At 28.4% G+C, this 132,014-nt stretch overlaps 15 protein-coding genes and 1 long non-coding RNA gene across 24 annotated transcripts; 8 read left to right on the top strand and 8 right to left on the bottom strand.

The window, feature by feature from the left end:
• The first annotated feature begins 13,220 nt into the window (after positions 1–13,220).
• LOC111036882 (dehydrogenase/reductase SDR family member 11-like) lies at positions 13,221–24,346 on the top strand. Its single transcript, XM_022319142.1, has 5 exons — positions 13,221–13,616; positions 17,052–17,214; positions 22,781–22,910; positions 22,983–23,265; positions 24,297–24,346. The coding sequence occupies exons 1-5, from the start codon at positions 13,473–13,475 to the stop codon at positions 24,336–24,338; spliced, it is 762 nt and encodes a 253-aa protein (XP_022174834.1). The 5' UTR covers positions 13,221–13,472; the 3' UTR covers positions 24,339–24,346.
• Positions 24,347–24,572: 226 nt separating this feature from the next.
• Positions 24,573–33,736, bottom strand: LOC111036875 (acyl-CoA:lysophosphatidylglycerol acyltransferase 1-like). The gene is made up of 7 exons (XM_022319136.1): positions 33,678–33,736; positions 26,938–27,143; positions 26,278–26,492; positions 26,074–26,210; positions 25,882–26,018; positions 25,215–25,360; positions 24,573–25,152 (listed from the first exon to the last, which is right to left on the bottom strand). The coding sequence occupies exons 1-7, from the start codon at positions 33,734–33,736 to the stop codon at positions 24,919–24,921; spliced, it is 1,134 nt and encodes a 377-aa protein (XP_022174828.1). The 3' UTR covers positions 24,573–24,918.
• A 3,028-nt stretch (positions 33,737–36,764) lies between these two features.
• LOC111036903 lies at positions 36,765–38,953 on the bottom strand. Its single transcript, XM_022319178.1, has 4 exons — positions 38,644–38,953; positions 38,446–38,563; positions 37,318–37,401; positions 36,765–37,244 (listed from the first exon to the last, which is right to left on the bottom strand). The coding sequence occupies exons 1-4, from the start codon at positions 38,696–38,698 to the stop codon at positions 36,902–36,904; spliced, it is 600 nt and encodes a 199-aa protein (XP_022174870.1). The 5' UTR covers positions 38,699–38,953; the 3' UTR covers positions 36,765–36,901.
• An 11,308-nt stretch (positions 38,954–50,261) lies between these two features.
• On the bottom strand, positions 50,262–60,649 carry LOC111036909 (myrosinase 1-like). The gene is made up of 11 exons (XM_022319190.1): positions 60,325–60,649; positions 59,474–59,581; positions 58,882–59,132; positions 54,893–55,027; positions 54,333–54,455; positions 54,073–54,253; positions 53,132–53,371; positions 51,523–51,674; positions 51,319–51,462; positions 51,010–51,116; positions 50,262–50,511 (listed from the first exon to the last, which is right to left on the bottom strand). The coding sequence occupies exons 1-11, from the start codon at positions 60,341–60,343 to the stop codon at positions 50,355–50,357; spliced, it is 1,617 nt and encodes a 538-aa protein (XP_022174882.1). The 5' UTR covers positions 60,344–60,649; the 3' UTR covers positions 50,262–50,354.
• A 2,161-nt stretch (positions 60,650–62,810) lies between these two features.
• Positions 62,811–70,838, bottom strand: LOC111036864 (segment polarity protein dishevelled homolog DVL-3). 4 transcript variants are annotated; one of them, XM_022319112.1, is made up of 13 exons: positions 70,350–70,510; positions 69,338–69,407; positions 69,111–69,202; positions 68,607–68,920; positions 68,026–68,275; positions 67,766–67,894; positions 67,491–67,618; positions 67,339–67,425; positions 67,110–67,265; positions 66,880–67,050; positions 66,637–66,810; positions 65,039–65,303; positions 62,811–63,487 (listed from the first exon to the last, which is right to left on the bottom strand). In XM_022319112.1, exons 1-12 carry the CDS (start codon positions 70,508–70,510, stop codon positions 65,059–65,061), a joined length of 1,977 nt encoding a protein of 658 aa, XP_022174804.1. In that variant the 3' UTR covers positions 62,811–63,487; positions 65,039–65,058. The 4 variants fall into 4 exon arrangements, with proteins under 4 accessions (XP_022174804.1, XP_022174803.1, XP_022174805.1 ...); XM_022319111.1 differs by lacking the exon at positions 62,811–63,487 and having other exon boundaries at positions 63,960–65,303; XM_022319113.1 differs by lacking the exon at positions 62,811–63,487 and having other exon boundaries at positions 63,960–65,303; positions 67,110–67,250.
• A 5,272-nt stretch (positions 70,839–76,110) lies between these two features.
• Positions 76,111–79,040, top strand: LOC111036902 (protein angel homolog 2). Of its 2 annotated transcripts, none has more exons than XM_022319176.1 (9): positions 76,111–76,402; positions 76,453–76,529; positions 76,614–76,777; positions 77,620–77,686; positions 77,784–78,090; positions 78,179–78,470; positions 78,540–78,598; positions 78,674–78,787; positions 78,879–79,040. In XM_022319176.1, the coding sequence occupies exons 1-9, from the start codon at positions 76,308–76,310 to the stop codon at positions 79,015–79,017; spliced, it is 1,314 nt and encodes a 437-aa protein (XP_022174868.1). In that variant the 5' UTR covers positions 76,111–76,307; the 3' UTR covers positions 79,018–79,040. The 2 variants fall into 2 exon arrangements, with proteins under 2 accessions (XP_022174868.1, XP_022174867.1); XM_022319175.1 differs by having other exon boundaries at positions 76,138–76,402; positions 76,470–76,529.
• Positions 79,041–84,187: 5,147 nt separating this feature from the next.
• LOC111036890 (eukaryotic translation initiation factor 5A) lies at positions 84,188–86,851 on the top strand. The gene is made up of 5 exons (XM_022319155.1): positions 84,188–84,355; positions 84,559–84,680; positions 85,119–85,286; positions 86,214–86,348; positions 86,459–86,851. Exons 2-5 carry the CDS (start codon positions 84,573–84,575, stop codon positions 86,528–86,530), a joined length of 483 nt encoding a protein of 160 aa, XP_022174847.1. The 5' UTR covers positions 84,188–84,355; positions 84,559–84,572; the 3' UTR covers positions 86,531–86,851.
• A 3,574-nt stretch (positions 86,852–90,425) lies between these two features.
• LOC111036884 (heat shock 70 kDa protein 4) lies at positions 90,426–93,216 on the bottom strand. The gene has a single exon (XM_022319146.1). It carries the CDS (start codon positions 92,961–92,963, stop codon positions 90,606–90,608), a length of 2,358 nt encoding a protein of 785 aa, XP_022174838.1. The 5' UTR covers positions 92,964–93,216; the 3' UTR covers positions 90,426–90,605.
• Positions 93,217–93,541: 325 nt separating this feature from the next.
• Positions 93,542–96,223, top strand: LOC111036887 (polyglutamine-binding protein 1). 2 transcript variants are annotated; one of them, XM_022319150.1, is made up of 7 exons: positions 93,542–93,760; positions 93,865–93,945; positions 94,254–94,402; positions 94,481–94,656; positions 95,206–95,359; positions 95,631–95,827; positions 95,985–96,126. In XM_022319150.1, exons 2-7 carry the CDS (start codon positions 93,882–93,884, stop codon positions 96,124–96,126), a joined length of 882 nt encoding a protein of 293 aa, XP_022174842.1. In that variant the 5' UTR covers positions 93,542–93,760; positions 93,865–93,881. The 2 variants fall into 2 exon arrangements, with proteins under 2 accessions (XP_022174842.1, XP_022174843.1); XM_022319151.1 differs by having other exon boundaries at positions 93,542–93,945; positions 95,985–96,223.
• LOC111036885 lies at positions 96,133–98,407 on the bottom strand. 3 transcript variants are annotated; one of them, XM_022319149.1, is made up of 5 exons: positions 98,266–98,407; positions 98,130–98,179; positions 97,277–97,456; positions 96,881–97,196; positions 96,133–96,805 (listed from the first exon to the last, which is right to left on the bottom strand). In XM_022319149.1, the coding sequence occupies exons 3-5, from the start codon at positions 97,417–97,419 to the stop codon at positions 96,293–96,295; spliced, it is 972 nt and encodes a 323-aa protein (XP_022174841.1). In that variant the 5' UTR covers positions 97,420–97,456; positions 98,130–98,179; positions 98,266–98,407; the 3' UTR covers positions 96,133–96,292. The 3 variants fall into 3 exon arrangements, with proteins under 3 accessions (XP_022174841.1, XP_022174840.1, XP_022174839.1); XM_022319148.1 differs by having other exon boundaries at positions 98,130–98,407; XM_022319147.1 differs by lacking the exons at positions 98,130–98,179; positions 98,266–98,407 and adding an exon at positions 97,779–98,111.
• Positions 98,408–99,385: 978 nt separating this feature from the next.
• LOC111036889 lies at positions 99,386–102,689 on the top strand. The gene is made up of 2 exons (XR_002604818.1): positions 99,386–99,472; positions 102,519–102,689. It is a non-coding gene; the product is annotated as an uncharacterized LOC111036889 (long non-coding RNA).
• Positions 100,582–105,083, bottom strand: LOC111036888 (60S acidic ribosomal protein P2-like). Of its 2 annotated transcripts, none has more exons than XM_022319153.1 (5): positions 104,788–105,083; positions 102,556–102,725; positions 101,712–101,798; positions 101,552–101,639; positions 100,582–100,872 (listed from the first exon to the last, which is right to left on the bottom strand). In XM_022319153.1, the coding sequence occupies exons 1-4, from the start codon at positions 104,841–104,843 to the stop codon at positions 101,563–101,565; spliced, it is 390 nt and encodes a 129-aa protein (XP_022174845.1). In that variant the 5' UTR covers positions 104,844–105,083; the 3' UTR covers positions 100,582–100,872; positions 101,552–101,562. The 2 variants fall into 2 exon arrangements, with proteins under 2 accessions (XP_022174845.1, XP_022174846.1); XM_022319154.1 differs by having other exon boundaries at positions 104,945–105,079.
• A 534-nt stretch (positions 105,084–105,617) lies between these two features.
• Positions 105,618–106,385, top strand: LOC111036908. Its single transcript, XM_022319189.1, has 3 exons — positions 105,618–105,749; positions 105,887–106,090; positions 106,158–106,385. The coding sequence occupies exons 1-3, from the start codon at positions 105,685–105,687 to the stop codon at positions 106,243–106,245; spliced, it is 357 nt and encodes a 118-aa protein (XP_022174881.1). The 5' UTR covers positions 105,618–105,684; the 3' UTR covers positions 106,246–106,385.
• Positions 106,386–110,356: 3,971 nt separating this feature from the next.
• Positions 110,357–112,313, top strand: LOC111036852 (60S ribosome subunit biogenesis protein NIP7 homolog). The gene is made up of 4 exons (XM_022319097.1): positions 110,357–110,548; positions 110,879–111,104; positions 111,183–111,323; positions 112,131–112,313. Exons 1-4 carry the CDS (start codon positions 110,493–110,495, stop codon positions 112,248–112,250), a joined length of 543 nt encoding a protein of 180 aa, XP_022174789.1. The 5' UTR covers positions 110,357–110,492; the 3' UTR covers positions 112,251–112,313.
• Positions 112,314–114,693: 2,380 nt separating this feature from the next.
• LOC111036851 (NADH dehydrogenase [ubiquinone] 1 beta subcomplex subunit 5, mitochondrial) lies at positions 114,694–118,425 on the bottom strand. The gene is made up of 4 exons (XM_022319096.1): positions 118,142–118,425; positions 117,505–117,722; positions 115,638–115,744; positions 114,694–115,323 (listed from the first exon to the last, which is right to left on the bottom strand). Exons 1-4 carry the CDS (start codon positions 118,224–118,226, stop codon positions 115,185–115,187), a joined length of 549 nt encoding a protein of 182 aa, XP_022174788.1. The 5' UTR covers positions 118,227–118,425; the 3' UTR covers positions 114,694–115,184.
• A 40-nt stretch (positions 118,426–118,465) lies between these two features.
• Positions 118,466–126,289, top strand: LOC111036850 (fizzy-related protein homolog). The gene is made up of 2 exons (XM_022319095.1): positions 118,466–119,273; positions 124,331–126,289. The coding sequence occupies exon 2, from the start codon at positions 124,351–124,353 to the stop codon at positions 125,950–125,952; it is 1,602 nt and encodes a 533-aa protein (XP_022174787.1). The 5' UTR covers positions 118,466–119,273; positions 124,331–124,350; the 3' UTR covers positions 125,953–126,289.
• Positions 126,290–132,014: the final 5,725 nt, after the last annotated feature.

Below are 132,014 nucleotides of genomic sequence, written 5' to 3'. Positions count from 1 at the left end.
TTTTTTTTTTTTTTTTTTTTTTATTGAATAAATAATATAGTTACATACATTAGTTATTTAATTCACCCCATTAAGCATAGCTTGTGGCGAGGTAAATGAGTTGTTTGTTAACAAATAAAGTCATAAAAGTCATAAAATACATAGAAATTACAGTATTTAAATAACTTATTTCCTAATTAGACATGCAATACAGTTAAAGATTAAGTAACAACCAGTTTACAATAGTTCTTTTTTTAAATTCATAAATATTTTTATATACATTTTTTACAATATTTTTTTTCAGCTCAAATGGCGGTATTTTAGTCAGTTCACTTATTACCTTGAATGGAGGGGGGGCATTTCATTTATTCATATAAATAAATAATTTAGAAGCCTACTGATTAAAAAAAGTTTTTATTAAGAATACTTTATTTTGAAAAAAAGTGACTTCTGAGTAAGTTATGTAAAATAGGTAGCTCTAATGACAAATTCAGTTTTGGCAGAACATCTTTTAACCTAAAAATAGTATTAATTTCTATCGCAATATCAAAACCACGATTTGTTCACGGTAAGAATATTTTTTAAATATTTATTGGGTTTACGTTCGATGTCGCCAAACGTCATGCAACACGGGTGAACAAATTCAATTTTCAAGTGAACTTTCTCAACATTGCATAAACCATAACCAACCAAAAGTATGAAATCTAAATGTTAAATAGGTAGGTAGCTATAGTTTCAAAATCTAACGTTTCTTATACCGACAACTAAACAATAATAGGTATTTAATACTTATATACATACATAATATGCACGGATGCACTACAAGTTACAACAGGTGTGGAATTTTATTTACGCGTGTACACTGCAGTATTATATAGGTATAACATAATTTGGGGGAGGCCGGCTTTGTCCCAGTTCGCTTCGAGTCTGAAGGCGATGGCGTGCAGTCATTTATTAAAATGTAAAGAAGTTAAATAAAATAAATTTTGTCCGGTGAAGAAGTCAAGAGCAAGCGGGTATTGAATTACTTTTCCCGGTGTAAAACATCTGTACTACCAAAAAGGCTGCTCATTTCTCAAAATGAGTTGAATATGATACTAGAGTTTCCCTGTAAGAGGAAGACCCGATGTGGTTTTTGCTCCAGGCCGAGGAAATACTCGGAAAACTGGTACCTTTTCACGAGGTTCGATGAGTTGCCGTTTTAGAGCCTCAGCTGAAGGTACAGGTAGGAAAATGGTGAGGAACTATGAAAGCACTTGACTTGCCATCATAATAAAAATTCAACGGGGACGAGTCTGCAATCATTTTCTGTTAAAGCACTGCTCAGGCCAAGACCGAAGGCCACCAAAACTAAATTGATTGGATAAGAAAAAAACTAAATTCTGCCTGCTAGAATATCCTAGGTATCCGTATTCGAAGTAGCGACTATTTTCAGGAGCAGGAATGTGAACATGTGATAATCTTGAACTCTGGCAAAATGCATGTCCGAAAAGAAAGTCCTAGTCGGGAAATGTTAAAACGAATGGCTGTACCATCGGGACTCAGATGGCTAAGAAGTAACCACCAAGTCCCCCATTCATATTCCCCGTTCTAAAATGTGTGGTAACTGGTAAGCAACGTACGTACCTACTTACATAATACTATAACACAATAAAATAATATTATAATATTGACACTTTGTCGAGTAGGTATGCGATAGTGCATATTTATTATTTTGTTCACATATACGGAGACCGCGTATGAAGTATTCAGCAATACACTACACCGTATGTAATAAAGAAACACAATATTACTACTGCAGGCAAATATAAATATATATAATGCCTATTGTATCAATTTTAATAATCTGAGTTAGTTTTTACATCGTGATAGTTACACAGTTTAGAAGTGGAATATCATTGCTCAAATTAATAAAAATCTCTTTAAAAATACTTTTTTGTTCGTAATATTAAGTTTTATTTTAATTAATAATCTACAATTATCAGTGCAAATGCCATCACCATTACCAGTATGGCTGATTGCGGTATACAACTAATTTTCATGACGACTAGCTAAAAATAAGACAATTCCTATATGCCCATAGAATATTCCTATTAATAATAAATATTCCTCCCCCCCGCGTAGGACTTCTGTACCACCCGCTCTTGAAGCGGATTGGTCGGCAGAGCGTATATTGTTTTCAGAATAATGATTTCTTGTTGTGTTTGAACGAGATAGATATTAATGATATTATATACTATGTAAATACATTTTGATTTGAACGCTGTAAAAAAAAGCAATGTTGTATTTTTATTGTTGAAAATTCTTAACCGTTTAAATACCTTGTCAGTGTACGTATGGAAATATTATTACTATAGTTAGTAATGAGCATAGCAATGAAATTAAATATTAACAGATTATTATGCGCTTACGCACCGCATGTCCGCATACCTACACATATTTTACAGCCGTCATAATAATAAAGTACCGGTATCGATAACACTAACGAACCAACCGCGGTGCCTTTACAATATATAGGTACATCGTATTGGTGTTTGACAAAGATGTGATTTTTATCACTTAATTGTACATAATTATAATTTATAGGTACCTAATATTTTGTCAGCTGTTGTACCTTCACATGTCGCATATGGCCACGATTTAAAATATACATGTTTCGCAACAAACCTATATAGATTCCGAGGTGCAATATTTACATCAGCATTTAAGATAATCTTAAATCGTGTTAGTGTTTACGGTTTTTATACCCAATAATGCGCATTGGTGCATTCCGTATTATACAGTTCAGTGCAAGTACCTGAGGTTATTCGTTTTAGAATTAGGTACAACAAAAAAATAGAAAATAGTTTCATGAGAAATCGAGTGAATATCCAATGTTGTAAAAAATTTAACTTCCAACGCTCATAAAAATGTAATTTGACTTTCCAGTTGCCTTTTTTTTTGATACAGGTAGACAAACCCAATTTACAAATCTCAGATGTAAAAAGAAATTTTTTATGAACTTCTAACTTAAAAATGTTTATAAGTTTTTTGACCAAGCCAACATTTTTCTATTGACATTAATTTTAAAAAACTTATTAACATTTCATATGCTTATTAATAGCTCAACATGAATCAAGATACTTTGAAAATGTGATGGAGTATAGAAAAGAGTTAAATAAACAAAATGGAAATTCCATGTATCTACGGTAACTTTTTTTAAATATACACCAAAAACCAAAATCGATATTATTGAAAACTGATTTTGTGTTAAAATCCCAGTTTTTTCTTTAATTGTTTTTGTTTTTCCCGGCATTTTTGAAAACTGCTGGGAATTTTATTTTTATTTTGATTAATTAATCTAAATTCAATTTCCCATCGGAAAAGAGACTGAAGTTGAAAATTGAAGGGTTATTTATTTCGACTACTTATCGTGTTCACTATACAAAGAAAAAAAAAACACTCATCAGTCATCACTGTAAGATCAATAAATTTATTGCTCCGCTCAGAATATAAAATTCTAGAAATCCAATTTTGGATATTGAAATACTGTAATAAATGTTGTAATATTTTCAATAAGAAGGAAAAAGGGCTGAGTGAGCATGCTTGGTGAACCATCTTGTATATTAGCCATTATAGGTATGTACCTTTGTATTGTATTATCGTGTCAAGTATAATTTCATTTATTTCATATAGGAATAATATAAATGTAAGTTGTTTTCCCGCTGTAGGTAACTGTAGCCTGTAGGTTCATCACCAATAAATTGAAAATATGTGCAATGTGCATTGACCTGTTCAGCTGATGTTATCAAGTAATCTAGTTCATAATAATATGTCTGTCTATACTTATATACAATAATAATAATAATTAATATTTAATAATGATAATTTATAGTTACTAGTAAGTTAGGTATAAAAACTTAATTTATTCACATTATATATAGCATATAACTACAGTCTACAAGTACATACTAAAATATGTTTACCTCCTATGCTATTACTACTATGTATCTATGTATTAAAATTCCTAATTCCGATTAAATTAATTATGTTAGTTAAATTACTATTATTTATTTAATAAATATTATTTGTACAATAAAATTCGTATATTCATATTATAACAATTATAGTATATATTATCTTATTATTCAATTATTGAATAATGCTTGTTTACTACATTTTACAAGAAATTTCTTTTTTTTTAAACATATTCTTAAATTGTTGGGTTGAAGATACTAATAGAGACTGCAAGTGGTTTTAGTCATAGGCGTGTGCATAGGGTGTGCCAGGACGGCGTGCTATTTGTACGACTTTTATTCATTCTGGGGCTTTGTTTTATGTTTAGGCTACAGAGTAAATAGCACAAATGATAACCCACGAGGATGAAGTAGGAACCAATTAAGATAACCAGTTAAATAAAACAACCACTAATAGTGATATTGATATACATAATATATAACTCATCACCGCCGTTCAATGTTCAAGTTCGATGGTATATTAGTGATAATATTAATTTTTATTCCAAGCCATGTATTTATGTACTACTAGCGCAGATTATATTAATTAATTAATATTATTTAATATAATCTGTACTACTACTTAAACTACATAGGTATAGTATTAAATTATTAAAAATTGTATTGAAGTGAACATTATTTAGGCGAGGAAGCTTGAGTCAAATTCATGAGTTCAGCCGTTGCTGTCAAAAAGTGTTACTTGGGGGTTTGCGGGTGTGGTTTACTCGACACTAAGGTTTCTAAACGGTAATAAATAATAATTCATTTGTCTTATCTTTGTATAATAATAATAATAATAATAATAATAAATTAATTTCAATTGAACATTTTTTTATTTTCATTTTTTCAGTACAAATTTAACATTTGACCATGATGGGTGATGACCTTTTTTACATTCCCTCTGTAAAGAAGTTTCACTTCATCCTCACGTATACTATTGCAATACTCACTTTGTTTTAAGTAGTCGAATGATCTAATAATTGTATTCAATATTCTAATGTCGGTGTATTAATATGTTTAATTAAAAAATATCTTTAAAATTATAATAAAATATACCTACTTATTTTTCAAATAATAATCTATTTGTGTAAATATATAAAAATGTTTTTGTGAAACACAATTAGGTATAAGGATAGGTATTACCCAATATGAGTTTCAATAAATTTATATTTTGCATTCAATTCTTTAATTTCTTAATTTAAATTTTTTGGTAAGGGGGGGAGCTTAGGTTTATTAATGCCCATTTAAGAGAAAGTGGCCCAATTTATTCATGGCTCAACCCAAAACAAATTACTGCACACGCCTATGGTTATGATGAGAATCATGCAACCCTTCATTGATTAAAAAAACATTTTTATACAGTTGCCAATGGACTCAGCGTCTCAACACATTCACATATTGAGGATTACGAATTAATAAGAAAAAATATTAACTCATAAGTCATTATAAAATATGTGATCGACTATAAAATAGGCCTTCCAATAATGAAGACTTAGCGGATACCGCATTGACGTCACACATTAAACGCCACCATAGCTAATACTCGTATTCATAAAAAGTATAAAAAATATTTTATCAAACTAGGAAGTGACCTGGCTCACCGTCTACATCGTTGTTTTAAACTTATAAGTACCTAATAACTATATTTTATTGTACGTTCATTTCTATATTATTTATTTATTTCACAAAAGCAATAATACTGCACTGCTATAAACATATATAAAATAATTGTAACTAGGTACTGGGTAGAGTTATCAACATTTTGTAGACTTTGTTAGGATAATACTAATAATTAACAATCGCGGACTCATGGTTAATGACTAATGTTATCGTAATTCGTACTTAGTAATTTTATTTTGTTTGGAAACAGCTCTTTTTTAAATATTAGAAAATAGAAGGTAATATATCATATTATTTCAGATTCTATAAGCAATGAATGTATTAATTACACAATTATGTGTGTGTGCCTACATGTTTTATGGTGTCTACTGTCTATCAAAATCGAAGTTCTAGAAATCTGAAATTGAGGAGAAGGCTTAATATTTTTTAGAAAAATACAATTACAATGTTAGTACTAAATATATTATCTATACATAGATAACATGATAAATACAATTTGATAACAATATTAACAATTTTTTATATTTTTAATTTGTGGATTTTAAGACGCATGAACTATTTATTACATAAATAAATACATAATAGGTGTATATCATTTCCAAAGATGGGGGCTAAAGACCCCTCCCCATCCCAAATCCACTCTCCATCTATCAATTCTATCATTTCCTGTAATTTCTAGTAAAATTGCTCCAGTTTTCAACATAAAATAGTGTGGTTTCTGATTGCGAATTAGATCTAGTTGGACAGTACTGGTACTATATGGTCAAAACTAGAACATTTCAGTAAATAACTGTAGAGGTATATCTTTACAGGGTCTCAATTTCAGTACTTTTAAAAATAATTGGGGAAAACAAACAAAAAAATAATGAAAATCATATAGTTTATTTCATTGCATATTTTAACAAAGTTTAATGCATATCTTACTATTTAATATTGCAACATATATTAATATGAGCCATTATTTTAGCCCTACTAATCAAAAGTTCTTTATGTAAATATGTACTATAATTGTATATTGCATATCTGTACGTATTTTTAAATGATTAAATATTTGTGTAGTGTAATTTTTCTTTGGAATTCATATTAAATGTATCATATGATTCATATGGAGATTAGGCCAGGAACCTACGTATCTTTCTATCGATTTATAATGGCACATAATTGTTATATTATTCTTTTACTATTATGGCCCATACTCTCGCCAGCACATCGTCGCTTTTCTGCAACGTTCTATTATTATAAAATGTATGTAATGATAATGTATTATAAATTATAATGGTTGTTTTGTACACACGGCTTGGTCTGGATTTGAAAATAAACCAATCCGTCTCACATCACACGTACCATAAAATATAAACGTGTCATTTTACTTTCCAACAAAATTCGAGTGTATTGTCCAGTCAAATGACAAAAATACATAAACCTATCTTCTAAGTGGCTAAGTTATTCTACTGTGGCAGAAGAGGGGTAATGTTGTTCACACAGAGCCTTCTCTGCTGTCAGTTAAACGGGGAAAAAAGTTATTCTAGTACATGTGGTATATGAAACAAAATATTATACCTGTAATCCGCATATATACGTAATATAGGTACCTTCAATATTACTTTCTTAAGTTAATAACTTTTATCGAAATTTCCATTTGAAAATATAAAATACATCATCTTGTAAAAAATTTATACCTAATCTACTATCTAGTATTACCATTGATTATACATATTATATATTGCCATATTGGTTTGTTTAATCAATGGTACTACCTTTACTTTTTCTAGCTATTATTTTGTTTATATGTTTATTTGTTTATTAATTTATGGAATAAAAAATTCCTTATTTAGTACAGCATACAACAATAATACAGTAATTTAACATAATTAACATATAAAAGGGGCGATAACCCAAAAGCATAGTAAATTTACTGGTATAATTAATATAAAATATAAATTATAATAATTAGGGCATAAATAAAACAACGTATACGATATAACAAAATAGTAAAAAAGATATTAAAAGATCAATAACACAATATTATGGTGAACTAAGAAAGGTGGGGTCCTCTTTACCCAACCGCATAATGCGGTTAATTGGTTTATGTTTCTTCCGTAATTATGTTTGTTTAGAGCTTTAGACTTTAGAATAACACTTTCAAATTTTGATTTTTGAATGAAAATCTAAATTTTTAATATAATAACTCTAAACAGAATATTTTTCTAAAAAAAAAAAATGTAATTGAATATTAATCAAACAGTTAGGTTAGGTTGGACAAAATTTGAAAAATTTAATTCAAGCAACAATCTATTTAAACTGTCTATAAACAATATGCTCATTAAAAAACAAACATTTCATAAATATTTATTATGCGTTAGCATAATTGTCATTTGTCATACAAATATATGCTTATTCAGGCTTTTAAATTATCTAGTTAAAAATATACAGATTTCTTTTTAAAAGCCAAAAGTTGATAAGTTAATAGTAGTTTCACTATAACAAAAACAATACATCATAATATAATATAATATCACTTGTGTTTTCAAAATATAAATTTCCCAAAATAAAATTTCGTTAGAAAATAATACCATATTATGTAATCATCGAAATAATGAGCGTTTTCTGTATAGTTGTATAACATCATGTCGTATTATTCACTATTATATATTTATATATTATTCATAAATAATAAACGAACACGGTATTATACTATTATTATACACACGCCTGCAAGCTGCAGTCCGCACAATAGGTAATAATTTGACGATTGCCTGGCTTGTTGACTGCTGCGTTTAATAATTAATATTTTCACGGGTTAGGTACAATATATATTATATATATATATATATCGTTTATTATTAGGTAGAACGCCTTATTACTTATTACTATTATTACAGGTAAGTGTACCTACTATTATATTATGTCTCTCACTCTCACGTCGACTAATGGCAGCCTCTCTCTCTCCATGGGTGGCGGCGACAACGTGCTGCCAGTCGCCAAACACAAAAGTCCGGTCTACACTCCACGATACGCCTGATCGAGACTTTGTGAAATTGTTACATATTATTATTATGATTACGCATTACGCGACGATGTACGATATACCGTGCGCTTTTTAATATTATATATTTATATTAATATACTATTACTTATATATTATACTAGCTCTACTTACCTGTAGTACAGGTTGGTTGTTTGTAAACACACGCCTGTCGTATACCAAACCACCTTGGCCCACAGACCCGGCCAGTATAGGTCGCACATACAGCTGTAAACACAATAATAATATGTGCGGTGGACCGCAGTCGCCATTGGTTCATAAAGTCTTCTTAATATTCGACTATGTTCCTGCAGGTACCTAATACATGCACATTGCAGTGTACAACAAAAACGAAATTACTTATTCGATCAAATAAAAAGGGCCAAGGGAGAGGGTGTATTTAATTTAATATTTGCTATGGAAAGATAAGTAAATAAGAACAGTCGTACCTAACTACAGTACTACACACCGTATAGTCTGTACTCTGTTGTGTTTAAACTTTTATAGACTTCGGAAATTCGGATGCTTATAAATATACAACACAAAATTATTATTATTAATTACCCATGAATTAATAATTATAATTTTTAAGTTATAACATAGTTTAAATGATATAGGGGAGGGGGGTTGTGAGAGGGAGTAAACTTCCCACAGTTGGACGAGAAGGGGTTCAGGAAGTTTCAACAGCTTCCCCCCCCCCCAAAAAAAAACCAAAATAACGAAAAATTGAAACTTAATTTAAAATGTTATTGCTGTTATTTATTTAAAATTTTTAATAATTATCTACCTATTATACTAATGTTAAAAAAATTATAAATATTTAGCCAACTTAGAACTTTAAAAGTTGTTAAAAATCTAAATAATAAGATCTATAGTTGCAATTAAGGACATTCATATTATTATAATATCGTTTCTAGCAGACAGTTGCGACAACGGAAGTGATTGTGGCAATGAATGGTTAGATATCAATATATCATACAATGATAATAAGGACAAATGCAGATTACGGATTATGAAAATTGTACGAGTTTTGTTTTCGAAGTTTTTGTGATTGGTACGAGGGGGTAAACCCTGCTGGTCTCTTTACTTTAGATTATTCTTGCCCCACCCTAAAAATTCAACCAAATGTGCAACTATTCTTGATATTATGCACCCTTGATCGTTGCTGAAATACGGGAAGACATAGGTTTTATCGTGCCCACAATCCTCATAGTATGACATTGTAATAGTAATAGTTTTAATAGTGTTTGCTTATCTTGTAAGTATGGTGTTTATAGTGGTTTAATTTATTTAAAATTAAAATAATTAAATGAAAAAAATGGGAAACTCACCGCTCTGTTTTACAGTAAGTTAGGTTGGGTTAGTTAGGTTAGGCTAGTCTATGTTTAATAATTATAACTACCTGGAAGTTTCCTTTCCGTTTTCATATTTTTTTATTGTTGAAGACAGCAGGACCACTTGTGAGTGCAGCCATATACCCAACAATTACCAATATTTTGTATACTATGTAAATATATAATGCGCATAATAACAAGACATATCAAATAATAATAATAGAGGTCTCAGGTCTGTAAAACAACGACTGCGGTTGTTTGAAGATTTTCAAGTGCAAGATAATCAGCGAGGATAAATCTTACTAATTACTATCTTAGGTATAGTAATATTTAATAAACTGACTTAATAGCTGATTTTTTTTTAATAAATGCGTAGACAATACAAAAGCTGTAGACTAAAATTTATCGTTCTACAAAATACAACCAACTTTTGACCTCGTAAAATGTCAAGCAACTGACAAGATTCTTATGTAAATTTAATTCTTAAATACTAATAAATAAATAAATGTAACTTCATTTATAAAATATGTCATACAGTTAAAATTCTTATTCTTGTCTTAATAGGAGTGACTGAAAATAAATTGCATTTAAAATCATCAAAATTAAATCAATAAATAGGAAGAATTAATATTTACCGATCGTTAAGTAATTGTATTTATAATAGATAGATGTATACCGAATAAATATATTTATAAATAAAAATGGCGCAATTAAGTATCTATCTACATTTATTAGACCAGTTTACACCGCTGCTCATCTTTTAAATAAACAAACTCCTAATTTGATTTATTAAAAGAAAAAAAGCTTGGTGTTTGGCATATAATAGTACATTGTATAAAATCAATAGATATCTTTTTTCCGGTATATACCTATACTCAATAGTATAGAGCAGGCTGAGCAGCGGTTCTCAAACTTTTTTTTTCGCTTACCACTCATGTGTATTATTCATCTAACGCTTACCACTTATATCTATTTCCGTGTGATCATGTCCAAACACAATTTAAAATATTCATTTATTTACTCTCCGTTCTATGACTTTGTGGCCTTTAGCGTACCGACATGTAACCTACCATAGTTTGAGAACCTCTGGCGTAGAGTCTATACCATAGACACATTAAAATATTTTGGCCACCTCTAGGGTATAATATAAACCAGAAATGGCGAACCTAAATGCCACTCGTGTCGCTGAGAGACATTCTTACGCTCTTTAAGTGACACACTCAACTTGGTTTTTTTATCATTCAAGCCATGGATGTAGACATTTTTTGAATTTAAAAAAAGGGTCATCAAATTATTTGCCCCACAGTTAAAATTAAATCCAACTAAAATTTTTATTTGACACTTGGGCAATGGGCATAGGCGCAAATAGTGTTTAAGGTTTAGGGTTTATATTGGACACTTTATTGACAAATATATTATTACAAACATTTTTTAGAAACACTAACATTTTTACACAAAATCTATTTTCACAAAAATTAGTGAAATTTTGTAGTTTTGTAACAACAAAATGTTAGGGTCAGTGCATCGACTACATCGAAGTAAATATTCATACTTGAGATTAAATTTTAAAATAGGTAATTATAAGTAGATTTTTTTGATACACTACTCTTTTAAACCCTGAATCCTGATCATAACCCAGGTTGAATTATTTTTATGAAGTCCATACGGCTATACGGCTTTAATTAATACTCAGAACTCACACATGAACATCAATTATACACTTATGTCATGTTTGAGGTGCATACATATTGTATCTATAAATAAACTAAAAGTGTTTTTTTATAATTCTAAGAATTAAATACGATGTGAATTAGTATAAGAGACCACCAACCTAACCACAATATATAATCCGGACTCTATTAAAATTTCAGAAGGGCTAACATTTTTAACATCTATGTGTGAGCGAAGGGGCTTCGATCCCGCACAATATACCCTGTGCCTTAAGGTCTTTGAGTTCTTTTGAATATTCTTTTTATTTAGTAAATTATTTATTTATGAATTAATAAATAGGTAAATTAAGTAAAAAGTACAAGTCTTTTATTTGAATAAATCTTAACCTGGTTGTCTTTAACGTCATTTTACGCTGCCAAAATGTAATACATATTAATACAAGTTAAAATTTTTCTTTTTTTGGAAAACTAATAAAGAGTTACAACTTACAACCATCTAGATCCCGTTTAACGAGAATAGTATCATCGTTTTTAAGATGTTTTCTCATTTCTATCCCTATCACTGTCCCTTTACTTTATTCGAAAATTTTAAGTTTTTAAATTTCTGATAGACGAAAGGTATGAATGAAACAAGTAAAGTAATATGAAATAAATCTTAATTCGTATTTTTTTATAGCATTTTTAATTATTAAAACACTATACTTCTTGATGATGCGACCTATTTAAAATGTTGAAAATATGTCTTTGTACATGTTGTTGAAATTAACTATTTGCAGAATATACAGTTTCAAGAAAAGTCATGTTCGAAGATATAATAAAATTATTGACATTAGTATAGTTATCGACGTTTAGTTCGTTCCGAAAACTTCAAAAGCATTTTGACGGGACGACCAATATTAGCAGAATTTGAAAGTAAAGCATTTCGAATATTGTATTAAGTCACTCACTATTCATATAGTATACAATTTATCAAATTTCTTGTATGACTACATGTTAGTGATAACACTAACGAACTATTTACAATTTCACTTTCAAGTAATGCTATATTTGTACTATTTCAAATACAAAGATTGCATGATTAGGTCTTACCACTTTTATACTTTTAAGCAACACAATTGGTATAGATTAGCTAACATTCTGCCAAATTAGTCATGTCTCAGAATCTCAGATAATGTCTACAAATTGTTTGAGTACTGGTATTCGCGATAATCCAATTTTTTTTATACAAATAGTATTTGTACACCGTGTTAAGCAAAAAACTCCTAGAAACTTGTTCCATCACTTAAATAAAAATAGTTTAAATTTTAAATTATTGTCAATACAATCACAATGCCCAATTATTTATGCCTACACTTTTATTATGTTGCCCCATTAGCTATTATTGTCAATACAATCACAATGCCCAATTATTTATGCCTACACTTTTATTATGTTGCCCCATTAGCTGGAACCAATTTCTTTCAAAACCTTTTTTTCCACTTTGCGTAAGTTTACGTTTTTAAATTCTTCTTTCTTTTCTAGACACGATGACCCCACCGGCCGTGAACGAGAAATTACGAAGACGACGGTCGACGTTACTATATAATATTATTACTGTTTGGCAAGAAATCGCGGCGCCGAGTCAAATCCCGAACCGGTGGCAGTCGTAATCAGACACCCGTTGAAGCAGTCGCTGATGTGCGTGCGCGCGCTAATGGACATACCAACTTACCTAAATAGTGATAATAACTATATAGCCATATAGGTATACCACAAATAGTATTAAGTGATTTCGGGCAGAGCACACCGTCCAGAATCGTTATTTTGAAATAAGTTTTCTATTCTTTGTAATTCAACAAGTATATTTATAATGACCACCAATATGAACCGCTGGAAAGGAAAAGTGGCGTTCGTGACCGGTGCCAACGGAGGTATAGGCATGGCGATCACCAAGAGACTTCTGGACTTGGACCTTGCAGTCGTGGCCATTGACAAGCAGACCGAACTCTTATTAGTAAGTAGTACTTGTTAACTTATGACGGCTTCCCTATATTAAATATTTATACCTGTATCCCGCACACAAGGTACAATTTAATTAAATTACTCATACTACTCAGTAACCTATACATATTTTTGAAAGGATACTGAGTAATGTGGGTAACTGAGTTATAGAGTGTACCCAATTTTCTTGGAGACACTGTATAAATCGGAGTGTTAATCCTTTTCTGCGTAATTTACCATTTACAAATACCGTTACAAAATATGCCCACGGGTCACCCACATTTATATTAAATAAAAATGTGTTCAAATGTTAATCATAATAATTAATACCTGGTGCATCTCGTTTGTGCACGTGTTCCCAAAATGTAATAGACAAACCTAACACCTATGTCATAAAATGGCTTGAATTATTTCAAAAAAGATGATTTTTGTGTTACACTCAGTGGACCACTGGTTAATTATATAATATGTTTGCTGCTCATATTATTACATTATACAGTGTTCTAAAATTCTATATGTGCAGCTAATATGTTCACAGACAACGAGTTGTACCCCGTACATTTTTTTACAGCACGATTTGTTATGCGGTTAAAAAAACAATATGGTATTGGTATAGGTCAACGTGTATTGCGTAATTTTACCCGAAACAATTATTTTAATTCACTTTGCATCATTAATCAGTAAGAGTGTAAGACTATATGACAATATAACTTTATTTGTATAGGTTATATATATGTACATTGGTAGACACCCATACATAGTTACAACACAGATAAAAATAAATCTAAAATATGCATGTTAAACCAACGTAATTTTTTCTGTCTATTAATGATTGTAGATATTTTTGCTATCATTACACTTTTTCAAAATTCAATACTAGTTTTCATTATTTATTTTGAAAATAAGTAGGTATACCTTCTTGGCTACCTCTCATTTAAGTATAAAAGTTTGACCTAATTAATTTTGTTTTGTATATATACATTATATAATATTTACTTAGTACATTCTAAAAGTTCTGTCAAATTTTCTATCAATTAAATAAGTATGAGTATTTGCGGTGGTGGAGCCGTTTTGGGTGTTAACCCTTCCCTGAATTTACATTTTCCCTCCTAATAAATATATTATTTATATACAAATGGTATAATTTAACCACGGTATACTGTTTGGACATTAGATCATATATAAAAGATGAGGGGAAATGTCGTCTGTAATGTTATTTATTTTTCTCTTATTTTGCAAAATATTGATCGCTTTACTTTTTAAGACATATGTTTTACATTGTACCTCAATATATTATAATGTATATAGAGGCGTTTAGTATCTTAATATATTATGATTGCAATTTGAAATAATTTTTAATAACTTCCTATCGTTTTTACATTGATACCTAATAATAGGCAATCCACCAATATTGACTACTTAATATCTATAGTATTATATAATAAAATAAAATACTGACTCCAATAGGTTTTAAATGTTGATAGAATTGGAGAAAATTAATACAAATATAATCAGTTATAAAAAATAGAATGAAAAACTATTTAAAAATACTTGGAGATATTAATTTTTAACTTAAATTTAAACTAAACTTTTAAGTGCACTATGTATATTTTACAAATTGCAAAATATTAACAGCTTGAAAATGTGTATTGATTAAATTAGGAACTATTGTCTATCATAACGAACAGCATCATCTAAAAAATATAAAAATAATGGCATGTATAAAAACATTAAAAACATCATAATATTATTTTTATAATTTGTTATCACTTATCATTTAATGTTTATAACATGTAGGTACCTACTATCATCACTTTATTGATAACTACATATTATGACATCGTATTGCTTACATACCTTATTGGATAACTGGTTAAACGCAATACATTTATGTTACTGAAATTTCATCGCAACTATTTTGATTTGCATGCCAAATTGATATTATGTCAAGGATAAAGATCAATAAAAAATCATTAGTAAAACACATGTCAAATGTGCATTTAGGGGGTAATACGAAATTAGTTTTAGTCCCCGTTGGCAGTAGGGCTTACGCTCAAATTAACGGGTTTCTATACTTACGTAAGACTCGCCACATAATATTATATGTTTGCGCGCGTCGTACCTATGCACAGAGAAAAAGTAAAACCTATCTCGAAAGAATCTGGTTCCGTCGCTCTTCTTCGTTTCATTTTCATAATATTATATGGTATGCCGTTTCAGTGTTTCTATAACATAAATAAGACATCGGTGATAGTGGTTACCGCAGACAACCTATATGGCTATATAATGTATACATACTCTATATATTACATTATAATAGGTACATAATATTTTGTTAGGATAAGTTCCTATATTATATACATAGGTATATCAATATATGTTATGCAATGTACCTACACAACAATACAATAAATGTGTAGACGTTCAATAGGTAACGATAATATTATATAATATATTATTTTGATCTACAAAAATAATTATCTTCTCAGGAGCGGTGTGGTACATGCGCGTGATCGTATAGCCTATAGACTAATGAAATGTAAGCATATATATAGTATAAACAATCAGACGCACACACAATATAACTGTATCATTGAATCATTTGTGTTTCATACTTTCCGTGTCCCGAGCAGGTCCCTCCTAACATCGCCTATATGGCTATACTTATATTATTTTATATTGTGCATTTAAATTTGTGATTCAAAATGACCAAAGCCATTGTCGTAGAATATAGGTAATTAAATAATTTTATAATTTTTCACTCGGTATTTGAGCTAGATAACGAATAGGTATAGTATAGATTATTTTATTAATATAGATTTTGTAGATTATATTTACCTAAGTCACTTATATTGATACACGCATTGGGCAGAACAATATTTTGCAGATCACATATTGGCTATGTAGTATAGATACAGGTACATAATAAAATCCGAACACCATATATAATGGCGTAAATACAGACAAATTAATATATGGACTGTACGTCTTCTATACCCAGCTATAGCTCAAGAACCAACATTGCTAGAAAGAGATAGTCTGTGCATATTATGATGGCACTTAAATATTGCATGCTAACTTTGGCCCCTGAACCTCTCTCTCTCACTGTTATCAGTCCATTTCTTTATAGGTTTATCATGGGCTAATGAAAAAAAAACGCACTTGATAAGTACAAAATATTACCTATTTAGGTAGATAGTTATCAATAAAGTTGGTTTATTGACTACTTATTAGTTATTATTATATAATATAATGTATGCATACTATACACACGATACACATATAATTATATATGGTTTTATGTTATGTCATTGATTTTGTACGATATTGATTGATTAAAAAAAAATCAATATAAAAACATTATAAAAATAATACTCATTGCACCTCATGTAACATAATATTATTTACATAATATTTGATAAATATATTTATCTATAATTGCGTATAGGAACTGAAAGATGAATTAAAAACGACAAACCTCTACCCGTTAAACGTGGACTTGTGTCACGAGGAAGAGATCATACGAGCGTTCCAATGGGTCGAAGAAACGTTCGGCGGCGTCGACGTGCTCATAAACAACGCTGGCGTCGGCGGACGGTCTACACTCATAGGTAATGCATGATATATAGCTATCAAACAATATCAAAAATTATAAATTATAATACTTACCTATAATCAGTGGCGTATACAGAATTTTTTTTTTTTGAGGGAGGGTTGAAATATAATTGTTGACAATTTTATCTGAAAATGATTTATGAATACAATTTTCGTGTTATAACCCACTAACCCCACCCCTGGATACGCCACTGCCTAGTATTACACATTTACACCGGCCTACTAGCAGTAACTGCTCCAGCCGTATTGCAGTTGGACGGTAACCCGCCGTATAAATGCCGACAGCAATTTAAAACACAGTAGTGCACATGATAGAAACAAGTAACAACTGATAGTGGGTATAATCGCAGGAGTTCAGTTTGGTTCGAGTCCGCGTATAATAAGTCATTTGCTACCCATATCAATATACTATCAATCAATTTTTATAACTGTACCCTACGTACGTCATGTACCTACTGAAGGATCTGACCGTCAAAAAGTTCCAATCATACCTACCATGTTGTTTATAACATATAGTATAGTGTTTACTGCTTATATACTGTTGGCGAAGTTAGGTGGTGCAGCCGGTGCAGTGTGCCTGTGCACGTGTCCCACTACTCCTATAGTCCTAGGTGTATACAATACAAATTGTGGGGGGAGTGGGTACACCAAATCATTTGTAGAATATGTAGTTGTAGAAAGGGGTGCATACAAAGTTGTTGAGAAAATATGTCATTTATTGTAATAAATTATGAAGTATAAAAGGGCAGAGGTGGAACTCGTTCACATAGGTAAGACGAAATAGGGAGTAAATAAATTATAAAAGAAGAATTGAAGTCTGTGCATGCTTAAGCGCAGTGGCGTGCCCTTCTCTAGTACCATGTATACCTACCACAGAGCTAACATTGCGAATTAAATTGTTAATCGCACATTCTCACTTAATTACACACTATACTTGATTGTATATACTGCGCCCAAGAAACTTCTTTGAGCAACTGTTACAATAAGTCTTTTGCAGAAGAGACAAAGGTAACACGTAGCACTAACACGTCATGTCCGGCTCAATTAACCACAACCAGAAAAGGCGTATCCAGAAGTATTAGAACCAAACTTTTTTTTTTGGAAGTGGAAACTATAAAATGAAAAAAATTAATTTTTAATGATTAATACATTAATAGGTAATAAAAGGTTATTATAAAACGAATAGGAAATCAAAAAAAAAAAAACATAGGTACCTACTACCTAGGTATGATTATGTTTACATTTTAATTTTTCTTTAATTTTTGACGAAAATATTTTTAAAAAACATCATTGTCCATATCAATTATCCAATTTGCTATACCTATATTCAATATTAAAAGCGAAATAGTAAATTTGAAATCCTATCACAAAATATGGTTGATTTTAAATTTTTGAATAACTGCTGATTCTTCGTATAACCGAAAATGAACTTTCGTGCCGCTGAACTAATAGGAGCTACTTGGACCATTTTAAAAAGGTTAGGATATAATATATCTTTAGTTATATTATATTAATTTTAAAAGACTCATAAGCCTGTGCGAGGTTAATCATAATTGTCACAATTATAATTATCTAGTGTTAAACAAATTCTATATAAATATAAGAAAAAAGACAAATAATTATATTGATATATTTTTAATTTAAATATTAAAATATGTAAATATTAACAACTATAAACGTTTTATAAGTCAAACCATCTTATAATAATCAATAATTAATAATAATGCACTAGGGGCAATCTGAAGACTAGTGTAAAATACGCTGAATCTATTTTGGATGACTTAGCTACTATACATGACCACCGGTCAGGTAAATAACACACAAACGGAATTGAATATGCTTAATGTTTAAATAAGAGCAACGATCTATTCAAATGCCAACATTAGAGTTTATCAACTCACCTAGAATTTTAATTATTATTTACAATGTTCAGTGTTTAAATACGATAATATCGTATTACATACTACACCTACTTATCTGGTTTATACCGAAATTAATGTTGTATAGGTACATCAGGTAGATATACCTACTACAACAACTGCGATGTGAAATATTTAACACGCACGTGTCACAATAATACAATATTATATTATTATATACTATTAAAATGTGAATGTCTGAATGTAGTTGCATCACATTTCAAAATAATGTCATTACCAGCAATGCTGTGGCGTACGTCTGCTGCACAGCTTCAATTTAAAGTTAGGTATATATGTTTTTATGAGAATAATAATTTTACACTTATTTTTTAAAGGTATCTAATATAATAGTCACTTGTTGGACTCACGGTTAATATATGAAATCATTCGTCTATTAAACTCAAATATGCTGGTCCTGGTTTACACGCAAACTGACACTTTAAAAAAAAAATCGTTTATTGAAGTATCATTACCTACACTGAGGTCATTAATGAGGTCAATGTGTGTACCTATCTTAAAAGTTAAAGGGCATATTTATTATTTTCACAATTTTTACTTTTTAAGTCCATTTTCCCAATTTCATCACATATTTTTTTTCACGATTAATACTATTTCCTCGACTTAGTCACCATCACGAAAACTATTAGTTTTTGAAATTTTTTTTTACATATTCGAAATTTTATTTTTTAGTGTTATAAAACAATTTTGTAAAAAAATGTTTTTATGTTTATCGTTATTAATTTGTATGTTGTTTTTTTGCCTTATGAATGACAAAATAAATATATAATAATGAATATTTATTAGCACATGGCCAAATTTATTTATTTTTTATAATTACGCATAATAATGTATAGGTATATATCTTTTTAATTTTGGACCATCCATGCTTTATTGATTCATTCGGTGAATGGACTCAACACTTAAATACTCTGGTCCCAAAGTGAGTATCCAATAAGCGGCGTCTACTGCATATAAATTATATACCTACTTATACTATAGAGGGACCATTTAGGAATTTTTCATAGGAGTTCCATTGGGTCCACATCAATTTTCCAACATTTGTGCACAAAAGCTGTGGATTACATTTATAGTCATTTTCTTAATCCCATACAAAAAAAAAACAACGTCTTTATGTGCCAATGTGAAGGGGGGTCCGGACCCTCCCGTAAATACACTATGAGGCACTGAGAGGTATTATCACTATTATACTCCCAAAAGAGTAAAAATTTTAACACATATAAGGGTGTAACAGTAAAATATATTTTACAATTATTGTACATGTAAGAACGAATTACTACGATGTATACGTCATAACTCATAATAGATATTGTAAGTATAGTACAACAATATACCTAGGTGGGTGCCTATTATTACTGTAAATTGTAATGATAAATGTATTCAAAAAACTCTGTCGAACAGCTTAGTATCTATGAGTTTAAAAATTGGTTATTTGCCTATACGAATATACAATATACCACATTACGATTTTAATTCGTCTCCGACCTAGGTATATGTTATATATTATTACACTCACAAATAAAATTTTATTTGGATTTTGTATCATGGTCTTTTTTTAGAAACTGAACTACAAAGCATAAATGCCATAAATATAAATTTGATCCTTTCTAACAGCGATTAATATCCAATTGGTAATTAACCTATGCTAATGTAAATTTCCCTCAATCTTTATCCTCCACCTAGTAGGAGCATACATATAGCTATACTACATATATGTACCTACCCATTGAGCGGGTGATTGTGCTAAGTAAATTAAGTTCATATAAAAATCACGTGAAATCATACTGTTCAGTTTTCAAACAAATATAGTGAAAATATTGTTAGATGGTCTGGTGACTGCCGATTGGCGTCTGGTGAGAGGGCAGTCACTATTTTTTTGCACTACATACTCATAATATACCTATAATCTATATTATGCTTTGGCACCACCAAAATATAACAATACACGGACACAATCATATAGCCTATATTATATTATTTTCAGACTTCAGTAATCAGTACATATAGCCATATAGGTACCTAAACCTAAATTATTCAGCAAGTTACCTACCAGATATCTATTTATAATAACTCTGCACTAATAGTACTCGATTTGGCAATGTTTGCGTCACAAAATATTTCATAACTTGTTTTAATATAATGTAAGGCACACAATATAAACGTTAGCTGGTCTGCTGGTCAGGTACATATATATTATATATATTACATATATGCCATAAGTGACCATACATAATTTATTAATGACTGCGAATAAAATTCGATAGGCTGAGTTTTATCATTATTATAACTATAGGTAGGTTGTTGGTAGATACCTATAAAACAGCGTTTCCCAAACTCTTGTTTGAGCTGGCCCGGTAATTTATATTTTTCACCTTCGTGACCCACCAAAATATTTTACATTTATCATTATGTAATAAAACGCAAAATAAAGCACATTTGAATCATCTCTCCCGTCTATTTGACTTCTTCTTCATACTTAACAGTTTAAATTATCAAACGAAAATGATAAATAACAAATTTAATATGAGAATTTCATTAAACTCTGCGACCCGGTATTAAATTTTGATGGCCAAATATTGTAGTACAGCGGTTCTTAAAAATTGGTAAATGGTAGAAAAATGTTGAATTTGTTGTATTTAAAACGATTTGTCTCCAAAATATGCAATGTATTATGTTATTAAAAATGAAAACTTAACCATCAACTTATCTTGTAGAAATGGATATATATATATTAAACATTATTACATTGTGTTATATTATTGTTAATTTTTATTGAAACATTTTTAAGAGTAGTTAGGTATGTGAAAAAAGTTTCAAAGTTTGTAATGAAGGGTACAACTAACAAATAATTAAGCTTAGGGGCATGAAAGAAAAAAAATATTCGGAACCGCTGTTATAGTACATGCCTTATAGGCCGGATATTATGTTATTTTGTTATTACTGACTAGGTACTGTTAATACAAATTCATAAGGTAGGTAGATAGAACTTAACTGCCAACTAGCCAGAGCAAATGTATTTTATCGAAATAAAATAACAATTTCATCAAAATTTTAAATTATAATATAGGTACCAATTACTATCATTATGAAACCGTTCAATTCTTGCAATTTCATAAGGCAAGTTCAGCAGATCTGTCAGCACTGAGCCTAGCTGCTTAAGACGACATATTTAGTCCTAAAATCTTTGAAAAGTATATACCATAAATAATAGTAAATATTGGTGCAACTAAAGTGACACAATTATGGGTACCTACTACCCCGAACCTATTAAATTTTTAAATTATAGATATAGAATACCAACATGTAAATATTGTAAACCAAGTCCAATATTGTTATTTTTATGAATCATTTGACAATTTGACATTATCTATAGCTCAGAGGGCACCTCTATTAAATTTCTCAGTAATAGAAAGGTTCCTGACCTATTGTTAACAATGCAAAACAATAATATTGTATTCAATCTTTAGTTATAGAAAAAAAGTTATAAAATAAAACTTTAATAATTAATAACAAATTATTCTATGTAGATTTGTTCATTTATTTAATTGGCTTCTGAGCAAAATGTAATTATGGTAGTTAAAAATGAATTTTTCTCCATATGCATATGTTTGTCTTTTGAATATAGATGGTACTGTATCGGAATGGAAAAGAATATTGGACGTTAATGTTATAGCGTTAAGTGTTTGTTCACGGGAGGCGGTGAGATCGATGAATAGTCGGAACTTGGAAGACGCTCACATCATTCATTTGAGCAGGTTCAAAAAAATTATAAATTGTTTGTTTCTATTGTACTATTTATCTAACTTACAATTTCACACTGGGTTTAGTAATCTGGCACATTATGTTCCTTCATACGGTCCATTCCATTTCTATTCCGCAACCAAACATGCTGTAAGAGCGCTCACGGAAGGGTTACGGCAAGAATTAAGGGCATTGAAAAGCCCCATCAAGGTCACGTGTGTCAGTCCTGGTCTTGTGAAATCATCAATTTTCAAGAATTCAATGGGAGAAAGCTTTGATAAACATTTATACGAAACATACCCCAGTATTTCTCCAGCAGATGTAGCATCTACTATTGAATTTGTATTGGCCACTCCTCCACATGTACAAGTAATATATTTATTTACAAATTATTTTTGATATTTGTTAAATTATCAGCAGTAAATACAATTTAGCTTATTTATTATTAAACTATGCAAAAATTATAAATTTTTATATTATTGCCAGACAAATAAGTAAAATAGTTAAAACATTTAGAACAAATCAAATGTTAAGAATTTATTTTGATTTTTTAAACTTGGCCTCCACAGAACCAATTATAAAATATAAGAATTCCATCATATAGTGCAATAGTTCTGGAATTGAAAAAACACCCTTCTCATTGCAATTTATGCTCATTAATTCGTAAAAATTAACAAACTTTTCATCCAATTAGTGGATTTAAAAATAAATGCTACTTTCACATTTATACAGTGATACAAAAAATTCTCTTTGTAATAATTGCAATTACTCAAAAATGTATAAATACATTTTTACATAAAATAAAAATAATGCGAAATTATAGTAAAAGAAATAACGTTTGTTTTAATGAATAATAATTACAAAAAAAAAAAACAGTATAAAATGGTTTTTCAGAGAAAAAAGTATAATATATACACACACATACACATAAATATTTATGTATAAATATGTGTATATATACATACCAAATTATAAAAAATAAAAATGATTCACAAAATAATGTCATAATGTAAAGAGAACAATACAGTCAATGGATGATTACAATCTACAAATGTCTTCTGTACAGTGATTGATTTTAGTAAGTAAAATGTAAATTTGAAGTGAAAATGTATAACAATACAAGAATAAATCGTATACTATAAAATATAATATAATATATTATATAAACGTTATCACAGTCACAACACAGAAGACTAATAATTAACATGATATCTTGCAAACACAGTAGTTGGCATACAAAAACATTTTACGCATTAAAATAAATTACAAAGCTTTAATTTATCATCAAAATATATGCTAACCTTGGAGAATCATTTTCCAAAGTTGTCATATATAGGAAAATAATAAATGTTAAATGTACAAGTATTTTATAGTTTAACAGTTAAAACAATTTATTTCAGGTGCAAGATATAATCATCAAACCTATAGGTTCAGAGGCCTGATTAACATTGATCCTCAAATCACAAGCACAATATGTCATAAGGTTCATCTCAAATTAAATAAAAATGTATTAGTAAATCATACTTTACATTAAATTACAGAGCCTATGATTTATAAATATAATTATGTATATTATATTAAATATATATATATATATTTATATATATAAGAGAAAGAAAAGAACAATAATAAAATGATGATTCTTAAAATTACAATATTGATATTTACATAAAAAATTTAATCAATAGTTAGAAGAAAACAAAATAAACATTGATGTTCACATAATAATTTAAATATTAAACATGTAAAAGTAAATCACAGTTACTAAACTCGTTCGTGCTTTTTAGTTAAGTTATTTTGTAAGTGATATCTTTAGATGTTAATGTTATTTATAAAAATGTTTATTTTGTATTTTTTACAACCTAGAGTTCAATCACATTTATTCATTGGTTTTATTACCAGCTGTTATTTAAGTTTATAGTATATACATATATATAATAAATATAATATGTATACAGAAAAACTCAACATATATAATGTTCGTTTTTCCTCTATTTGTTTATTTTTTTTTGTTTCTTCAGTTTACCATACTAATCCAATCAAATAATGAATAATCCTGTAGTGGGCATATGACGATGCAATAAAAAATAGATGTAATATAAGGAACCGTACGCAATCCTGTTGGATGACAGCTGTTTGGCGAGATCCTTTATGACTGGGGAATTCACCAGTAGCATAAAATGTCTCTAGAAGACGTTCTTTTTCTTCCCAGCGATCAAACAACCATTTAGTCATTTCTTCTTGTTCTCTAGGAACCTAAAAATATCAAGTTAGCATAACTAATGCAATCAAAATGTTAATTTTAAACATTGACATACAAGTGAACTGGGAAATAATCTGTAGTACATATGTGTACGGCAAGCTCTTCTCTGACCCATAATGATAGTGGGTAAATCCAACGGTCTTCCTTCTGAGTATGCAACTGTTACATCCAAAATCCATGCTAATTTGTCAGTATTTTCATCTATAGTAGTTTATTTTATTAGAATTAAGATGAAAAATGTTATACTATGTTGGTATAAATAATATTCACCAAATTTATGAATATTAGGTAGATACTTCATATTATAATAATAAGTGAGTATGATACAAATTTTACTGTACTGAAAAATTGTAATCAACAAAATAATTTTCTACAAACTTATTATTAATTATAAATTGATTGCATAAAATAATTTAGAATTAAAATTAATTATAATATGTGTATTATTTTAATACATAAACTGAAAGATCCAGTACTAGAACTGGCTATAGCCATATTTTAAAATTGTTCGAGAAGCATACAATCATATTGGTGAATGAACTCTGGATACCAGACACCCTCATTTGTATTATAAGCTTATCTAACAGATGGAGATACCCAGTTATTGCACCACAATGTAACCAAAATTATTCTTAATCAGAAAATGTAAAAACATGCATTTCAAAACTAAGTAGAGATAATCAGTCCTTTAACTGGATCCTTCATTTACGATTATTACTTACTGAATTCAGTATTATTGTTAGTCACACCACCATATTTTGTTTGTTTTGGTGAAAGTTCATCAATGATTGCTGAAAAAGCTCCTAATCTTGGTAATGTAACATGTTCTAGTAAAGGTAAATTATTTTTCTGTGCATACCTAAAATTAATAATTATCAATCAATATTAACAATACAATTATTTTATTGATTTACCTTTGACTAGCTTCTCGTCTTTTTCTTAAAAATCCACCTTCTGGAAATAAAATAATTAATTTTCGCTGACGAGGCAAATATGATCCACGAATGTGAGTTCTTAATTCTTTAACAGCTTGTTCTCTTTGATCTTTACCCTATACAGAAAAAAAAATGAACAATAGATAATTTCAGGTTTAAAAGAATAAAAAAATTCACACTCACCGATAAAATAAAAAAATCCTGATGTATAATAGAAACAATACCAAAATTAGTAAACTTGAATATCCTGTCCATGATCCACATAATATTGGGCAACACACCGGCCTTGGAATTAAAATTTGTCATCAACATTGGCACATCTGCTGTAGATTGATGATTAACTAACACTAGTGTACGATCATTCAAACATAATCTAATATCATCACCCATTTCAACAACTATATACAAAAAATAAACATACAATTTAAATATATTTAATCAACTGAAATAAAAAAATATTAAATAGTATAAGTTTTAAAATTATTAAATTAAACAGTTCAACATGTTAAAAAAGAATAACATAAAAAAAACCATTTTTTATAAAATATGTATCTGGTTTTTTTTTGTTGCATTTTCTGTTTTTCTACATAGGACAACATATGATCATAATATAAACAACATTGGATCAGTAAAAACAAGCAGACATTTTTTAAAATTTTTATTCTTATTCAAAAGAATATTTAGAATCCATACTAACAATAGATAAATTAGATGAATAATTAATAGAATCATATATACATTTGTTGCATCAATGGGATAATGGGGGCAGAACATTGAACTAAAATTAGAGTATTCGTGAGTGGTGAATTTATATGTAAAGAGACAATAAAAGATATTACTTACTGTCATAACCAGCTGACCAAGACCACATAGAAACCATTGCTAATAGCCAATGGAAAAATAAGCCTTCAAGTTTCCAGTATAGATTTGGGTGAATCTTCCGCAAGGGGAAAAATATAATCATCCAAACACAATACGTTGGTATACAATAGATGTTGTTAATAAGTACAAACAATATGCGGATGATAACTTTGCAAGTTACAGTAGCTCTGAAAATGAAAAATAAAATAAATATTATAATTTACAAACACCAAAACCAAAGACAATTGTATTTTTGTTAAAATTTAAATTAAAATAGGTAATTTTTGTTTCATTGAAATTTCAGTCAAATACTACATTTCAACAATTAGGAGAATAGGTAAGATATTATTCCAAAATATATGTGTAAAATAGTGATTGTATCATATATAAAAATATGTAATGATAAGAAGGAAAATATATTATTTAGTGAATAGGGTAATATTAGTTGAATGAGAATCAGGAAAGAAACATTTGCTGTTTAGGCATTTTCAAAGAGTGTACAGTAGAAACTCGATTAACCGTCACCCTCTGTTATCAGTCACCGTCAAAAAAAAAAATAGTTAATCAGGCGATACCTAAAAACTAGTTGCAGTGAATAAAACAGCGGCTATCAAACATATAAAAATAGTTAGTAATATTCAAAATATGCAATCAACCCAATAAAAGCTATGTAAACGAACAAATTGAATAATTTTTTATATATTATTATTTTAGTCGGCAAATAGACACGTTTTGAAATACATATGTAAATTGCAAAATTTCTATTAACTGTCTATTCGATTAACTGGCATAGTCTTGGTCCTGACAGTGATAGTTAAATAAAGCAAATTAATATTATTGTAAAAGCAATAGATGTAGGAAATGAAATTGTAAATTTATTTAGTATAAAACTGTATTTTCTCCTCGATTTTTTTATGTGCTTTAAATTAGACAGAAAAGTAATTTTTATTAAATAATGAAAAGATAACATTAATACATAGGTATGTGGATTAAAACAAAAAATTACATTTGTAACAAAGATAAGAAAGACAATTGAAAAGTTCTGATTTTTTTTATTAAATAAGTAAATACCTAACTAATCGTTTTTTTTTGGAAATTTATAACAACATTTTATTCTACAGTTAGTTCTAAGAAAATTTGTTTGACGGTAACTACTAACTAGTTATGATTCAAAATAATTAGATTTTTTTAAATTTTTAGTTGATAAAAATGCATACGTCATAACGTGATTTATTATAAATGATCAAACATAATATTTAGGCATCATTTACAGTACAAGGGACCAGACACTGCTTACCTTAGCGGAGTAGTTTATATACACAAATTCTAGAGTCTATTGGTGATTTTTAGGATTCTTTAAACATGTTTAGGTAGATGAAAATTGGAATAGATAATAAGATTTTAGTATGGCTTGGTGAGGTGCAGTCTTACGCTTAATATGCGGAAATGCTCTGAGTGTACGTACCAGCCGACTTTGGTAGCTCCCAGATGGGTGACTAACCGGGATTTTCAGCAAGAAAATTATACATACAATAATGCGCGTGTTAACGTGAATTAACCGTTCTCTCGACAAACAGCTATAGTTGCCGGACTTTAGTTCAATAATAAAAAAAAAAGAATTTAGAATAACAGCAATATACTGTGAGCAAATTATCCGTTAACTAATTTACTAGAATATTAAATTAAGATCTATAAGTGATATTGAGTACATTGTAATGCACCAACAAAGGTAAAAGAAAAACAGTATTAAAGATTCTAGTGTGATCATTTCTAAATGACTGAACAGTAATATCTAATACATAAAACTATGTTAGCCTAAAATGATTTTAAAATAAATTCATGGTAAGTTACAACAGTTATAATAAGTAATTTACAATTTATATTAATTATAAGACCAAAACAGACAGATAAACAAATCAAAATTACACAAAGATAATTATTCTCAAAACGATATGTTTTCAATTTTTCTTTTAAAAAATAGATAATCATACTAATGTACTAAAAGAGTCAATCAAATGAATTCAATATCATTTATGTATACATATAATTTTATACTCCATTTTATGCCATTAACTGCATGGTTATTAGCCACTTTTTTACTGTAGGTTATGGTATGGTGGGTCAAAACAAGTAATTTATTTATGTAATAAGGTACAAAGTAACTGAAACAGTTAGAAAATACTAGCCACATAATATGTATATGTACCTATTCATATAATATATATATATAAACATACTATGTATTATGTATTATGTATTTAAGCTTTAATAATTTTAATAAAAAAAAAAACAGTAAATAATAATGTATTGATAATAATAAAATACCTAATATTATGATGTATTACAAAGTAATGTTGTTCTAATCACTCTGATTTCAGCCTTGGAAATAGAATAATAATGATTATAGATTATTAAGAAACAACTACTTAACATTATGCAGTATCCTATAGAAAACAAGAATGTCTCAAAATAATATATTAAACCTATTTCTAAATTTAATTGTTTTATACTTCAAGGTAAGGTTTGTTATGTTATGGTAGGTATATACCTATATCTTAGACTATGTAACACATAAAAAACAAGTTCATACATCATTCAGATAAATATTAATAAATAGGAGTATGTAGTTTATGAGCTGGCCTACTAACTTCTCAATTTAAAGAAGAAAATATTTTTAGGGACAATTTATTTTTGCTTAACATATATGATTAAGAGTTATTAGGTAAGGTAGTTTAAAATGAAACTTGATATTTATAAAATAAGAAGAAACAAAAAGCATTGGAAAAATGTATTTGATTTATTTTTGTATACAATGTATTTATTTTGAAGTAGAATTTAAATAGAATTATCAGAATAGATAACGGTAATATGTTGTATACATTTAAACTAGGTAGGTATTTAATTATAAAACAATGAAGCCGGAAAAATTGACAATTATTAGCAATTTAATTTGAAACAAATTGGCTAAAAGGGTCCATTAAATATTAATTGTAGAACCTTTATAATTTTTAGAAAATTTAAATATAGTTTAATTACAAAGTCTCATTGTGTCAATATAAATTAAGTGCAAATTGTCAGATATTGGTAAGTATTTTAAATTTAAACTGTAAAAAAAGTAGATACTTAAATATTAATTATAATTAATTCTGATATTTTGGCACACACTTATCGATTATCAGGCTCCAAACTGTTTAGTATTTATTTTGTTTATATTTTTTCTGTATAAACAATAGCCATACATTAGTTGTTAATTATAATGAACAAAATATTATTATTATGTATTAATAATAATTCTTTCTTTTTTAAGGCAATTAATAAATGTAAAATATGAGTATAAAATTTATAAATTAAAAGTAGACTTTTATTTATAAAGGACACATGCATTTAACAATGTTATTCATTATATGAGTAAATAATCTTTAAATGTTTATACACTAATAATTACCAGAGTTAAGAACTTATAAGTATACAATTAGGACCAGGGACATCGTCCCTTAAAAATGTGCATTAAAAAAAAATACTGTAGACTAAGTCCTTAGTCCTACTTTTAACTAAAGCACAGACAATAATGCACTAAAAAATCATCGAATATGAGCTTTAAAAAAAGTACAACTAAACAATTATTGTTCCACCAAGTACGTATTATCCATAATATGAAACAAAATTACATTTAATGGATGATTTTATAAACCTTGTATTCCATTATACTGTAAACTAAACTACTAACTGACCATTAAGATAAAAATTAGTCTGTATCATTTGTACGACACATTTACAGTTTTATTAAATAATTGTTGACCTTGATTTACAAAAACGTGCTTGAATTTTGAAAAACATTCAATTGAGGGGGCTTCATACACATTATGTTTTGTACTTAATTAACATACCATACATTTTTTTACAATTTATATTAAATGATACACTAAGTAAATTTGATTGGAAAAAATAATGGCATGATGTTCACATAATCCGAGAAAATATTAATTTATATTACCTACATAAATAATAATAAAATCATAGTAAGTTATCTAGATATCTGAGTTCTAATAGGTATTGTTTGTACAATAAAATGAAAGTCCTTGCTCTACTTATAACTAAGCTAGAGATAGTATATTTCCAAATTTTTAAATAGTAAAATCGAGGGTAAAATACAAATTGCATTACTAGGGATTAGATTTTGTATAACTATCTTATAATTTGACTTTTAAGTACCTAAATGGACAAAATGTTAAGAGGGTAGGTATCAAGTTACATTGACATTTAGCATAGGCCGCCGAGTTTCCCAATAATCTCATATATCCTTATAGAAAAATACAGTGTCCCACTTTGTATAACGTACAAGGGTAGGTAGGTACTAGGTACCTACAACCCACATATATCTATATTTGATGAGTAATTTCAGAGGTAATTTCAATAAAATAAAAAAAATGTTACAATGGTAAAGAAATGTACCTACACTAACTGGTTTACTTTATTTTCATGTCTTAGAAAACAACTGATCCGTGCAATAAAAATGTCTCTGACAACTCAACGCTTACAATTATGGCGAGTGAGTCTAAATACAAATATGCAATAGTTGAAAAAAAATCTTAAGTCTTTACATACTCTTTACTAAGTTTAGCGATTTTAAGAACTGTGTTGATAAAATAACTAACTCTATACTCTATACAGTGTTGAACTATAGGTATTGGTAGGTATCTACTTATAAAATATATGCCTGTCTGTTATAATATGAAAATAATACATAGTAATTATGATAATAAAATAAAATTAATACTCAGTAATAGCAGTTTGTGACCTGTTGTTTGAATACACAAATAATTTATCATTATTAATTGTGTGTACATATTAAAAAAAAAATTATTGACAGGGATGAACATGGTCAAAAAATAAATTTGAATTCTTCTTTAACTTTATAATTAATTTCTTTATAGTTTATTTCTATTGTTGTTAGTCATTCTTAAATAAAACATTATACAATGTTATCTACCCATGATCAATTCGACTATTTTAATAAGCTGAATGGGAAATTAAATTAATGATTAAGTGCTGCATGATCAATGCAAATAGATTTAGATTTTGAATGACTAATACTTAACTTAAAAAAATAAAATAAAATAAATATCATAAAATACTTAATAATGTTTATTATAGAATAACTGTCATCAGATAAAATATAATGAACATTATCTAATGAAATAGGTACACATAATATTATTGTTAAGTGACTGTGAAAGCACTCTTGATAAAAAAAACAAATAAATAAATAAGATTAGGTATTAATTAGCTTTTATTATAAAATTGAAGTGATTCATTTACTTGTTAATTTATCATTTTTTAAAATTATTAATTTCTTATAAATAAAGAGATAATTTTCTAAACAAAACATATTTTAACTTTAATATTAAATAGGTTATAAACAAACTGATTATTTGAATGCCTAGGCACATATTTTTATTGAAAACACTTCTAAATATGTATGAGCAAGTAGGTATCTATCTAAAACTAATTATGACGGGTACCTATGCTGGGTTGCATAAATTATCACTCAACATATAATATTAATCAATAGTGAGGCATTAGTTTTTTAAAAAATACTTTAGTAACCCATGATTGTTTGGTAAGATAAATAAATTGTTTATGCAACTTAGCACTATAATTCTTTAGGTAATGCCAAGTATTTGAAAGTTTAAATGCAATTTCGGTAGTTTATGTCTAGGTTCTTATTAAAATTTGAACACCAATAAATCTTATAAATAAAATCTTTACATATGTCAGAAAATACAAATACACTTTTTTTTTGAAATGGTAAGAACTATTAACCTTTATTATCAGATACAAAACTAGGTACCTACCTAAGACCTAACAAATATCACACTAACAGAGAAAAAGTATTTACATTTATCTCAATATCATAAATGAAAATGTCTACTTTTTAATTAAGTACATAAATAAATGTGCATGAACGTTAATACTTAGTAATCATAGACATATATTTCAAAATAATAGTTTGGATATGTGAATAAAACTGATTAAAGATCACAGGGTGCCATTGGTACTTAACTATAATTTCAATAAAACAATTCAAGGAATTAGGTATAGGTTAGACGAATGACAATTGAATATGAAGAAGGTTATTACAATTTTGAAAATATAATTAAAGAGTAATACCTACCTACATAGATTTTAACAAAATAATTTAGCCTTGGAAATAATTATGATATCTATATTTACCTTCTTATTCATAAAACTGTAAATCTACAAAAACACTAAAACTAAAATAAATTCCTATACATTTTAAAAGAATCGTTTTGTATACTTATGTACAAACTATTATTTAATAATGATCCATTTAACTTTATTTCAGTTGGTGAATTCCGAGGTAAATTCACAGGCGTAATGTATGGGGCCTTGGAATCTAACACACTTCTCCTTAAAAAACATCAATATAAATTTGTCATATAGGAACCTTCATAGGTACATACTGATATATATTTCAAGGTGTACCTAAAGGCAAAATCGATATTTTTAAAAAATTTTTAATAAATTGTAGCACATCTACTACCTATGGAAATGTTCATCATGTTTACGCCTGCCTATAGGTATGGTAATAAAAGTATCAATCTTTTAAATAGGGGCTGTAAGTCAGGTTCTAAGTAAATAACTGCTGTTTATGCACAGTTATTTTGTATAGACTGAAACAATCAAAAGCATGTACGAACCTGTAACCAAATTGTTTTAACCGTCCGTCTGGCATCTCTATGCTTAAGTCGGTTTTCATGTCGATTGCACCATACGAAAAAAAATTTCAATAAGTTAAATGTAAATTGTAGGTAAACCGCACGTCGGGTCGTTTGGAATATTATTTTATTTAATAAACGAAATAAAAAGTCGCGATAACAGGCATCGGACGAGTGCGAGTACTCGCGCGAGGGGAGAGGCACTACCGCCCAACGGACGAAAAATTGGCTCGCCGACGGCCGCGGCTCACATCGTTTTCACTCTTCGTACGTCTGTGGACTGAGGGTGGGAGGTCGGAGGTACAACGAGCGGGTGGGTGCGCGTGCCGGATAACGTGTCGTTTGGGAAATGTTTTTTGCGTTCAAGCAGTCTCGTGTCGTAGGGGTTGTCGAACACTTTAGACGAGAGGAGCACCGTCGGGTGTATTCACTGCGAATGACATGAATGACCACTGAGGCACTGACGAATGCGAAATGAGTAATGACGAACGTTTTTATCAACGAACAGAGTACTGACTCACTACTAGTGGGTATCGAAAATACTAAAAACGTATTATCTATGTAAAATATAATAATATTATATATATATATACTACAACCACAGACTGTGCACTGTGCAGACGAAAATAAATGACCTTAGTCAAAACGTTAACATTTTAACAAACTGACACCGCCGAGTAAACGGACGACTGAGAAACGGGCGCTGATAACCTAACCAACTACAACTGTAAGTTTCAAGCATCTACCGTGGTAAGCGAGATGGCGGCAATACATTTTCACCCGAGTGGGTCATTCGTTGATACTAATTGATAATCTGATAATATAGAGATGGAAAATTTAGTATAATAATATTATCAATTATCATATACCTAATGTAATAATCTGACTATGGATTATTTAATATTTACATATAAATTAAATTATTCTTTATTTTTATCACACACGACGTAGACGTAGACCATAGACGAAGTGAATGTACATCATTCATGGGCACATGCATAGTTTAGAGGTTGCCACGACCGTAGAATTTCAGTTGCACCATCTGAAGCAGTGTACATGGCATGAAGACTAGTCGAATTCTTGTCTTCTTGAAACATCCTCATGTCCCATCCATGTATAGTAAATAATAGATCTCTTAATTATTGACAGGGTCCCCTCGAGATGGGGGCTGTTGAACCTAGAATAGAGGGGCCCGTTGAAATGAATTTTGAAATTTTAATAGGAATGCTTATTTTTATATTAAATAATATTAAAAAATAACATTTAATGCTATATAATAAATGATATTTAGTCATTTTGATGTTATAAGACACTTATGAATGGATGAAAACAATTTATACATTTCGATGATATCATAAATTATTATCAAAATGCTTATGAATCTTAATTTTTAATAATTTATGATAAATTGTAATAATTGTATTATTGGAAGTTTTGAAAAGGGCTCGATCAAAAATTTAATACAGGTGCCTGGTGTGTGATATTATCAATGGAGCTGCAGGCAGATGCCCCATACAGTGCAATAAAAGTATAAGATTACTCTATGTGATGCCCGTAACACGATTCATGCAGACTTATAGAACTAAATACTTCTTTAAGTCTATGCTTGAAGACGGAGACTATAGATAATATAGGTTGTAAAACATTCTGTACCTACCCAAACTCACATTTTTTTGGAGAGTAGCATAAATGCACAACTGGAAATTTTATCCAACCCTTTTGCCTTGAATTATTTAAGATAGATATAAAATATATTTTTTAAATAAATCAAAATAAATGTATGTTTAACACTCCAAAAATTTTGATTCCTAATGGATTAATCCCCCTCCTCTTAGCACTGCCACGACTAAAGTAATCAACAAGAAAAAGGCAGAGTAGGTATATTTGTCCTTTTCTTGGTAACTACCTTATTTGTCGTTTTTTTCTTTTTTTTTTGCAATATTTTTGCAGTAGATATTCAATTGTTTAAGAAGAATGAATAGTTTTAGAGTTAATGACACTTTAAAAATTAAAATTTGAGATTTCATGTATTAAAAGTTAATCTCAGCAGCTTTGGAATTTAATCTAACATGATGATGGTCATGCCACTGGTCTCAAACTTTTAAGTGGTGAACAATTTATATTAGGTACCACTAATACAATACAAGAATATATTTGGTTAAGTAAAAAATTTGCATTTTTTTTAAATTACCCTGCTTTACTACAAGATCATATTTATTAAGTTATAAAATCTGTACAATATTATTTAGCTTACATGATTTAATAGAAAATTTAACAAAATAATATAGTTAAATATAATATGTTAATATACCAACCAAATCGTAAAACATAATAAATATGTCAAAACCTATGTGTAATTAGTGTGTGAATGAATAGTGACATCTGAATAACCAGTCACAAGTATTCAGAGTTTACAGCATAGCAAAGGCAACAGTCAATCCACTTTTATTAGAACTGAGTATAATTACTATTTTTTATTAAGTGACTTCCCCGGCTACTCATCCTAAAAAACCACAGTCGCAACTGTCAAATAGTAGTATGTATTTTTATGTAACCCCAAAGAAAAATATTTTTTTAGTAGAACTTCATCAAAAAAAAGTTTAATCACCACTGGCCTATAAAATACTTTATATATTATTTGGTAACTTAGCAACCATCTACAAGAAATAACAAACAATTATTTATTTGGTAATACAAGTTTATTAAGTGTTGTTTTAAATATGGCTCCTTCTTTACATTACCAAGTTATTCTTTATTTTAATCGTTATTATTTTTTGTTGTATTACATTATTGAGATAATGGTTTGCATTTTAAAAACTTATAAATTATCATATCCAACCAGGATAGCAGCTGTTGAATGGTTCATTCTCGCATTGTTGTACCCAGTACAAAGAAGCCGTATAGCTTTGGGCAGCAAAGGAAACCTTACTGATAAAGCACCACCTATTGTTATATCATCAATACTTAGCATTACAACTATCTTGGGTACATTACATATGATTAGATGGCAAACATATATAATTTATTTGGAAATTATAATTGGTTATATAGAATTAACTTTTGAGTCAATTTGTTTTGTATTAGGATTTATTCATTTACTAACTCAAAAATCTAATATGTATTAAAATGTAGGTAATGCACATTGTAATTTTATATGAAATACATTATTTTTTATATAATTTGAATTATTAATAATATTGTGAAATTTAATTTGAATTTAAACATTCTTCTTCGGAGGAATCTATTGTTGATGAATTTGTGTCACTGCTGTAGTATGAAGTACCAACACCACTGTCCTCAACAATTTTATCAATAAACAATTCTTGTAATTTATCTATTTTTTCATTAACCCGCCTATTAAAAGCATTTAAAGTGGCATGTAGTTCATAATTTGACCTTTTGGCTACGGCCGTTTGTAATGTGAGGAAACGGATGTCTTCGACCAAACGCTTATAATTAGGTCTATTAGAAGTAAAATCTCGTTCAAAGTCTGTTAATCCATCACAAGCAGTTTCCCAATTTATTTCAACTTTGCTTTTACGTAATTTCCTAAAAAATATAATATGTATAAGATCATTTAAAAGAAAATTAATTATAAATTACATTTATATTAAATACATACTCTTTTAAATGAATTTGTTCTTCTTGTTTACTAGATACCAATTTTGGATATTCTTGTCTGCGACTTATTAATTTTTCAGTATATCTAAGAAATATGCATACCATTATAAAATAAATTTAAAAAGCATAAACATATTTTAATATTATTAAAATAGGTTTACAACTTTAAATAAAATAAAATAAAAGTTTAATTGATATTATAAATAAACGAAATTACTTGAAAATTTTAGTTTCTCATAATATAGGATAGTTACGCTTATACTATAGTCTATAAGTATGCAGAAAGTATCATAAAACATGGTCATAATTATATTTTATCTACTAGTATTATCAAGAAACCTATTTTTATATACACGGTGATTCTTTAATTATGTACCATTTCATTGATTCAAAAAATATGAATGTTTTTGAAAATTGTTGTTCAAGTGGTTTGAAGTTGTTACAAAACAACTTAAAAATATTCAATAAAAGCAAAAAATTATAACGATGAAAAATACTTGAATAGTATTGGCCATAGACCATCAAATAATAGGGATTAGTATTTAGGATTTTTAACTTGAAACAGAATATACCTTCTGTATTCTTTAGTAAAATCATAAATGTTATGTTTCATAAGAGGTATTTAAAAAATATATGGACTTTTGAATAATATTTTAAACAGGTACAGTGATTCACCAAAACTCAGCCCTATTTTTTCATTCAATAATAAATTTATTCAAATTCTTGAGGTAAGAAGAGATATGTAAGAAAACATTATACTAAGCGTATACCAAGTAAAAAAAAATATTGTCAATAAAAAATCAAAAAAATTGTAAGTTAAATACAAGGTTAGTAAAATAAATTACTTTAATAGCAATATCATTTTTTTTTTTACTATTTAAAGAGTGTCATATGTCATGTGTCATGCTCGCTTTCGCTGCATTTGCGTTGGATATAATGTTTAAGTATACTTAAAAATTCTGAAAATCAAATTTTGAATAACCACGTACATTGTTGAAAATAAAAAGGGATGAGCAGGCTTAGGGAATCTAAATTACACTGTACCAATAACTTAAAAATATCATACATACATTTTTAATGCATGAAGAAAATAAAATGCATTGTTTCAAGGTATAGGTAAACTACTTACTCTTGTAATGTTTTTTTTCCTTGAACACCCAATACCATTGAATTAGAAACTATGTTTTCTTTTTCTTCATTTACCCAATGCATGTTCTTAAACAGCTCAAATTGTTTTTCATGATTCTCTATAACAATGATTTAATTTTAAACTAAATAGTTAAAAGATTTACATAAACTAATATTCGTAAAATGTTCGAAAAAGCACCTTCAACCGGTTTTGGGAAAAAACTAGAACGGCGTTTTCGGGGCACCTCAGACATTTTTTTTTTTGTTGATTTTAATATTCTTTTACAGTCAGCTATGTTATGGTTAGTACTGATAAAATAAGAAAAAACGTTAAAAATATTAATTATTAACCATGCACGAAATTCGAACTTAAAAACACTGCTTCATGTAGTTGGTAATTTACTAACATCCCCTAAAGGCTAAAGGCCTAAAGAGTATGAGTATTGAGTAATGACTAATGAGTAATGACTGATGAGTACAATTAGTTACAAGTATTACAACTCTACGAGCGTTGAATGTTGATAACGAATAACGATAATTTTGAACATGGTAGATTATAGAATCTACCATGGTCGCGGCTTTAGATAGTGTGGTTGCGTACAGGTAAGTCTCCAGTCTCCACTGCATGCGGCTCGGCTTGCTAGTCCCACCGCGGTCGGATTTCTCATAGCAACCAAAAATATTATAATAAATATGAATCAATATAAATTACATGATAGAAATTGGAAATCTGTATTTTGTATTAGTTTTCACTGAGATGTCGTGCGACTAGGACGCATTATTGGCTGCCGCTGCGTTCATTGTTATTGCAAATAAAAAATTTTAAAGAAAATCGAAACCTTCTGGGTACGACCCAAGCTTCATAGTCGTGAAGTATATGGCACAAGACATCTTTTATCCGATTTAGTATCAGATGATAGCCAAAGGTATATTAAATCTGGAGTATAGATACAATGGAGGTTTCCGAAACTTTTATAGGATGTCACCTTCACAGTTTACTGAATTACTACCAATTATCACCAAGTACATATTTCGAAAAATGACACTAATTTTAGAAAATCAATACCTGCTCAAGATCGCTTGGCCATAACTTTGAGGTTCTCGGCAACAGGCGACTCTTACCATTCACTATCATATTTGTTTAAAATTTAAAAACAAACCATTTCGAAAACAGTACCAGAAGTATGTGCAGCAATCGTGTATGTTCTCAAAGAACATGTAAAGGTAAGTAAACAATAAATAATAAACAAAATTAAATACTAACACCAGTTTTTAATATAACATTCTAATTTTTAAAAATAAACAAGAATACAACTATATTTGTATTATTTCAAATTAATTAATTTACGCGCGTATGAATATAAAATAAAATGATATCTGGCACTCGTGTAAAAAATAATATTGCATTATTATTATTTGATGGATAAACAGTTGTTGGTTGAGAACCAGAAGGATCAAGTTCTAAAGAGGATGAAGGCCAGGATGTAGACAAATTATTATCGTCTATTGACGGCTGAATGAGTTGATGTTGAGTAGATGTAGATGGAATATAGCTATAGTTATTAAAAGCTGGACCAACAATATGAGGACTTTTATTTGCAATAGGATTGAACTGATTCACAGGAGGTTTGTCATACTTTAAAAGTGCACCTTCCCAATCTTCCCATAGTATATTGTTTATAAAATGTTGTACAGCGATTTTTGCATAATTTGTTGAAAGCTTACGAAAAAACTCTTAAAAAAAAGAAACAAAAAAACACTTATCATTGAAAATCAATAAAAATCACTCTGTTCAGAATCTTAAGGTAATAAAGAAAAAATTAAATAAATGTGTAATATAAAAGCCATAAATAAGAAGGAATTTATATTTTGTAATAAAAACTAAAACTGGATATAAGTATTAACGTCTACAAGTTAAAATTTTAATAGAAGTTACTTTTAACTAATTTGTAAAACGAACGAGAACTTTTTTTGTTAAGTATAATTTCTATACGTCATAATGAATTTAATATTATACTCTATAATATATTAATATGAAATAATATTTAAGTAATAATTTTACGTATTTAATAACAACGTAGTAAATGTAATAATAATTAAATCCATTGTATAAATAAAAATGAAATGCTGTTCGTTGGTAAAGCTCATCACTTGAGAATGGCTAGACCAGAGATGGCGAACCTATGACACGCGTGTCACATAGTGACAAGTGCACACTATGTTAGTGACACACACGAATGTGTACAAGTTTGATAATATAAAAGTTTTTGAAAAAAATTGAAGGGTTATCAAACTTGTTGACACGCAGGGAAAACAAAATCCAACCAACATTTTTATTTGACACTGGTACAAAAAGGTTCGCCATCCCTGGGCTAGACCAATTTGTCTCATTTTTTATAATTTTTATTTTAGATGCCGAAAAATGAATCTGAATGGGGACAGGTCGCTAGAGAGTATGAAGCAAAGTGGAATTTTCCGAACAGCGTTAGAGCGATGGACGGAAAACACATATCTCTTCAGGCACCAGAGTGGAGTGGCACTGAGTTTTATAATTATAAGCAATTTTTCAGCATTGTTTTATTTGCTTAAGTTGATGCAAATTATATTTTTATTTATGCCAACGTAGGATGTCAAGGAAGAATATCTGACGGAGGAATGTTTACCAATACACTCCAAAAATACAAATAAATCCTTAGAAACATGTAAACTAAATTTACCTCCCGATGTTCCTCTTGCAAGTAGAACAGTAAAATCCCCCTACGGTTTTCGTGGGCGACGACGCGTTTCCGCTTTTACGAAATATTTTGAAACCCTATCCGGGAATTCAGAAAAATGGGTGTGCTACTCGAATTTTCAACTATCGTTTACGTAAGGCACGTAGAACATCAGGAAAATATCTTTGGAATATTATCCTCTGTTTTTCGCATTTTCCGAAAACCATTACTTTTAGATCCAAAAAAAGCAACAAATATTACTCTAGCAGCTATTTATTTACATAATTATCTTAGAAATAGTCCTTCGAAAAATATATACTGCCCTTCTGGTACTTTTGATTCGGAATGTTTGGATACTAGAGTTACTATATACCAGGATCTTGGTGAACAAATAATGTAGAACAAACTTCCTTTGAAAATTGTTCAAGAGAGGCACGAAAAAACTCAATGGAAGCTACAGAGGTGAGAAATGAATTTAGGGATTACTTTTTAACCAACGAAGGACGGGTATCCTAGCAGTATGAAAATCCATAATTCAATAATTGACTTATTATTTTTGTGTTACTTATTTTCTTGTTCAATTTTATTTCAAAAATATATTATTTACTATTCTAACAAACGTCTATAATATATTTTATTATTATTTAATATGATATTTAAGTATATTTTTATTATTATATACGCGTACAGTAAGTATTTGTAAACTTTAGAATGTATTTTCCTTTAAAAGTATTCATATATATTTGTAAATATTATTATCATTATATACTAAAATTAACAGTACCTACTATTATAACGTTTATAAATTTGTAAAATAAAATACATACCTATGGAGTGTTCACTGTAGTTCTAAGGTTTGTTTCTATCCAATATAAATTCCATGCTTTTGAATGCAAACCATTTACCTTCATACACTGATGCCCCACTTCCAGATTTCGTATTCACAAATTGTTCCCCTCTTACTGTCTTCGACTCTCTAGCAAAATAACTTGAAAGATTTTTTATTTTTCTTCCAACTTCATATTTTTCTACATTTATTGAATTGGCGATCTCATTCAACGCGTCATGCCTTTTGTCTCGATTTTTATAATCGCTTAACTTACAATTCCATGATATTGGATTTAAACGAAACAATTCAACTAGTTCCAGAGTTTTGTCTAGACTCCACTTCATGTTAGATGTACATTTTAAGTTATATACGATTACAATTAATTTCACTTGACACAAAGAATTAAATGAACGATCACCTTGCAAGTTTGGAGTTGCAATTAGTAGTATTTTAGGATGACTACCTGCTTCTATTTACAATAATATATGGCTACATTTACGAATTTAGAAATAAAATTCAAGACTAGGCGGTCTTAATAATAATTTTAATTAAATATTAATAATTCTTCGAAGAGTTTCAAATAACATTATATTCTTGGGAACGAATCAACGAACCCAATATTTTAGTACCAATATTAAGTATTGATTTTCTTAGAATTATTTATTTACTTACTACTTACTTTATTTAGGTAATTGTTAAATAATATTATATATATTTTTATAAACAAATAACTAATATGTAAGTATATATACTATTTCTAATTAATAATGTACATTTAATAATAATTAAATTATCAAATAATTTGTTATAAATTATTGAGAAAAACATTTAGGTATGATTTAGATATAAATCAAAAATAATTGTACCTAACTAGTTTTGTTTAATTACAACAAAAATAATATTTATATAAAAATACAATTATTTTCAATATCATTTTTAAAAGTGAATGTGATAATAATAATAATTTTACTTAGAAATTCGTCTGAGAGGAATCTAAGTGTTAATGTAAAATATCGGGTGTGAACGTGTGTGTGTTACTAAACGTCATAAACGTAACTTGAGATTAGTCTTGCGTATAGATTTTTTATGTTCAGAGGATGGACGATAGACCCAAATACACATATTTATTCGTTTTTCCTGTCTTTTTTATGTATTATAGAAGAAGGCTAACAATCTGAGAACAACTAGATTTTCAAATAAACTATTTTTAATATGTAGTGAAAATAGTATAATAAATTACAGGAGTATTTTTTGTAAAAATCTTTGTTTGGCCCATCGGCCAAAGTCCGCTCTGAATATGCCATGCGGCTTTCTTTGATGTTTGCCGACAACCATCGGGAACCCGCGGCTTCACGTCCACATCAAATTATTGAAGCCGCATGCAGTGGAGACATACCTTAGCGTAACGAGAAAAAACGGGCCGTGAATGTTTTAGATTTGTTCTTAAAATAGTTGTAAAGTAGAAAGTATTAAGAAATATCAAAATATAAATATTGGTGAAATTTAAAAAAAACTTGAAAATGAGCGAATTTTTAAAAATAAATTTTTTTTTTTATTTCAAATTATTAATTTTTTATTTTTTATTAAAAAATGTTTCCGCCCTTTGATCTTTGCTGTAGATCAGTACCAGACTTCGTTAGGTATACTACTGATAAATCATTGAATAAAGTATTTGAAAACAAATTAACACATATAATAACTAGGAAGGTTAGATGTGAATAAATAATACATAATAATATAAAATAATTCAAATATTTTGATAGCTTTGAAAGTTTTGACTATTAACAGTAGTTAGTATTTACCTATATTCTGTTTTTATTTTTCGATTATTTTATTAACGATAACACTTTTATATCTAAGAAAAAACGTTAAATGATTGTCTTGTCTAATTTTTAGACGTTTCAATTTTTGTCGTACTCAAAATGAAACTGTGTCCTTAATAATATGCTATAATAAATTAACTCTTTTTAAAGGCCAGTAAATAAAATCATTTCAATTTGTATATTATAATATGTCTTTAAAATTAGTACATAAGTGTTTATTTTGTATTTATTTTGCGAACTTATGTTTATTAATATGTGTAACTATTATGAATGTACTATTCACCTAATAGTTTGTGAATAATATTTGTATTATATTTAAGACTTTCTAAAATAAAAAACTTTCGCGTAAGTGCCTATTATTATTTGTATTGTAAAATGTTGTTACATTTAATTATAATATCACAATAACTTAATAATTATGAAATTGTATTTAGGAATGTTACTTACTATAAAAAATAATTATAATTTAACTTTTATTTTAAACTTTGTAATTAATCTAATAAGTATGTAATATATGCATATTGTATTAATGTCTTATCAATATAATAACTGATTTGGAAAAATATATTTGTGTTCAATAATTGTATATTATCGTAGTGCTCAGTGCTCACTCTGATGGTCCACCTTTTCCTTGCTTCAAAACTATTGCACAGAGTAGATACGATATGTCCTCTCTAGTCTCAATATATTCTTACTCTATGTTCGAAACACATTTATAATAGATTTTAATACTACGTAATAACTTCATATTATTATTATGGTCTTACAAAGCAAATAATAAGTTTAAAAAAAATCAACCATTTAATATTAGTTAACTTTTATTAATATAAAATAATATAACTGATGAATAATAATTAAAAGATGTTTATGATATATTTTTATTCTCAAACTCAAGTATTATAATATAATCTTTCATATTGAATATCACTTGTCTAAATATGCATACGTATAACAACATCTTCCATTTCGTTTTGGGAAACTGTGTTTTTAAATTGTGTATGTTATTTTACTGCATCTGAAACCAGAATATTTTAAACTATACGCATACACATCACAATTAATTTTACCGCGATCAATATATTATTTAAACGCTTAAAGAAAACATTTATTTACTCTTTTTTTTACAAGTGTTAAAATTGTTTTAACAATTTATCTGTAAATAACTTATTCATAATTCTTTTAAATGTTGCTATAAAATACTTTCCACATATGTAAGTCAGTTGATTCATCTAAAATTAAAAAAAAAGAAAAATGTCTATAGTATCGAGTTCAGTAGATTGTAAAAGCGATCCAGGTATAATAAATACAACGTCTAACATTACACATAGTTTTTATTTTTATAAAACCATTTTTAAGAATTATTATCCTTAGTATAAGCATTTTATGAACACAGAAACTACTCATTAGAGTTCTGATTTTGATACATTGACCTTTACAAAACAATTATCCACTAAATAATTTTCAGTAAAATATAGGGGGGGGGGGGTAACCATTTGAAAATTATAAGTTTGTATCACCTCAGGATACTCCTTTAGAAGTACAAAAAGATATCAGAAATTTAAAAATATGGGTTTTAAGTTTACTTAAAATTTCTAAACATCAGAATTTGAATAAATTTACCTTCTATTAAAGATGACAATGTAGTTGAGCATGCTTAAAAAAACACCCTGTTTATATTTTAAATTCATCATCAAATGAGGTGACGAGGGGTGACATAATATGTTTTAGAGGTTCATTTAGTATAAATAATTTGTGTTTGTGCTAGGAACGGTGAAAGACATAAGCGCCAAAATGTGATAAGAAAAAAAAAATCGTACCTTACAAAAGCGCCAAAATCGTATTGTACATAAGCGCCAAAATGAGATGAGAAAAAAAATCGTATTTTACAAAAACGCCAAAATCGTATCGTATATAAGCGCCAAAATTCTAGGTACCTGTGTGCTACGCAGTGGCGGCTCGTGCCTATAGGTGTGCAAGTGTGAGCTCACCACATATATTAATTAGATATAATAGTGAAAATGTATAATAATAATGCATTTATGTATAATAATAAATTAATTTTAACAAATATCTGTTTAACTGTATTTATTATATAAAAAAATTAAATTTTAAAAACAAACAAACGACAATTATTATTATACTCCGAATTAATATTTTTTAAAGTACTTAATATTATTTTCTAAAACTGTATAATCTCAAAATTAAAAATGCTAATAAATATTTTACTAATTACATTTATGCTTAAAACAGACTAATTTTTTTAAAATAAACTTTTGCAATAATTACACACCGCCTACTTTGAACACCACGAGCCGCCACTGGTGCTACGGTTAAAAGATATTAAATAACAGATAATATTATAATTAGAACTATATCGATCAAAAACTCCAAACGTTTAATCTTAATCGATAAATGTATTATTTTACAAAAACTCAACCAATTTATTAAATTTATATTTATTGCATGTATACATACCTATACTCATATTATATTTTAACAATGTATTATTGAACATTTTTTTAATGTAATATATTATATGAAATAAAATATTAAATTTGGCGCAAATGATAGGTCATTTTTATACCTTTGGCGCTTATGCCATGTGTTAAGTACAACAGGTATACAATATTAGATTGGCGCTTATGTCATACAAATTTTGGCGCAAATGATAGGTCATTTTTGTACCTTTGGCGCTTATGTCATGTAGCCGCTAGGAATATGGAAGATTTTTTGAAAAAAAGATGTATGCTATAAGGGATGTTTTGATACATGTTCAAATTTCCTTAATATTTTTACTTATTTTAAGTTACTATTTTCTGTTATCATCTATGAATAAATTATCCCTCTGTCACTTGAACAACATGAAAATTTAATTCAAAGTTTGTTATTGGTGTAATAAAAAAAATTTAAGTGATTTTTCTGAATTTTTTTTCTTTGTTATAGATAGAAAAATTATTTTACGTTTTTAATTCTAGGATTTAAAGAGTAAATTTTTATGGATTTTTAGTTAAATGATAATTTGCAAATTTATTCACACACAATACCTACCTACATATCCGCATAATTATATCGGTACTATTACCTATAGCCAAACTATGTGTAAAATGTTACGTCAGACATTAGGTGCACCGACAAAAATGATACATTTTTTTATATTTACTAATCTTTTGTAACTAAAAGTAAATCATATTATTCTATTTTCGTCATCTCTTTTTTTGTAACTGCTGCTTCAAACAATCCCAACTCAAGTTAATGAAAAATAAATTGTATAGTTAATCTCTACATATCGGCGTTACTACCTAGTACCTACATCATAGTTTTGAAATATTATGTAACAATATGTAATAATTTCAAACTATAATGCTTTTTTATTCTTAATTTCTATATTTATTACTAAGTAGCTGTCCTGCCCAGCCCTTTACGTACCAAAATTATTTTTTATATTTTTCATTATTTTTACCGTGCACAGTCAGTGGTAAGAGGGTTATTGTCACAAAATTGTTTTAAAGCTAGTCTGGTGGTCAGTAGGTAGTAGATACCTGTGGGGGGATTAGATAAATATTTTTTTATCTAGATAATGATACAAAGACAATAGACAAAAAACTATCTAGATAAAGATAATAAACAAATAAATGAAAATGTGTCTAGATAAAAAAAAAGATAATTTTTTTAAGTATATTTAAATCTAACTTCTTATTGCCGGGTTGCATGAACAATCACTAACAAATCAATAGTCAGCATGATTTAGGACAGTTAAATGAATACATTTTTCATGCAACCCGGCATAAGAGTACAAATTGCTATTGCTTCAATATGGTTAGAACACAGATAATATGTGTTATGTGTAAATGAAAGTTTGTAATGCAAATCATTATTAATGAATAATATAAATCAATAATACATTTTTAAAACTAAATATTTAATACTTATAAGTTATAATGATATAATATTAAATAAAAAAGACTTTTTTTGATGTTAAGTATTATTAATATAACTATTTAAGTATAATATGAGTTATTTATTGTATAAAAAATAATATTATTTATACAAATTAACTCTTCAAGATAAATTTATCTAGATAAGTGTCAACACGGCTAGTAGGTACTGAGGTAGTGATACATTTAAAAAAGAGGTTTTGATTTTACGTTTTCGGGTATTTTGAAGTCTTGAACGTTATTCAGTTGTAATGAATAATTACAAAATACTTAATTGCATAAAAACTATTAAATGTGTAGAACTCATATAGGTTTTGTCCATTTCCAATCAACTTCAAGTCGATTGGATAGTTAGTCTTAGTTTAGCTTTAGGTGTAATTGTGTAAAGTAAATAAAGTTAACAACATCAGCAAGCTATAACGTAGTAAATACAGTTGACTAAAATAGTAATTCCTATTAATATTGTCCAATAAACAAAATATATATATATGATGTACGCCAAAAACCCTGGTAGTTGAGGCGTATTAAAAAAAAAAATGAATCACTATGATGTACGACGTATTGCCTATATAAGTGTAGCAATTTGTAAGCCTTATTAAGATTAAAATTGTAATAACTAAAAATGTTGTAAACAAATAGTATTAGTACCTAATTTATAGCATATAACATAGTACATACCATCTAATATATTTCTTTGAGTTCATTTTTCATAAGGTATATCGATATTTGCAGTTCGTATTCCGATTGTAACAGTTGAAGAAAACTATAACAGCTTCGTCAACGGCGAAGCACACTAGATACGATTCAACAAGGTTTCACAGAAAGAGTCGATGTTTACGTAAGTAAATATTCATATACTTTTGAGACATATTTTAAAATCTTAAAATAAATAACTACTGCCGTGACAATCTGTTGAAAAGGAGCCGTAGACGTATTTAATAAATATTTAATTAAGTGCAATAAATAGTGTCTATGTAATACAAATGGGTGTTTCAAATAATAATTATAAAGTATTTACCTCATCTAGGCCAACTTTTTTTTATTCTGGACATATTCGTTATTAAAATTCCCAACAGAATACATAATACCACTGAAAACCTTTTGGATCTAAACTCTGATCACTCCTCAGTCCTCAATACTTCTAACCTTAAACACCTATCCAACCGTCCCCAACCACTTAAACTATTTTATTCTCACACCAATAAGCTCATATTCCATAACCTTATCCAACAAGAAATTAAATTAACTGTGAAATTAAAATCTACCGATGACATCGACTTAATATTATTTAAACCTTCCTTAAATTGTCCAAATCGAAGTACGAACATTTATAGTATATAAACGTCATAATATATACACTTTGGCGATAATATATTATTATAATAACTGTCCAGTTCAGTGATATTCAAATGTGCTCTGAATTACAATTTAATTGAAGCAAAAATGTTTCATCCAAAACATCGTGACCATAAAAAAGAGTGATACGTGATAACGTGCGGCTAGTTTTACATTTTTGTGGTTCGGTGATTGTTGTTTAGGCATTTAGGCTTTAGCACGGACTAAGATAAACTTTATCTTAGTCCAATGGCTTTAGTATAGATAGGTTCCTACATAGGCATGTTTTTTTTTTGTAAAATAAATAAATTACTCTAATAGATGCTATAATGATATAAACACCTCATCATAATATAAACTTAATAATACAAACGAAATGTATTCGTTCTCAATCGATTTTCGTACACATTGATTTATCATTTAATTCAAATTGAACACATAAACACTACAGTGACTAACTCCATGTCCAATTACGAGGTTACAGTGTCGAAGCCATGGGGGGAGGGGGTACCGGGTCACTTTGTATGGTCAACGATTGAAAGTGCGAAACGCGGACACTTTGTACGGTCGGGTAAAAAGGTGCATCGCAGAACGCGGACACTTCGTACGATACTATTGTATACAAAAAGTATATTTTATAAATATAAGTTATATACCTAAGTAGTAAGTATATATTCTCAATCTGTTACTGCCGTTACCGCCACAATTTCGTTCTTATTAAATTCTGGGTTGCTTATATAAACCTTTATCATGAACACTTAATTGTAAATTACAAAATGTCAATTAAAAAAAAAAGTATACAAGGGCAGCCCCCTTCTCGGCCAATATTTACCGTTGTTGCAATCATAGAACAGACCCCAAACAGTTGTATCTATGTTAAACAAATGTATTTTAAAGGTTTGGTTGTATATAGGTTCTACTTCTAAGCAAAGTGGATTTTAAGACCATGCCTAATCAAATCTATCTGAGTATCAATAATTACGAACTGTTAAGGAATTATTTTTTAAAAATATTTGTCAAAAATATATTATAAAAAGCTTTACATAGGAATATTAATATATGAATATTGAACACAAATGCATAATATTATATTTATCTCTAAAATAATAAAATAATATAGGAATTATAAATTATATTAGTATATTATTACTATTTGCTATTTATATGTAGTAAATGCGATCAATTTTTAACATAAATCTAGTGCATATAGATAGCGTATTACATATCTCACTTAACTGCAGTTTGAAATATTTGAATACAAACTGAAACGAAATCTATTTTCCAATTGTTTTATTTTCACAATACAAATCGTCTAATACATCGGGCAAGGTTTTTGTTTGAAACAACTGTTTAAAAAACTGTAATGATTTCTTTGGATATCTAGACCGATTCTGGTCATCGAAATCAACTTTGTATATTCCAAATTTTTCTCTATAACATTAAAATATTAATACAGACATTTTGTTTTAAAAATTATAATATCATACAATTAAATCTTTCTATAACGTACGCCAGAGGGGTATTAATCTAAATATCCGCTATATTGAGTGATAGGGTATTTTCTCACGGATATATTTTATCACAAGGCATTTAGAAATGTCAGCTATTGAGAATTTATCCGCATTAATCAGCATTCAGCAGTATCCGTAAACAGAAGTTTGACAGTAATATTTATATTAGTTATTATATATGAAAATATAAAATACGTATTGGTCTTTAAAATATTAAAATTAAAATATTATCATAATTACTACCTATAACTATAATTAAATATCAAAAATATGAAAATAAATATTACCACAGAAATAAGTCAGAATACCCTATTATACTTACTCGAATTTATTGAAAAATATATTTTTTAATAATTTAGTTTCCATAATATTGTTAAAGTTTTTTTTTAATTTCTAGATGAATTTAAAATAACTTTACCTGTATCCAAAAAACCATTCTAATGAATCCAAAAATGACCAGACTTGATAGCCGATCACATTACATCCATCCTCGTATATTGCATCGAGAACAGCACTTAAATATCCCTAAAAATGTGATGTTTTCATTTAACTTAGAAGTACGAGTATTTTAGGTGTTATTTAAGGCATACAAACAGTGGCATGTAAAATAATTTTTTTTAAATTTGAGTGAATCACTGTAATTTATGATTGAATATTATAGCGTATTAAATAATAAATATTTTTTTAATATTTAATTTAATAAATTACTTAAATATCGTATATTTACATAATGATATTTTATTTTAATTAATGCATTCTCGTCTTCGTTTTGGCCTTTGTCTGAAACTCCGTTTTCAGTAATAATAATCTTAGGATTTCCGTATGTATCTCTAATCCAACACAACAAATTACGCATGCCTTTGGGAGTTTCCTAAATAATTGTTCATCAAGTAATAAAATAAAATCATATATTTTCAATTTGGACACATACTTTTATCCACGTGGGATTTGAATAAGGAATCTCTTCAATTAATGATAATTCGAAATTAGAATCTAGAGTCTTTAATGGTTGATTCTGAGTTGATTGTAGCTTTGTTGCATGTACCGAAAAATAATGATTGATACCCAAAAAATCTAAAGTTCCTGAGAACAAAATAAAATATTAATATAATAGATATTATCATTTTCTAACTTGTGTAAAAACTAAAAAGTTATTATACATGCAACTATGCAAGTGGGTGCATATGCACCATTAATTCTCAAATCTCAAAAAATAGCAGATCAATCAAATTAACAATGAATATTTTTTAATCCTATAGCCTATATGGTATAATAATAAATTAAAAAACAATTAACAGTCAAAACTACAAGTAATAATACAATTCGTTGCATGTATGTTATAATAATCATAAGTGGCCAGAAAAAACTTTTGTTGACTGCAGTATACCTATATAGGGTAATTTACCAACCTTACTCAACCACCATTTCAGATTCTGAGCGGAGCGATAAATGTATTGATTTTACAACGATGTGTGTTTTTTATTTATTTATTTTTGTGTCTGTCGTCACGGTTTGGGGCAGTAAAAGTGCTTCAATTTTCTTCAACAGCAATTTATCTGGTAGGAAAGTGAATCTAGTTGGTGTATTCGGGAGGTAAAAATTTAAAATTCCTAGTAGTTTTCAAAAACGACAGGAAAACCAAATAAAAAATTTAGGAAAAACAGGAATTTTTACTCAAAACCAGTTTTCGGAAAAATCGATTTTGGTTTTTAGTGTAACTCTAAAAAAATGAATATAGGTACTTGAAATTTTTACTGAATGTTTGTGATATCATTTCCTCATTTGAGAAATAGAAGTTTGTTTGCCACAGGACACTCCTGCATGTAGTACCAACATTCAAGAATTAAAAATGTGATAGTATATATCTATTTAAACATTTAAAAAATTAAAATTTGAATTATTTTATTATTAAAGGGAACAATAAGGGGGGCATGATTGGTAAATCACGCTGTATATCACTAACATTAACCTGTACATAAATGTATAAGCTCCCTATCAAGCACGTAAGAACGTTTAACTCACTAAATGTTTTCAACAAAAATTTTTTTAATGGAATTAGAATGACAATGGCTAGTTTTCTAGAGAGTTGGATTTTGTAACCGTGATTAACTGGTTTAAGAACTGTGTAAATTGCAGCCACTGGCCCATGTTTCTAGCTTCACTACAAAAAATCATTATTTGATTATTATTGGCTTGATGAGATCCATTGTTTACCTAATACCAAAATGATAAGACTATTGTTATTTTTACAAAATGTTTTTCATGAATTGCCAATTAATGGTTTTATATTGACAAAAAACTTCTTAATTCAAAATAGTTTTCAGTTTTTAACTATAAATCTACAAATCTTAATATTATTTTTACCAATGAAAATTGAGTGAATTAGTCTTAGTTAATTATTACTACCTATATGGTGATAACAAACAATTTAATAGTCAATATTAAGCTTTAAAAATAATATTAATTGATTAGGTACTAAAATTACCAATTTAACAGTAAATCAATTAATTTACAAATATTATCATTTATTAAATTGGTACCTTTGATTAAATACTTTTCGTTTTCACTAAAATCAAGCAGTCGCTTCAATGATATTCCACTAGATTGATTAATTTCCATAACTCCTTGTTTTACATCTTCTGGGTAGTCTCCAAAAAATAACGGATGAGCAAAAATGCCAAACTGCCACATACGAGCCCGGTGAGCAGCGTAATGATCTTCTAAGGAATTTACATTTTTTGGATAATACCATTCCATGTTTAGACTAATGCCTATTTGACCTAGAATGCCATTCTAGTTAATAACTTTGAATTTACATCAAATTTACGTTGTATGATACTTAAAATAAAACCATTTATTATAAATAGTTCATATTTAGGAGGGCTGTTTCCCTAGAGAGGTTATTATTATTTTTTTTTTAATTTTCATTGTTTGAATCCTTTCATACTTTCTGTCATCCATTATAATATAATATTTTATAATTGTTTCCAATACTTATAATATTATCATTATTATTAGCATAAATGCTTTAGCCGTATTCATGTCGGATGTAGACTATAGAGACATCTCTTCACTGGACGGAAAATTTCTAAATACGGCTTGATTATAATTATACATATTTATACTTAAGCCTTAGTGGAACTAAGGTTATTTTAAGGATAGGAGTTAATTAGATCTAATCACATAATAAAAAGTTAAAACTGGATGAATTTCAAATTTTAAAACGGATTTTCATTCATTCATTTTTTAGTTTTTTTACTGATTTGTTAGAATATAGTAAACTTTTTAATGAATCAAAATCTGTCTAGAAATCAAGTCCTATAAACATAATTTTTAAAATAAATGTAAAATTTTCCCGGGTTGAAAGTCCTATAAATTCATCAAAAATTCAAATCACCAAGGATGGTAATGTCTGTATAATTGTCTTATATTTACTCCTTAAAATACGAAATATTTCTGTCCCTTCAGTTTTGAGACTCACCATTTTGCAAAGGTCTAAATTCTCTGTTATATAAATGGTAAGCAGTTGCGTGTGCTAATAGTGTGTGATGAATGGCCAAATAATCCCCAAAACCACTTTTGTTTAATGCAGGTGCTCCGGTTTCATTTCCGTAGCTTTCTGATACTAAATAAGGTTCATTAATAGTTATCCAATACTTCACCTAAAATAAAATATGTATAATTATTAGAACAATAATTTGTATTATTCGTACCATAAATTAAAAAAGTGTTTTTACTTACACGATCGCCAAACGTTCTGAAAACAACTCGAACATAAAGGGTAAAGAATTCTATTATTTGTTTGTTACACCACCCTCCCAAATCTTGTATACACTGAGGCAAATCCCAATGATAAATTGTCACCTAAAATGTCATTGTCATTTACATGATTTGTACGTTCTCTTGTTGCAATGGTTAATTTTAAAGATATCATATTATGTATAATCAATTGTAAAAGAAGTCATACCTCCCGCCACATTTAACTTATTGAGCCATGACTGATTTTGGATTATTGCTAGACTTTAAGAGGAGGAATAGAAAATGTTCCTATTTGTATCAATAAAAATATTACATAGGTATCTATCTACGTATTTAATATTAGTATACAAATACTATATACTCATAGGCAATTTATTTTCACAAATTCAAGTTGTATATAGCAATATATTAAGTGGTGCACACACAAGATAAAAACTGACTTATATTTTAACAAAAATGATTTTTATTTACCTCATATTATATCCTAATATCTTAGAAATAATTCTATAATAAATAAAAAAATGAACTTTTTAAATACTTACTACAGGTGTTATATTATTCTCAAGCAATTTATCAATGAGTTGATTGTAGTATTTAACACCAGCAGGATTAATGTAACTATCTTCACCTCTAGGTAAAATACGTGGCCAACTTAACGAAAATCGATATGATTGGACCTAGAATCAGTATATAATTAAATTTATTGTAAACTATTATCTATTTTAATATGTTTTTATAATTTGTAAATATTTTTTCCTCTATCACATTTACATAGTATGCCCAAGGCTAGGAAGTACAAATTAAAAATGTCATTCAAAAATAAAATAAAAAAATATTTATAATTTATTTCGGGAAAAACATAATAATACACAAGTCGTCATTTCAGATTTTACTAGACAGAGACAACATTTCGACCAGCTCTTATATACAAATAATGCATTTTTGTTTCTTGTAACTCTTGAGCTATCATAGCTTTGGTAATAGCTAATTAAATAAAAAAATAAATCATATAGGTAGGTAGTTTCTCCGGCCTTAGGAAGGCGGAAAGTATACTCGTTTCATTGAACTAGAGTGGTAACCACTAATGACTATTGTTAAATGGTATTTCTCGGTAAAACACGATTGAGCTAGCGAAAAAACACAATCTGTCGTGACGAAAGTTAAGTTAGGACCATATAAAATAATGTTATTTTTTTAACTCTTACCATATTTGTATTATTGTAATAACCTATTTAAATTAATATTTTTTGTATAATTAAGTAATTCAACATTGTGGCAGATGGCAACATAGCATAACTTTTTATGCTCAAATTTGATTCGCCGAACAATAAGGTGTTAAGGCTTCGTAAAAAATGTGTTTAATGCTCAGTCGTATGATATAGCTGTATTAGTATATTACTCCACTACTCGCCTGCTATATTATACCTATATTAGTACATATTTATAAATTTAATTAAAAATCTGTCCACGCTAACCATAATGTCAATATAGGTACACTTTATTTTATGTTTTAAAATATTACCATCTAAACATTCTAAACCCATATTTTACCTTTAATAGGAATTAGATAACTTTATTAATGCATTTATAGAAATATTAAATGTATTATTTATTTGATTAAAATATTCATTCGTGGCATAGGCGTGTTTACGGGTATGGCCAATATTGCCCATGGCCATACCTGCAGAATCAGCTTCTCTCAGAATTTTGAATTAATTTTAATAAAATTAATAGCACGCTAGTAAAATAGTAAAATATGTAGCATGTAGTGGCAATAAGTAAATTTTTTTGAATTCAGACATGACTAAATAAAGTATTTAATCTTGGATTCAGATTTCAAGGAGCTAGACATTTTATTGTCGACACTTATGGGTCGGATTAAGGGACATTTTTTGTGGGAAACATCTGTGGATAAATTCTAGACCCACCTATGTTCATTGGCCACCTGGAAATACATTACAGTTAGAAAATAAGGTATAATGGTCCAACTCATCACTGAGAAATAAGGATAACCTTCTATTGTTGAAATTAGACGACTAATAATAATCCATACGGCAAGCTTTTATAATTTTGTTATTTGATAAAATAACTGTTATAGTGTGAATTGCACTGAATTGTAATATAATTATAATATAGTAAATTCAAAATTGTATATTTGTAGTAAATATATTATATACCTATATGTAGGTAGTAGATATTTATACATTCTAAAGTATTTTAATCTATCAAACTATATAAATTATTTCCTTATAGTATAAGATACTAAATAAATACATAAACTATAAAATCAGTTTTTCTGATTTGGAGGTTTAACCACCATAATGCCACCTATATAAAGACTGGGGTGGGGGAAGCGTGCAAATTTTGGTCTCTAGGCGCTAAATGGCTTAACACAGTTCTGCAGTGCCTAGAATCCTAAATACTTATGCGGTAATGCTTCTATTTCTTAAGCTCGGTAGCACTAAACTATAATATGCAACATATAGTTGAAAGTATTGTTCTATTGTAGTTGTATACTATTGTACATAGTTTTGTGACGAGTAGGCGATATCCGCGACCAACTTCACACGCTGCTTTCAAAAAGTATTCATATTATTTATTATTGAATATTATAATATTAATATAGATACTAAGACTTTTTTAGATATTATAAAATTAGAATACCATTAATAATAATTTAATAAAGTAGGAATTAAATTGACAGTTTGGACATTGGACGTAAAGACCGGATTTAGCATATTATGCATATTCATATTTTTATAAGCTATTACATGTAGTAAATGGATTTTCATCAATCATAGTTAAACAAATAATGTTACAAATTTTTATTTTGCATATTTTTGCATATTTTGGGTACAAGTGCATATTTTCCATAAAAATGCATGTTTTTGCATATTACGTATATATTTAAATATTTTTATTTAATTTTATAACTGTATGTACCATTATTATACACAAATTTGTTCAAAACACAAAAATTGAAAATATTTTTAAAAATATAATAGGCAGATTGTATACTGATTTTCCCGTCGTATAGTTTTATCTTATCTAACATTATCAAGTTATCGACTATCGTTTATTTATACTACAGAACACAGACTGACAGACTAACGACTGTAGTTCGAAGTGTACATTCGGCAATAGTCAACGACGTCAACGTAGTTCTAAATAAACACATATTAATTTTATATAACATTGTTTGTGTTTTTAAATTACAATGCCAATAATGTCAGAATATAGAATAATGCCAATAATATCATGCCAAAATGGCCAGAGGGAGGTAATGACGAAAAAGTTTTGTTGATGTTATCCGATGCAGCCCCATATATGGTTAAGGCTGCCAAAAATTTAAAACCATTTTATTCCAATCTTATTCATGTGACTTGTGCTGCTCACGGGATTCATCGGATTGCAGAAAATATTATGGATATTTTTCATGAAATAAACGATTTAATTAACAACGGAAAAAAGATTTTTTTGAAAGCTCCTTATAGAATTCAATTATATCATGAAATGCTACCTAATAAACCATTACCGCCCCAACCTATAATAACACGATGGGGTGCTTGGTTAGAATCAGCAATATTTTATGCAGATAATTTCGAAAATTTTAAAAATGTTATACAAAGCCTACCAGAAGACGATGTAAAAAGCATTAAAAACTGTAAGCAAATTCTAACTAAATCAAATATAATTAACGATTTAACTTATATTAAAACAAATTTTTCGGTTATTGTTGAAAGTATTAAAAAGCTTGAGACTTCAGGTTTGCTACTCATAAATGCTTTAGAAATATTTGAACAAGTTACAAATGCTATCAATAATCTTTCAGAAAATGAAAATAGCGTATTAATTAAAAAAAAATGTTCCGACATTATTAAAAAAAACAAAGGCCTGCTAATTTTAAAAGAAATTTCTAAAATACACCAAGGTGAGAATGTTGACTTAAGTTCTTCTATCAAACACTTTTCCCCGGAAATGTTGTCAAGTTTTAAATATGCACCCATAACAAGTGTTGATGTGGAACGAAGTTTTTCTGCATACAAACATATTGTCACAAATCGCCGTCATAATTTAACTGAGATCAATATGGAACATATTATTGTTACTTATTGTTTTTCCAATAACAAATAAATTATATATTTTTTATCACAATCATAAATTCATAAAATATATTGTATATAATATTGTAGTTTATTATTTTTTTTTCATCATAAATGTTTTGATTTTATAAATTTTCCATAAATAAAAAGCTGTAATAGGTAATAAAAATTTATTTTGCATGTTTTGTGATATTTAAGTGCATATTTTCGTCATAAATGTTTTGATTTTATAATTTTACCATAAATAAAAAGCTGTAATAATCAAAAATTATTTTGCATGTTTTATGATTTTTAAGTGCATATTCAGAACTTTTTAAGTGCATATTTGCATGCATATTTTAACATTTTAAATGCATATAAATCCGGTCTTTAGTTATAAGCACCTATTAGATAGCTATTAATTATTACATCATTGATGAAATACTTGCCTTGAGATCTTTAAGAAGCTTAACATCTTCATCGATTTTATAATAACTATTACAAGCAATATCTCCAGTAATAGATGTACAGAATTGTTTAGGTTTTACTCTGTACATAGGCACTCCTTTCAATACACACAATACTTTATGTTCTAAGATCATATTGACATTTGGAAATTTTGAATCATCCGCTTCTGAATCGTCAGCAAATAATTCTTGTCTAGTGTGAGCGACTCTATCCCATATGCTCTCGGTTTTTCCTTACAATATAAGTATATTACAAAATGAAATTGAATTATCTTAGTTAATGTTTTATCTAGATTCTAGGGTAAAATGTTGTTAAGAACATTTAAATCCGTGTTGAAAATGTTTCAAACTTGCATTAAAGGACCATAGTCGATTGTGCACTGTAAATACAATTATACTAAATTGTAAATACTAAATACTTATGTATTAACATTCCATGCAACATGCAATATTAATTTTTAGATACTAAAAAAAATCAAGGAACCTATAGTTTTACAACTAAGTCAAATAGTTTATCTTGAAGTTATTTTTATATGTTCAAATATTTTTGATAATATGGAAAAATTCTACATACCATCATCATTCCATGCACCTTCGATTTGGTATGCTGAAGAAGCAGTACCGAGCATAAATTCTTCAGGAAATTGTTTGTATTTACATTTAAAATGTTGTAATGAGAATTCTAATAAAATAAGTAATTAAATAGTTTAGAAACATTAAATTTTCACTGAAAAATATTAACATTTTCTAAGCACCATAATATTTTCAAAATATTTTAGTTCGTTTTAAGCTATTTATAGGCATAAGAACATTTTGATAAAAAAATTTTCATTCGTCAAAAAACTTAAGTTGGAATTTTAACCAAATTCATCAATTTTCGAAAACTTTCCAATTATTTTGAGTTGGATAGAAATGCATAGAAAATGTTTTATTAATATCTAATATTTGAAAATGTAATACAAAATTCCCCATAAGTTTTCTTAACTGTACAAAATACTAAAAGTTCAAATGTTAACAAAATACAAAATGTTATCATATTATTTTAGTTAACATTTATAAAATGTTTAATTTTTACAGCTAAGAATTGATAATTTAAAATAAGGTTTCTCGTGTGCATTTAATACCGGAACGAACATTAAAAAAATTATATAAACACAGTTTTTCATAATATAGATATGTAAGTTCAAATTTGGACAAAACTAGATATTTAAACGAAAAATAATGATTTTTCTTATTTAACGTCAACATGTAGGTACTACATAGTCGTTACCCACTTTTTTATGTTTTATTTTTATTACGTGTATCTAAGCCCGACGTTAACTCCATCTTACAAACGCTAAACGCGTAATAGCAAAACAATATAAACAATTTCAAAAAATACTATTTTTATTTTATAATCAATGATGATATAATAGGTATACTTACTATTCAGTTGAACTGTCATTTTTCACATCTAACAGGTAGCAGAGTAGGTAAATTAAAGCACGCGATAGCCGTTAGACAAGTCGGCACTAAGTAACGATTAAATCGTCTAAGGAACTATTTTTATTATTTATAACATTTACCAACTCCAAACTATCCTTGATAACCCCGTCCTCACAGTTGCGGACTATAAGTAGGTTGATTAAATGACAAACACAACATAAGTATAAAATATACAGACATATCTCCACATAGGCCTTAAATTATTACCCTAAATAAATTGATTAAATCATCAAACGTTTACTTTGGTAGCCAACTCGTACCTATCTAATTTCTTATTATTTCCATTTATTTTATAATATATTTAAACGGTAACATCAACAATTTCAGTGCTAATTATTTCGAAGAGTTTAAACTGTTAAAATTATATTATTTATATTTTTAAGTTTTTTTAAAAATTATTTGAACATAAATTCAAGGTGCAGACATTTAGGTTTTGACATTTGACTTGAGATCCATACATGACATACTAATAATATTAAATGTGGTAATGTCTTTACAAAATACAGTCTTTTTTGTAAATGAAAATTTTACTAATTGTTTAATTCTGAAATTTTCTAATAATTTTGCTTAACTGAAAACAATCCTAACTTAAATTGAGTGATTTTATAATTTCATCATGATTTTGATACATAATAATATGCTCATTCTACAAATACAGTGAGTCTTATAACCGAATAAATCTTATAGGCAAAGTGGTGAAAAAAAGAAAATATTTATGAATTTTTTTTACGATATATTTTGTTTCATTTTAATCTACTTAAATATATATTATATATTACTTATTATTTATTAGTGACTAAACGAAAAAAATATGATTAAAAATTAAAATTATATTGCATTATACAAAATATTAAATACACATTAATAAAAAATTATAAATTATGTATTTACGTACTTATCATTTATGAAAATAATTTAGAATTTTGATTTGTTTTGAATTATGTTTTAATATTCCAGAAATATACTGTTCATACTTATATTGTATATTAAAATTATTCCCCTAACCTCCCGAGTGATCAGGAATGTATTTATAATTTATAATTACGATAAATGTGAAATGCGATACAATTTGTTGTATATACACATTATTAAGCATGAATCGAAATCAGTAATAATCTACAAAAATATATAATTGTTAAAAACCAATTGATTTCAAAATTTCAACCAAAAATTTTCATTTTCTACTATTTTTTTTACAAAATTTGAGTCTTATAAACGAAATGGTGTGTCTTTAAAGTCTTATAACCGAATTTTTCATAATGTATTTGGATACGTCCGGACCATTCTAGATGATTTTGAATCTATTGAGCGACTGAACCTTAAATCCGTGAGTCTTGTAAGCGGTGTCCACTGTATTATATTATATTCCCCAAATAAACCTTCGGAAAATAAAATATTTAACTTTGAAATAAAAAATTTTAATTAAAAAAAATACATCAAACAGAACTAGGAATAACTTGTCTAATATTTATAAATACATGTTAGGTACTTCAAGACAAAGTTCATTCCAATAGTATACAAATTATAAAATATAGTCATAGCCATAAATTAATTTAATTATTTTTTATCATATCTACCTTCAAGGTCTGGTGTAATATCATAACAAATTTAAAAGGACAGTAGCAACCTTATTTAGTCTTAATAAGAAAAATTCCTTAATTAACTATATTAGTTGTATAGGTAATGACTACTGAGTAATGACATCATAAGTCGTTATAGTAGCCAATAGCCATGTTATAGTTAACATAAAAATTATACAACTCATACAACTTATAATAATAATGAGATGGTAAATTATAGACTATGGTACAAATGGTAATTAATGGAAAACAAATAAGAGGAAAAGAACTGATTTACTATTTATAAGAGATAGTATTACAAGTAAATACTTCTGGATATCACATTTTGAACGGCATACTCAATTAATGTGTTTCTATATTACTTTAATGAATAACTTTTGTATTTGTATGTGAATCAAAGATAGTCTTTTGTCGTTTGGATAACAAATAATAAATACTAATAATTTAATCATAAAATAATATTTAATATCATTAGGTTAAATTATTTTTTTTACAAGAAATTTTATATTACTGTTAAAAAATAAGCAATACTTAAGTCAATACAAAATACAACAAAATTCTCATAATAATATAAATAAATTATATTTATTTTTGCTACATTTATCCTTCTGAGTTTTAAAATTAAATAAAAGATATCAGCAAAATTACTTGTACTAGAACTATTATTTTTAATGATGCTCTCGTACACTATGTTAATAAAAAATAACTGATTATAATAATATAAACATCAAAGGTTCATAACTTATTAGTTTTATAACTTGAAAAAAAAACTAAATGTTAATAATATATTTCTTACAAAATTAATTTATGTCTTATTTATAAAAAGGATTTTTAAAAAACAAAACATTATATTTCATTGGTCTACCCTACTTTTATTCAATAAGTCTTGGTTTGGCTACAGAAAGAAGATTTATTAGGTACATTACAATAATTGTTACAAAAAATTCACTCAGTATAAATAATAATTTGGCATGCAACAGTTATTACTTTTTTTCATTTATAAACACATTAAATAAAAATAATAAAATATTAAAAGCATAAATGGTTATGCCACCATAAAACACACAACGTATACATTGATAATTCTTACCCTGTATCAAAAAACAAAAAAAATGTCTTCATATGGGAAAACTTATATAAACGTAAAAATAAAGCAATTAACCAAATATAAAAACTGAGTTTGGATTATTTTATCACAGTCTTATGTTGTAACAGTAAAATATGTGTTAAAACTTAAATGCTAATAATAAAAAAAATATATCAATACAGTTAATGTAATTGATTAAGTATGAGGAATAAACTAGTGAATAGGTTCCACAAAATTATTTATTAAATACCAGATTTGTATTTATGAACATGGAAAGTAAACGATTCACTGCTCATAATTTGTTGACAAATTTTTAACAAAAAATACTAGTTTACAGTTAAAAAATGATAGCTAAGTTATTAAGGCAAATAGAAAAAATATTTACAATCAATTAACCATGATAACAGAAATTAAACCAGTGTGTAATCTTCAGTGTCTGAAATATTATTAAGCGATTATTGTTTAAATTTTAATACATGACAGCTAAAGAGAAGAAGCAATTATTGTAATACTGTTGAATATGATATATCAAACAATATCAAATACTTAATAGAAAATATTGGTTTTTAAAAGAAGTAACATTATCAAAACAATAGAAAAATATGTCAACTAAACAAAATTGTTGTTTTTTGTAAAAAAAAAAAACAAATTAAATAATTAATGTTAGTTTCATTAAATTCATACCATAGAAAGATTATTTTTATTTTTATTTTAGATAATAAGAATGGAAAACTGACTTGAGACAACAATAGTTCTTACAAATTACATTTACCACTTAAATTAAATTTTAGTTTTATATATTTCAAAGAAATATGAATTTAATGTTTGAAGTTATTGAAAGCAGTTACATACAGAAAATGTTGTGATATGTGTTAAGCAAATGTTTTTAAATGGTAACATACATACTTGTATATTCACATATGCTCTAATTGTCTCAGATAACGTCCATTTTAGTTTTGACATACTACTGACCTAATGACGCAATAAGAATTCTTAAATAAACTTGAGTTGTTTCTTAAAGTTTTAATGAAATGAAATTTTTTTCATTTAATTTCAGAATATAAAATAAACAAATATCAAATAGTTAAGTATTATAAGAACTAGTTTATATGGCGAGAAGGGAACATTTTAGGAGAAAAAAATTGACTTTGAATAAACATTGTGACAAATTCAAATTTATTTACAGAATTTTTACCCTATCATTAGATTAATCAATACATTAGAACAAAAATAGTTTGATTTAACAAAAAAAGACCGCTTCCATTCCTTTTAATAAAACTCCATAAATGACAATTCTTAGTTCAAGTAACTAATAATGAAAACAATTTATATTCTGAGTCATGGAAATTATAAAAATACCAAATCAACAATTTTTTTTTTTTGTATTGACCAGATATCATTAAATAAACAATTCATTTTGATCATTTGAGAAGATTATATAATATACATACTACTTAACTATGTCTTACATTATATTAATTTCTAAAAGCATCAATTAATGAATATTTAATAAGTTCTTAATTTAATTGGTCATATACTTTTGAAGTCATAAAATATTTTAAAAAACACGGAGTTCGTAATTGTCACTTATGGTTATCTATAAGAATAATTTAATTATGTTTTTGATACAAAAAATAAACATAATGAAAATAAAATATAATTAAACAGATCTTAATAAAAAAAAAATCAATTGAAACCATTAAAAAATTTGTCTACAAAAAATATATGGTTAGATAATGAAAACTAGTTTAAAATTTATAAAAACCTAAAAATTGTCTAAATTAAATTAAATCATAAAAAAACAAAATATAACTTAAACATGGCAATAATAAACAATACCAATTTATTTCTCATTTGTTTCTCATTAGAAAATAATATGTTTTGTTCTTATTTAAATTTTAAAAATATGAAGGATAAATGTGAATAGAACATTGAAACTAGTGTTATTATACATTTTAAATCCTCAACATAAATTGTTTTAACTTACGCTGTTGTTATAAACACAATTCACATTACGTCTACAAAAAACTCGCAAGGATTTCCCATTGCCATACGGAATGATTGTTGACTAGCTGAAAGGTCAGTAGGTACATTTGGTGGAGCCATCACTTGAGATTTTTCTGAGCCACTTGACTTATCTACAGTTGATGGGGCGGCAACTGGATTCTGTTGAGCTGTACCGCCACTATGGTCACTCATTGCTAACCCAATCATATTTTGTTTCATTACATCTGATCCAGACCTACTACCACCTATAAAAATTCACAATTGAATATATTATTTTCATCGTAAATAGAAATATAATTGCCAATTAAAAAAAAATCAATTAATACTTCATGTTTTTTTTCAACTACCTATCACACTATTCTCAATGATGTGACTACCCAGTGTATATTATGCACAACAGATGATTCTATTTGTTAAAACTGTGTCTATATTCCCGACAAGTGTTGACCAACTTACATACATAAATTAACATTATACAATTATATACTAATCCATACATTATTTTGCCTTATAATATTTTATAAATTTGATTTTGTAAAATCAACCTGTAACTATAAAATGAAAAATTTAAAAAAACCATTTAGTCATATGAGAAATTGTGCGTATGATCTGCATACTACTTTTAATATTCATAAATAATTTACACCATTGTTTAAAAAAAATTAGAATGGGATCTTGTATTATATTTTTAAGTTTTTTGGCTAAGGAAAAATAATGTTCACAAAACATATTTAGAAATTAAACAGAGCAACTCTTTTACGATTCTTAAGTCAGATGCTTAAATAAATGTTGTTAATAATGACTAGTGAAATCGTTTTACCTTAAAAATATTAAATATAGTGAATAACAAGACAATTTTGAGCACAGACCACACGGTTACACAGAATACAGCAAAGTAGTACCTTATTTAGTTCCTAATATTCTTTACAATGATATTGATTTGTGAAATACCCATGGCAAATGGCCATATAAATGTTTGTCAAAAACTATATTCTATGTATGAATAGTTTTTATTGATAATTATTTAATATTTATTTACAAGTTAATATCACAAAATAAAATACATAATATATGTTATGCCAAAATAATATAAGACTGCATTATATTTATGTGTGTATCTAAGTTGTTGACACCGTTCAGCCGTTCTGTATCTCACTAACCATCGTCAGATGTCTACACGCACACGCCGATTTAATAGCCAAAACCAAAATACCAATATATAAATCCATATTAGTATATTCACCTATGTGAAAAAATTATTATAATATTATTTTAGTTTTTAATTAACATGAAAGTATTTAATTTATCTAACTTTTTTTAAAGAACTTATTTAGATTATCTTGTATTGCTGTGACAATTAAAATGTTCTAATGCACACTCCTAGTTCCAACTTTATATTTCTTTAATAACATATTATACTATTTAAGAATTTTTACTAATAATAATTTTTGTGTTAAGTAGAAAGCTTACAATACTAATGAAGATGTAGCAGAAAATTTAAATAACGGTGAAGCACCAAATAAAATGTATTATTGTAAAACTTATTAAACAAATTAATTGGGTGAAATAAAAATTTACCTGAACCACTTTCATCTTTATCAAACAAATAACGTGGAGGTTCGCCAGGGTAATTAAATGGCATTGGCGAAGAATTTGGATTAAAAGTTCCTGAGTATGGCATATCCCAAGCACCACGACTAGTAACACCTACATTATCAATCGGTTCACCCTCTATTTTCATCTGATCCATACCTATATAAAACATTTAATTTACAATCACAGAATTTAAACAATGATATAATTTTCAAAATAAAAATTTACCCGCAGAAAGTAAATCACCAAATACATAGTAACATTGTTCAGAAAATGTGGTTTTATTAACAGTATGTTTGATGTAACCCGCTTTGAGCATGTGCGATGCATATTTTCTAGCTTCTCTACGATCCTGAAATCCATCCACATGTGTCTCTAACCATTCAACTACATCAACACCTAAAATAAAATATTATTTATTTGGTGAGCTAAATTTAATATACTATAATTCTACAAACCAATGAAAGAGTTAGGAATAACAATTTTGAGCCACATTCTATCCCTGATCTCTAAACCAGAATCAAGTCTAGCCATAGCTCTAACAATACTCAGCATGTCAGTGGTACTTACATCTAACTGAAGGTCTTTAAATGCATTAGCTGAAACAGCATTTACTGTAAAAACAGATACATACATTTTTTAAACCATAATTAAAGAAAAAAACAATGATATAGAACATTAACACACTTTCTGTTTCTGCCATGGTTGACACTAGAGAAGAACTAGTAGATGTAACTGTTGACACAGATGGTGGTCGTAGAGGATAAGTTTCACCTAAAAATTGTACATAAATGTAATATGTGTAAGACTAAAAAATATAGTTTAATTAACTATTATACCTCTCATTGCAGCAGTATGAGCTACCCATGCACCAGGATCAATAGGTCGAACTGGTTCGGTTCGAGGAATAGTAAAATATGATTTTGGATTTGGATCCCAGCATTTTGCAACAACTAGTTTAATTGGTCTAAATTAAAATATAAACACATATCAGATGTTATTCATATTTGATATTGGAATAAGTAGAAATCAATTGTACTATAATATACTATAAATATAAATAACTATAAATATGTATTTCTTTTTATAGACAAATTTTATGTTGTTTATTTACCCAGGTGTTTGCACAACATCTCTTAAGACACGAACAGCTTGATCATTTGACATATTTTCAAAATTGATATCATTAACTTGTAATATCATATCACCAGGTTCAATTCTACCATCCAAAGCTACTGCACCACTATAATTAAAATACACAATATAGTTTTCATTAACTTTTACATGGGTATTTTTTTTTCTATTCATTATTTAAAATGTAAGAAAATATATTTCATAGTAAATAGTAATCAGATAATATTTTTTTAATTTTACCCTTTCATGATAGATCCGACATAAATGCCACCGTCTCCTCCATTATTACTTTGTCCAACAATTGATATTCCCAAAAAATTAACAGAATCCATGTTTAAAGTCACGGTAATTATATTCAATGACATGCTGGAATCAGTAACTGATGAAAATGAGGACGTACGACACATTCCTCCAGGACCAGCAGGTCGTTGATGTCTTTTACGCCGTTGTTGAGTTCGGCGACGACCACTTCCTGCTAAACGTTGCCATTCTATAAGAAAAATAATAATTATGAAAATAAGATTAACAGTTAAAAGTGGATATTTAAAATAATTTCTTTGGTTGAAATTTTTATATAAAGTTATAAATATTTAAAGTTTATATGAACAGAGTAGTGAACCAACATTTTACAGTTTATGGGTGTCCCAGTAAATAATTATATTTAACTAACTTAGTACATATCCGAGATTTAATATTTTGTAGCAAGATATAACTGTTAAGAAAATATTTTCAGAAACATCAATAGTTTATAAAATAATGAGTGTTTTTTAATGAAACAATCATAAAATGATTGATAAAAATTAAAAATGATAATAATTTACCACTTGAAATATTAGTAGCCCTCCCTGTTGTTGTGGTAATTCGACTTGAAGCATCATCCTCGTCAGATTCTAAAAAGCTTGTGGTTTCCAACTCTGAGCTCAACATTGAAGATGAACCATACGGTCTGTGTTGTTTGGGATGACCATTCATACCTAACCCATTATATTTAAGAAACTTTGGATTTGTTAGACGATGGTGATTTTCACGAGGCATGTGATGATGTCCAGGACGTATTGAACTTGATATTGATGATTCTGTATCAGTACACGTTCCGATATCTTCTTGGTGTATTCGAGATACTGCTTTCCCAGTTCTGATAATCATAAATAGGAACCAATTTTAATAAATTATAATGGATACCTAACAAAAAAGGTACTTTACCTAAATAAATTGTTTTATTATTACATAAATGATTGAACATGGTTAATAGCATTATATATCTTTGTTTGTAAAATATAATAAATAAAATATAAAAATTGTGTACATTTTTAAGTGATACTAACTGATTATCGCCTTGCGTCCTATGTGTATGATGACCAGAATCTGTGCCTTGGGATGTTCCATCAGAGATATTACTACCTTCAGCAGCAACCAACTGAAATTAAGTATAAAATTAATAACTTCAAGAACTAGATTAACTTATTGTTATACAAATTTTAATTAATAATTTATAATTGAAAGGCAGTAGGTAGGTACAGGAAAAAAACAATTAAATTAAATATAAACCTACCCATGAAACAACACGGCCGTTAAAACATGGCAATGGAGAATCATCTTCAACAATTTCTTCTTTGACAACTCTGAAATAAATTTGAAGAAAATGTCAGTATAATATGTATAAATGCATGATTATTAAATACTAAAAATTAATTCTATTAGTAGGGAAGTGTAAGTAGGTATACCTTAGTATTAAATTTTGTAAAGAATAGTTAATAACTAGTCATACCTAATTTAAACAAATTGTGTAACCAATTAATTAATTTCAAAGGTTTAATAATAATCATATGAAACAATCTAGGTAGGTACATTGTTTAGTTAAGAATAACAGTGGGCAATATATACTCATACATAATAAGTATAAATCATAACTCATAACAGTGGTATAACATAACTATAAAAATAAAATAGGATTCCAATCGTATCCGTAGAACTTGATAACTAGTGATAAGTTTAGAGAATCTCTTTTTTCTCTCCAACAATGCTGGTTACTTTTCTAATTACATTACTACCCTCCAACTCATAGGTGCCCTTTATTAAATAAACAAAAAGTCAAAGGGAAGTATGCGGACAATACCTTTCTATGTTTAGAGAACATCAGTAAATAAAATAAAATGAGATTTTCTCATAAAAAAAAAATTATAAGTAGGAACTTAATCCAAGTCGTTGATGGATTGTTTGTGGCAAGATGCCAATATAATTAGGAATTCTATAGAAAATAGAAATATAACATCACCAAAGTTGGTTTTGAGATACCAAGTACATGTTTCAACGGAGTGTTGGGAAATAGTTTGTGGGGTAGCTGTTATACCTTTTCAGCATATAAAATGGTCCAAAATTGTGAGAAAAAAAACGCATCGGGATAATGCAAAACTATTGGTGAGCTTTTTTGTCACACTGATTAGGACAAGCGAATATTATGCTTATAGAGTAGCAATATAATATATTAATAGTTTATAATTATCGCCGTCAGCACTCGGCAAACGACGAGCAAAACAACAACACGGTTGGTTCTTATCACTAACCCAAAGTCGTCGTCCATAGACTTGAAAAAAAACTTATAATTGGGCCGATTGAGGACGTTTTTGAAATCGGCCAACGTGACCTTGTCGGCCGCAATCGGCAGCTTGACGAGGTACGGCGTGTCCTCGTCATCGATGTGATAGATCACTTTGGTTTCTTCCATTGTCGGTCCGGATTCGGACTGTAATACGCAAACACACACACACACGACACACGCAACTAGGAGGCGTTATCAGCACAGATACACCGCGGTCGTTGTTACCCCGTGAACGTAAATGGTCGTTCGCGGCGCCATCATAAAACGAAAGCGAGTCGCCAGATCGGCACCCGGGAACGACGAATACACGACGTTTCGTTTGTTATTGTTGTGTTTTCACTCGGACCGAACAACGCACAAGCACACGCACAGACGGACGGACGGACGGACGGGACGGGAACGACGACACATAAATAATCTTTAATAAAGCACTGGGAGCTCTGCTCTGGACCTCCCCCCCCCCTACGACCCGCAACCGCACCCACGGCCGTCAGCACCGTCCTCCCCACCGACGTCACTGTGCTGCTCCCGGTATGCGGTCCGCGACTCGCGAGTTGCCGACGAATGCCGATAGGCCGCCTGAATTGATTAGCCGAGACCCACGACGAGTGACGACGGTCGACGAGTCTACTGCGGACTGCGGTCTGCTGGTGAGTTGGGCGCGAGTGCTGTGCTTAGCACCCCCGCCATGTTGTGACGTTGGGTACTTGCCACTTGGGTTTACGAACTGTTCTCCGCCACTCAATGCCTGAATCAAATACTTGATTCGAACAGGGAAATGGGATTCGGGAGGTACGTCGTCACATGCAATGTACAATCTGGAATCTTCATTCTTCAGTAATTTATTGTTCTGTTGTATAGAGATAAAATGCTGATGAATTATGAGTTTTTTCCCTTCGATCCTTTAAAAGGTTGTCTTCGTTAAAAATTCTTATTCTAATTTTATTTTTTAGATTTTTTAAAGCCATTTATATATTTTTATTTAATTTTTCATATTATGGGACATTATTTTTAGTTTTTATACAATGAGGACATTTCCTCAAATTTTAGATTTGCAAATATTGTTACATTAATAATAATTAATATATCTTTTTTATTTCTATTTTACTTTTAATAATTTCATGTATTTTTTTTTTACTGTAAATTAAACTAAAATGTCATTTACTAAGTATTTATTGTCTTCATTTTACGGTTCATATTTTAAATTACCCTCTATATATAATAATTATTTTTAAATTCAATTGTATTCACTGATTATTTGGGTCATTTTTTTGAGTTTATAGGGCATTATGGGTGTTATATAAGTTATCAACATCCTATTTGAGAAACGACAAAAGTCACAAAATATCACAAATTGAAATGTGTTATCAAACGATAGACGGATCATGTGTGAAAATGTGCAAAAAAAGTTATTTCATTTTACCACTCTAAGTGTATCAGTATTCAGTAGCGTAAAAACAGTTTTTTCAGATCTGCCTTTTATGGACTTCCGTCGTTTCTCAAATAGTTGGTTCAACTCTAGTGATAAGTGATAACAAACTTCTAGTCTCGATTTTTCTTCTGCCTCCCCATACACATAGAATCGTGATTGCCAATCTTCCTATAAAATCAAACATGTTTGGTTCATATAAGTAGATAGGACGATTGACAGACGACAGTGTATGGAGCGCTTTCGCCTTTCTAACACGTTTGCTGAAGGTTTGGGTAATCAACTACAAAACCCATAGACCTTATACTACTACTTACTAGACAAGAATTGCATATATTATGACATGTGAGCTGCGTAACGACATCTCGCAGACTAGTCGCAGTCGTGTAGGCAGAAAAAATACAATCATCTATATGACTAAAAAAAAAAAATATAAAAATCTTATAGTGACTATAATATATCTTAGTACCTATCTTTCTACCCTACCCTGCGTCCCTGCATTACCGTGCGTACGAGTAATTGAGTAACCAAAAATCGCTCTCTATATTGTTACGCTTTCCATGCATCACTCATTGCTTGTCTAGTAGTAGTGTAGTACAAGGTTGATGGTTAAACTACAAAATATATTAAATGTTTTTAATTTAATCTATTCTAAGGTTAAACCAAATACTATAGATACACTGTGGAGCACTATATGTCACCAGCAAGTTTCTATACAGAGCTTCCTGTTTTTAAAATATAATATTTGGTTATTAAAATATATCTTTAATCGAGGGGCAAACCCAGTGAGCCTATATAAGCTAATTGAACCACATAAGAGAGTAAGCCATTCTCTTCTCTTTTCTTAAATAGGCTCCTTGTCGGTATTATATACAATTATTTGACTCTCGTATTACGTATTTACGTATAGGTACCTACTACGTTTTATCTTTTATAATACTATGGAAGTACTGAAAGGTACAAATTGGAATTTGTAATTTACAGTTTGTGACTAATACGGACTGAATGTTTGATCGGAATGAAAATAATAAATATATGGGGGGCACCGGGTAGCCATCATATGATAATTGATAATATAACTATTAGCGATGCATTTTTATTTTTATTTTTGGTAAACTACTTAATTCCCAAAAAAAATTGTTATAGTTTTATATTCGTCATGATTTTCTCTTTTTTATTTTTATGAATCATTCAAATATACTTATTAGTGTCCAATTTAATTCATTTAACAAAAAATAATAAATCGTTCCAATTGAATAAACTATAAAAGTATAAAATAATGATATCCGTAAAAATCGCCACACTAGAAACAGGGCCGAACTTCCGTCTAGGCAAACTAGGCCTAGGGGCCTAGCTGCCTAGGAGCCCTTGCTTTCCTTGGGCCCTCAGGGAAACACACACCAAAAAAAAAGGTATCACACTCATAAATTGATTAACCCGGAAAAGAGTTTGTATATAATATAGAATATTAATGAGAGGAAGTAATTTAGAAATTAATATTATTATGTTGTGTTTTAGTTTTATGGAACCGTATATAAACATAAATAAATATATTGCGTGGTGTTAACCAAAAGCCGAAAAGACAAAACATTTTTTTTTCGGTGCGAGCAATATTGTTATCGTCCGCTCGCCGGGGTATTTTTCATCCAGTCAAGACACTCAAGAGTCAAGACATCCCAATAATTCTTAAAATAGTGAATAATTATTATCGCGTCGCCCGCTCGCCAGCCCGCATGCAAAATCGGTTCAGCTGGTACACGGCGTTATCTTTATCATTACATAGAAAATTCGAAACCAATAGTCTACGATACATAAAATTATAAATAATTTGTTTTGAAAGCCAGGGGTACGATTATTAGTTATTACTTATTACGATTTAATTTTCATTTACACTCCGATCGTGTTGGTGTCAAGTGTCAACTGATAAATTACGTAAGTACAATAATATAGCTGTTCATAATATAAATCAGTAATAATTTATTCTCATATTACACCTACAAAACGATTTTAACTTTAAAAATTATACGATATATTTAAGTCTGCATGTTAGTTAAATATATCCAGTTCATCTTAGAGTTTATAGACTATAGTAGCAATATAAACTATTATAATATATTAATAAAATAATAAGATTATAGTAATCAATTTGTGTTTTATTTAAATTTTATTTTGTAAACACTGAATAATACTGATTATTTATAATTGATCGACCAAAATGACCACTATTATTTACAGAACAAAAAGCTCGTAGTGTACAAATTTGTTTATCATTTTTTTATAAATCTGTTCTTTTATGTTTAATTTATAAACATATATTTATTTTATAATTATGATAATGGTAGTGTATATAATATTTGTTTTATCTATTAGTATGTTGAATATATACAAATTAAAAGCAGTTTTTATTAATATATATTTAAAAGGGCCCTTCTTTAGTAGCTGCCTTGAGGCCCTGAGACCCTTAAGTTCAGCCCTGACTAGAAAAAAATCTCCTGTAGCATTATACTGGAAATTCACGGCAACGTTCTTTAGGAGTTCAGCCTCTCCCCCCTCCCCCCACACACACACTCACGTTGACGATGCAGAGTATACTCTTTTCGGGTGCGACAGATCACAGGTGGCGGAGACTAGAGACCAGGGGGTGAGCCATGCGCTAGAAGACATTCCGTGTGTTCCTAAACTTTTGTATATTGTTATCAAATCCATCGGGTTTCATTTCAGTCCATCCTTTAGAATAGCAGATTGCTGATAAGTCAATCGGCTTGATTACCTCCCCTCCAGCGGCTGACCAATCTGATGAATTTAGGAACACACGGATTATACAAGGTAATTTCGAGCTGGATGGTATTAATGATCTGATGCTACCAATAACGAAGAATAGAGCGTAGAACTTTCAATTATATTTACAAGAGTCTGCCTTAATGTTAGGAACGATACGGATACGAGAGGTAGGACAATCCTAATCGTAGTGTCCCCTCGTAGAACCGTGGTTCATTAAAAAAAAGAACGTAGTTCAGTAGGTACTAACCACAAATCGTGATGTAGAGAAGATATCTTCTCTATAACTCGGTACTAAGTCAAGTATGGACTAAGATAATATACTAGTCCGTAGTACTAACATATTAACACGGTCTCATGAGTACATTAAATGATTAAATGTGCCACCGTGCACATCAAACATTATAGTCCGTTTCATAAGTCACACCACAGACCACTATATATTACTAGTGTTTAGAATCATAAATATACTGGAAGTCTGGAAACCATGTCGACTATGCGGCATGGCTAAATGACATATTCCTAAATACACAGGAAATGAGGAAGTGGAAACAATCAAACAACTATAAAGTCTTAAAGATATAACCTAGAATAGTTGGCCAGATTTAATTTTAAGAAACCCGGGACACCAAAATGTATAAAAAAGAAATACATTTTTAATAATAATGGGAAATCATTGTGCAATTTTTCGTTAAAATGTCAGTCTTTTAGGTAGCATAGTCACTACGTAAAATAATGAACAATATAAAAATACGACACTATAAAGTATTTCGCTACTTCGCACTAGCATACTACTTGTATTGTCAGCAAATTACTGACTACTGTATAAACTATCCATTCTGTTTAATATATAATAATATTATTTTCGTAATCATAGTAGGTACTCAAAATTCCCGATTGAAAAGGTAGCAGGTTGGTTTAATTTAGAAAATGTTTATAACTGTGATTGTCTTACATTCAGACGATCGTTGACGACTAATTTACAATTAGATCATTAGGAATTAGGATTTGTTCAAAATAAAATCGATAACCGACTAGCCGAGTAAGTAAAATTATAAAACGATTTTATTTTCCGGGACCTTACAGTGCGAAAGTCCTAAGCCAGTACAAATCGGTGTCCCGAGAACCTTTGTCGGGACGTCGGGACATGGATTCCTAAACCAGTAACGTCCCGGGAAACCAGGGAAGAATGGCCACCCTAAGTTACTAGTCAGCATTAAATAATTTAATACATATTAATATATTATATCAGCTATTCAATACTTGAATATTTCGTTGCGACTCGCGGACTAAGTTTGCCGTTTCATTGTTTCCCAATGATTATGAACAAATCGCGGCCATATGGGTAGCAAATACTAGTAATGTAGTATGAAAATAGTTCATAATATTTATTATTTAATATATTATTTTGTTTATTTCACCAAGTGGGTTAGTTTTTTTTTTATAATTTGGTTTTATCAGTTTTTATTGTTATCACGTAGCCAATTATAGACTGCTAATTGATAATGTTTTACATTCAGATAGTACTATCTTAAATAATGATCCAGATATTATAAATGGTACCAAAGTACTACCTGTATTTTATAATACTTGTACGTTAGTTGTATTTTTTATATTATGTTCTAAATCTAAAATTAATATTTAAGTGTTCATAATTAATTTATATGAACATTCAAATATTTTTGCTATAGTATTTATGTCTTTTTTGTCACTTATATGTATATTACAAAAGAATTTAATAAAATATGTCTGTTGTGTCGTTTATGTCCAATTGCTAATTTTGCATGCCATCTTTCCACAACAGTTATGCAGTAAGTCTCTTCTATATTTAAAAAACATTCATCTACCATCTCTTAATTAGAAACAAACAATTTTCAGGCCCAAACATGAAGGATTACATTAATTATGTTAGACCTTTTGTGCACTTAAACCATGATAGTAAGTTACAAAAATTTACAATTTCTTACCTTGTAGTTACTATATAGTCTTTAATATTTTTTTTACTTTGTTCTTATACTTTAGCTAGATACAAGTCCTTTAATTTTAGCTTGCTTTCATATAATATACTGGCTCAAGAGTTGCTAGAAAAAAATGCATTTTTATATGATTGGTCTGATGCCCGTGTGTTGAACTGGGACTATCGAAGGCAACTTTTGTTAAACGAAATAAAACAATTTAATGCAGATGTAAGTATTGTACTATTGTCATATAATTAAAAGACATAGTTTTCATTTTTTGTTATATGTTAATATGGTATAATATATAAGTATACATAAACAATTAACATATTTTATTTTAGCAATGTACTGGTATTTCATACAAGTGGTTTGGGGGAAAGTCACTCAACCATACCGTGTAGCTTTATAATGTTTCTATATACATTATTATTAATTAAATTTAATATAAAATATAATTGCATATTCATAATAAATACTACTAGTAAGTTAAATGGTTACATTTTAATAAATTCATATTTTGCATTGTTGCCATAATATGTAGTTTAAATTGTTGATCCATTATCCATAACCTCTTAAGATAACTTCTTACCCGCACATGTTTTCTCTGTGTTACCAACACCTAATACAATCATTTTATGTCCAGAATTATGTAATTTATTTTAAAGTATTATTCTAGTAGTATAGTGAATTGTTCTATTGGCTACTATTATACCATTTAAAGGTAAAAATATTATTTAGAACCTAATGTAGTTTTCTTTTGAACCTGACATAAGAGGAATCCTTATAAGGAATGCTTTTCACTTAAACTTGCTTCAATATTTAAATTTCAAAATAATTCTATTTGAGACCCTAGTTAATATTCTTACCTTTAAATTTGACAATAAGACTATTCACTATAGCATTAAAAATAATTGAGTAAAATGGATTATTCTGAAAGTAAGATCTGTTATATTATGGATTATTGAGAAAAAGTACTCACATAAACTACTACATGAAAACATATTCATACTTAATGCAATATAAATAACTTTTATTTAATCATAGCTTATATTACACATTTTTTGTTCTAGATAATTTGTTTTCAAGAAGTTCAAGAATCTCATTTAAATTGGTTCTTTAAGAAATTATCAGATTTAGGTAAATTACCTTTTATGATAAATAAAAAAAAAAAACTGTTAAATATAATATAGATGCCAATGATAATAAATTATAAAATTGCTTTCTTTCTATTTAGGGTACAATGGTGTCTATAAAAAACGAACTCGTATTCATTGTGATGGTTGTGCTATCTATTACAGAAATGACAAGTTTATATTAAAAGAAAAGGTCACTGTAGAATACAATCAACCAGGAATAAATGTATTAGATCGAGATAATGTTGGTATTGTGTTGAGATTGTCACCACGGAAAAATGAAGCAGAAAATATAATTGTTTCAACTACACATATCTTGTACAACAAAAAAAGGCATGATATTAAGTTGGCACAAGTACATTTATTACTAGCTGAAATTGAGCGTGTTTCATATAAAGGGCACAAGAAGTAATTCAGATTCACATTATTTATTCATTTGTATTCTAATTTCTAATTTCTAATGATCACTATATTTTTAAATTTATTTCTTGCGTAGAGTTGGTGATCAGAATATTCCTGAATACCATCCAATAATATTGACTGGGGATTTCAACTTGGAACCTAATACTCCTGTTTATGATTTTTTAATCAATGGTGCTCTATTCTACAGTAATTTACAAAAACCAACGCTTTGGTCTCAAAATAATCAAAGTGGAAGATATAATATGGGAAATGAACTTATTCCAAAGAGTTTAGGCATCACTGAATCTAGTCAGCATTCGGACATTTTAGAGCTAAGAAAAAAAAATAATCACAAGCGACAAATTAATGATGGTCTTTATTCAAAGGTGACTTAAATAGATTAACCATATTTTCTTAACCACTAATAATACATAAATTTTTTTGGATTATGTCAGCTACATCATAGTGAAAGGAAAAATGAACAACTATTATCATTGTCTTCATCAGAATTCAAGTATTTAAATTTAATTATTATATATATTTAAATATTACAATAGTTTTAAATTTTAATAAATAAATTATTTTTTAGATTTGGGACTGGAAACGTGTATCATAATCTTAAGTTTTCTTCTGTATATAATAACAATAATAGCTGTTCTACATATCATGATCAATGGACTATTGTAGATTACATATTTTACACGTAAGATAATACATTTATGACAAGCATTATCCTTATATTTTATATTACTAAAACATCTAAAATAATTTATTAATTTTATTAATGGTTATAGCAATACAAATTTAAAACTGAGAACTTATATGAAGCTTCCAAATGTTACTGAATGCCAGCCAATATTAGCAATGCCAAACAGAGTATCTCCGTCCGATCATCTACCACTATATGCTAAATTTAGCTATCGAATAAAATAATACTTTTAGTATTTGATCTCCAATGTGTGATATTGTTTTTTATTTTTCAATAATATGTTTTAAGATTCCTTCATTGAGTACATAATTACTTATTCAAATTATCAAATCTAAATGTATGAAATTCAGTTTTAACAACTTCTTGAGTTATTTTTAATTACCAAAGATAGAAATTAAAAATTAATTTATTCGTTAAAAAGCATTCTTAAATAGCAGTTGTTGATAATAACTTATAATTGTATGCTCATGATTAATTGACAGAATATTTTATAATAAAGCTAAATAGGTGTTAAATTATAAGTTTTATAAGTGTGTTAATCACTTTGAAATCTAGAACCATCACAGTTCTTAATTTATTACTAAATGAGATTTTGGAAATAAAATATTTAAGTTTTTTTACTGATATTCATGACAGCATATATTTTTAATTTCATATTTATAGATAGTAGAATATCATGTTTGAGTATTTCAGTACTTCGGAGTCCAGATTTTTAGGTATTTAGGTTATCATTAAAATTAGCATATTATTCAATTTTATACGAATAAAAAATGGTGATGTTAAATACAGACAACAAGAAAAAAAAATTGTTGAAGTTTAAGAAATATTTAAATATCTAGTTTTTGTAGTCTATTTTGGAATATTTTATTAATTGTTTGAAAAAATACTTAGATATTTTGCTTTACAATTATCATTGTAATTTTAAGTATGAGACCTACCTTTTCAAATAGTTTTTTTCATAAATAATAAAGTAAAATAATAATTTTTTTTTTTTTTTTGCAATGCAAGTATTGTTATACTTACTATGTATCAATATTACCAAGTATAGTATAATAATTTGTAATTCTATAAAGAAAAAGTAACTTATTTGTTCATATATGCATGTATGTATTTTTATTGGTTATTTTTGCATATTATTCTAATATTTAAGGGAAAATAAGGAGATTATTTATATATTGTTTTAGAGAATTTGGAACTGGTTTGTTATAGCCCCACCATCCATATAACAATAAATACATCGTATAAATATAAAATAATTTATTGATATTAATCTAAAAATTTGATGTTAAGCATATTGATATAATATTTAGAAAATTAAAATTGAAAAATGGAATAATAATACTTTTAAAACAGTGATAAATTAAAAAATATTTGTTAAAAATGATGGTTTCTGTGATTCCCAAAGTTCTGCTATATCTTATAAGATGGTGTTAAACGGATCACTAATGTTTAGTATTAATCGCCACATAAATGTCGCCATGTAAGAGAAAAAATTTCTGTCAGTACCTCTACCTACGTTTTTTGTTACCCCATTAGGCCGGTTAGGTCTGGATGTCGGGACAAACCAGTATCTATATTTTTTAACCTAAAAATCTGGACTAGTCAGTAGTCATATCATATCTTTAAAATGTTTATAGTTTAGGTGAGCGGAGTAATGGACCAACATTTTGAGGGATAGTTCCCATTCCCATAAACATGATTTAAAAATTTGGGGAAGGAATATCAATTAACACATTAACAATTCATTATACTGTCGCAGTTATGTTAGGGTTACCCCGAAATTACCTCTACCGTTGATTATAAATAGTCTATTTATAATCAATGCCTCTACCAAGGTCTAACGTGGGACGGCAGTCCATAGCAATATATTTTGTGAAGGCTAAGCCATCCCTCCAATTTATGCACATGCTACTCCACTCTGCTCATTTTTATTTTTCACTTCATAATAATATAATCTGTAAGATTATAAAAATAAGTTGAGTGGTGATGACGGTGAGTTTTTTTTTATTAAAAATATAAATTCAATCTATACACAATACGCATAAAGTACAATATTTCTAGGCATAGATAGCGCAAGCTAGGAATATCTTGTAAAAAAAATAAAAAAAAAAATAGGTACAATAAGTAATTTTAGTCGAGTACATAACAAGAATTTACAAGATTGAGAGAACACTTAGTAAAATACTTTACCAATTTGTATGCATCAAAGTACAACTAAAAATTATTTAGCACTCAAGTATTATAATATGGACATAGGGGTAGTAGTAGATGGATCTAGGATAAAAAAGACGTGGGTTTATTTTTGTACAAAAACAATATACTCCAAATGTCGTGCTACAATGTACTATTATTTATTTTAAAATGTAATACAAATATACAATTAATATAATTTAAAAGGGTTATAGCTAAAAATAAGCGAAATATTTTGAAAATTAAACTATATAAAGAAAATACCTGAATACGTGTCTTTTTACGCGACACATTTTAATTCCCCCTAATAGTATATTATTATTAGTAGGCTATACTAAATTGCTACACTATATTGTCTGATCATTTTTCACTAATAATTGAACTAATCTTATCGCCGTATCTTAATCTTATTATCTATATATACCTAATTATTGGTGTTTTGGTATTCATATCATGTAGACAATAATTTGGAACATAAATGTCTGGATGGAAATCGAACAATATACTGTGTGATTGTGTCTATAATACATTAATATTATAGAAATATTATTATAGGTTGACAGAAATATAAGAACAATTATGTCTCCAGAGGCAACAAATTTGGTATATTATTTTGATACTACGTATGTCCATGGGTCTTACAGAATTGTTTAATATAATACGAATAATGATATCAGACTTCGAAATATTCCACCAGTCCACCACTGACCACTCTATCCACCATCAATATGGAATGTCCATCAAACTACCCTTGATAATGGCCATCGAACCAACAACCAAATCGAAGTGTGGAACCATCCGTTTTCCAAATTAGTAGGTTACAATCATCATCCTTCTATTTGGATGTTAATTTAAAAAATGAGGTTAGAGTTGTTTTCTGACAATACAAAGTTAGTCCAATTTGCAATAGGCAATTTAAATAACAAAAAAAAAACTTATTAAAACATGCAAGGAAAATATTTAAAATGTATAGGTAGTGATGGCTTAACACACCTGACCATAGATCAGAAAACTATACACCGGACTATAGATGAATATTTGACAGCTATTGCTTACACAACAAGGTTATTTTAATTTTTTTTTTTAAATATTATATTCTTAAATTGTAAAAAAATGTTTGGGTACAAAAATATATCCGGGTCTTTATTATCGGTGGTTTTTTTGCGGGTGGCTTTTTTTATCCGGTTACCGTAGTAGGTACTATTTTATAGTGACTATCTATTGATTATTTACAGTGAGTACTTAGGTAAGGTGAATTGTTTCTCAACCATTTCTAAATATTTTTGGTTACGATTTACCATAAGTTTTTTTTTAAATTATAGTAGATACCTTAGACCAACCAACTATAAAGATGAGAATAGAAATACAGTCGACTCTGGATAATTCGAAGTTGGTGGGACTTATGAAAGTCTTATAACTTATGAATATTATCGAGAGTTTGAATTGCTGAGTGGTTAAAAATATCAAGAGGGAATAAATATAATTCGATTTACTGAGTTAAGAAAAAAAAATTCGTACCTACCTAAAATAATAATTCGATAGTTATCACAAATAATAAGCTAATTTTATACACAATTGTAATGTAAATTAAAGATTATACAAAATTTATTTTTGTTGACGGCTAATGTTCCCTAAAATTTTAGTATGAATTACCTAGTGTACTTAAATGCATGGTTATTATTCGAATTACCTAGAGATTTTTAAGGGAACGACAGAACTAGCAATTACTTCAAATTACTGCAAGTTTCGATCATGGAAGTTTTGAATTATTGAGAGTTGATTGTGGATATGAATTTAATAATAGTACCCAAATTAAAAAAACTGTTTTAAAAAAATAAAAATGATTCCCAGATGTTATTTAAAATCTTAACACCTTTGATATACTGGATTAGTCGTAAAGCTTAATATTTAAAAGTAGGTACCCTAAATCTATAGGTACCGACATTTGTGAAAAATATTAATTGTTGCCGAAATGAGGAAATTACATTTTTTTCAACTCCCGGATTGTTTATGGCTATGATTTAGATAGGTAGAATAATAGCCTGACAGCCAGTATAGGTACGAAAATATAAAATTATTCATGATGCCATAGTCAATAAATAAAGTTTACTGCTAAAATTGTACTTCTAAACAATTTCGGTTGTGAGAGATTTGGAAATCCGGAGGACCCTGCACTCCAAGATATTGACTTGTATATATTATTATACATTAAATTAGGTTACGATATAGGTGTAGTGTAACTAGACTTTAAATTTAGAGGGGCTTCCGCCCTATGCCATTTTAATCTTCAGTGAATAAGGCTCTGCCTTTACATCCTCGCAAGACAGGTTTAAAAAATCGTTAAAAGTGTAAATCAATCAATATTTTATTTTCTTGTTATAGTATGTGTAATCATAAAAAAGTAGAAATGTGGAATGAGTTGGACATTAAATTATTAAAATATATTATTCTAGTGACAAATTCAAGTTTTGAATTTTCTTATGATAAAAGTGAAAATTAAAGAATTGATTTGGGTAACATAATAATAGTACACTATAGTCATTGTACACTTTAATAAGCCTCTACTCGGTATTGGAGTTCTTTTTTAATGTCTTATTTATTTAGAACATTCAATAAATATCTTTTAATAACAATAATAGACTACTAAAAGAATTGATTGTTAAAAATAGTTGGCTTTTTATAAATATTTATTCAACGCATTGTTGAAAATTTTCTTTCACTTTAGTTGCAGAAATCGTTTTCACTGAAAATAATAAATGTAGCATTTTATAATTATTTTGGATGAACAGATATTTGAACTACACTCTTTAGCCAAATTTAAATTTAAACAATTTTTACAAAATATAAAGTATTAATTACTATAATTTTCAAATGACCATAGTCTACATTATCTCTTAAACCTATTATCATGGACGATGGACCTATTATACCTTTAGGTGTATCGTTTGTACTTGCATTGTCAAATGAAATGAAATAACACAAAATGACTCATTCAAATATCACAATATATCACACGTCAACATTTTCAAAAAAGTCATCGACTCATGAGTGACATTAAAAAAAAATATTAATAATTTTTTGACATTATAGTAGATGTTATTGGATTTATTTGAATGTTGTTTGCCGGGAACGCGTAGTTTATCCTCCATGATTACACATCGTTGATTCCTTGGTGGTGGTAATCACACCAAAATATTGCCGACTTATCGTCTGTGCGTCTGTCTCTTTTTTTGCTGTTGTGTCGCCCAAATCAAAGGCTCAGTACTTTTTTTTGAATTAAAAAAGAATCCTTAGCTTTTCTATATTTCTCTTTTTTTTTAGCTTATATTTTTAAGTAGTATAGTTCATTTTGTTATTCGTTCTGTTAACAAAGTAAGTAAAACGTATTTACATTTTACGTGTTCGCTCGTCTAAAGTTACTGGTTAGCTGCACAAAACAACTCACGAGGTTTTTTAGGTTAAATTCTGTTAACAGGATGTCATCAATACTGGCATACTGCTGACTGCAAATCACCACTGAATAATTTTTCAAACGAATTTTTCTGTGTGTAATTTAGATTTCTTTGTGTTTGTAGTTCTATTTTGAATAATGGCTGACATCGAAGATACTCACTTTGATACCGGAGACTCTGGTGCTTCAACCACATACCCCATGCAATGTTCAGCTTTGCGAAAGAATGGTTTCGTTATGTTAAAAGTAATGCTTTACACCGCACAAACTATGTATTATTTACTATTTTCTTATATGTTAATTAATCCATTCGTTAATTATTTTAAATTAAAAAATTTGAACTCAAATTTTTTAATCAAATGTACGTATTAGTAAAATTAATTTTTACCTCATGTAGAATTTACATTGATACTTTCACTTAATCATGTATGCATCTGTTGCTTTTTATTTCAATGATAAATATTTATTTGAGTAAATTTAATATACTTACATGCATATTATATTTATAAGTAATTATTTAAGCATTCAACAATTTTTTGTAATTATTGTTGAACATTTGAAATTTAAACATTTTAATTTTCCTATGACATTATAACATAGTCATTAAAATGTTTTGAAGCTTATATATCTATTATTTGTATTTGTGCATATATGTTTATTAATATGAATTACATTTTTTTAAAGGCTCGCCCGTGCAAAATTGTGGATATGTCCACTTCAAAGACTGGTAAGCACGGACATGCTAAGGTCCATTTAGTTGGCCTAGATATATTTTCTGGTAAGAAATATGAAGATATATGTCCGTCAACTCACAATATGGATGTTCCATTTGTTAAACGTGAAGATTATCAGGTAATTAATTTACCAATGAAATATTAAATTGTTGTATACAAAAGTAAACCCTCCATGATCTTTTTTTCTATATATATATGATAGTTGGATAAAAAACTGGCAGAAAAGTAATCAGAGAAGCCACCTATTGATGGCACTTTCTACTATGTATGTTAATTTATTATTATTTTAGGAGATCATAACAATAATTATACTTTTTGTGTCAACAAGGAATTGATAATAATTTTTAAGGATAAGTTTTAAGTTAGTGAGTTTGAATACAATATTTGAATAAAATGGAATTGTTTAGAAGTGTTAAGCTTTTTCATAGTATCTCTTTGAAATGAGATTGTACCTCGGGTATAGACACTATCCCCATCAGAACCTTTCAACTAGAATGAAAAAATTCCAATGCACACAAGCTTGATGCCGACTAAGATTGCGAACAGAGAGAGTATACAGTTTTTTATTTTAAATTTATGTGTAATGTTAAATTTGTTATGTAGAGAGTGTATTTGTTATTTTCCTATGACAATGTTATGAAAAGATTGCATTTTATACGTCTTTGATTATTTTGCATCCTCCACCCTGTAACTTAGTTTTAATACTTATACTTAAAAATAAATAATCAATTTATACTCATAGCGAGACTTCAGATTATTCATAAATATAAACATCTATAAAGGGACAATTAAAATTTTTTTTTTGATTATGCTAAAATGTGCATCTATGTATAGATATAGTGAAGTTTAATGAGCTTTACCCAAAGTTATATGCTTTAAAATATTTTACAATCATACCTAAAAAGATATATAATTTTTTTATTTAGGTTTTAAATCTAAAATTTGAAGTATTTTACAGTTATTAATTAGAAATATATTAGTATGTTGTAAAGGAACTTAAATTTTGAACAATACATTATAAAATGTACTTATCTGTTTAAATTAGTTGACTGATATATCAGATGATGGCTATTTATGTTTGATGTCTGACAATGGTGATTTGCGTGAAGACTTGAAGATTCCTGAAGCTGAAATTGGTCAACAATTGAAAAATGAATACGATGCCGGAAAAGAGCTTTTGGTAAGGAAACAATAAATATGCATATGATCTATTCTATTTATTATTTACAATTATTAGCAAGTGATTTTCTAAGTATACATATAATAACAATATGCATTCTGTATTTTCAGTGTACTGTATTGAAATCCTGTGGCGAAGAATGTGTGATTGCCATTAAGACAAACACAGCTTTGGACAAATAATGCTCATAAATGACAAAACGTCATACGAGCAAAACATTTCTTTTAATATTTTTTTTTTTTTCTTAGTGGCTAAACAATTTTCAAATTCTCTTTTTAATAATTAAACCCTAGAAAAATGATAATTACTTGTAAACTGTTTTTAATAATGTAATTAAACAATCTATCAGTCTTCAGATTATTTACACTATAATAATTAAAAATATTATGGTATTTATATTAAGAGAAAATAAACATTGTTTTTACTTTTTAAAAAGTTGTTAAAGTATGAACTATGGGTTAAACCAGATTTTGAAATATAAATAACCAAGTCACTAATGTTAATTTATTGAATTCTAATTATGTTTCTTCATATTATTTTCCTTTTTCCCTTTTTTCTTTCCTAATGCAATAACTAAAAGATTTACTTTGTAAAAGTTAATAATCATTTTAAATTTTCCAACCAATAGTCTATACATTAGTACTAAGTATTTAATAACTAATAAGTTCACTTATTAAATATTAATTCAAGTATGTTTCTAAAAATGGATCGTTAATAAATTAAATATTGATAACTTTAATACTGTTCAGTATTTTTCAAAAAAACAACAATATTCATTACTATGAAACATTTTATTATGTATAAATAAAATAGAAATATATTATTTATTTTAATAATTGTTTAAAAGCTGGATTATATTAATAGAATAAAATGTTTTAAATCCAATAAGGCACCACTAATAAAAATTTCTTGAGGTGTTAAATTCATTATTTTTTTTTTAATTGAAAGCGTATTCACAATAAATTAATTTGAATAATATAGGTTTTATAACTGATAACACGTGTAGATTATTTTATGCAATTTAAATACTTTTAATGAGATTTAAGACTTCTGTTTGAAGGTAATTTATTATATAATCTAGCTATGACTTATAAGACAAGCATTTGGTATAATATAATGATACATATATAATTAGATAAGAATAAATTCATAAAAAATTTAACAAGTACTTATTATAATATCAAAATTTGTATATATAATATGTAATATGTACCTAAATTCATTATTTAAATACTCAAATTTTATTTTGCTGAAAGTTTTAAAAAAAATAAATCAATATTTTGTTAGAAAGGACTTGCATTTATATATAGATACGTGGTTACTAATATAATTACAATTTTTCTTGTTAACATAATTACATCAGCTATTATAATTTATATGAAATCTTGTACTTGTTTTACCTTTTTAAACAACTTATATTATAGGAGAAAATTCTTACATATTTTAGCTTAAAAATTGTTATTAAAGAAATTATTATTGGAAGTTTTCTTGTATCTTGTGGTACAAATTTTTTATAAAAACCTAAACGTTTTTAAATAATTATAAATAGAACTTTTTGATTTCTGTTGTATTTTTTTCATTCGTTTTCACAGTTGATTTGCATTAGCACTTAGCAGTATATATGTTCATCTGATCAGTTATCGTATTTATTTGTTCTTAATTATCTATTTGTATGACCAAATAGTTTTAAAAAATGTAATTATTATTGATGCCTACTACAATTTGAACCAATAATGAAGTACATAATACCTTTTATAGGTATTTAGTGACCAAAACTCCTTGTATGTGTGATAATTATTAAAAATAAGTAACAGTTTTGTTGGGGAGAAATGTTTTATTACAACTTTTTAAAATTAAGTACACTTATTTTATTTTTCGTATATATTATATACTTATATGTGGAAATCAGGGGTGGGTCTTATCCCATGGGCGTCCCCAGGCGTGTTTCTGGGGGAGGGAGAGGGCAAAGGTAATTAAAAATGGACATAATGATTAGTAGATAATATGTTTGAAAAAAAATCCAAATGGATTGAAAATTCCAGGGAGGGCAAGGTTCCCGTCTTGCCATCCCATAAGGACGCCCATTGCTTAGCCCCCCCACCCCACCAAAAAAATATAATAAATAGTGAAAACAATTTTTAGTTGTCCCTTGTGTAGGATTTACGAACTCCTTGCTCACATTGATGTTAAAAATGTAAGTATCTCCCTGAAAATTTAATTAATTTCCGACCATGGGTATATATAGTGGCTAATTTGGGTTCTTTTGCACTGTGAGCGTTAGCATTATGTGCAATGCGCCTGGTAGTTGGAAGGTGTAAGGATGACGTAGTATTGTATTATATAAATGATTTTTTTGTTTTCCGTGCTTACTGCTTAGTTATCGCCATGCTTCTAATATTTTTAACGTCGTCCTCCCACTTAATCTGTTAATATTTTATATTACGTGGTACACTGGTACGTCGGCTCCGTCCGGCCGATTGGCGATGACTGCCCTAACGGGACACGAATCACGAAATAATAAATTTAATAATTCCATATCTAAATATATTATAATATGCTGGGTAAAAATATTGTAATAATACTTTTAGTACGATAACCATAATGTCCTGTTTTTCGTACTTCATATTTTTAAACTTGCCTATACAAATTTTTACTTATTTATTACCTACTGGCTACTGGTATAATATGGTATTCATGGTGTTAAAGGCGAGTATATGTAGCCAGTTGTAATTATAATGGTTGTTGGCAGAATGATCGCACGTTCAGCTTATTTCAATGGGACTTAAAGCAATTCACAGGAGCGCAAATAACGAGAAGTCATAATCCATAGGACACTGGATGAAAAACCACAATTTGTGCTTATAGTTAGTTAATACTGACATAATTTGATGTATTACCTAAGTATATAATAAAATATAGCAATTGTTGCCTGTTGGACGTAGTTCATAGTTTAATTATTAAGCCTAAATCGCTTACTTACATATATAGTAAGGACACGTGTTTAAGGTTAAAACAGTGACGTTTTAAACTCATCAAACTCTTGACTGTTTTGGTCGAGAATAATCGAAAGTTTAAAGCTGAGAATACTCTCATCTATGCTCAGTCCAGGAATCTCGGTATTTAGTAGTTATCAAAATGAATTATATAAATTATAATTTAGAAACATAAAACGCTCCCAGCTGAGTGCTTACAGATAAGTCCTAGGTATATGTATACTATTCATTACTGTAGAACAGTTTATAACAATTTAACAGCCATCTAGATTTGTAGAAGTCACTATTACCAACATTTGATGAGTCAGTTGAAATGTTCATATTTTATACTCTTAGGCCGGTTGCATGAAAAATTATTAATTTAACGGCCCAATAAAATTTAATGGACCAATTATGGGCTACTAAATCATGTTTAAAGGATCCTTAGCTCACTATTGATATGTTAAATGTTTAGTGATTGTTAATGCAACTCAGCATTAATCTATAATAACTAGATCCATCTCTAGCTATTGATTTTTAGGTTTAACTTCACACTGCTCCCTAGGATAATTGTGCTTGTTCATCAAGTCAAGTTCTCATTCCCTACTGGAACTTGGAGTCGTATAGTCATACTTTAATAATTTATAGTATAATAATTCACCTCTTGTGGTTTTGGTGGATTTAAGGATTCAGTAATAAGTATACTATATGATTATAATATTTTAATGTGATTGGACCACAAAACATATTATGCCATCTAAGTATTTAATATTCATAAAATATTTAAAACTAGTGATTCTTAAGTTCTAGTTCATATACTTATTAGAAATGAATCGACACAAATACATAAAAATTAAATTAACAACCTAATGATTGTAAATGATAACATTTAATTATATTTTCAGTAATATGGGACACAGTTAAAGATTAATGAATTAATTTTAACTAAGGTACATCGGCTGTTAACAATAATGATATTAAACAGATTAATACAGTTTATTAATTATCATTAAACATGAAGAACAATTTTTTACTTTCTTTAATCAAAGTTAGTTAATTAATAGTTAACACAGGACAAGGAAAATAATGAAAGATAATATTCCTATTATTGTTCTAGTAAATTTGTTTTTTCCATCTATTAAAACTGTAATACACATGTGTTGCTTACAAAATTATTTCATATTTGTGAATACAAACATTATATAAATATAAAGGTGACATTTTTGAAATAAAAAAGTTAAATATATTAAACAATAGAAAAAAAAAAGTGTTAAAAAAAACATATTCAGGCGTCTTTGCCGTTTTCAACTGGCTGTTCAGTTTCCATTGGTTCTGTTTCTTTTTTCTCTTCTTCCTTGGGTGGAGGTGGTTCCACTTTGGGTGCAGGCTTTGGTTTGTATAAAACTTTGCTTACATTCTCTTCTATACTATGTTTCTCTCTAACAAACTCATCTAACTTGATCGGAATGTCTTTATATAAAGGAGATGCAGTTACTTTGACCGACTTTTCTTCCAACCAACTTTTAGCATTATTAAGGGTTTCGGCCAATTTTTCTACTTCAGCACTGTCTAAATGGTTAAACTGCTCACTTCCTTTATGAAATGCATCAATATCTCTCTCAGCTTTTGAAATTAATTGAACAGCTTGATCTTTTACGGATGGGAAAGTTGTGTATTCCACTTTACGTCTCTTGATTGGTTCACCAACCATTTTTAACAAATCCAATTTTTCGGTATAAATATTTTTAATACATTCTTCCCCTTCATCGTACAACCAAGCTTCCAGCTCTTCTAATTGTTGAACAATTTTTTGTCTGTCAGCATCTACAATATAAGGAGCTAAGTCTTCTTCACTAGATACTCGACTTCTCATGTCATAAATGTATTCTTCTAGGCTGTTACGGACATCAATTCTTTCCTTTTCTTGACGATCAGATGCTACCATTTTACCTTCTTGTTCAATATAGTTATTTAAATCCATGGTCGAATAACCGTGAGTCAATGATTCAATACGTAAATCAATGGTCTTTGTTACAGATTTTTTCTTTTCTTCTTTCTTCTCTTCAGGTTCTGTTGGCTGGGGTTCACTTTCATTTGATTCCATCGGTTCAGAAGGTGGAGTTTCTTCAACTAATTCAGCCTTCTCTAAAAGTGTGGCACTACTTATGCTGAATATGCCATGTAAATTAATCCTGGCTTTAACTTTGACTTTTTGGCTTGCCCCGTCTGCTGTTGGTTTGACATCACGAACTGTGAATTGACCAATGTAACTATCTGCATAAGGAATAGGACCGGAATAATGAGCTTTGACAGTAAATGGAGCTAATCTGTAAAATGACAGCATTTTTGAAAATGGAACAGCATGATTTTTAGGGAATACTTCAGCACGGCCATCATCTGAGTTGTCTGATGGATCCCAGAGGAGTTCAATGGGAAAACTTTGAATATCGGTCACACTGAAATCTCTTACTCTTACAGCTGGTGACAGCATTGCACATTGTAAAGCACATCCTCGTGCCACAGCCTCATCTTGATTCAAAGTAGTGCTAGGTGTCTTGCCGAAAATTTTTTCTATTAAGTTCTTAATATAAGGAATACGACTGGAACCGCCAACAATTTCTACAGAATAAATGTCATCTTTACTTAGCTTGGAATCCTTAAGGCACTGATCTAATGTGACCTCAACTCTATTGAATAAATACATGGCTAATTCTTCAAATTCTGCTCTTTTAATATCTGCATGCACATCTTTGTCATCCATGAAACACTCAATGTTCATTGGCAACTTGGTGGAATTAGCTGACATTTGTTTCTTTATTTTTTCAACTTCAGTCAACAATCTCAAAAACGCTCTGGCATTGGTTCTAGGATCAATGTTATAACGGGTCTTGAAGTCTTTGCTGAAGTGCTCAGCTAAAATGAAATCAAATTCTCTACCGCCCAATTGAGAGTCAAACGTACTGGCCAACATCTTCAGTTTGCCTTTGTTGAATGCACAGATGAAAACTTGAAGGGAAGTATAACCACAGTCAACGAATACAACGTTCCGCGGCTTTTCTTCGGGGTTAGGCAGGTCTTGTTTGTAGATACCATAGGACAGTGCTGTGGCGGAGGTCTCGTTGAACATGCGCAGGACATTGAGTCCAGCGATGGACGCCGAGTCGAGCAGTGCCTTGCGCTCGGCGTTTGTGAAATAAGAAGGAACTGAAATAACACAATCATTTACCTTTGTCTTGAGAGTTATCTCGGATATCTCTTTGAGTTTGGTCAGCAACATGCCCGTGATCTGCTCCACGCTAAACGTTTGTTGTTCATTGAGGTAGTTGACGTTGATACCAATCTTGTTGTTGTCACCCTTGACCACACCAAAATTCAGGTGTTTGAGCTCCTGTTTGACGAACGGATCGTCGATGGACCGGCCCAGCAATCGCTTGAAGCCGTGCACCGTGTTCTTCATGTTGGTGACCATTTGATTTTTGGCGGCCACTCCGATGATGCGGTTCCTGGGACTGAAGGCCACGCATGATGGCGTGGCCCGCAGGCTATAATCGTTGGCGATCGTTTCGATGCCACCGGCCCGAGCAACGGCCACATAACACGATTCGTTCCCGAAGTCTATACCTATTACGGACATTGCGGCCATTGACGTGAGGAAACGGTATGGTAAAGAATAATCACGTGGATTTGTTGATCGGTGGGTGTGAGCGTGCCGTGGACGAGAAATAAAAAAATGATCGGCTTTTGTGCGGTAATCGGAACGCGGTCAAAAGATGATTTGATTGATAACCTAGTATAGTATACAGACTTATTGCTTGGCACTGCACACGCGATTCGGAGAGCCGGCAAATGTGAATCGATCGAGGGAATATTCTAGAACGTTCGACTCGTCGGATGACAAACAGTTTTGTGCCGGGTGGAGGGGACGATCGGGCGGCTTAGGGTGATCCGCCGCAGGGAGGCAAACGTCCCGCCAATGGTTAACGAAAAAAAAATTTACGCGACAATTATTTTTTGACAAAATAAAGTAAATCATTTTGTTTCAAAATCGTCGAATTTTAATTGATTTATTTTCAAAAAATTTTAAGTATCTAATTTTGGAGGTATTTAAAAAAAATCCAAAATTGTATTTTCTAGGTTATCAGCGCTTACTCTGTTTAAATGGTTTAATGAATATTGATAATGAGTGTTATCATAACCGCAGACGTATATATATTATATAGGGTTATAAATTAAAATTATATATAATCTATTCTGTGGTATGTAAACAAAAAGTAAATAGACATATTATATTGTATAGTTTATGCAAAATATATGCTTATTCCGTGATCATGGCCTACAATACTTGACAATAGTCACGTATTTGATATTTAATATAATAAAACTTTAATTTGTCGACGATCGGAATTCAGTTACCTATTCAATAATTATAATTATCTTGTGGTGAGGAGAGAAGTCGAAAACAAAAACCAATTCTTTTAGAATCAATTAATTTCTAAAATCATAATTTTTGTTTGATAATAATATTAAATTGTTTAATGCTATAGATTAAAAACTATACACAATGCCTTTGCCTCCAGCTCTGGTTAAAAAGTTGGCCACCCGTGGAATACTCACCGAAAACGAAGGTAAAATGTGTACATCAAATATTATTATTATGTTATATTATAAGCACTATTATTTGAGGGAAGGTTACAAAATCCTTAATCAAAAAATAATATTTAAGTCTAGGTTTTCCTATATGTATAAGTCATTCATAATTCATGTTTTGACATAATGAATATGTTAAATGTGTTTGAAATAAATGTTGAAATATATTATTGTATTATATTACATGCCCAAATATTGTATACAATTGTATATAATAATATGTATGAAGTTATATTTATTATTTATTTTTTATTCTTTATTATTAATATTTTTATCATAACTTTAGCAAAGAATAATACAAAAGAAGTTGAAGAAGAAGTAATTGCGGAATGTTATGATGATATTGATGATACAAATGATAACTCTGGTTCAGATTCACAAGATAGTGATGAAGAAAATGATAAACCAGATCCTAAAATATTGGATAAATTTAAAGTAATTTTTAGTGATTTCATTGTCAAATTCAATTAAATGTTTATAACTAAAGTAGTTATGTCTAATTGTATGCAATAGGGTCATCATGGTTGTCCAAACAAGTCAAATGTATATCATGAGTGCACCAAATTTTGTGAACAGCGGTGGAGAAATGGTATTAAACGACCAAGGAATGGATATTTAAAGTCTAGAAATGCTATGTTAGAAAAGTTTCCTTTACCTAAAAATTGGCATGAAGTGTATGATCCTGGAACGTAAGTAATATTTTATTTACTTGTTGCCCTTAAAACACTTTTAAAACCTATAGATTCCAAAAAATGTAAATAAAAATATTATTAATTCAAGTAGTTAGGTACTTATTTTTTTTTAATATTAATATTCAAACATAGTTCATTACTTCACTATATATTAAAAACTATTATACCTATATAACTATTTTATTTAAATGTTGTGTTGTGAAAACTTATGTCTTATTTAATAATTTAGGACAATGCTGTGTCCTCACTACGCTTAATTTTGAACTTGTACGTTCTAGTTTATACTGATAAATATTAAATAAATATGAATTGTATGATTCGTATTTAGTTCAGTTTTCAGTTTTAATTATTAGTTTATTATGAACTAGTGATTTTGTATTACTTATTAAATAATGTTTTAAAATTTAATATTTTAATTAATTAAAATCAATTATTTGTTGAGATTTTTAAGGATTTTTATTGATAAAAAATGTATTAATTTCAAAAAAATTTATTAGGTATTTTATGTATAAAATTATATAATATAATTATTTTGTCTACATTCAGTGGCAGATTTTATTACTGGGATGTAGTAAATGATTCAGTTTGCTGGTTACCACCTAGCCACCCTCGTTCAATTGTTACTGATTCTGTTGCACAATTTCGATTCGAACGCCATGCTATAATGCAAAATATGGATAAAAAGACTTCAGATTCTGAGGTAATTATTCGAGCATTAATATCTTCATTGCTTTAGTACATTGTTATGTAAAATCAGAAACTATTTCTGAACACATATATGATAAGTTGATGTTAATTTTATATTTTCACAATTATGTACAATGTAAATATAGAATCTCTTATAGATTCAATTCATTTGATTTTCAAATTGAATAAATATTAAATATAGCTGAATTCATAAATAAATAAAAACTTAAAAAAATACTTTTTGTAGCTTTAGGAATTTATCCTTTATTTTGATGTCATTATAGAGTAGTAGTGATGATAGTGAGGATGAACGGCTAAAAATTCAAAGGAAAAAAAATCCTATGCCACCACCTGTTCAAGAAATCCGTGCCAAAGAAGTGAGATATGATCGTGAACCAAAACGTAAAGATCCTCCAAGAAGATTAACAAAAGCCAATGATCTTGACCCAATGGATCCAGCTGCTTATTCAGATATTTCCAGGTAACATTTAGTATCAATCAAGTATTATCAATTATGTACTGTTAATGTGTAAAATATTATGTCATTGCATTATTGAGTGTAGTTTTGGCGAACTAGTATTTATAGGTATTATACTTACCGGATATATATGTTTTATTAACAGTTTATTTACTTATAGGGGTTCTTGGAGTGATGGTCTAACTGTTGAAGCTAAGTCAGGGGTGGACACTACAGCCTCAGGACCACTATTTCAAATGCGACCATACCCCAGTCCAGGCGCAGTTTTGCGAGCTACGTCGGGTCAAACTAAGCGTAAATAAAATAAGAAAAACTGTATATTGTCTTTAATTTTTATATTTTACTTTACATTTTCAAATTCAAATTATAAAATAAGACAAATAAATGCTATAATTAATACATTCAACATACATCACTCATTTATGCTATGCATGCCCCATGAACTTCAAACTCGGCAAGAAATTTTGTTTAAGATTTACTACTTTCTATTTGAAAAATTACACATGGAGTCAAGTCTACAAATGCTGAACAAATTAAGGATACAATTTTTTTATTAATTAGATTTTCAAATTTATGATCATTCATTGTGTGTATTATGAATGTAGGGTGCCACTGCTGATCCTTTTCAATCAACATTTTTATTATTACAAGTCCTTTCTCTAAGTTTTGGTATGAAAAATGGTCTGTTATAGTTTTGTTTGTGACAATAACAAATACGTTAGCTTCTATTGTGCTGTAATGTAAACACTGACCAACTTTAAGATCTACCTGATAGTCTTTATCGTATTGTGACTTGAAACAGTATTTTTCATTGACTGATTGAAAATATTGATCCCAATACACTGGTAAAGTAGTTTTCCGACAATATAGTATTATGTTCAGTTTTTCAAATTCTCGCTTTTCTATATCTTTGATATTTTTATGAACTTTTATAGTGCTTGGATGATCAATTCGAAGAAGTTCTGACTCTTTTGACATATTCTGTAAAAAATTAAAATATGAATAACTTTATTTTATAGAAATGCATGCTATTAAGGATAAATTATGTAAAATTACATGTGTAAAATGACAAACTTTGATTATACATCCTGCGTTTTGAAATATATTTTTAACAATGTTTCTTACTAATGACCAGTCTAATTTATCGAGACCACAACCAATACGTGGAATGGCTAATTGTTTAACACCGTGTTTTACAATGAAATCACGTAATTTTGTAATTGCTGCAGTTATACTGTTATATGTTGGTTTACCGTTGCTACATTCCTTTGTAATTAAATAGTAAATAAATCTATTATTGTGTTGCAAATATGCTACTGAACCAACATTTGGTTTTTGGTCCATCAGTTCACCAACTCTTCCGAAAATCATCCTAAATCATATTTATTTATCAGATAAGTTGAAATATTAACCACAGATGACATTTTATCTTTAAAATTATTGTTCAATAACTTGAAATGTGTGGCGATGCCAGCACTCATACGCATATCTCTGGCGACACAATGCCCAAGAGAATATTTTTCGGGCATATCAAATAAGAATACATTAACTTCTTCAATAATGTTTTGATGGTCGATATCCGATTTGAGTTCCATGGAGATGAATTTCTGTTTTTTTTTTAAAGTTTTTCTTCTGTAACATTGTGTTTAAAATTAATATGATACAGAGTTTACTAAAAGTGTCAGTCTGGCTCATAGTCCTTGAAAACAAAAGCATACATTGTAATAGCATATATTTATTTAAGTTTTGCTCAATGTAAATCAAAATGTCAATCACTGAGTAGTTGCTTGAGCCAGATCATTAGTTCAAGTAAATTTATAAAATATTTTGAAAACAAGATAAAAATTAACGTTTTATGCTAGATTATAACAGCCTTTTAATGATATCAATTTAAGCTTGTATAAAAAAATAAAAATATAAGTTTTGTTAAATACTAAATTTTTTATTGCAATACCTGCATGGCGCAAAACAACTTTTAACAAATGCAGATAAGTCCCCAACATAAAATAAATACATAATAACTGATTATGTATTCAACATTGATAACCATTAATTGGTTTTTTTCAGCAAATTAAATTTATAATAATAGACACATAACATAATACAATTTCTAGGCAGTTGATAAATTAATACTAATTGCAATATTAATGAAATTGTGCAGGACAATAAAAATGTTTGATTAATATACCTCTTAAAAGTTGTTGTTTTAGCAATAAAATACGATCAATTATTGGCAATATCATCTTCATTTAATAACTTCTTACTAACTTTTATAATTAATGATTGATTAAAAAACTGTACACACCTTGGCTATTTCGAAGATCGACGATGATGATGCCAGAAACAATCGCTTCACTGACGGACAAGTAGATTGACGAATAAATAGAAACGATAAATTATTAGACGAAGAGTTAATATCTATTATACACTTATTGACTTACTATGTAAATAGTATTTTAATGTTTAGTAGACAATGGTTGTATGTGATGTTATTAATTTTTACTTCTAATACGATATTATGCAGGTAGCAACCAGTAAGCACAACGCAACGCATGCTGTATTTCACTGTAGGTGCAACGTTTGTTCTTTGATACAAATCGAGTTTAGGCCGATAACCGAATATCAAATTTAAAATCATTAACGGTGTGAAAGTTGTTATCAATGTCACCCTAAAATACCAACAACCATGTCCACCGATAGATTCATGTCATATCGTAAGACCGATAGAAATTGGTTCTGTTGATAACAATTTAGCTAATGTAAAAAAAGTTTTTGAAAAGCCCCACCACGTGAAGAAATGTTCAAAACAATGCATATAATTGTACTGAGTGTTTGAGCTTTTTTAGTGCATACGTTAGTATATGTTTCATTGTTTTTATAGCTCATTAAGTTCTGAGCCCTGCTTGTAAGCATCCTAGTGGGGTATACCTTTTTATATTTTCCATTTAAACAGCAAGGCCTATTATGACTTAACCTTTTTTTTTGTTTTTTAATGGAGAGAATTGCTCCTGCATTAAATTTAACCAGCCAACATCACCAGATCCTTGGGTAAATAAAAAATAAAGTTCTTTGGCCTTCAGGATGGACCACGGATAGATTGTTTACAAATGTCAGTTAATCGTTATATACCTATATAATTATAATATTTTAATAATATCATATTGAAAAGGAGTCTTATATAGGCAACTGAACTTACTGAAATATGTCACTCGTAAAAAGTCGTAATAATTATTAGGACACCGTAACGATTACTCCTCGGTGGCACGGTATATTGGTACCATCACTACGATGGCAACAATAGCTGAATAGATTAAACTAAATTTATTCTGTAGTACCATAAATAAGTCATAAGTATATAGCTTGGTACCAAAAACGGTTTTTCAACATCGTTTATCATTAGACGCACAATAATGGCGGTTGCCAATAAATCAGTTTTAAATATTTTCAACATCTTTTACAAAATGTATAACTGTAACTAACATAACGACGATGTAAGATCTTTTTTACCAGAACAGCTGGAATATATACCACTAGTGCAATACAGATGCAGGATTCAAGGTGCTCCGGCATTGCTGCATCCGCACTAAGGATATCGCCACTATAACCCACATACGTGCCACCTTCCGGGTGTTTTTAACATCGATTCTGGTACGTTTTTCATGATTCGATAGGTGACCATACTATTTTAAACTATATACTATAACTTACTATAATAGTGTCGGAGTTTACCGTTGTCCGTTCTCTCGAAACATAAAAATTATGTTGGTAATATTTATAGTAGTTACTACTTAGTATTAAGGAATGTTAGGTAAATGATAACCGTGGGCGGGCGAGGGTTTATTTGCTATACATATTTCTACAATTTTTAAATATAAAGTACGATAGCTCGTCGCCAACGGAGGGTGGATAGAACTGTATACACCGCATTTTAACCCTATAAATTTCCCACGGTAGGTAACAAAATAATATGAAAATACATTTTTTTTTAGCGTATTAAAATAAAATAACGGCCAATATGTTAAGATATAACCATGGATCTATCTTCATTTCCGTGCTTTGCACTATTTTGGTACGGTTTTATTAATTCAATAAATCCAATTTTTTTAGATTTCCAGAAATGTGTGAATGGTTTTGTAATTAAAGACATACAATTTGCTTATAGAAGCTATACACAATTAAGTAGCTCATAATAAGACCAAAAAATTATAGAATTACACTAACTCTTTTCAGAAATTTAGATGAAAGCTAATTTGTAGTAGTTTCCTGTATGGATGTCAAAAATCTTTGATTGTTGATATATTGCGTACCCAATATTGATACCAAGTTACATATATGTAAAATGTAAATATAAGTACATAATATACCTATATCAACTTTTGATGCAGTCAGCGAGGAGTATGGTACAATGTGAAAATGTAAACATTAATTAATATATATTACATAACAAATAATTTATGTATGTAAATAATGTCTCTTGATTTCTCGTATTGAAATATCGAACAAATTCAATATCAAGTCAATAAATTGATTATAATTGTTTGATATATTGACTTAGTCTACAAATATTACCGATATATTGTTTCCATCCCTATGTACGGCTTTATTAAATAAGCAACTCAAGAATAACATATTATTAATGACAATTGTATAGTAAAGCTGTCTATAAATATATAATAGTGCAAAAGGATACTTAGAGAAATTTGGAAGCGGACATAGGTTAAACAAACCAAACATTAAAGTATAAAAATAAATTGATATCTATTCAAATATTATTTATTGATATGATACATTGGTAATAGTAAGTGTTGTTGTTTATTTATTTCACTGGCTTAAAATTCCAAATGATCCAAGTTTAGGTTTCGCATGTAACTATAGTTACACCTAAGTTATGCTAAAACACATTGGTTGGAATTACCTTACCAGGATAACCGTGGAAAACATTTTAAGATGAAGTATTGAATAATGGAAAAAAAAAATTCAAACATACAATTAAAATAATTGATTTATTTAACCATCACTTTCTGAAGTACAACAAATAGCTAGGAAACCTGCAAAATAAAAATTAATTTTATATCAATGATAAGTATTTACTATTTAATACAAAGCATTGTAGATTACACATAATGAAAATCATTAAAACTTAATACATTAATCCTGACATGTTATTAAAAATGTCTGTTGCTCAGTAATATATATTTTCTTAGGTCTTTACAGTATAAGATTTTAAGTCCCATTTGGTAAAAAAATATGTTATAATTACCAGTTATTGATTTTATTATAATGTTCACATTTGCCTAATATTGTAAATATATTTGAATACAGACAATCTGAAATGTTTATTTTATTTCCCACACCCTTAGGAAGGTTTATGTCATTGATTAAATAACAACCCGCTGGAGCCTGCATAATTTGCCATAAAGGTTAACGCACTACAGTTCAATATTTATCTACTTCAAAAAGTATTTAACAAATGCATTTCCGATCTGACAATAAAATTTATAATTGAGAAAACCTCAGCAATTAGTACAGACTAATTAAAAATGTGTATATTATACAATATCTTAGTCAGTGTACACTTTGACCTTATACAATATATATTTAAGTTGACTATCTCAAATCCAATGAAAATGAAATATTTTTAGCACACTTTTAGGAAGGTTTAAGTTATTAATCAATAACCTGCTAGCGCATAAATTACAGTTTAGTTTTTAAATTAGTCAAACTTACAAATTAATATCTTAATTGAATAGTCCGAAGCCCATATCATCATCAGATTCATTATCGGATTCTTCTTTCTTTTCCTCTTTTTTGGTAGCTATGAGAATAAAATTAAAAAGCGGTAATTATAGTAATGTATGACAAAATGGTCAATAAAAAATAAACTAACCTTTTTCTTCAGAAGCTGCTGGTGCTGCAGCTCCAGCAGGCGCTGCTACAGCGGCACCAGTTGGCACGCTGGCCAATTTAGACCTGCCTATAAAAAGAAATTTAATAATTAATGCACATGATATATTTTTTTTAAATTGGAACAAATTTTTTAAGGGGAAATTAGTTACTGAAGATAATTTCTAATCAGATGAAAAGCCTTTAAAAAATATGCCACCACTAATAATCTTATAAAAAATAACAGGGAAACGGCTTAAAAGAATTCAAATTCTAATTCAATAAAACAGAATGCATAGTATTATATTTACAATAAATAGGTATTGTATAGAAATTAACAATAACTTCATAAAACCAAAATCAACTAATGTTGTCTTATACTAGTATAAAACTGGATGAGTAATAAAGTAGAACTAAATCAAAACTATCTTCTATCTAGATATGTTATACCATGGTTAAATAATTAAGTATAATCATATTGAGAAGCATTTTAGTTATTGGCTGAGCATATACTATTATGCAATATAATGACAATATATTATACTATATTGCATGATTAGCATAAAAAGGAATCTCAGCTAGCAGTGATTTTAAGATTTATTTAGCCACAGAATTAATTATTTTGTATTGTTTTCTTAACTAATAGCTCAAAGTGATAAAACGTACTGCCAGTCGCGGCCTTTCCACTTGCGTATCACAAAGTTGCAATCATATCTAGTTATTACATCTTAGCCATGTGTTATACAACATAACAATTTGGAACTAACTAATTAATGAACTTTCAAAGTGTCAATACTTAATTTATTTTCAGTTGGCACATTTATTTATCAACATTCTGTAATATTTACCACTTTCAATAACTTCATCAACATTCTTGCCCTTCAGTTCTTTGATAATGAGATTAACTTTAGAAGAATCAGATTCAATACCGACAGAACTTAGGATTTTTTCGATTTCATCATTGGATGGTTCTTTTCCGCTGAAGGAAGCTAACAGGTATGCAGCCACGTAACGCATTCTAAAATATAATAAACAATAAATAATAACTGAGAACAATATTTGCATTTACATTATATTTTTTTATTTGCTTTCAGATAATATTAATCATCAATCTAGTTTCAGCCGAAAGATGGTATTAAAATTATTCATCATTAGCAAAAATCAAATCCATTTCTTATTTTATTGGAATAAAATAACAAAAATGAAACTAATAATTTAAATTGCAGTCAGGAAATAGTACTCATCAATTGTTATCAGCCGAAAGATGGTATTAAAATTAATCATCATTAGCAATGTCATATTCAACTCAAGTTAAATGAGGAGCATATTACATACTTATTATTTTTTTAATAATATTATAATATAAGTATTATATATTTTTAATGTATAGATTGGCTTGAAGGCTTGTTGCTATAAACCATTGTCTCCGGACATCCGTTTAATTATACTTTTAATTATACCTATTTCTGATCAGTACTATTATTATTTCAATACTAATTTTCCCTCTGAAGTAATTGTTGTTGGTGCCCCCATAAATAGGTATCAGGCCGAAGATTACTGAATAATGAAAATGTATTATACAGACAATATAAAAAATAAATTATTAATTATTAATAAGATAGCAACAAAAATATGTTATATTATATAATATAATTTTAAATTTTTGTATAGAATTGAGGAAAATTTGAAAAATCTGCAGTGGGGCTCTTTTTTAACTATGATTAAATCAATTAATTAATTTCAGTAAACACAATAGCATCAGGTTTCAGACCCGAAAGATGGTATTAAAATATTGTGAATCATCATGAAAAATAATAACAATTTGATTAAAATATAATCGGTACATAGGTGTAAGAATTGATTTCAGGTAACACATTAGCATCAGGTTTCAGACCCGAAAGATGGTATTAAAATATTGTGAATCATCATGAAAAATATTAACAATTTAATTAAAATATAATTGGTATATAGGTGTAAGAATTGATTTCAGTTAACACAATAGCATCAGGTTTCAGACCCGAAAGATGGTATTAAAATATTGTGAATCATCATAAAAAATATTAACAATTTGATTTAACTATAGTCGGTACATAGGTATAACAATTGATTTCAGTTAACACATTAGCATCAGGTTTCAGACCCGAAAGATGGTATTAAAATATTGTGAATCATCATGTAAATTTAAATAAAATAAAATACTACTATTAGAATAAAAATCAACATCATAATTCAGACCCGAAAGATGGCTCGTAAAAATAATCCTTTCATATAATAGTTTCAAAACATAACATTATTATTTGCAGTACCTTATTAATTAAGTACTTATTTTATCCAGAAATCACATTTTTTGTTTTATAAATAGTGTCATCAGAATATAAATTTTATCATCATAAAATTTCAGTCGAAAGATGGTGATATTATATCATCACAGACATAGGTATTTATATCTAATTAAGGTTTGAATGAAAACAACAATACATATATGTACATAATCTATGTTATGATTGAATAGATTGAGTTTTCTTTCCCATAAGTAAGGGAGTATATAATATTTAAGATTAATACACAATTTATTTATGTTGAAAAATATAACACAGAAAAAGGTGCCTTCCAAAACACAACTACGACATCTACAATTAAAATCTAGGTAATTTGTTTTTAGGTGTTTTCACAACAAAACGCAAAAGGAAAATTACGAAATAACATTGCAATCAAAATCTAATCCCGTAACAATTAACGAATAACATTACACAATTTTAATGGCCATGTACTAGTCATGTTGATGTATTGCACTGACCGCCAATTATTAGCACAATTCAGAAATTCGATAATTCAAACCGGTGTTAAATTACCCCTCACTGGGATAAAGCACCATGTCAATGACATGGTGCAAACATCTTGGAGCGATTTTTTTACACAGGATTTACGATCCTACATGCTACGGCCAAAATGGTGAAACATAATATAAGTAGAAAAATAATTATCTTGAGACACTTAAGATTCACAACAATCAGATTTTCAGATTTATATGCTGTTTTACTTAAAACTACAGACCCAAAACGCATTTTATCAAGACTTACCGACATAACCCGACAAGGATGTAATCATTCACACGTGGTATTCGGGTTCGACGCATCGACAGATTTCAGAAGCGTTTGGGTGAGACGGAAAGTCCGGAACGACAACGGGTGATTTAAAAAACATTAAAACGTAATGGTTATAAAAAAACATACTTACTTAAGTCTGTTGGACACGAAACGTGAACTAGCCGTTGGCGAAAGGTGAAGAACAAGTTATCGGAGCGTGGACACTACGAAATATTTTTAAGTAAAGCTAGTCAGTAGTCGTAAACTCGGAGAATAGAATGCGAAGACCAGTGAAACTGTTCCAGTGTAGCCAAACAGTAGAATTTATAAAACGGTACCAACTTAAATTAAGTATGATACTAATTTTTTTCGAAGCCGAAATGAACGAGCGTCTTAGGAGCAAAATTGAGCGACTAATCAAAATAAATATTATTATTGTTGTAGCTTAAAAACACGAACTACTACATAGTACTTGTAGTACTAGTAGTTAGTGCTTAAAAAGTGTCCAAGTAATATTTTAAAAACATTGATAATAAAGATATGGATAGGCCACGAATATGTTAAATACATTTGAGGCCGCGTTCACAGAGGACATGAACTAAGATATATATCTTAGTTCATGACAGAGGAGAAGTAATTGAGGCTCTCTTATCACATTATCAAAAAAAAAAAAACCGCCAATATGATTATATATTTAAAATTTTCAACATTTAAAATTAATGATGATATTATATTATGTATTAAAAGTATTGCAATTCATATTAGATAAAATTATTATTCATCTTTTATGTTATAATTCTTCCTTATAATATACTCTATTTGCTTTACTTATATTTATTACTATATACCTTATTTTACCAATCATAAAATATTAATAAATAATAAATTAAAATGGTGCTTAGGTGTTGTGTATGCGGAAGTAATGCTAAAAATAATCATAATTTGTCATTTCATTCGTAAGTAACTTTAAAACTAAACAGTTTATATGTAATGTAGGTACTGCATGTATTAGTTCATATTCAATTATCAAACATAACATATTAACTTCAGGATATATAAATTTAATTGTTTAGTAATATATTATTATCTTAAGGTTTCCTAAAGACAAAAAAAAGAAGGCTAAATGGATAGAATCATTATGTCTAAATGAAGTGAAAACCTGGCATAGGGTATGTTCACTACATTTTATCAAAAATGACTACAGGGTCTGTAATGAAGATTCACCATACAACTGTTTGACGTCTGGGGCAATACCACAAAAGTATGATGTTGTTTCAGTTGGATTTGTAGAGCTACAGTATGAAGATAATCCTTATTTTATAGTTGTACTTTCTAGTTAATTTATGTAATTCTTTCAATTTTAGAGATTCAAATGTGGAGACACCTCTATTATCTGTATCTTACAGTGAACCTACTGAATCATCAGCTGCGACACCAAAGTGTAAAAAGTAAGTATAATAATAAACAGATAACTGTATAATATTAATAAATAATAATTTCATACTCAAGTCATCTACACTATAACGTTAAAAATATTTAATAATTTGTAATTTGAAGGTAGATATTATAAATAATGCATACAGTTAATAAAACTGGAGAAGTTCAAATAGTTTAAAATTCTTCAAAAACTATTATTTTAAATTGTGATGTTATATAGTATCTTATATTTGTAGTATTATTATTATTGTAGTAATTATAATATGTATTTATTAATAATTTACTAAAACAAAGGAAAATAATAAACATATTTTGTTGTTTATGTGTACATAGCTTACTTAATAAATAAAGAATAAACAAATTATTTTTCCGTTATTTTTTTCCACAAACGTCATATATCATTAAACACCGTATCTTAAGAGTTAAGGTATTCACACATTACCTACCTATTACCTTACAATTATAGACTAAATTAGGTTTTCCATACTACTATTAAGCGGATAACTCAACAAAATTAATTTCATGCATAAGTACATGGCTACTGCTTACTCATGCGCAACAATTGCAATCAAATAGTTTTGAAAGTCTAATCGAATTTGTAGCTCATTTAATTGTTAGATATTTAAAGTAATAATCAGTTTCAAAAAAGTTATGAGAGTAAATGGCTGTTTAGGTATTAGAGATACACATTACTCATGTTATTAGTCCATACCATTTTTGAGTTTGAATGGTTAAAGCACTTAGATCTTAGAATTAATTAAAAATTAACATTTAATTTTCTAATTTTTTAAAAAATTTTTTGACTTTTAATCAACTAAATGTGGTTACAGGAACGGAAAAATCCGAATTTTGTAATCTTTAAGAGTTTGTGGTGAATAGGAAAATTATAAAAATGTAACTCAATAATAATTAATAGGCGTATCGCGTATTTTTCAGTTAGCTATATTATAATTTATAAGATATTAATAAAATAGATCTGATACCATGACCAAACGGTATTGTGATTTATACACAGACATACAGTATTACAGTAAATGTCTTCATTAAATTGTGAGGGCTAGAAAGTTTTGCGTAATCAAATTCTCTTGCTAATGGAGCGTCCCAAATACCCTCCTGTCTCCACGTCGCTTGATTTTTCATTTTTTTTTTCTGAATGGAGAAAGTGGGGGGATTGTATTTAAAGGTTACGGGTTTTTAGAGTGTAATTTAAATAATTTAACTATTTTGTATCAAATGAACCTAAGAGTGATCTTTTATTTACAATTTCATTAATTTATATGTAATTTCAGTTATAATTAATTATGCTACTACTACTATATTTAATTTGATTAATTATAAATATTGATTGTACATTTTTTTCTTCTTTTAAACACAACTATATGTGTAGGACGTGTAGGTATTGTCGTATTCATTGACCTATTATAATTTATTTATTTATATTATAATTATTTATAATAGGTCAATGGTCGTATTGATCTAAAAATTTCGTTTAGAGAAAGCGAAAACTGCACAACGGCGAATCCGGGTAATATTCAGCCAGTTATATATATCAAAATACATCTCATTTTTATTAGTATATTTACACACACATTTTTAAGTTAGTTTATACCCGGGATATTGGTATTAAGACTAGGTATGACATACTATGATATTAAATATGTATGTACGGAATGAGTGATATATGTGTTATGATGTGAAATGGGAGTGGTGAGGAGTGGGATTTTATTTTAATGATGATGTGAGTGAAATAATTAGAAAAAGATTAAGGATTGATTTTAATTTGCCGAGAAATTTGGTGATGATGTGTTGTAGAGGTTGCTCATGTAGTGGTGTGTTCGCTGTTCGCTGTGATTTCGGCGTATGACAATTTTTCTATATATTGGGTTAGCAGATGTTGGAAATAGATGATTGATTTGGTTCGTTTTTCTATCTTTAGGTTTTGTGCGGCATACAATTTTGCTTTCTCTATAGTTGGCTGTCTTTTGCTGGTTTCTCCCATTTTTAGTGCATTTGTCAGTGAGATGTTCTAGTCTGCATTTCACACAATTCGGAGTGCTGTAACAATAGTTTCGTGTATTTCCGAATTTCTGATAGCTGTAGCATTGAGGAGAACCAATGCCTCTTTGGTTATTTGAATTTAATAATTGTGTTCAATATCTTAGCGGTTTGGAATATCTCTTGATTGTTAGGCTGATGTTAAGGATTCAAAATACTGATTACTTTGTGCCCAAGGTTACTTAAGCAATTAGCGATGCTTAAGGGTAGGAGTGGAGTAGTGGATATTAAGTAGTACCTATAATACGGAAAGTTTGAGAGGAACGGGGGAGATTAGAATGAAATTCGTGATTGGCGCTTCCAGATACGATTTAATGACCATGAAGTTGGCTAGTGTATTTACTATAAGGTTTGATCAATTCGGTAGCTTTGCATGTGAAACCCTCTGGGCTCTTATTTGTTGAGTGTAACTAAATCATTTAATAATATAATGTAATAATGTATAATAAATAATAATACACTTTTGCACTAAACATTGATTGTTATCAAGGCTCACAATAAATAGTTATATACAATAGTGCAAATTGAGTTAAAGGTGAAATAATTTCTTACTATAGTAAAATTAGTAATTATCAAAAAAATATCAAAAAAAATATCATACATGACTGTATTACTCATTGACTATTATTTTTTATTTTATTTTTTTAATTCTTCTAATTTGTATTAATAAATTTCAATTTTCAAAGGGAAAGTTTTTGAGTAATTAAGTCCAAGTTTTGTTTGTAATTTCCAATCTACATTTCTTTTAATAAAGGAATTTGACTTTTAAACTGCATAAAATGTGTACAATATGGGTATTGGGTTATTTAATACGAAATTGTATTATACTAGGTATGACTTAATAATTGACAATTAATTGTAGAACCTATTATACAAAGTTTATTTTACAAAAAAAAAATATCATTTGAAGTAAATAACTTCAAAACGTAATTTGTCCGGCCTTTTTTTTACATTCTTATAAAGCACCATATAACACACATTTAAAAAAAAAAAAACGATAGGTTGCTAAACTATAATTGTGTCAATTCATTCAATGTTAAACAATTATTACTTAAAAAACTAATTAAATTTTTGGAAATATTTTTTCTTAATACTGTATAATGCTATACCCTATCAAAATATCATACAACACCGCAGCGGTAATTTCCCCTCGGAGGCTCGGAATACATTGCATATTTGAATATTTGTATGGTACTTGTCACAATGTTAATCCAAAAGTCTAACACTATTAAAAGTTAGAAGTAAAGTGAAAACATAGTTAAGAAATATGTGTAAAACTGTGAAAGTTGTGAATAAAACAACTAGATTTGGTAATGATCACATTATTCAACTATTTAGGAATGACAAAAAATTTTTTATGAAATATACATGTACACACAAGTATGAATGGGAAATTGTACAGGCTACTAATGTCATGACCATTGTTAAAAATAATGCATATATTTTCCAAAAAACATTAATAACATGAATTATACTTATATACTTATAGTTAATATACTACGCGGGTCAAAACTCAAAATACGAACCAATGCGGCCGCAGCGCAGCCGGTGGCCGATTATCGTACAATTTACCACATGACTTTCATTCGTAAGAGTTTGGTCTTCTTCCATTCTACAATGATTCAATAATTCATGATTGAAATATTCAGTGGCGTAGCCAGGGGGAGGCTGAGGGGGCTACAGCCCCCCCGAAATGTTAATAAAATTTAAAAATTATTTTAATGGTCTATGGTATTCGATCAAAAACTAAACCACCGCTGTGTAAACAATTGATCAGCCCCCCCCCCCCGAAAAAAAATCCTGGCCACGCCACTGGAAATATTCAATTACCATGGTAAAATGTAATTATGTAAATACCTTCGAAGTATATAAGCAATAGTTTATAGTAAACACTCATGGTAAGTACTATAAATTTGCTTTTTTAATAATAAAAAAAAACAAAACATTTTTTAGTCCATGGCAATTACCAAAATCTGTCATTTTGTACCACAGATAATGATAAAATTCTGTGGTTATATTATTCTTATGTTATTACATGTGCACCGTACACGCGGTAAATTTGATAATACATGATAAGAGTTTAGACTGTTTAAAGAGTACTATAATTATTTTATTGCAGTGCTCTGATACTCTGATGGAGTTGCAGTTACTTATTCTATCCATTACTAAATAAACTTTTGAAAATAAAACAAATCAATTATTAAACCATGAAACAATTAACTGATGACCGAATGAAAGTATTTTTCGAAAAATTGTCAAAATAGTAAGTTATTTTATGTACATACATACATAGGTTGAGACTGTACAATTTCAACATTTTTATCAATAAACGTGCTAAAAAAATGCAAATTATTAGTAGATATATCATACATTCATTAAGTGGGTATTTCAGTATTTAAAAATATTATGGACTACCTTTAGTGTGCTTGGTAGTTGGAGTAATACAGTATTGTACTTCTGAAGTTTTTATTTCTGTGGTATTTTAATATTATCTTTGTTATTAACCTAATCTTATGTGAAATATTAACTTTTAGAATGTTGAAATATAAATAAGCAACAATTAATTTGAAATTTGTATGTATTTTTATTTTAGCATTGGCTCAAATATAAAGTTATTAATTGATCGTTCAGATGGAAAATACTGTTTTCGTGAGAAGAAAGATCGAGTTTATTATGTATCTGAAAAAGTATTAAATATGGGATCCATGATGAATCCTGATAACATAATTAGTATAGGTACATGTTTTGGAAAATTTACCAAGTCTGGAAAATTTAGAATACATATAACATCTTTAGATTATTTAGCTCCATATGCCCAGGTAAAAAATTAATCTGTATTTTCACTTTTGTTTACTTTTTATATGAATTGCTTTTATTATACCTTCTTGTTCTTTTAGCATAAAATGTGGATAAAACCTGCCGCTGAACAGCAATTTCTGTATGGTCATAATGTTTTGAAATCTGGTCTTGGGCGAATTACAGAAAGTACTACTCAATACCAAGGAGTTATAGTATTCTCAATGAGTGATGTTCCTTTGGTAAATATAGTTATAATCAATATTATTTCAGGCTGTTTATTTATTTATCTGTATACTTGTATGCATATTTATTATTCAGGTTATGCTTTAAAAACTTTCATTGTGATTTTGGACAAAATAAGTCATGATTAATTTATTAATTTGCTTCTTTTGTAGATAATATTCTTAACTTTACAATTCACTCTAATATTAATAATAAGGAAGTGAAACGTTTTCTTCTGAATATTACATTTTCCATGTTATGCAATAGTATTATGGAAACAACACTTGCAGGTTACAAGTCCTCTTAAACTTAACATGCCTAAAATAAATAACAAATAGAAAGTTTGAACTGAACATATAGCTTTTAAACCATTATTTAATAAAATAGTACAAATATTTAAAAAAAAAATCTTAAATATTGTGTAGTAATTTGTCAATATTACCATGTACATAAAAAGTCGATAGTATGTCAATGACAGAATAATAATGTTAAAAATATATTATCCTCCATGTTCACAAAATTCTTAATCCCGACCCTTCTTCTTCCATCAAGTTATTCAAATACTTAATACTATATTAGTATCTAATCTGTATCATAAAATTTAAAAACTATTGTATTTAGCCAAGAGTATTGGTTTGTAACAATAAAAAGAAAATTTCATATTTAAATATTCAAATTCTTTAAAAATATGAATTTTGTATCCTTATTTTATATCTGTTTGATATAAGGAGTTATGATCACGTGGCGTTTGCAATAATCATTTGTTAATTTTTTAATGCCATAAATATAATAGTATATTTATTCAATATTTTATTTTATTTTAGGGTTTTGGCGTTGCAGCAAAAAATACTACTGAATGCAAGCATACAGATCCACTATCTGTAGTTTGTTTCAATCAAGCCGATATTGGTGAATTTATTCGATGCGAAGATGATTTAATATAATATTTTTACTTGTATTATTATTATTTAAAATATTTTTAATAAACAACTCATTGACATTTTAAATTGAAGTACGATTATTTTTAGATTTTAAACTGTGATAAATGTATTGATTTTACAATGTTTTTTTTTGTCTGTCATCGTCACTTGTAATTTAAAAATTAAAAATATTATTGGGTAGGTTGAAACTTTTGAAGAGTATTAATATATTTCTTGGACATAATGATACTTTCAAATGCGATGTTTTTGGATAAAATCAATTTTCTATTAAATATACTCCATTACCCTATTTGGCCCACCCCACAAGTTTTTTTAAAATTTAAAATTTATATATTTTTATAAGAATCCAATCCAATATTATTCATAGTTGTAAAATAAAAGAAAAAACTGATACGTTGGAGTATTTATTTCTATGAACAATGTGTTACTAATTTGTCAGTCATTGAGTCTTTGCCATTATCTGCTGTATAATCCCATAAAAAAAACCTATGCAGAACAAATGACAGTGGTGACAGCTCATATTAGCATTATCCGTTCCCCTCCACTACCATGGCCTCGACAAATGCTATGCAAACTTTACCAACTAATTACAAAATATAAACTTAAAGTTAAATCTGTTATGTAACAAATATTTTGTCTTTATTACTTAAAATTAACTCTACAAACAATGGTATACACATTCTCTTAAATATTTAAAAAACCTCAATTATTCAATTATAAATGTGTATTTTTTGAACTGTATAACGGTCAGTCGATCAGCTTCTATAGTCTGGCCACCGAGAGAGAGCTTCTGGGTGCTAAAACTCGTCTGATCTGGTGAATTCCCATCAATTAACCTGCCGGCTAGAGGTAGAGTTAGAGAAATTTGGGTACGAAACGACAGAGCTCAATCATTTGTACGCCCCCAGAGACTTTCTCCAACTTTCTCAGTGGACGGAGTGTAATAGTGTAAAGCACTTGTATTTGTAGCCAGCGTTAGAAAAAATTAAGGAGGGGATGCAAAATTATAAAAAATTGAATACCAAAAGATTTAAACAATTTTTAATTAGGATATAATTAGTAGATATATTAGTAGTTAATATTTTTAAAAGAGTAGAGGGACTCCTTCAGCAAATCAAGCATCGTTTGTATCATCGTGATAGGTAAAGACAGCTTGTAATTGCCAGTTGGACCGTAATTGGTTTGTTAAATTGTTTATTCCCTACCACCTAACTTAACATTATCATTAATCAGTAATCATTAAGGATTCATTAAAACATTCTAGCCTCTAGGTCAGGGGTCGCTAACCAGTGAATCTTATTAAAAATCTTAAAGTTAAAGACTTAAACACACTTTACATCAAAGTAAAGTACTTACTAGCCAAGAAAAAAGTACAATTCTCCAAATTTTGAAGGCGAAATAACAATGAAAGAATATTATTGTACAATTTAGCATTATGCTGCATGTAACATGTAATAATATATATTAATTACTTAAACAATTAGCAGTTGATCACTTCTGAAAACTTTTAATGTGGCTCACTTGTTGGAAAAAGTTAACGATCTTTGAGCCTTGGCATGTCCTATAGCATGTACCCCTCACTTAATACTATCTCATATGTTTAAACTTCAGCGTACAAGTGTTGAGTAAGCAGCTGAGTTTGCAGGTAACAGAATAAAGCCAGATGAAACAGAGTATAAGAATGTAGTTGTATGTTGAACAAAACTGCTTACATACAAAACACTATTAAAACCACTATGGACCTATGGCCTTCAGGCAATGCGAAAAAAAACAAATATCTTGAAAATCCAAATCTTTCAAAATATTGAGCTTATAAAACTAATGAATGCACCACCCTACGTGTCAAATCATATACTACACACCGACCTAAAACTTACCACTATAAACGATGAAGCTAAAATATTTTATAAAAGATTTCATTACTGTCTAAATTATCACCCAAATCAATTAATAAAAAACTTGGGCACTCACTCAATATCTGGAAGTCCTCCGAGACGTCTGAAGCATAAGTAGTGTCAAGATCTCTTAAATTAAATTAAATTTAAAAAAAAATATACATATAAATAAATAAATAAATAATTATCAAGCTAGCACAAAATGCTATCAATGGGTGGCTTCTTTCAACAAAACTTCATGATATGTGACCTTCATCACATTTTCTTATTGTGTCTAGTGTGGATACAGATTGTTAATTACTTTTGAAAATAATAATAAAAAAAAAACTTTATTTAAATAGACCAATATCATTTTACAATATAAATTCTGAAAGATGTTGTTCATATTTAAAGTTTAATATGCAAAACTAAAAATAATATTGTTTATTTATATTTTGATTTACAATTTTTGTCATCAATCAAAACATTTAACTTAAGATTTATATCATAGACACATGGATTAGTAATTTAAGGTTCTGAAAATAATTGTGTAGTGCTGCTTTCTCTACATGAATTTCCTCTCAAATCTTCTCTAATTTTCCATTGCAGATAGAATAGAAAAATGTTATTTTTCTATGCTTAAAATATTAATTTAGGTACTATATATTTATCTATTCTACATTTTTAATTAAATTTTGTGTTTTTTCATTTAGAATTGATAAATTTAAATGTTTTCATTGTAATATCTGATTTACTAAGCTCAATTAATTTAATTTGATAACATATTTAGTGTTTTCAGTATATGTATAGATAACCCAGGTGTATACAATTTGAAATGTGTAATAATGTGATTCGATTATAGAATGTACAACATTAGTCAGACCAAAACAGGCCAGACAATTAATTTATTCATTTTTTAATATGCGATATAAAATACAATATTTCATCTGGATTTTTAAAAACCTATTATGTATAATTTGCATTTAAATGTACGTTATAAACATGTTTTTAGTACCTACAATAAAATTAACAATTTCTAATTTAATTATACAAATGTGTATAACTAGTTTAATCCCTCGGACTCTTGGCGATCCATAGATTCTTTGATAACTCTGTGATGGTTAGCAGAGATAGGTCTATAGTAAAATGATTTGTAGTCTGATCGATCTTTCATCATTTCATTAATTTTGTTGGCTAACATTCTGAAAAATAATATAAATAATAATAAATAAAAAAGGGACTAAAAATAAAAGTGATTTTTATTATCTTTTATAGCATTATTTAATGTTAAAGAAGTGAGTTAAAAATATGGTAGTTTTACAAATCAGCAAATTGCTCTTCTAGTAAATAAATATCTTCAAGACGAGGCACCTTTTATATTTGTTATTAATGTTTCAGAATTATTAGAATTGTATATGTAATTAAAAATTACACTATATAATTGTGAATCAACACTTATTTATTTTTTGATTCCCTGTATTTTAATACATTTCAATAACTATGAGAACATTTTTACCTGACTTTAAATTTTTCGTCTTCTTCATATAATGTATGTAGATACTTTTCATATTGCTGTTGTGGACTGGGATAAATATAACGAGCCATCCATCTGGTGATTGGATGCTAAAAGAATAAATTTGGATTAGATATTTTTATATTAAACTAAACTACATTATTTTTTATCGATTTATAAAAAAAAAAACTAATTTGTTAACTACTTCAAATAATTGAATAACTGCAAGTTCATTAACTACAGTCATAAATTAAAAGAAACTTTAAGAGAAATAATCTATCAATCTAATTTCTTTATTGAAATATGATTTCAAGGTCCGCCACAAACTGCAGTGGTATATTGTCTTTATGGTGCCGCCCTGGCGGTGGCAAATTGTGTACAGCTACATTATTATAAGTCTGAGACCAGATTTATATGCATTAAAAAGGTGCTAATTATGCATGCAATAAATAACAAAATATTTAACAATATAGACAAAATCTTAAAAAAAAATATGTAGTTTACTATACATACAAAATATATACCCTATAAATAAAACAAGACAAGTAAACCTGTAGACCAGGGGTCAGCAATTAATTTTTGTGTCCGACCAAATAATTTGAGAAAAAAATTTTGGGGGCCAAAAAAAACTCAAATATTAGTTTTATTTAATTTTATTTAGCTAATATTAGTAATATATAATATTCTAATAACCAAATATATCATAAAAATAGATCAAATATCTATATTATATAATGCGCGGAATTTTGGAAGTACAGTTATTTTCTCGGCTTGGGTCAAATTGGCCTATTACTGACCTCTGCCATAGTTTGATAAACTAGTTAACAGCACTTAGACAGAAACAAGAGGAGAGAGAGAGAAAGAACTGTGTTTGAAAATACACCTAGAAACTGATACAAGTGCGTTCCGTGCGTTGCAGTGTTTTCTCAATCACTTTATTACTCTCCCATGAATGTGCTAAAGTAGTGTGGTTAGTTTATAGCTAATATTAACCAGGTAGCTGCCATGAAATTTTTTTTTTCTTTGATGACATTAAAAGAACTAAAAATTTTGTTTTCCTAAATTATGAAATATTATTTTTGATAATTAAACATTTATCCGTGATAGTTTCAAATTAATTGATGATTGTCATATTAGTAGTTCTTGTCTTAGAGAGAAAACCATTAATTTATCAATTAAGAATGAATGAAATATGCAAATTAAATGCTCTACTAACAAAATATGCATCAATATACAAAATGAAATTTGGCCTATTAAGTTAGTTTGACTTCTAATACCTACATTTCAAACCCTCATAGTCGCACATACGCTCAGTATGATTATGCAAATGTATATCTTTGTCTCTATATTATAACTCAATGTGATCTTCAAATTCCAATACTTAAAATTATTAGGAACACATACAAATTACAAAGTGCTATAAGTTTGCACTATAAGTTATGAAGCAATATTCAAATTTTATTTTATTATTATTAGGTGCCTATTGAGTGACACAAATGCCCAGGTGAACAAAAAATGTTGTGGTCGGTTTGTCTGTACGACTGTACCTATAAAGTGAATCTTAGTAGCTTATAAAGGTTATATAATTAATTATTATACTGTAAATGTAACATTGTACTGGCTTATTTAAACAATTTATAACAATTAATGATGGTTGGTTGGTGTCGACTGGTAAATTTCTAGGCTTTCCCTTATAGAAATAAAATATTTCGAGCCACAGTACCTATCATTCATAACAATGTACACAGTTGTAAATTTATAATATAGATGTTAAGTAAACAATTTTATGTTTTCTTTAGATATTTATAAGTTGTACGTATGAATAATATGAATCAGTAATGAAATTCATTGACATAAATAATCAACTAACCTGATGGTATTCCCAATGTGCAGGTCTGTAGCCTTCAGGAATTGGAGCCAATTTAGCTGGTCCAATAAAAACATTAACACCAGTGATAAGTAGAGTCAAAGGAATAACGCCAACCAAAACATAATAGTGAATTAAATCCTTGAATTTTGTCCATTGCCAGCGAGTCTCCTTAACACCCATTAAATGATGACCACTCATGTTACGAGTTGGTACAAGAGCTAAAATTCCAGACAAAAATTTTATTTTATTATTTGAATTTAAATTCTTTTAGTATAGGATACAAACATTTTGAATTTAAAAGAGAGAAAAAATAGTAGAATGGTTATAACATAACTTCTTTCTTTTTTAAAGAAATATACAATGTGTATCTGAAGGGCACAATAAGAATATGTGCTTCTTAAAAAAAAATAATGCAGAATGAAGAGTTAGTTAAAGAGGTAACATAATATACCAGGTGATGTTATCTTATTTTTGCATGTAAAAGTAGATCTAACCATAATAAATTACAGTAAAATTATTACAAAAAAGTTGAATTTTATGAACGTCAAACACAAAATGGTAACAAATCTTTAGTCAACGAAATACCTATAATATAGTAGAATAATTTTATGATTCAAAAAATAAGTTAAATTCTCACCAGATGATTTTAGCACATCGGTTTTCTTCAAACTCGGACATTTGCTGATCACCGATCCCAGTTTCAATGAACTCCAAACAGCCATTTTATCGGCGTTAGTTAAACCAATTATACGCAATAACGAACAGAATACTGGTTAAAGTGTACAGTGGTGAAACAGTTCTTGCATGCTACTTCGGATATTTTTGGGACATAAAATGTCATAGACACAGCACACAGGTTACAGATTTCAGAACGAAAATTTTAGTGATAAGAGGGACGAGTTGACTAGTCGACCACAGATATATAAAAATATTTTTATATATCTGTGTAGTCGACCGACCGACCGCTGATTACCAGAATAGATATCAAATAATTTAATAATGTGCCCTTCAGATGGGGTGACCAATGTTGCGTAAAATAATCCCGAAACGAAGACAGCGTGCCGTTTTTTTTCTGGGACATGGTTACACTGTGGCCCAAACGGAACGCGTGAACAAAAAATCAATAGGTAAGCCGTTTGGTATGGTATAATATACAAAAAAAAAGTGTGCGTAGTCCAGTGACAATGTAAATTAATGATGCACGATGTACTACAGTGCAGCAGCTGCCGAGTACCGACGCGACGCGGTGACGCTGATGAGTTGTGTTCGACGTTCGATTACCACTTCCACAGTTACACCACCGTTACCGTATTATAGTGTCTAACTGCTGTACGGCTTGCAGTGCTCGACGCTCGTACCACCAGTCACCGCTCACCGTCGTTGCCGTTCACGAATTATTATTGTTCGGTCGGCGAGTGGCGAAACGTTATCTGCGTATTCCGATGGTCGAGTTGTTTTAAATTAATACGTTTTACAATCTTCAATCTCGCGGACGGCGATTAGTATGTCGATACGTCCTCTAGATCTGTCGCATTATCTGACATAAGCATATCATACGTTACTATATTCCGGTTGCCTACGTATCTACTTATAGTCCACGTAGTATAAATTAATTAATCATTGCGTATCGGAAGCGTCGAACGGAAACGAAAAAAATGTACCAGTGAGCCTGCCGAATCAACTGTCAATACTTAAACTGCCGCTGCCGTCCGACTGCTGAGTAACGACGACACCCAGCCTGAATAGAAACTTTGTCAATATCGAGAACTGTGAGTAGTACCTAACTGAAAGTTAAAGACAAAAATATTGTTACCATTAATTTTATTATCACTATCATCATGAATAACATTAATAGTTATTGGTCTCAAATTCATCATTTTTACACAATTTTGACAAAAAGGCTATTAGCAGATAACCAGTGCGAACTATCACGTCTGCATTGGCGATGTTGTATTTTGAGTTCATATTCTAGAATCCTAAATGAAACTCCAATTCAGTATTTACAATCTCTTGTATTCACCATTTGGGCTCAAACTTTTATTAAAAAATAGGACCCAAATGCTTAGATATAAAATATACGCCGTGTCTATATGCCAATATAAATACTCTAGGTATATAGGCTTTTAGATAAAAAATGTATTTTTTTTTTAATATGATTCTATTTTAGTTTTTTACTTCTTTATTTTACTATTCATTTCAAGAAAATAATGTTGTTTGGCGGTGTTGTTTGAATGGCACACTAATGACTATTTTTTTTTATTCGTGAGTTGTTGCAAATTTACTTACCTCCTGCTGTCTGGATACCCATTATTAAAGATGGATCTCCCACAGTTACTTTATTATATACTCCTTGTCCTCAGGCTATAATGTCTTATACAATTCTTTATGTCTATTACATGGCTTCATTGATTTAAAAATATTAGATAATATATCATATTATAAAATCTATATAAAACAGTACATATTATAAAACATACAAAATAATTATACAATTCAAATGTTTGAAGTTTGTTTCATACAGTTTTTGAACAGTTGCTATTATTTAAATAATAAATTGGGTAAATCCAATTCTCATTATATAGCTTGTTACATAGGTGGGAGTTCTCAATCAGTTTAAAACGATAATATTTACATTGAAAATACTTTTTTTGTGATAAACTCCTTATGCTATTGATTAACATTGACTATAATCCATAAATCTACACTCAAAATATTTTTTATTTCCAACTTAAGAAATTAAGTGTATTTTTTGAGGTGTAGGTAATTTATTAATTTTTTTTTTGTTTTATATTGCATTAATAATTATGGGAGAACTATTTGTATAGATACCAGTTTGCTAGGTACTATGTCTATGATCAATAGATTTTCATTGATTTTCTAGGAATAGGTGACTTTAATTTACTGTTGTTTTTTGTATAGTTTATCTTCCTAGGTATTCTTTAAATTTAAATTAGATGAGTTGGTATAAACCGAGATATAAATGACATGGTACTTACCATCTATATTGTGTAATACTAATGCAATTAGTCACTAATTAAGATAGCTAAATAAAAAACCTTTAGCTGTTTTTATATTTAGGCTTAAATCCCCCAAAAATAACCATGTAACAAAAATTATGTGCCCCAAACACTTTTATTCACTAGATTTCAATGTCAATCAATGCATGATTTAGTCAATTTTTTTAATCTATTATATGTCAGTAGTTATTATAAATCTGTTCTATATGATTGACAAATGGTCTCCACTGTAAATTAAAATTGTAGCTGGTATGTATATAAAATGAGTTATCATTGAATCTAAATTTAACAAAAAAAATAGAAAATTCCCTTTATATTTCATAATGTTTTTTCAATAGTTATTTTGTTGTAATTTAAAAGTACCATACTGGGCCTTGTGGGAACCTATAAATTTATACATGTATTATACATTTTACTATATGTAATGACATAAAAATATTTTGATTAATTTTAAGGTATACCTATTACCTTCTATTAACTATTCATACAATCAACCATTCTAACTGTTCTACAAGAAAGTAGTATTAGTTCAAAAGCTAATAAAAATTCAATAATGATTGAAATATTGTTCTTAAAGTTAATATTTTCATTGTCTATCATTGAATTCAAATTTAACACATTCATTACACTTTTTTTATTAAAGTTTCTTAGTTTAATTAGTATAACTAGACAATTACAAGAAAAATTAACTTTCATTAGGTACACTTAGGTAATTATTTTTTTTGATTTTGCACAATTTGATATGGAGATATTCTTTCATGCCACTTATAAGCATATGATATAATACTCCTAATATTTACTAAGTATTTTAGATCAGAAAAAAAAGGTTTCATATAATTAGGATATAAATGCTAATATCTTGCATTTAAATCTATAAACTTATTCAGTAATATTATTAAATATTATTACCTAATTGGTGCCTTGATTTTATGTTGACCAAATTAGGTAGGTATGTACCTATCTATTTATTTTTATCAATATTTAAGGCATTTGATATGTTATACATATTGATATTAGAAAAATAAATATTCTTAATATTTTGTTCAACGCTTATGTTTTTAATGACTTGTGTTTAATTTTCAATTAATTTCATCTTGTAGTATTCCCATATAATAGGTACATATTAGTGATTTTGTACTATAAAATCTTTGAGTATTTACTTTAAGAAATTTAATTAGATAACTACTTAAAATCTACCTACCTATAGATAGTTATCAAACACATCTATTATAATTTCTTATAATTCATTGATATTATTATTGTATTTTTTTTAATAGGTACACTAATTGAGTTTTATTACATATTTGTAAGAAATTAAATTATGCCTTGGTATAATTTTAAATACTAAATGTATACTTATAGTTTATTGACTATAAAATCATTTAAATTTCAGATTATTATTATTAGGTAATTTTACTAGGAAGTTATTTTTTATAAAGATACTTGAACTACTAGTAATTATAACTTAATTAACTATGAATAGGTTAACAAAATACTTATGAAATTTGAATATTTTCTCCTTATCTTCCTAATTACCCTAATATACGTTATTTTTGGTTAATATTAGGCACCTTTACAAATTAGTGAAATTAATTTAATAAAATTCTTTTACTAGATATTTATTGATTTTGTATTTTTTTATTATATTACTGTATTAGCACTAATTATAAATAATTTACTAGTAATACTAGTATTTATAGTTAATGGTACTAGTTATAGTTCTGTATTTAACTAACCAGTAATCATTTCTTAATTAACTTTAGAAAAACCTATTTAAACATTCTTAATTATAATCTTTTTAGATAGATCAGAAAAGAACCTATAGTATTATATTACATTTCATGATGCTTGGATGTATAATTTATAAATACTGCTAATAGCCTTGATGTCAATGTATTGTATAACATATATAAGTAGATAAAAATATCTGTGGTTATTTTGAATAGAATCAAAATTGTTAGCTTAAGATCAAACAACTTAAACAATTTTCTCTCATATAGATTTTATTATTTAAGTTTTTAATACACAAAACAGCTGTAAATATACCTATATTTGAATCCAAGTATAATATTTTTGCCATTTCCCTTATCTTGGTACTTCATAATTTTTTATACCTAATATTATTTAGTTATTTGAAGTTGTACGTAGTTATACTTATTTTTATATTTTAAAACCCTGTTGTTGCCCATGCATTATATAACCAAATGTCTAAATACTTCTTAATGACAAGAAGTCAGGAAAACTTAAAAAAAAATAAAGGAATTAAATCTGACACATATGTAAAACTAGAAATATATACAGTTCAACTAGAAAAAACCAGATAAACGGAATGTTCCCAAAATTATTTTCATGAAGTGTGCAATAGTTTCTTTGAACTTAATATTACAATTTGAAATTGCTAATAAAATAACCTATCTATATTTTAGATTTTAGAAAAAGCAAGACATGTACAGTTATTATTTTTTTCAATATGTTAATACTACTTAAGGTAGAATTAGTATTTTTTAAAGTTTTATTTACCTTTAACATTGATTGGAAATTTATTGTAATAGATACCTTTATGTTTAATGTGAAAAAGTACCACAAAGTTTTGAAATTTAAAGCTTTTTTGACTAAACAGTTATTTGAACAATTTTTTCATAAATTATTATATAAGGTTGTGTTTGTATAACCAAATTGTTTTATAATAATAACTAAAATATCTCAAATACGTTTATACAAATATTGATGTACAATAGGTACCTTTACTAGTTTCTTATGTTATATTTCAGACTACAAATATCTACTTAAATTTAATAACTATTTTTTTGTTATAGTTGTTAGGTATTTAATTAACAAATATGGCTTGATTTTATCAATTATGGTACTAAAAGATTAGATCGCCACATGACTTGATTATAAGAATTTGATTACCTGGGTTAGTTGTTCATAATTTTTTTTGTTTATTCTTAATATTTCTTATAATTACTATTTTTCTTAACTTTTTTGAATTAAATTAATGTGTACCTAGTTAATATAGCAAACAACTATAGTATCTATTTAAAACTAACATTTGTAGAACTCTGTTTTTGAAAGTTGGTAATTTAATAAAATAAAATATAACTTGGGATGATATTTCATAGAAATTAGAGGTTGATTAGTTTTATAATATGTGAAGAAAAGACAAGCTGGTTATATTACTATCAAAATTTAAACTAATCAAAATATATTTTAAAAAAAAAATAATACCTAGGTATAAAATATTTTGTTATATTATTATTAGTTATTTAATATAATAGTTTATATAATTACAACAACTTCAAATAATAAATAAATGTACCCCGAAATGTACTAAGAATATTTTTTAAAATATTTTCACTTCCCATCTATACTCTGTCTAGTGAGAAAATGTACCATGGACCGACCAAAATCGGTTTTTCTGCGCATCCCCTCTTGACACCTTGCCATATAGAAACATGTTTCGGCAGCAAGGTGAAGCACGGTAATGTATAGAATTAGTGCTTTCTCTCACAGGACAGAGTTTAAACTCTACTCATTTTTACAATAATTATGGGACAAAAACTTTTCTACTATATAATAGGTACTGGCCAAATAATTATATAAGAAAAAATATGATAACTTTACTTATAAACTTAATGGTAATAAGGTAAAATTAGTTAATATATTTAGTAGTTGTTTGATATTTAGCTTGATTAACCTAATGTTATGATTTTATATAATCATAAATGTAGAACTATATTGATAAAATAATTTTAAGTCCTAATAATACATGTTTGGGAATTTATATGGTATTGGAATTTATTTGTTAGGCATATATAAAGACACAGAAATGGATGAAGGAATGGATCCGACATTTGCAATGAGACTGAGGGCGCAGCTGTCCAGGAGTCCTGACTACGTTGTTTTGAAAAACCGTCAAAAACAAGTAACAGCAGAATCGAAGTCACAATCTGTAGAGAAAGAAAATACACTATTGGGTTTTAAAAGACTTGAAGAAATGGAGGTTGATGACGATCCAAATCAATTAAAATCTTTTAAAAAATTTAAAACTGATCAACCATGTACATCTGTTCAAACTTATGATCAGTTTAATGGTTTTCGAGCTGATCGGTTTATACCTTACCGGGAGGCACATAACCTTGCAGCAAGGTTTAATATTATATCAGATATTAGATACGGTTTAGATTATGGTAAGAAAGATTTTCAAAGTGAAGCTGCTAACAAAGATAATGCATACAAAGCCATTCTCCACAATGAACTGCTTGGATCTAGTGTTGGTGAAATAAGTATACAAGATAAAAACCGTGATCGTTTAGCTACCAAACGAAACTTGTTCCAATACTATTCCTCCAGTCCTGAACAAGTTGATAATATTCAATCACGGGTTCCTTATTCTCTATCTCCTCTTGGCTCTAAAAGTCAAGAAATTTTACGGTCGCCACGTAAAATACCTCGCAAAATTTCTAGAGTGCCTTATAAAGTCCTTGATGCCCCTGAACTGCAAGATGACTTTTATTTAAATTTAGTTGATTGGTCATCTTCAAATTTACTTGCTGTTGGGCTAGGAAGTTGTGTATATTTATGGTCAGCAACTACAAGTAAAGTCACAAGAATTAGTGATTTGTCATCTGATGGTAATGTTGTTACTTCGGTTGCTTGGAATGACAAAGGCAATTATTTAGCCTTTGGTACTCAAGAAGGATCTGTTGAAGTATGGGATATTGCTGCAGAAAAGCAAGTCAACAGTTTAACTGGACATGCAGGCAGAGTCGGTGCTATCGCATGGAATGGTGATGTTGTGTCTTCGGGAAGTCGAGATCGTAACATATTTTTAAGAGATATGAGAGGTCCAAGTTTATCTACATGTAGGCGATATGCAGGTCATCGGCAAGAGGTATGTGGACTAAAGTGGTCTCCAGATAACAGATACCTAGCATCTGGAGGAAATGATAATAGACTTTATGTATGGAATACACATGCATACACTCCACAATTGACATATCACCAACATACTGCTGCAGTAAAAGCAATTGCATGGTCACCCCATCAAAGAGGTCTATTGACTAGCGGGGGAGGTACCGCTGACAAATGTATACGTTTTTGGAACACGCTAACTGGACAACCAATGCAGTGTATCGACACAGGATCACAAGTGTGTAATCTTGCTTGGTCAAGGAATACTCAAGAGTTGGTTAGTACACACGGATATTCTCAAAATCAAATTGTTGTTTGGAAATATCCTTCGATGAGTCAAATTGCCAAACTCACAGGCCATACATTCAGGGTATTGTATTTGTCCATGTCTCCTGATGGAGAGTCCATAGTAACAGGAGCTGGAGATGAGACATTAAGATTTTGGAATATATTTTCAAAAGCACGTTCACATAAAGAACCCAAGTCGAAACTAAACCTTTTTACAAACATTCGATAAGTGATGTGTATTATTACAATTGATCCATATAATTTAATCATGTCTTGATCTCTCTTTCTTATATATTTTATATTTTGTTTGCCTTTTAGCCATTTTTCAGTTTGTTGCCCATTGAACAAACTTAACTATTTTTATTTTTTTTAATTGTAAACAATTAAATTTTGTTTTGATTTTGATTTCGCTTTTTTTCAATACTTTCTTTTTTTATTAAACAATTTTGTGAAATATATTTCTGTAATTTTTTTATTTTGAAGTGTTAGTTTATCACTTATAAGTGATAACTTTTTAATAGATAATTAAATTCAGTAGGTAATACTAAGACCCATAGGAATAATTTTAAAAAAATGTGATAAATTGTCATTGTATAGTTGAGAGTTGTTAGTTATTTTTAATACCATTGAAAGTTATAAAAATATTTTAATTTATATTATTTTTGAATAATTCTGGTGATCTATTTTTTTTTTTTTAATTTCTGATTATACATTTTAATTTTGATTATTTTACAGTTTTATAGAAATAATCATAATCATAATGTACTAAAATTGTTGCATTACTTTACTATATTGTTCACTATATTATTATAAAAACAATGTTTAAAAAAAATCCTTGATTAGTTGTATAGAAATTTAAATAATTCGTCAATTTTGAAATGTTAAAAATTAGTATACTTAGGTACTTAGTTATTAAAGAAATGTATGTTAGTAATAACAAACATCTGCTTCCTAACTAACCTTGCCTAACTATCTCAATCCTATCTAACTTATTTTATGTCATTGACATTTAAAAAAGACCAGTATTTAAAAAAAACTTTATTCAAATTGTCTATTGTTATCATTTTAATTTATAAGTGTTAATCATTTATATAGTTTAAAGAATTAAATGCAACATAATGTAGAGTTAATTTTATTTATTTGTATTTGGCATAAAATAATAGCTATCTAGGTAGTTCATAAAATTGGATTACATTTTAATATATTTACCAAACATCCCCTTTTTTTAGTTTTTATTATTTTTACAGTGAACCTACCTAAATAACTAATATCTTATTTTATTATTATGTGTAAAATGAAGTTAAAAAAATGTGTTCATATCTCATATTTTCTTTGTAAATTAATAGGTACACAATGGTACTTTAAAGCCATATTTTGATACACTTGTAAATAATGTTAAGATAAATGAATAAAATATTGTTATTTTATTATTATACATACCAATTGATCTAACAATTAAGTGAAGCACAATGTTAGATTGGTTGATGTATAATTGTTTATTATTGTGCACAAATGTTATCAAGTATTTATTTTGTAAAGTGTATACATTTATTATTTTGGGTGATTAAATAAAATTTTAACTAAATGTTTATTTTTTTATTTATTATGTGCCTAATATTTAATTATTGCACTTGTTCATTTTATTTTGGTCTTGATAATTTTTGAGTAGATATGAAATGTTCATGTTTTTACTCAAATTTTATCATTAAATAAATCTGGTTTTTAGAATAATTTTGTTAGTTAACAACGTGAATGCTGCACCAATTAGTTGGTAAATTTGTTATTAAACTTAAATTTAATACTTTTTTATGTAGAATTAAATTTAAACCATCTTTATTATTATATGAGATAAATAATATTTTCTAGTGTACATATGTGCGTTTTACAACTCAAACACACTGCGCCTTGTCTCTTTCAACAGTCGATGACTCCATTACTTCATCTTCCTTTCTGTAGTAATGGTATACTCAACAATATAAAATAATCAGGATACATATTGTTTTAAAATAATAGATTGTTATGGAGGCTGGGAATAATTATGACTAATATTATTAACATACTTTTTTTTTAAATAAACTTTAAATATATTCAAATCATTAGTTTTAGAATAATTATATGTAAGGTTTTGAGTAACTGGATATAATTTAATTAATGTGGTATGAAAAAATAAAAAATAAATTTTTTAATAAATGTGCATGTTATAACAATGCTATTTAATGAGCTGTGATAAATTCCATTATATGTAGATATACTATTCGTATTATATACGAGTATACTATACAGTTTATGTGAAAAGTAATTTTTTTCTTTTTTTTTCTTAAGATTAATTAAGCTCAACATTTATTTTGTTAAGTTAATGAAAGCTTAATACATTTTATTACTGCATTTTTAATAATAAAATAAATCTTCCATGAGAACTACTGTATATAACATGTTTCATATACTTAATTCCTAGTAACAGTAGCTTCTTAAAGTGTAATTTATTATATAATTGGGTAAATTATATTTTTATCGAATCTATATTAGGTTCTAAAACTTCGAAACAGCCACTGCAGAATAGCTTTGAAAAAAACTTAGTTTTGACTACACAAACTCTTGTTTAGTGATTAGATTAAATAATTAAATACATTACAATATTTACTCTTACTACATACTTATATTTACATTTGTCTAACAGTTTCTTTCTTCTACTATTATTTGTTTTGCACAATGGTGAAAGTGGAGGGGGTCGGGTGGAGTCCCCCTTCTTTTTTAAGGCAAGATTATGCGTTCTTTTAAATTTAAGTCTCTGGGGAAGGGGTGACGCCTATCAAGAAATTTACTAACTTTATATTCAATGTAAATTAGTTCTTATTTGTCTTTTTAATGAAATTAATAACAAAAACAAATTAAAATTTAAGTACATTTTTTTAACATTTCAGGCTGTGAGTTGTAATTTATTTTTACTGAGCAGGCATAGTACCTATGTGTAGGTAGAATCATTTTTCATAGTAGGACAATTATTTTTACATCCTATTACATAAACTTTTTAAGAACAAATAGGTACATGAAATAAAAAAATGATGGACGTTTAGACCACGAGGGCTTCTTAAAACAGTTAGGTTAGATATAGACTGGTAAGAACTCGGGAACGCTTCTAAATTGTTTCCTCTTAAACCATTGGGTATTTCCCTTATGTTTTATGACGAATAAATGTATAATACTTCCTATGCCAACACCACAATTGATTTGCGCGCTCACTATGACCTTTTAAAAATCATACAAACGTGGAAGCCACCACCTATTCAATAATAATGTATAGTCAATATTATGTTTTCTAGAACCTCAGAGTCGTTATCATAGGAAATCGACGTCGGTTTGATCCAAAGATTGATTAAAAACACATTGGTACAATGGTACATTCTACACGTCGTATTACACATAATAATATGTTGTATACATGGAGTTATACCATAATCTATTTTTATACATTATGAACATAAGTGGGTTAGTTAGTTTACATCTCGTCTAACACGTCACTCGTGTGATCTTACAGTGTGTTTAGACTTGGGACTCTTTTATCTTTGGAGTGACTTTTAATCGTGAATGGTGAATCGAGATGTACACTGCTGACCGCTGCCTTCCTCGTTTCAATAACTGCCTTGTATACTAACGTCTAACACTGACCTGTCTAAAGTACAATTTACAAACAAATTGCTACCGGTAACATGCTTTAAGGATTGATCGTAGGATAGGATCACTTCTTCTATCATAAAAAACACTTAATGCTAAAGTTAAAATAACAAAACTAAAATTGTTAGAATAAAAAGCTCACGGGTATGATCGCCTCTATATTATCCCTGGTTGGCCGGCTACCCTCGAGGCTTCAAATACACTACCTACCTACCCACAGAAACAGAACCTACAAAGGTTGACCTTGACATGTATTTATAGAGTGATCATAGTATGACGTACATTAAGATAAGTACCTATTTATACATTGTGATATTACAATTATACAATTATACAATCCATTATCCAGTGCGGCTGTTCGTATACTTGTACTTGTAATACTTGGGTGGATACATTTTACACGTATTTTTTACTTTTTGTACAGTGTACTTATAGGTTAGGTACCTATTAAGACGTGTAGTGTCGAGCCGTCGACCGCCGTCCGGGTACATTAAGCAGTAAGCACCAAGTCATTTATCGTTTATTCGTATCTACTACCTAATGTATGTTATAAAAAATAAAATATATCGTCGAGATAAATATCGACTTTATACTAAATACTAATGAGTAATGGCGTGTTGAGTGTCGTTCGAAAATATAGTATTTTGAATTCGTTGATCGTAATATTATAGTCGTTTTCGTACAGGTTTAATATTATGATGACATTGCGATTAATTAGCAATGCGAGTAGGTACCTACGCATGTAATATTATTGTCTTTGGAACGCGCGCAATCACGACCGATCATAATTAGTATATTATATACTATCTGCCATCTACTGTAAGGTTATCGAACTCGATCATTATTACTTGTTAGTAAAGTGTATAGTACCTAATGTATGTACGACACCAAGAAAAACCGTCGGAAGAAAATTTTGTTTTCGTGTGTGTACCTACAACCTACTTCACTAGTACCTGTCTTCTGACAAAAGTAATAACATACATCTAATATCTGTTGATCGCTGAAATATATAATATTATCCTAATCACGTGCAACAGGTAGGTAACAACATTATTATTAAAAATATACCTGCAGCGTGTTATCGGATTCGTAGTTTATAAACGCAAAACGAGTACACCACTAGGAACCACCAATACTGGGAAATCTCCTATTTATGATATAAATAATAATTCTTAACATACCTTGTTTGGAAATTAGAATAATAAATGTATTATTTTTGATTCTAGCGTTTTATGTAAATAACTATTTGATTTATTAGACGTCTTAACACTAACCGCTACAATCGAGCTATAAATACTTAGTACACGCTCATTCGCATGTAAAATGTCAAAGTTATTTTAATTAAATTGAAAGATCCATAAAACGTTGTGCAGATTAATATATTATGTATTTGCATATTATTTATGCAAGTAGGTATTATAACATAGGTACTTATAAGTTATAACCATCATCGATTATTTCCACCGCGTACGACTAGGATAATGACACATGCACAGGTCATGCCGTCATGGGTGTATAATGTATGTAAAATTATTCGGTCAAATAATTGCAGTATAACTTAGGTACCAATACGGCAATATTGCAATATAATGTATATATCTACCTAAAACTAACCATCATATAGCTCGTTATTATTATAGTCATTGAGTCCACGCAATTATCGTAGGTAATATTCTTATAAGCGATGAACATTAACTAATAATTAACATTTAACAATTCGTGCGAGCCGTTCGCGCACGATTTAAAAAAAATCAGCCAAATACCTACCTACCTAATACCATTTTTTTCGAAAAACGTCGGTACAATTATTCTCGTGGAAATGCCTAATGTGCAATTACTGCGGTATACGGGTATTCGAGTGTTGCTCAGTTGCCGAATCATGCAATTAATCTCTCGTGGTGGGTAATTCTATTTTGTCGACACCAATCCGGCAATCCAAGTATCCTACAACGTCATAGTTTGAGTGTATATAATATTTATGTAGCTTATAGAATGAATGTATGATGTGACATGCATACATTATTATAATGTACCTAGGTACATATAAAATATATTGTCATTTATACTATATTGCTATGTGTACCTAACTTTATATTATTACACATTTACACTTATATTTGCGTGGACGTGTATGGTAATTGGTAATTAATGTTTCTGCTTATTTTACGTTTTTATTTTTTCAAATGAATTTAATATTTGAATGTCACCGTTATTTAATGGACCTAATGTAGTTATGCACATTCTCAATGCGAGGTGGAAATTGAAAATATACCACTAATAGGGTTTCGGTAAATTAACATCGTTTTTTTTCCCTAGATTTTATTTGTATACACGGTATACACCTTAATATTATAATATTATGTGCGTTTTTTTTCTCGGTTTACTAACATTTTTTCAGATGAAGGTATGTGATAAATGATCATTGATCAACAATAACAAATAATTTCTTATTATAGGTAGTAGATACCTTTATAAATAAATTGATAAAACAAATTTAAATACAACTAATACAAGTAGCTACCTACTTAGTACTTTTTAGTTATATTAAATAATATTTAAATACACTTCATGATTGTATAAAAATGTTAAGTCTTACAAGTTACAACTAAAACTACAAGT

Source organism: Myzus persicae, unplaced genomic scaffold, assembly GCF_001856785.1.
Source record: "Myzus persicae strain clone G006 unplaced genomic scaffold, MPER_G0061.0, whole genome shotgun sequence".
NCBI lineage: Eukaryota > Metazoa > Arthropoda > Insecta > Hemiptera > Aphididae > Myzus > Myzus persicae.
Note: the sequence above shows the minus strand (reverse complement) of the source record. Positions and strands in the feature narration are given on the sequence as shown.

Bases quoted from the DNA above. Each gene is read 5' to 3' on its own strand.
- LOC111036902 (XM_022319175.1), top strand. From the start codon at position 76,288: ATGTCTTTTTTGTCACTTATATGTATATTACAAAAGAATTTAATAAAA. The intron at 78,599-78,673 runs GTATTTAAATTT...ATTATTTTTTAG, and splicing joins TTGTCTTCATCAGAATTCAA to ATTTGGGACTGGAAACGTGT. The intron at 78,788-78,878 runs GTAAGATAATAC...TAATGGTTATAG, and splicing joins GTAGATTACATATTTTACAC to CAATACAAATTTAAAACTGA.
- LOC111036885 (XM_022319147.1), bottom strand. From the start codon at position 97,840: ATGTATTTATTTTATGTTGGGGACTTATCTGCATTTGTTAAAAGTTGT. The intron at 97,457-97,778 runs GTATTGCAATAA...ACAATGTTACAG, and splicing joins AGTTGTTTTGCGCCATGCAG to AAGAAAAACTTTAAAAAAAA. The intron at 97,197-97,276 runs GTTATTGAACAA...AATATGATTTAG, and splicing joins GGCATCGCCACACATTTCAA to GATGATTTTCGGAAGAGTTG.
- LOC111036908 (XM_022319189.1), top strand. From the start codon at position 105,685: ATGGTGCTTAGGTGTTGTGTATGCGGAAGTAATGCTAAAAATAATCAT. The intron at 105,750-105,886 runs GTAAGTAACTTT...TATTATCTTAAG, and splicing joins CATAATTTGTCATTTCATTC to GTTTCCTAAAGACAAAAAAA. The intron at 106,091-106,157 runs GTATGAAGATAA...TTTCAATTTTAG, and splicing joins GTTGGATTTGTAGAGCTACA to AGATTCAAATGTGGAGACAC.
- LOC111036864 (XM_022319112.1), bottom strand. From the start codon at position 70,510: ATGGAAGAAACCAAAGTGATCTATCACATCGATGACGAGGACACGCCG. The intron at 66,811-66,879 runs GTAAATTTTTAT...TGTTTTATATAG, and splicing joins TGGTGATTTACTTTCTGCGG to GTATGGATCAGATGAAAATA. The intron at 65,304-66,636 runs GTAAATTTTTAT...GAATTTTTATAG, and splicing joins TAAAGATGAAAGTGGTTCAG to GTGGTAGTAGGTCTGGATCA.
- LOC111036890 (XM_022319155.1), top strand. From the start codon at position 84,573: ATGGCTGACATCGAAGATACTCACTTTGATACCGGAGACTCTGGTGCT. The intron at 84,681-85,118 runs GTAATGCTTTAC...ATTTTTTTAAAG, and splicing joins ATGGTTTCGTTATGTTAAAA to GCTCGCCCGTGCAAAATTGT. The intron at 86,349-86,458 runs GTAAGGAAACAA...CTGTATTTTCAG, and splicing joins ATGCCGGAAAAGAGCTTTTG to TGTACTGTATTGAAATCCTG.
- LOC111036887 (XM_022319151.1), top strand. From the start codon at position 93,882: ATGCCTTTGCCTCCAGCTCTGGTTAAAAAGTTGGCCACCCGTGGAATA. The intron at 94,403-94,480 runs GTAATTTTTAGT...TGTATGCAATAG, and splicing joins AAATATTGGATAAATTTAAA to GGTCATCATGGTTGTCCAAA. The intron at 95,828-95,984 runs GTAACATTTAGT...ATTTACTTATAG, and splicing joins GCTTATTCAGATATTTCCAG to GGGTTCTTGGAGTGATGGTC.
- LOC111036903 (XM_022319178.1), bottom strand. From the start codon at position 38,698: ATGTCTGAGGTGCCCCGAAAACGCCGTTCTAGTTTTTTCCCAAAACCG. The intron at 38,564-38,643 runs GTGCTTTTTCGA...TCATTGTTATAG, and splicing joins TTTCCCAAAACCGGTTGAAG to AGAATCATGAAAAACAATTT. The intron at 37,402-38,445 runs GTAAGTAGTTTA...CATATTTCTTAG, and splicing joins GGAAAAAAAACATTACAAGA to ATATACTGAAAAATTAATAA.
- LOC111036884 (XM_022319146.1), bottom strand. From the start codon at position 92,963: ATGGCCGCAATGTCCGTAATAGGTATAGACTTCGGGAACGAATCGTGT.
- LOC111036875 (XM_022319136.1), bottom strand. From the start codon at position 33,736: ATGAAAACCGACTTAAGCATAGAGATGCCAGACGGACGGTTAAAACAA. The intron at 27,144-33,677 runs GTTCGTACATGC...TTTCATTTTCAG, and splicing joins TTAAAACAATTTGGTTACAG to AGCTACTGTAACTTGCAAAG. The intron at 25,153-25,214 runs GTATGTCAATGT...TGATATTTTTAG, and splicing joins GATTATTTCCCAGTTCACTT to GTTCCTAGAGAACAAGAAGA.
- LOC111036851 (XM_022319096.1), bottom strand. From the start codon at position 118,226: ATGGCTGTTTGGAGTTCATTGAAACTGGGATCGGTGATCAGCAAATGT. The intron at 117,723-118,141 runs GTGAGAATTTAA...CTGGAATTTTAG, and splicing joins CGATGTGCTAAAATCATCTG to CTCTTGTACCAACTCGTAAC. The intron at 115,324-115,637 runs GTAAAAATGTTC...ATTATTTTTCAG, and splicing joins GACGAAAAATTTAAAGTCAG to AATGTTAGCCAACAAAATTA.
- LOC111036882 (XM_022319142.1), top strand. From the start codon at position 13,473: ATGACCACCAATATGAACCGCTGGAAAGGAAAAGTGGCGTTCGTGACC. The intron at 17,215-22,780 runs GTAATGCATGAT...TTTTGAATATAG, and splicing joins CGGACGGTCTACACTCATAG to ATGGTACTGTATCGGAATGG. The intron at 23,266-24,296 runs GTAATATATTTA...AATTTATTTCAG, and splicing joins CCACTCCTCCACATGTACAA to GTGCAAGATATAATCATCAA.
- LOC111036888 (XM_022319153.1), bottom strand. From the start codon at position 104,843: ATGCGTCGAACCCGAATACCACGTGTGAATGATTACATCCTTGTCGGG. The intron at 102,726-104,787 runs GTAAGTCTTGAT...ATTATATTTTAG, and splicing joins ATCCTTGTCGGGTTATGTCG to AATGCGTTACGTGGCTGCAT. The intron at 101,640-101,711 runs GTTAGTTTATTT...TTATTCTCATAG, and splicing joins AGCAGCTTCTGAAGAAAAAG to CTACCAAAAAAGAGGAAAAG.
- LOC111036852 (XM_022319097.1), top strand. From the start codon at position 110,493: ATGAAACAATTAACTGATGACCGAATGAAAGTATTTTTCGAAAAATTG. The intron at 110,549-110,878 runs GTAAGTTATTTT...TTTTTATTTTAG, and splicing joins TTCGAAAAATTGTCAAAATA to CATTGGCTCAAATATAAAGT. The intron at 111,324-112,130 runs GTAAATATAGTT...ATTTTATTTTAG, and splicing joins CAATGAGTGATGTTCCTTTG to GGTTTTGGCGTTGCAGCAAA.
- LOC111036909 (XM_022319190.1), bottom strand. The intron at 53,372-54,072 runs GTGAGTCTCAAA...ATGGCATTCTAG, and splicing joins ATTTAGACCTTTGCAAAATG to GTCAAATAGGCATTAGTCTA. The intron at 51,117-51,318 runs GTAAATATACGA...TCACATTTTTAG, and splicing joins TTAAAATAAAATATCATTAT to GGATATTTAAGTGCTGTTCT.
- LOC111036850 (XM_022319095.1), top strand. From the start codon at position 124,351: ATGGATGAAGGAATGGATCCGACATTTGCAATGAGACTGAGGGCGCAG.